The sequence below is a fragment of the Amblyraja radiata genome, chromosome 4, assembly GCF_010909765.2.
Source record: "Amblyraja radiata isolate CabotCenter1 chromosome 4, sAmbRad1.1.pri, whole genome shotgun sequence".
NCBI lineage: Eukaryota > Metazoa > Chordata > Chondrichthyes > Rajiformes > Rajidae > Amblyraja > Amblyraja radiata.
Window position 1 is genome coordinate 8628533 of NC_045959.1, and position 144179 is coordinate 8772711.

The 144179-nt window shown below is 43.2% G+C and overlaps 2 protein-coding genes and 1 long non-coding RNA gene across 3 annotated transcripts in view; 2 read left to right on the forward strand and 1 right to left on the reverse strand.

Moving 5' to 3' along the window:
- The first annotated feature begins 24167 nt into the window (after window positions 1–24167).
- On the forward strand, window positions 24168–25367 carry LOC116971690. Its single transcript, XR_004411557.1, has 3 exons — window positions 24168–24223; window positions 24425–24587; window positions 25326–25367. It is a non-coding gene; the product is annotated as an uncharacterized LOC116971690 (long non-coding RNA).
- A 4819-nt stretch (window positions 25368–30186) lies between these two features.
- LOC116971769 (CD226 antigen-like) lies at window positions 30187–97215 on the forward strand. The gene is made up of 6 exons (XM_033018874.1): window positions 30187–30333; window positions 60901–61233; window positions 67374–67712; window positions 92638–92719; window positions 92815–92875; window positions 97192–97215. Exons 1-6 carry the CDS (start codon window positions 30273–30275, stop codon window positions 97213–97215), a joined length of 900 nt encoding a protein of 299 aa, XP_032874765.1. The 5' UTR covers window positions 30187–30272.
- A 22624-nt stretch (window positions 97216–119839) lies between these two features.
- dok6 (docking protein 6) overlaps window positions 119840–144179 on the reverse strand; it is a 487069-nt gene continuing 462729 nt past the window's right edge. Inside the window, exon 8 of the mRNA XM_033018929.1 lies at window positions 119840–120744. Coding sequence (XP_032874820.1) covers window positions 120605–120744 — 140 coding nt within the window. The 3' untranslated portion in view covers window positions 119840–120604. The remainder of the gene's footprint in view (window positions 120745–144179) is intronic.

Sequence of the window (144179 nt, forward strand, 5' to 3'; positions counted from 1 at the left end):
GCCCCACCCCACTGGCCACCAATATTGGAATTGGTGGGGAGGCGGAATATTGCGTTGGGGGACCAGCCCTCCCGTGTGAACATGGGACCCAACGGGTCCCACTTAGTCTAAGGTACACAAAATTGCTGGAGAAACTCAGCGGGTGCAGCAGCATCTATGGAGCGAAGGAAATAGGCGACGTTTCGGGCCAAAACCCTTCTTCAGACTGATGGGGGGTGGGGGGAAGAAGGAAGGAAAAGGGGGAGGAGGAGGAGCCCGGGGGTGGGCGGATGGGAGGGTGGGAGGAGACAGCTAGAGGGTTAAGGAAGGGGAGGAGACAGCAAGGGCTAGCAAAATTGGGAGAATTCAATGTTAATGCCATCCGGACGCAAGGCCCCCAGGCGGAATATGAGGTGCTGTTCCTCCAATTTCCGCTGTTGCTCACTCTGGCAATGGAGGAGACCCAGGACAGAGAGGTCGGATTGGGAATGGGAGGGGGAGTTGAAGTGCTGAGCCACCGGGAGGTCAGGTTGGTTATTGCGGACTGAGGTTAGTCTCCCCGATGTAAATCAGCTGACATCTAGAGCAGCGGATGCAGTAGATGAGGTTGGAGGAGATACAGGTGAACCTTTGTCGCACCTGGAACGACTGCTTGGGTCCTTGAATGGAATCGAGGGGGGAGGTGAAGGGACAGGTGTTGCATTTCTTGCGGTTGCAACGGAAAGTGCCCGGGGAGGGGGTGGTACGGGAGGGAAGGGAAGAATTGACGAGGGAGTTGCGGAGGGAGCGGTCTTTGCGGAAGGCAGACATGGGGGGAGATGGGAAGATGTGGCGAGTGGTGGGGTCACGTTGGAGGTGGCGGAAATGGAGGAGGATTATGTGTTGTATTTGCCGGCTGGTGGGGTGAAAGGTGAGGACCAGAGGGACTCTGCCCTTGTTGCGAGTGCGGGGATGGGGAGAGAGAGCAGTGTTACGGCGTATGGATGAGACCCTGGTGTGAGCTTCATCTATGGTGGCGGAGGGGAATCCCCGTTCCCTGAAGAACGAGGACATTTCCGATGCCCTGGTATGGAATGTCTCATCCTGGGAACAGATGCAGCGCATGCGGAGGAATTGGGAGTAGGGGATGGAGTCTTTACAGGGGGCAGGGTGGGAAGACGTGTAGTCCAGATAGCCATGTGAGTCAGTGGGTTTGTAATGTATGTCGGTCAGGAGTCTGTCCCCTGCGATGGAGATGGTGAGGTCAAGGAATGGTAGGGAAGTGTCGGAAATGGTCCAGGTGTATTGGAGTGCCGGATGGAAGTTGGTGGTGAAGTGGATGAAGTCAGTCAGTTGTGTGTAGGTGCAGGAGGTGGCCCCAAAGCAGTCGTCAATGTAACGGAGATAGAGGTTGGGGATGGGGCCCTGGTACGTATTGAACAAGGATTGTTCAATGTACCCGACAAAGAGGCAGGCGTAGCTGGGGCCCATGCGTGTGCCCATAGCTACGCCTTGTGTTTGGAGGAAATGGGAGGAGTCAAATGTAAAGTTGTTGAGGGTGAGGACCAACTCCGCTAAGCGGAGGAGAGTGTCAGTGGCTGGGTATAGGTTGCTCTTCTGGTCGAGGAAGAACCGGAGGGCTTTGAGGCCATCCTGGTGGGGGATGGAGGTGTAGCGTGACTGGACATCCATGGTGAAGATGAGGGGGTGAGGGCCTAGAGAGTGGAATGCGTGGAGGCGGCGGAGAGTGTCTGAGGTGTCTAGAACATAGGTGGGAAGGGATTTGACCAAGGGGGATAGGATGGAGTCAAGGTATGTGGAGATGAGTTCGATGGGGCACGAACACGCAGAGACAATGTGTCTGCCGGGAGCGCCGGGTTTGTGGATTTTGGGGAGAAGGTAAAAACGGGCCTTGCGGGGCTGGGGAACGATGAGGTTGGAAGCTTGGTCAGGTAGGGCGTGGGAATTGATGAAGTCGGTGATGGTGCTAGAAATGGTGGCCTGGTGCTCGTCAGTGGGGTCATGGTCCAAGGGTAAGTAGGAGGAGGTGTCCGAGAGTTGGCGCGTGGCCTCAGCTTTGTAGAGATCGACGCGCCAGACTACCACGGCACCTCCCTTGTCGGCTGGTTTGATAACCCAATCTGGGTTTTTGCGGAGTGATTCAATGGCAGTGCGTTCAGAGGGGGAAAGATTAGAGTGAGACAGGGGAGTGGAGAAGTTGAGGCGGTTGACGTCGCGGCGGCAGTTCTGGATAAAGAGTTCCAGAGCTGGGACTTTACGAGAGGGGTTCCACTTGGAGAGGGTGCATTGGAGATGGGAAAAAGGGTCATCATTGGGGGGCGAGGACTCCTTCCCATGGAAGTGTGCTGTGAGGCGGAGACGACGGTAGAAGCGCTCCAAGTCATGGTGGGCGCGGAACTCATTGAGGTGGAGACGGAGGGGGACAAAGGTGAGACCTCTGCTGAGGACAGACCGTTGGGTGTGGGAGAGGGGGAGGTCGGGGGGGATGGTGAACACCCGGCAGGGGTGGGAGTTGGGGCCAGAGGAACGCAGGTGGGTGGACTGGGGGGGGGGGGCGAATGTGTGGGGGGGGGGTTGTGGGTGTTGGAGGAGTGGTGGGGGGTCAGGGGGTGGGGGGGAGAGAGGGCTGTAATGTGGGTGGGGACGAGCGGGTGTGACATGGATGGGGGGGGAGGGGGGAGGGTCAGTGGAGCAGCCACTGAGGTTAGCACGGCTGGGCAGACGGGCACTAGGACCCAGTGGAGTTAAGTCCAGGAGAGAGGGAGTTAGCAGCGTGGAGGCTCCAGGCCCAGTGCAGAGTCCAGGCTCCAGGTAAGGCGACGGCTGTGGGTTGCTGGAGGGGGGTGGAGTGGCGCGGGTCACCGGACCCGATGGTCGGAGTCCAGTGGCGCGGGTCACCGGACCCGATGGTTGGAGTCCAGCGGTGGTTGAGTCGGGGTCCACGGGCGATGTGTGGGTGGTCCCGGTGGGCGGAAGGTGGGCGGGTCGGCGGCGAGATGAGTCGGGTGCGTTGCGGCGGCCATGTTAGGGGAGCCCCGGTCCGGCGGCGATGCCGGGTAGGTCGGCTCCGGCGGCGATGTCGGAGGAATCGGCGAGGGGGAGAAAGTCCGAGTTACCGTCGAAGCTGCGAGGCTGGGCGTCATCGGTAGGCAGGTGAGGGTCGGCGGCAGCGGCGGCATCGATGTGGAGGTCAGTGAAGGCGGCGTCCCGGTGAGTATGGAATTCGCTCCTAGTGGCCAAGATGGCGGGTGTCGCGGGACTCGGGCAGGTGATGCAGGCCAGAGTCCCGCGATGAAGCGAACATCCATTCCCACTTAGTCTAGTTGTGTAACTTCTAAATCTTTGAGAATCAAATACACAGGACAAGATGTTAAGAAGTCCCTTGTGCCAATAGGTGGAGAGCATTTCACGACATTCGTTGATTGTTGAGAGTGGTAGACGCTCAACATCTGTGGGGGGGGGGCGGGGTGGGGGGTGGGGGAGTGGATACGTATATCTTGGCCTGGGTAACCTTTAGGACAGTTGGGCACAGGACACATCATCAGTAGTGTACCCTTGCATCACTGGGTGTTTCGGCCTTTTAACACTATACACCCTCCACAAGGGCGGCCCGCTGCAGGATGATCAGCCCTCAGCGCGTGTCCCGTGTCAAACCGTCCCAAAGATTCACCCTGAAATACTTGGGGCCCAGCATGGGTCTTTCCGCTTGAGCCAAATCCACCGGCTGCTTCTTTCAGCCGCCTCTGTATTACTAAAGTTTATAGCCATTATATTCACCTAGCTCAATAATGCTACAATCCTGAATGCCTTCTTCACCATCCTATCTTCTGCCCTCTTCATGGACTTTGGACTGTTTCCCAATTCTCCATTGTGTATGCCTTACCATTATTTGACCTCACAAAATGCATTACTTTGCATTGAACAGATTATATTCCACCTGCTATTGCCCTGTCTAAGTTATCAGCTGATCAATATCTGCAGAAAAAAGCAGCAATTGGATTTGGATCAAAAGGAGAGATAACAATTGGACTGCAAGATGAGGACAGGAGGGTATGGAATTGAGAGGGTTGTAACTGGGACGTCAGGTATCACCGTTGAACCCTCTGGAGATGTTGTGAACTTATCAATGAAATGTCAAAGAAGGAGGGTTCCCGCGTGATGACCCCAATGACGTACCCACCCTACCTTTCACCGCTCCAATCCCACTGCAAATAGCAAGAGTGTCAAATTATAACAGGGATTGAGACATCAAGTCCTATTAGCTCTACTGTCTATAGCCTGCGACTATTCTCCTCACCACCCACAACACCAACTATTTGTGTGTGCATCCATTTCAATAACTTACAAATGCGGCTGAAGTCAGTGAATAGCCACAATCTGTCTAAGGGTAGGGCAGTCTAATAATAGGGGGCATAGGTTAAAGGTTAAAGTTTAAAAAGGATCTGAGGAGCATCGCTTCATCATGGAGATGGCGCATCTATAGAACAAGCTGCCAGAGTAAGTGGAAGAGGCAGGTCCAATTATGACATTGAAAAGACAATTGGACAGGAGCATGGATCAAAAAGGTTTGGAGGCAAATGGGCCAGGTGGGGACAGGCTCAGTTAGGTAAAGTTAGGAGAAATCCTTTAGGACCGAGATGAGAAAAACATTTTTCACACAGAGAGTGGTGAATCTCTGGAACTCTCTGCCACAGAGGGTAGTTGAGGCCAGTTCATTGGCTATATTTAAGAGGGAGTTAGATGTGGCCCTTGTGGCTAGGGGGATCAGGGGGTATGGAGAGAAGGCAGGTACGGAATACTGAGTTGGATGATCAGCCATGATCATATTGAATGGCAGTGCAGGCTCGAAGGGCCGAATGGCCTACTCCTGCACCTATTTTCTATGTTTCTATGTAATGTGGTTGACAAGAACGAGCTGTGTAGGAGGGCACGTTTCCATGCTGTATAGCTCTATGACTCTAGTGACGTAACTAGCAGGATATGGCATTTTATAATCTATTAGATTATAAAATGCCATATCCTGCTACGGGTCAGTCGCCAGTTGATTTCTTCTTTCAGTTGTTATTTGTTCTACTATTAGATTATAAAATGCCATATCCTGCTAATAACGTCACTAGCCGGGGGACAGTTTAATTCATCATGGTCCTATTACTCACCTGCCAACAGTCTACTTCAATAAGAACTTTTTCCCAACCATCGTATGTTCCACCATTCTCACATACTTAGCACTTCTGCGAACATCACATCCACCTCCACATGTGGGGCGGCTTGGTGGAGTAGTGGTAGAGTTGCTGCCTCTCAGTGCTTGCAGCGCCGGAGCCCCGGGTGCCGTCTGTACGGAGTTTGTACGTTCTCCCCATGACCGTGTGGGTTTCCCCCGAGATATTCGGTTTCCTCCCACACTCCAAAGGAGTGCAGGTTTGTAGGTTAATTGGCTTGGTATAAGTGTAAATTGTCCCTTGTGTGTGGAAGGTAGCGATAAATGTGCGGGGATCGCTGGTCGGCACAGACTCGATGGGTTGAAGGGCCTGTTTCCGCGCTGTATAAACTAAACTAAACTAAATTAAACTAAACTAAACCTCATGGTAAATGGGGCCCTGCTCAAAATATTTCTTCCTGCACCATCATCCTTATGCTTCCACTTCTTATTTTTCAGAAGTCTGCCCTCTTCAATCTGCTCTCTGATTATTCCCCTGGTCTGGCTAAGTTGCAACCAATAGGTTCATGGAGAAGTGTGTTCAACTGAAAGTTTTTCAGTCATTTCAATTCCCCTAAGCTTCTGCATGTCAAGCCAGCTCTGGAATGACAAAATACTTGTAGAACAAATAACAACTGAAAGAAGAAATCAACTGGCGACTGACCCGTAAATCCTTTCACTTCTCCTGAGTGCTTATTTTTCCTGCACTCCCGGTGTCATCTACATGGTACATAATGTGATGCCTAGCAAAAGTGGTCTAGGATGCAGTTTATGGAGCGCATATAACAGCCTCAAAGCAGATCCATTTCTGTCCCAACTAATTTACTTTCAGGAAAGGGACAGAAACATGTTGAAAGTTTGAACCAAACCTTATTGTTCCGGTCAAAGCTGAGGACATTAATTGTACAATTGTGCAGATTTTTCATGAAGTCTGGTGGTGCGTCTTGTAAGCGCCCTAATTTATGCATTTAAATGTAATTACATAGAAACATAGAAAATAGGTGCAGGAGTAGGCCATTCGGCCCATCGAGCCTGCACCGCCATTCAATATGATCATGGCTGATCATCCAACTCAGTATCCTGTACCTGCCTTCTCTCCATAACCCCTGATCCCTTTAGCCACAAGGGCCACATATAACTCCCTCTTAAATATAACCAATGAACTGGCCTCAACTACCTTCTGTGGCAGAGAATTCCAGAGATTCACCACTCTCTGTGTGAAAAATGTTTTCCTCATCTCGGTCCTAAAAGATTTCCCCCTTATCCTTAAACTGTGACCCCTTCTTCTGGACTTCCCCAACATCGGGAACAATCTTCCTGCATCTAGCCTGTCCAACCTCTTAAGAATTTTGTAAGTTTCTATAAGATCCCCCCTCAATCTTCTAAATTCTAGCGAGTACAAACCGAGTCTATCCAGTCTTTCTTCATATGAAAGTCCTGACATCTCAGTAATCAGTCTGGTGAACCTTCTCTGTACTCCCTCTATGGCAAGAATGTCTTTCCTCAGATTAGGAGACCAAAACTGCACGCAATACTCCAGGTGTGGTCTCACCAAGACCCTGTACAACTGCAGTAGAACCTCCCTGCTCCTATACACAAATCCTTTTGCTATGAATGCTAACATACCATTCGCCTTCTTCACTGCCTGCTGCACCTGCATGCCTACTTTTAATGACTGGTGTACCATGACACCCAGGTCTCGTTGCATCTCCCCCTTTCCTAATCAGCCACCATTCAGATAATAGTCTACTTTCCTGTTTTTGCCACCAAAGTGGATAACCTCACATTTATCCACATTATACTGCATCTGCCATGCATTTGCCCACTCACACAGCCTATCCAAGTCTCTTTGCAGCCTCCTAGCATCCTCCACACAGCTAACACTGCCCCCCAGCTTTGTGTCATCCGCAAACTTGGAGATGTTGCATTCAATTCCCTTGTCCAAATCATTAATATATATCGTAAATAGCTGGGGTCCCAGCACTGAGCCTTGCGGTACCCCACTAGTCACTGCCTGCCATTCTGAAAAGGACCCGTTTACTCCTACTCTTTGCTTCCTGTCTGCCAGCCAGTTCTCTATCCACATCAATACTGAACCCCCAATACCGTGTGCTTTAAGTTTGGATAGATAGATAGATAGATAGATAGATAGATAGATAGATAGATAGATAGATAGATAGATAGATAGATAGATAGATAGATAGACAGACAGACAGACAGACAGATAGATAGATAGATAACCAAGCACATCCTCACTGTGATGGAGGCAAAGTCTTAGTCTCCGTCTCTTCCCTGCTTGTTCTGCCTCTGCGCTGAGGCGATCGATCCAGCCCGAAGATGCCGCTCTCCACTCCAGCGGACCTCCGTCGTGATGTCGCCGCCGCCGAAAACCGGAACACCGTCTCCGCTCCGAGACGGCCCGCCACAGCATCAGCTCCGGGCAGCCGCCCCAGCTCCAGGTCCCTAATATACTAATATAATATAGATATAGTATATAGAATATACTAATATAGTAATATAGTAATATAGTATATAGAATATACTAATCTCTTATGTGGGACCTTGTCGAAAGCCTTCTGAAAGTCCAGATATAACACATCCACTGGTTCTCCCTTATCCACTCTACTAGTTACATCCTCGAAAAATTCTATAAGATTCGTCAGACATGATTTACCCTTCATAAATCCATGCTGACTTTGTCCAATGATTTCACCACTTTTCAAATGTGCTGCTATCCCATCTTTAATAACTGATTCTAGCAGTTTCCCCACTGCCAACGTTAGACTAACTGGTCTGTAATTCCCAGTTTTCTCTCTCACTCCCTTTTTAAAAAGTGAGGTTACATTAGCTACCCTCCAATCCTCAGGAACTACTCCAGAATCTAAAGAATTTTGAAAAATCATCACTAATGCATCCACTATTTCTGGGGCTACATCCTTAAGTACTTTGGGATGCAGCCTATCTGGCCCTGGGGATTTATCGGCCTTTAATCCATTCAATTTACCTAACATCACTTCCCGGCTCACCTGGATTTCACTCAGTTCCTCCATCTCATTTGACCCCCAGTCCCCTGCTATTTCCAGCAGATTATTTATGTCTTCCTTAGTGAAGACAGAACCGAAGTAGTTATTCAATTGGTCTGCCATGTCCTTGTTCCCCATGATCAATTCACCTGTTTCTGACTGCAAGGGACCTACATTTGTTTTAATTAATCTTTTTCTCTTCACATATCTATAAAAACTTTTGCAGTCAGTTTTTATGTTCCCTGCCAGTTTTCTTTCATAATTTATTTTCCCTTCCTAATTAAGCCCTTTGTCCTCTTCTGCTGGACTCTGAATTTCTCCCAGTCCTCTGGTAGGCTGCTTTTTCTGGCTAATTTGTACGCTTCATCTTTTGTTTTGATACTATCCCTGATTTCCCTTGTTATCCACGGATGCACTACTTTCCCTGATTTATTTTTTTGCCAAACTGGCATGAACAATTGTTGTAGTTCATCCATGCAGTCTTTAAATGCCTTCCATTGCAAATCCACCGTCAACCCATTAAGAATCAACTGCCAGTCTATCTTGGCCAATTCACGTCTCATACCCTCAAAGTTACCTTTCTTTAAGTTCAGGACCCTTGTTTCTGAATTAACAATGTCACTCTCCATCCTAATGAAGAACTCAACCATATTATGGTCACTCTTGCCCAAGGGGCCACGCACAACAAGACTGCTAACTAACCCTTCCTCATTACTCAATACCCAATCTAGAATAGCCTGCTCTCTCGTTGGTTCCTCTACATGTTGGTTTAGAAAACTATTCCGCATACATTCCAAGAAATCCTCTTCCTCAGCACCCTTGCTAATTTGATTCACCCAATCTATATGTAGATTGAAGTCACCCATTATAACTGTTTTACCTTTGTTGCATGCATTTCTAATTTCCTGTTTGATGCCATCCCCAACTCCACTACTACGGTTAGGTGGCCTATACACAACTCCCACTAGCGTTTTCTACCCCTTAGTGTTTCGCAGCTCTACCTATATCGATTCCACATCCTCCAAGCTAATGTCCTTCCTTTCTATTGTGTTAATCTGCTCTCTAACCAGCAACGCTACCCCACCTCCTTTCCCTTTCTGTCTATCCCTCCTGAATATTGAATATCCCTGAATGTTCTGCTCCCAGCCTTGGTCACCCTGGAGCCATCTCTCCGTGATCCCAACTATATCATAGTCATTAATAGCTATCTGCACATTCAACTCATCCACCTTATTACGAATGCTCCTTGCATTGAGACACAAAGCCTTCAGGCTTGTTTTTACAACACTCTTACCCCTTATACAATTATGTTGAAAAGTGGCCCTTTTTGAGTTTTGCCCTGGATTTGCCGGCCTGCCACTTTTACTTTTCACCTTGCTACCTATTGCTTCTACCCTCATTTTACACCCCTCAGTCTCTACGCGCACACATTTAAGAAATCCTTTCCCTTTAACTCCATCCTCAACTATCCCATTCGACACCCCACCCCCCTTATTCAGTTTAAAACCACCCGTGTAGCAGTGGCAAACCTGCCTGCCAGAATGCTGGTCCCCCACCTGTTAAGAAGCAATCCGTCCCTTTTGTACAGTTCCCCCTTACTCCAAAACAGATCCCAGTGATCTAAGAATCTAAATCCCTGCCCCGTGCACCAGTTCCTCAGCCACACATTCAGGTCCCGTATCTCCCTGTTCCTGCTCTCGCCAGCACGAGGAACTGGAAGCAAACCGGAGATAACAACCCTGGAGGTCCTGCTTTGCAGCATTTTTCCGAGCTCTCTAAAGTCACGCTGCAGAATATTCATCCCCTTCTTTCCGACATCGTTTGTGCCGACATGCACTACCACTTCCGGCTGTTCACCTTCGCCCTTGACGATTTTCTGCACTCTGTCCGTGACATCCTGGATCCTGGCACCAGGAAGGCAGCACACCATCCTCGCATCCCGTCTGTTGCCACAGAAACCCCTGTCCGTAATTACATTTTACAAAAAAAAAATTCCCACTCCCTCCCTCCTTACAAATTTCATCCTAGAACTGAAAAAAACCCCCACCAATGTTAGAAATTGGAAATAAAAACATTAAATTAAATTAAACACTCAGCAGCTCAGGAGAGAGAAACATTTATGTGAAAAATCAAGTGTCAAATGTCAAGGCTGTTTAATTGTCATATGCATTGGAAATGAAATAATGTTCCTAGATGTTAGCTTTGAATCTTGGAATCTCTGTCCATGCATGTTATAGAGTCATTGAGTGATACTGTGTGGAAACTGGTCCTTCGGCCCAACTTGCCCACACATGCCCCAACCACACTAGTCCCATCTGCCCGCATTTGGTCCATATCCCTCCAAACCTGTCCTATCCACGTACCTGTCTAACTGCTTCTTAAATGTTGGGATAGTCCCACAAATGATTCAAGACAGATAATTGTGAAATTCCGTGACATCTCTTCAGTGGAATTTATATTGAAAAAGATCACTCATGGGAAGAAGCTGACATACCGTGGGGATGATGTGCGAATATTTCGCGATTACTCTCCTGAGGTAGTCCAGAAAATGAGATTGTTTACACCGGCAAGACACACTTTGAGGGAAGTCCCGGGAGTAAGATATGGAATTTTGTTTCCCGGAAAAATGAAGATAACTTATAACGGCGTTGAACGCTCATTTGCAGCTCCCGGAAAAGCTTTAAAGTATGCAGAGGATATCGTTAAGAAAACATCGGGTCAAGCTGCCGACAATGAAGAAATCTGAACTTTTTACAAAGTTCTGAACTGATTAAAATGGCCGAGCTACCCAGACAATTATAAAGCTTATCTCGTTGGAATGTGTTATTCAGAGAGCTTGGTTATATTCAACCTTGGATGCAAAGCTCAAAGTTTAACCCCTTGGCACCTGCTTGTACGGTAGTTAACCCTTTGGTACCAGCTTGTATGATGTATGGTAGTTATAGAATGGGATATTATGTAAGAATACAGGGTGGATATATATGGGAAAGTTTAGATTAGATTAAGATTGGATAAATTAGAGGGACATATATACTTATATAATCGTGTATATGTTTGTTCTATATTTGTTTTGTTTTTTTATTCCTTATGTCTCTTTTTTCTCTCGGCTGTCAGTAGCACTGATTTGATAAACTCATATAAGAAAAAACACAATATGAAACGATATGTAACTTTTTATGAGGATTCGCTAAGGGGGAGGAGCTCAATGTATAACAACATCACGGAGGTCTATACATTTTTAGCCATCGTTGATGGCTATTCGTCCTTAAGGTATCTTCCCTTAGATACCTTAATAGCACCTTTTTTTTTAAAGCACAAGCAAGATTTTTATCTGTTTAATTTTTTTGAAAGTAATTGTGTATCACATTCTTTTTTTCTTTTTCTAAGGCACTTTACAAGAAGGAGATGCAATATAAATCTAATAAACCGGGATGACCACCCAAGTCCTAAAGTTCTGAGGTATTTGTTTGCACCATATGATTCAGGAATATTACCCTGATTTACAATGCAAGACGATAGACAAATAAAGAATGGAGGAATTACATTTTGTAGTTGGAATATACGGGGTGCCAACGAACCAATTAAGAGGGGTAAAATTTTTGCCCAACTAAAATCGTTGAAAAGCGACATAATGTTTTTGCAGGAGACACACATGAAACAACAAACACAAATAAGATTAAAGGCGAATTGGATAGGCCAAACATACTACTCCTCATTTACTTCTAAATCTAGGGGTACAGCTATTCTTATTAGGAAAGGTATTCCTTTTAAATTAAAGAATACCATATCAGATAAAGAGGGAAGATATATTATAGTTTCGGGTGAAATTTATGCAACCCCACTAACTTTGATAAATATTTATGCTCCGAATTTTGATAACCCCCACTTTTTTGATAAAATTATTGACATAATATCAGAGTTTAATTACCAAAATGTGATAATAGGGGGGGACTTTAACTGTGTTTTAGATTCATATCTAGATAAATCAGCAAAACAAAAGAAGAGTAATTTAAAATCTAAAACTAGCGAACTTCTAAATACATATATAAAAAATACGAATATAATAGATGTATGGAGATCTGCTAATCCAGTTGGAAGGGAATACTCGTTTTACTCTTCGGTGCATAAAACTTATTCAAGAATTGATTATTTTTTAGTGGATATGAAATTAATGCCATATACAAACAACCCAACATACCACATTAGTAGTATCTCAGATCACTCCCCGTTGACATTTTCAGTAAAATTTGAGGGAATGCCGAGCAAAAATTTTTTTTGGAGGTTTAATACACATATTTTAAATGACGTGCAAGGCTATCAATATTTAAAACAACAAATGGAACTTTTTTTCGATACAAATGATATACCAGGTACTTTGCCTTCTTTATTATGGGAAACTTTTAAGGCATTTATGAGAGGAATTATAATTTCATATCAAAGTTTTCAAAATAAAAAGAATAAGACAGAACAATTGTTGTTAGAACAAGAAATCAGACAGTTAGAGATGGATAATGCCAAAGATTCCACGACAGATAAACACAATAAGATAATATTACTGAAATTTAAACTTAATCGAATTTTATCGGCAAGGGTAATAAGACTATTCCAAATGACAAAACAGGAACATTTTGAGTTTGGTGACAAACCACATAAGCTTTTAGCTCGCCAATTGAAAAAACAAGAAAAGGAAAATACTATAACCAAAATTAAATCAGAGAAAGGAGAATTACTAATACTACCTAAAGATATTAATAATAGATTTGCCCAATTTTATCAAAACTTATATACATCTAAAATTAAAAGAGAAGATAGTAAAATAAAAAAATTTCTAGATAATTGTAATCTTCCAATACTGGACCTTTTGGAACAAGAGGAATTAGGAGCTCAAATTACAATCAAAGAAATAGGTGAAACAATAAAATCGCTGAAAAATGGTAAGACACCGGGACCAGATGGTTTTAATAATGAATTTTATAAAAAATTTCAGGAGATAACAACCCCTTATTTATTTAATTTATACTCCCATGCTTTTAAAGAAAACAAACTACCTGAAACACTAACAGAATCAACTATTACACTTATTCCAAAAAAAGATAAAGATTTAGAAGATCCGGGCTCGTACAGAGCTATATCACTTTTAAATACAGATCAGAAAATTTTAGCAAAGATTTTATCAAGAAGATTAAGCAAATATATTAGTAAATTGATAAACCCTGATCAAACGGGGTTTATACCTAAAAGATACTCATTTAATAATCTGAGACGTCTGTTTAATATAATGTACTCGCATAAAGTAGAGGAAGAAGATATATCAATTATTTCTTTGGATGCAGAGAAAGCATTTGATCAGGTAGAGTGGCAATACTTATATAAAGTACTACAAAAATTTAATATGGGAGAGAATTTTATAAGATGGGTAAAGTTATTATATGATAAACCGATGGCAAGAATTTTAACTAATAACATGTTATCTCAAAAATTTCAACTATCAAGGGGTAATAGGCAGGGATGTGCACTATCACCCCTGCTATTTGCCCTTATGATAGAACCCCTGGCTGAAAGTATAAGAATTCATCCGAATATTCAGGGCTATAATACCAGAGACTCAAAGAATAAAATCTCATTATATGCAGACGATATACTTTTATATATTACAAAGTCACAAACGAGCATACCAAATTTATTAAACTTAATAGAGGAATTTGGGTCTTTTTCTGGATATAGAATAAACTGGAATAAAAGTGAAATCATGACATTAAAACCTCAAGAACCTACACACTTACTGAAGTTCCCCTTTAAAATCGCAACAGAAAAATTTAAATATTTGGGTATTCAGATTACTAGAAAATATAAAGCATTATTCAATGCTAATTTCATGCCTTTATTAAATAAACTTAATACGTTGATTAAATTTGGAAAACACTTCCCTTATCATTATTAGGTAGAATAAATGCAATAAAAATGATCTTCCTACCACAATTACTATACCTATTTCAATCTATACCGGTATATATACCAAAATACTTTAAAAAAAAATTAGACTCTAATATTACGAATTATATTTGGGATTATAGATCACATAGAATCACAAAAAAACACTTATGTAAACCAAAAGAGGTCGGGGGACTTTCACTTCCGAATTTTATGTATTATTACTGGGCAGTGCATATTAAGAATATGATTTATTGGTTGGATAGTGCTACCCAACAGACAGAATGGATAAAAATGGAGAAGGAGGATTGCCATCCTAGTAATATAGGAACGATCCTCTTCTCCCCAAAAAAACTGAATAACACAATATATAAGAAGAACCCAATTATATATGGTACAATAAGAATTTGGAAACAAATAAAATTATCTTTAAAATTAAGAAATCTATCACTGTTAATGCCAATAGCGAATAACCCTTTATTTAAACCATCTCTTATTGATAAGACATATAACCAATGGGAAAGTCTCGGAATTAGAAGGATCGGGGATATGTATGAAATGGGAAACTTACTATCATTCCAACAATTACAATTAAAATTTAAATTGAAAAACAACCAATATTTTAAATATCTTCAGATTTGCGATTTCGTGAAAAAATATATACAAGGATATCAAAAAGTAACTCCTGACTTATTGGAAGAGGCAATGAATATTGAAGCTGACTCACAAAAATTAATATCATATTTATATAATAGTATTCTAAATATAGACCTACCATCGACAGAGGTACTTAGAGAAGAGTGGGAACGGGAACTAATGATAAAAATTACGAAGGTTAAATGGGAAAAATACCTGATATATATTCACAAATGTTCAATTAATGTAAGACATAATTTAATTCAATTTAAAATTGTACATAGATTATATTACTCAAAAACAAGATTGAACAAATTTTATCCAAATATATCCGCCACTTGTGATAAATGTCTAGCCCAAAAGGCAACTATAAGAAGGAATCAAATACACAGGACAAGATGTTAAGAAGTCCCTTGTGCCAATAGGTGGGGAGCATTTCACGACATTCGTTGATTGTTGAGAGTGGTAGACGCTCAACATCTGTGGGGGGGGGGGGCGGGGGGGGGGGGGGGGGGGGGTGGGGGAGTGGATACGTATATCTTGGCCTGGGTAACCTTTAGGACAGTTGGGCACAGGACACATCATCAGTAGTGTACCCTTGCATCACTGGGTGTTTCGGCCTTTTATCACTATACACCCTCCACAAGGGCGGCCCGCTGCAGGATGATCAGCCCTCAGCGCGTGTCCGGTGTCAAACCGTCCCAAAGATTCACCCTGAAATACTTGGGGCCCAGCATGGATCTTTCCGCTTGAGCCAAATCCACCGGCTGCTTCTTTCAGCCGCCTCTGAGAGTGATCTTATGGTCTTCCGCAGAGCCTGACCGTGGATTCCAAGCTCCTTCAGCAGTCTGATGGTAGATGACGCAACAAATCCTCTGCATCCCACTTCAACTGGATAGACTTTGGTGTTCCAGCCACGCTGCGTTGCCTCTGCTGCAAGCTCTGCGTAATGCAGCTTCTTACGCTCATAGGCCTCCTCAACAGAGTTCTCCCATGGAACTGTGAGCTCTATGATGTAAGCAGTCTTCTGTGAAGGGGACCAGAACACCAAGTCTGGCCTGAGGTTGGTGGAAGCAATTTCAGGTGGAAAAACTAGTTGTCGGCCAATGTCCGCCAGCATCCTCCAGTCGCGGGCCCTGCATAGGTTTCCTTCTTCTGATCTGGTGGAAGGATGTTTAGATGTTTTCTGTCCTTCTCGGACAAAGGTTGTTGCCCTTAGGGGGGAGGGGGGTTGCTTGCTCTCGGAGGCAAGGAGTTGGTCGCACACCGCCTGTTCTCAAGGGCTGATGCCAGGCTTTTTAGTACCTGATTATGCCGCCACGTGTATCTCCCTTGCGTGAGGCTGGTCTTGCAGCCTACCATGATGTGTTTGAGGGTCGCTGGAGTTGGGCAGAGGGCACAGGTTGGATCCTCGCCGTACCACTGATGGAGGTTCTTTGGTGATGGAAGCACGTCATAAGTCGCTCTGATGATGAAGCTGATCTTGCTTGCTTCCATTTCCCATAGTTCTTTCCAGCTGATCTTCCTCCGCTCCACACCTTCCCACTGCATCCATTGCCCCTGTTTGGCAAGAGAGACCGCCTTTGCACTTCTTGCGGCCTCCTCTTGTCGCCGCACCTCCTCGACCACCAATGTCCTCCGCTCTGATGTTGTGGCCTTTCGCCAAGTTGGTTTACTTGTCGTAAGGCCAAAGCCTCCTCTTCCCTGCTGGACTTGCCCCACGATGTCTTTGTATCTCAGGGCTGATGAAGCTTGCTGTAATGCATCAGATGGCGTCCACTTCCGGCCAGTTACTAGGGGCGGCGCAACAGCACTGATGGTCTTGTCTCTAGAGTCCCTCAGTGTCATCTGAAGTCTTACTTTAGAACACTTGTATTCCTCTGTTAGACTAGTGAGAGGTAGTTCCAGGACCCCTTTGCCATATAGGCCGATGTTAGTTAGACATCGTGGGACCCCGAGCCATTTCTTCGCGTATGAAGTTATGGTTCGCTCCATCTTCTCCACAGTTGTTATTGGGGCTTCATAAATGGTCAGTGGCCACATTGTCCGAGGAAGGAGTCCAAACTGTAGGCACCAGAGCTTCAGTTTCCCAGGCAGTAGGGTCTGATTGATGTTCTCCAGGCCATTGACAATTTCTTGCCTTAGTTGTTCCACCTGCTCTTTATCCTTGAGACTTGCATTGTACCATCTGCCCAGGCTTTTAACTGGCTGTTCAGACACTGTTGGTATAGGGTCGTCACCGATACAGAACCTTGTGTCTCTAAGCACCCCCTTGACTATGGAGATGCTTCGAGATTTACATGGTTTGATCTTCATTCGGGCCCACTTGATGTTCTCCTGCAGCTTTCCAAGTAGCCGCTTGGTGCATGCTGCAGTAGTGGTTAGTGTGGTCATGTCGTCCATGTATGCCCTGATGGGTGGCAGACGGAGCCCAGCCCTGGTTCGTTCACCGCCCACCACCCATTTTGAGGCCCTGATGATGACTTCCATGGCCATTGTAAAGGCCAAGGGTGAGACTGTGCAGCCTGCCATGATGCCTACTTCCAAGCGCTGCCATGTTGTACTGAAGTCAGCTGTTGTGAAGCACAGCTGCAGGTCTTGGAAATAGCTCTTGACCAGTGTGGTGATGAGCTCTGGTACATGGAAAAAGGCAAAAGATTCCCAAAGGAGTTCATGGGGAACTGAACCAAATGCATTGGCCAGATCGAGGAAGATCACATGTAGGTCTCTCTTCTCCTTCTTAGCTGCTTGGATCTGGTGCCAGATCATGCTTGTATGCTCCAAGCAGCCCGAAAATCCTGGAATTCCTGCTTTCTGTACAGATGTATCAATGTACTTGTTTGTTACCAGATAGGTGGACAGCCTTTGTGATACAATGCTGAAAAAGATTTTTCCCTCGACGTTGAGGAGACATATTGGCCGGAATTGGCTGATGTCTGACGCATTCTTTTCTTTAGGTATTAGCACGCCGCCGGCCCTTCGCCACGCCTTAGGTATTGTTTGCTTCTTCCACACCACCCTCATGAGCTTCCATAGAAAGCGTAACACATCCGGTGCGTTCTTGTAGAGCTTGTATGGTACTCCATTTGGCCCCGGAGCTGATGCTGCTCTTGCTCGCCGGACAGTGTTCTCTACCTCTTTCCATCTTGGAGGGCTGGTGTCCAGGTTGAATTCAGGTGGTTGAATAGGCGGGATGTCATGTGGGATGACTAACTGCTCATGCCTTTTCGTGTCTTGGTGGGCCTTTTCCAGGTGTTCCTCCAATTCCCGTTTTGATGTTTTCAAAGTTCCACTTTTTTCCTTTGCGAAGAGGTCTTTGATGAACTTGAAAGGGTCTTTGTAGAACCGTGTTCTTGTGTGTTCTTTCTTCCTGCGAAGTTTCCTCAAGTTCTCTGCTTTTCGCAAGGTTGCCAATCGGCTCTTGATGTCCTCTTGGAGTAGCATGAGACCTTCTCTCTCTGCCTCAGTTGCTTTTTTCCATTGCTTTTTCAACTGTCTCCTCTCTCTGATTAGCCTCTCGATCTCCTGCTGCCTCCTAGACTTGATTGGTGTTGGTAATTTCTTTCCACCTCTCCCTTTACTCACCCCAAACCGTTCTTCTCCATAGCTGTAGATTGTGTTGCCCATCCTTTCAAGCTTTTCCACTGCTGTGCCCGCTTGTTGCTCCAAGATATGTATAAGGTCACTGTTGACCGTCTCCCACTCTTTCTTTTCAACAGCTTTGGGCCATTTCACTCCAGGTTTGTGCCCTTTGATCTTTCCCTCCAATGGAGGTCTTTGTCGTTGTTGCGTGGGCTCCTCCACCGGCATTTCTGTGCTTGTATCACCCTCTTCAGTGACATGGGTGCTGATGCTCTGCGAACTTTGGTTTGAGTCCTGTCGCTGTGCTTCACTCGACTGATTTGACTGGTTGCTTCGTAAGAAGTACTGGTCAATGCGAGGCCCATGTCTCTGCTCTCTCAAGCACTTTTTCCTCCCTTGGTGGATCTTCAAGCCCTTCACTGATGTAATTTTCTCCCAACCACAAATGCACACCTGAAGTTTGTGTCCCGCAGCTGTTGTGGATGTCTCATGTGCCATGCTCTCCTTGTCAGTAGTCGTTTCCGTTCCTTGGTCTGTAACCGTGTTATCAATCGGTGAGCCATCTTCCGCCCCCGCTCTCGCAGGCTCTAGGGGTATTCTCTTTAATTTACTTTTAGTAGCATTTAGCGGGTGTCTCCAACTAACTGAAACAGCGTTGGGGACTGCTATCATGGGTAGCTAGCCCATGACGGCCCCAGTGGGGTCTGTTCCCTCCTGTCAGCTGTCTCTCCAAGCTGTCACGTGGACTTTCCCATGTTGTCAGCTGTCCTTTCACAGCAGTCACTGGACGAGTCCAGATTATCAGAATCAAATACACAGGACAAGATGTTAAGAAGTCCCTTGTGCCAATAGGTGGGGAGCATTTCACGACATTCGTTGATTGTTGAGAGTGGTAGACGCTCAACATCTGTGGGGGGGGGGGGCGGGGGGGGGGGGGGGGGGGTGGGGGAGTGGATACGTATATCTTGGCCTGGGTAACCTTTAGGACAGTTGGGCACAGGACACATCATCAGTAGTGTACCCTTGCATCACTGGGTGTTTCGGCCTTTTATCACTATACACCCTCCACAAGGGCGGCCCGCTGCAGGATGATCAGCCCTCAGCGCGTGTCCGGTGTCAAACCGTCCCAAAGATTCACCCTGAAATACTTGGGGCCCAGCATGGATCTTTCCGCTTGAGCCAAATCCACCGGCTGCTTCTTTCAGCCGCCTCTGAGAGTGATCTTATGGTCTTCCGCAGAGCCTGACCGTGGATTCCAAGCTCCTTCAGCAGTCTGATGGTAGATGACGCAACAAATCCTCTGCATCCCACTTCAACTGGATAGACTTTGGTGTTCCAGCCACGCTGCGTTGCCTCTGCTGCAAGCTCTGCGTAATGCAGCTTCTTACGCTCATAGGCCTCCTCAACAGAGTTCTCCCATGGAACTGTGAGCTCTATGATGTAAGCAGTCTTCTGTGAAGGGGACCAGAACACCAAGTCTGGCCTGAGGTTGGTGGAAGCAATTTCAGGTGGAAAAACTAGTTGTCGGCCAATGTCCGCCAGCATCCTCCAGTCGCGGGCCCTGCATAGGTTTCCTTCTTCTGATCTGGTGGAAGGATGTTTAGATGTTTTCTGTCCTTCTCGGACAAAGGTTGTTGCCCTTAGGGGGAGGGGGTTGCTTGCTCTCGGAGGCAAGGAGTTGGTCGCACACCGCCTGTTCTCAAGGGCTGATGCCAGGCTTTTTAGTACCTGATTATGCCGCCACGTGTATCTCCCTTGCGTGAGGCTGGTCTTGCAGCCTACCATGATGTGTTTGAGGGTCGCTGGAGTTGGGCAGAGGGCACAGGTTGGATCCTCGCCGTACCACTGATGGAGGTTCTTTGGTGATGGAAGCACGTCATAAGTCGCTCTGATGATGAAGCTGATCTTGCTTGCTTCCATTTCCCATAGTTCTTTCCAGCTGATCTTCCTCCGCTCCACACCTTCCCACTGCATCCATTGCCCCTGTTTGGCAAGAGAGACCGCCTTTGCACTTCTTGCGGCCTCCTCTTGTCGCCGCACCTCCTCGACCACCAATGTCCTCCGCTCTGATGTTGTGGCCTTTCGCCAAGTTGGTTTACTTGTCGTAAGGCCAAAGCCTCCTCTTCCCTGCTGGACTTGCCCCACGATGTCTTTGTATCTCAGGGCTGATGAAGCTTGCTGTAATGCATCAGATGGCGTCCACTTCCGGCCAGTTACTAGGGGCGGCGCAACAGCACTGATGGTCTTGTCTCTAGAGTCCCTCAGTGTCATCTGAAGTCTTACTTTAGAACACTTGTATTCCTCTGTTAGACTAGTGAGAGGTAGTTCCAGGACCCCTTTGCCATATAGGCCGATGTTAGTTAGACATCGTGGGACCCCGAGCCATTTCTTCGCGTATGAAGTTATGGTTCGCTCCATCTTCTCCACAGTTGTTATTGGGGCTTCATAAATGGTCAGTGGCCACATTGTCCGAGGAAGGAGTCCAAACTGTAGGCACCAGAGCTTCAGTTTCCCAGGCAGTAGGGTCTGATTGATGTTCTCCAGGCCATTGACAATTTCTTGCCTTAGTTGTTCCACCTGCTCTTTATCCTTGAGACTTGCATTGTACCATCTGCCCAGGCTTTTAACTGGCTGTTCAGACACTGTTGGTATAGGGTCGTCACCGATACAGAACCTTGTGTCTCTAAGCACCCCCTTGACTATGGAGATGCTTCGAGATTTACATGGTTTGATCTTCATTCGGGCCCACTTGATGTTCTCCTGCAGCTTTCCAAGTAGCCGCTTGGTGCATGCTGCAGTAGTGGTTAGTGTGGTCATGTCGTCCATGTATGCCCTGATGGGTGGCAGACGGAGCCCAGCCCTGGTTCGTTCACCGCCCACCACCCATTTTGAGGCCCTGATGATGACTTCCATGGCCATTGTAAAGGCCAAGGGTGAGACTGTGCAGCCTGCCATGATGCCTACTTCCAAGCGCTGCCATGTTGTACTGAAGTCAGCTGTTGTGAAGCACAGCTGCAGGTCTTGGAAATAGCTCTTGACCAGTGTGGTGATGAGCTCTGGTACATGGAAAAAGGCAAAAGATTCCCAAAGGAGTTCATGGGGAACTGAACCAAATGCATTGGCCAGATCGAGGAAGATCACATGTAGGAAGATAACACACTCCTTAGTCTCCTGCATAAAACTTTATAGATTTTGGAATGATATTTTTGAAATATTTACAAAATTATTCAAGACAAGAATGGAACCTAATACTGAAATGATTATATTTGGCGTAATGGAAGATGGGAATAAATTGAACACATCTCAAAATCTATTCCTTAACTATGGTTTAATAATAGCAAAAAAATTAATTCTTAAATTTTGGAAGGGTACATCAATACCAACGCTTAAAATGTGGATTGCAAGTATGTTGGACACCGCTCATCTTGAAGAAATGCGATTCCTCCTAATGGATAAATCAGACCAATTCATAACGAGTTGGTCTCCATTCGTCGTTTTTTTGGAATCATATGGTGCAACACAATTGTAAAAAATAACTGTTTCAGGACTGGACGAGGGTTGGTCAAGACTATAAATAATGATCTCCTCTTTTTTTTCTTTTCTTCTCTCTATTCTCTCTCTCAACTTTTTTCATTTACTCGTTTTCTTTTTTCACACACTATATATTTCACATCTTTCTATCCTTTACTATCTAACTTCTTTTTCTTATTCTAATCTTTTTTCAGTGTAACAAAAAAAAAAAAGAAGTTGTACATAAAATGTATTATGAAAATATATATTAGGCACTTTGGTGCCATATGACTGTACTTACTTCTAATAAAATAAAATATTAAAAAAAAAAAAAAAAAAATGTTGGGATAGTCCCTGCCTCAGCTACCTCCTCTGGCAGCTGGTTCCATACATTTCCCTTTATGTTCCTCGACTTTTCAACATTTTCACTTTTAGTTTTAAACTGGAATTCGTCCCTCGCTCTTCCCTACCCCTGTTCAAGATTGTATGGTTTTCCTATCTTAATTCTAACGGAACCTCTTCTAGCATCCCTATCCTGTTGCCAAGTGCCATGTCTCACCAGCTTTTCAACAAGGCAGACTGCCTCCTATTTTAATCCAGTTGAAATAAAACAGAAATGCTGTAAGTGCTCATTTTGTCAGGCAGCATCTGTGAAGAGAGGAGCAGTTAATGATTCCTCAATGGGTGTTTTTTTTATCAGGAGTTCTATATCTATAGAACAGTGCAGCACAGAAACAAGCTATTCAGCCTACAATTTGTGTACTGAACCTGATGCCATGTTAATCTCCTCTGCCTGCAAATTAAACTCCTCTGCTGCAGTTCTGCTGAAAAAGCTGGGATGCAAGCAGAAGCCTCCACGTGGCGCATCCCGTGGCAACGCTGACGACATAAACTGTACCACAGTGACTGACTGAAGTAGCCAATTCTGCAACCACCGACCGTCAACCGTCACTGACCGACCGGAACGACGTGATATGGAAGATGGCCGGACACGAGGAAGAAGAAGCTGAAAAACTATCTGCAGACACTGCCTGGATTGCTGAGTATTTCAGCATTTTCAGTTTTAGATTTCCAGCATCTACTTGGTTTTTGCCCACTTTAAATTACTTCTCTTCATTCCCCCTTTATTGTATTGTATTGTATTGTATTGTATTCAAATTTATTGTCATTTTCTCAATTAGAGACAACAAAATGAATTTTCCTTACAGGCAGTATCATAAAAATAAATAATTAATAAATAATAAAACATATTGAAAATAAAATTGAATTAAAAAAAGAAAAGCACAAACACAGAAAGTCCACGACACAACATAACACAATGGCACCAAGGTGAGGAAGGCACCATAGTCCAGCCAGCCTCTCCTCCGATCTTCCCAGATGTTCATCCGTGGTCTGGGCCTTCCGAGCACCTGCAGTCGCCGCACCGGGCGGCCCGATGTTCAGGCCCTCACGCCGGGCTGGTGGAACGCCGACGCCGATCCCCGACGGTGAACATCCTCCTCCTCAGCGGCCCGGACCTCCTGATCAGCCGCCTCCCGCAGCCGGAGTCCGCAGCTCCCGAGTCCGCAGCTCCCGAGTCCGCAGGCCGAGCCGGGCGGAGTCGCAGGACCCCGCGTTGTTGATCAGCGCCGCCCGCGTTGGGAGCTCCGCAAACCGCAGCTCCATGATGTCGGTGCAGCAGGCCCAGCACTCCGGGCTCCAGACGGCGATCCCCGGTAAGGCATCGCCAGCCCCGCGATGTTACAGCGCTGTCCCGCCGCTGCTGGAGCTCTGGTCGATCCCGGCAGGAAAGGCCGTGCCAATCCAGTAGGTAGGCCGCTGGGGGGGTGAGGACGCGACTCGAATAATAGTCGCGTCCTCTCCAGGAAGCGACCGAAGGACGGTATCCCCCTTACCGTGCCCTCTTCCCCCACATAAAGACATTTTAAAAAACCCCATAAAAAATACACTTTAACATAACTAAAAAAACAAAAAAACAAAAAGATACCGGGCTGAAGGTGGAGGCTGCTGGCACCAGCGCCACCGGAAGTCCGTTCTTGCTCTCTTTCCCCCACCGTTGATAAAGCTGTAGTTCCTTCTCTTGACTCCCTTTCCAATGCACTGCTAGTGATTTATTTCTTACGTAGCTGTTGCTTCCAAAGATTATAGAGGATAGAGGAGCAAGATAAACCACTCCTCGAAAAACGCGTAGTATGACGTGTGTGATTGTCGACGCCATTTTTTGAGGCATTTTATTGGGCTTCCCCTACACTGTCATGGCGTCCTTATCTAAATCTTCACATCACTGCTCTGCTATCAATTGTTCTAATCGTAAATCTAAACGACCCGACCTGTCAATCTTTAGGTTCCCCAATAAAAAAGAAAGGTGAGAAAATATTATTATTATTTTCAGTCGATATTCTGTCGTGAAAATGTTATTTTCTGTTCTCCCATCAACGGCCATTGGGAAACTAGGTATGTCGGTACATTAGAAAGATATAAGACTTATTTTTAATAGATCTTTACTTACATCAATAATAAAGACAATTTTAACACTTCTGTACGTTTTTGGTTTTGTTCTTGTAAGGGATTGGTCTCCAAAAAATGGCCCGCGGGACACATTAGGCCCAGTGACCAGGAGATTTTTCGACCTCAGATTCGAGTCCGAGAATGCGGCGGCTGTTATCCGTTATATCCCTCGAATTGTCGATAAATCGCAAGTAATGATCACAAGCCCGCCGTGAAGAAGGGTGCAATCAAAGATTATACAACTCTGCTCTATCATCTTTGGGTGCAATGGTGGGCCGGGGGGTTCGGCGGCGGCGGCCGCAATCAAAGATACGAGAGGAGCTCTGCTCTATAATCTTTGGTCGGAATGGGACGGCTGCACGTTATAATGTGATATCGTTCCACTCTCTCCCCCTTCTCCCTGTCCCCCTTCTCCCTCTCCCCCCTTCTCCCTCTCCCCCCTTCTCCCCATCTCCCTCTCCCCCCTTCTCCCTCTCTTCTCTCGATCTCTCTCTCTCCTCTCTTTTGATCTCTCTCTCCCCTCTCTTCTCTCGATCTCTCGCTCCCCTCTCTTCTCTCAATCTCTCGCTCCCCTCTCTTCTCTCGATCTCTCGCTCCCCTCTCGATCTCTCTCTCTCTCTCCCTCTCTTCTCTCGATCTCCCTCCCTTCCCTCTCTCCCTCCCTTCCCTCTCTCCCTCCCTTACCTCTTCGTGAGAGTTGGCAGCTCTGCTATGCCTTGGGTCCAAAAGAGGATAGAAAGAAAATACTTAATGGTCTTTGTAAGAAGATTTTAGTAAGCTCTTCTACATTTAAGGTAAATTGACATATTAGAGGCAAAAAGCATCTTCAACATACAGGTCTCTCCACACAACTGAAAACAATTGCATTTAAGTGACATATCATCCATTGTTCAGGCATGTAGTTATGATCATCTTTTTTCTTATTAGTTAATCCTAAATGATATCTCCTGTAATTTCAGATGTCAACAGTGGGTCCAGAATACTCGTCGACAAGATCTCCTGCACCGAACTGCAGAGTATTTGTCAAATAACTGCTGTCTTATGTACATTGTGTGAAATTGTGATTTGTTAACTGCACAAAACCAATCAAATAAGATCAAATAGAACAAGTTGTCCTACAACTTTAGGCTCTGCACGCCATATGCAAGATGAAGAATGAGAAGTGTCAGAACGGAGTCTGAAGAAGGCTTCCGACCTGCAACGTCACCTATTCCTTTTCTCCAGAGATGCTGCCTGACCCACTGAGTTACTCCAGCATTTTGTGTCTATCTCTGTTTAGATTGGACTCGTGGGTGGAGATTGCGGCTGGTCTGGTGATCTAGAACGAGGGCCAAAGTCTCAGAATATGGGTCATGATATTTAGTAATGAGACAAGGAGCAGTTTCTTCACTCAAGGGCTGGGAATCTTGGAATTCTTTATCGCGTGAGATGGTGGAAGTCGAGTCCTTAAAAGGAGAGATTTTTTTTTTCAAATACGAAAAGGATGAAGGATAATGGAGAGAATGTGGGAATAAGGTGTTGCAGGATCAACAATAATCTTACTGATGGTGGTGTGAACTTAGATGGCTTATCCTTGCTTCTATTTCTTAGAGATACAGCGCGGGAACAGGCCCTTTGTCCCACCGCGTCCGCTTTGACCAGCGATCCCCGCACACTAACACCATCCTACACACACTAGGGACAATTTACACTTATACCAAGCCTACAAACCTGTATGTCTTTGGAGTGTGGGAGGAAACCGAAGATCTCGGAGAACACCCATTCAGTCACGGGGAGAATGTACGAACTCTGTACAGACAGCACCCACTGTAAGGCAGCAACTTTACCGCTGCACCACCATGCCGCCCTTAATCCACTAGGGCACTAGGTTACAATAAACTTCCTACATATTCCAGGAATGCATCTCATTAAAATGGGAGAGGTTTAAATGCATTGTAAAATCTGCTGTCAGTTTCCTAGATCGGTATTGCTCTAATGGCCTCTTTGTATCATTTTCTTTGATTTAAACCATCCATTGTTCTGCATTTAGATTTTATTTTTTCCCCTGTGGATCACAAGGCACTGTTTGTTTCAGGGGTGACTCTAATCTCCAGCGTAATTTGACAAGACAGCCAAGAGGGCAAACACAGGCAGTTCAGAGCTGCTGCCTGTATCGCATGAGAGAACAAGAATGAGACCAACTTGTTTTAGCAGATCATCAACCCCTGACTGATGTTATCAATGCCGATGGTGACTCAAGGAGACTCAACCAGGTGGTGGTTTACAAAGGTCCATGCCCATTGTTCCTCATGGCATACCACCAGCCTCAACAGATCACCTAGTCATAGAGTCTCACAGCGTAGAAGCAGGCCCTTCAGCTCAACTTGCCCACGCTGGCCAACATGTCCCATCTACACTAGTCCCACATGCCTGCATTTGGCCCATACCCCTCTAAACCTGTCCTAACCATCAAATAACCTAACAGAACTGTCATATGAGGAAAGATTTAAAAGACTAGGCTTGTATTCACTGGAGTTTAGAAGGATGAGGGGATATCTTATCATATTGTTTACAGTGTACTATGTTTACAGATTATGTTGTGCTGCTGAAAGTAAGAATTTAATTGTTCTATCTGGGACAAGCTAGATGCAGGAAATTGTTCTACATGACAATAAAACACTCTTGTTAGATGCAAGGGGATCTTATAGAAACATATAAATGAATAAAAGGACTGAACAAGCTAGATACAGGAAAAATGTTCCCAATGTTGGGCGAGTCCAGAACCAGGGGCCACAGTCTTAGAACAAAGGGGAGGCCATTTAAGACTGAGGTGAGAAAAAACGTTTTCACCCAGAGAGTTGTGAATTTGTGGAATTCCCTGCCACAGAGGGCAGTGGAGGCCAAATCACTGGGTGGATTTAAGAGAGAGTTAGATAGATCTCTAGGGGCTAGTGGAATCAAGGGATATGGGGAGAAGGCAGGCACGGGTTATTGATTGGGGCTGATCAGCCATGATCACAATGTATGGCGGTGCTGGCTCGAAGGGCCAAATGGCCTCCTCCTGCACCTATTTTCTATGTTTCTAGAACACTCATCCAGCAATCCTCGAGCCCACCAGCTCATCCCGTAGTCAATTCATCAGCTTTTCCATAAGAACTTCCATCAGTTCTTCCAAAAGAATGACAAACAGACAATCTCGATTACCCTCAGCCCATCAAGCAGCCCCTTAATTCACCCAGAAGTCTGAACTATTGAATGCTCACTGCATCTCTTTCCATGTCGGCAAGTTAATATCCAGCTGCATGAACCATGTGAAAAGGGAATAAATAGATGCATGTGGTGCAGTGATTTGTGCAGCACTATAGGCCTGGAGACCAAGAGGAGTTCACCATTGAACGGAGTTTGAACGGGGGGCTTGAGGCCCCCGACCGAGGAAGAACAAAAGGAAGGGACTTGAACTTTATTTCGCCTTCCATCACAGTGAGGAATGTGTAGGAGTCACTGTGGTGAATGTCCGTATTAAAATGTGTTTTTGAGTGCTGTTGCTTTTAATTGTATGACTGACCTGGCCAATGAAATTCCTCGTATGTTGCAAAACATACTTGGCAAATAAAATCTGAAAATGATTCTGAAAAGCCTTTCCCTTCCATACTCTTTCCTCTCTTTGATCTTTTTGCAGTTGACTGCCTTTCTGTACTTGTTGCAAGAGATTGTCGCGGCATCCAGCATCCTTGGAGAATGTAGAATTAAAGGCAGAGGCAATGCCAGTTTTAAAGATGGTTATTTGCCTCAAGATTGGATTATTGTATCTCCAGAACCTCCCCAGAGGCTCTGGGAGACACAAGGTTCAAGAGGGAACACAAAAAGCCTAATTAGGAAGAATATTAAGAGTAAGATTTTCAATTAAAATACTGTAATTGATGGAACCTTGCCTTTAATTTGGTTCTTGGATGAAACCCTGATGGTTCTCACATTGTCTCTTTAAATTTACTCTCCTTTTCACACTTGCATTAAAACACACAGCCACCGCCATTCACAGTGATACTGCCCGGCAGTCTCATAATTACAGTCAACACAGCCACACAAAATGATGTAAATAAAAATTGTTTTCCTTTAAGAAGTTCAATTTAGAATTATTTGAAATTGTGGGGGTTGGTACAAAATACTGCTGACCCACAAATGTGTTGCTATGAGACATTCACATTAAAAAATCCATGACTCAAAAAAAGCAAGAAGGTGCCCATGTTATTTGACCAACTTATCAGATGAATTTAAATATGTAGGTATGTATGCATTAGTTTTGCTCCTAATTCCCTTTTCCAAATCATTAATATATATGGTAAACAATTGCGGCCCCAACACCAAGCCTTGCGGCAAAAAAAATCCAGAAGATTAGTCAAACATGATTTCCCTTTCATAAATCCATGTTGACTTGGACTAATTCTTTTACTGCTATCCAAATGCCCCATTATTACATCTTTAATAATTGACTCCAGCATCTTTCACACCACCAAAGTCGGGCTAACTGGTCTGTAATTTCCCGTTTTCTCTCACGCTCCTTTCTTGAAAAGTGGGATAGCATTAGCTATCCTCCAATCCACAGGAACTGATCGTAAATCTATTGATCGTTGGAAAATGATCATATGTATAAATATATATGTATGTGTATATATGCATGTATGTGTATATATGCATGTATATGTATATGTGTGTATATATGTATGTATATATATGTTTATATATGTGTGTATGTATGCATATAAATGTATCCATATGTATCTGTGCATTTGTATGTGTGCATATGTATGTGTATACGTGTGTATGTATGTATGTGTATATATGTATGTGTGTATATATGTATGTGTATATATATGTATGTGTGTATATATGTATGTGTATATATATGTATGTGTATAAATATATATATATGCATATATTTATTATTACTATATAATTATATATATAATTGCCTTTATGGTTTATGCACATCATCTTACAAGACAAATGTATTAATAGTGATTATTTAAATCAAAGTTGCTTCTGATCCATGAGAATAAACTTTATTATCTCTAACTTGCCTCTCACACACAGACACACATTCATATAAATATATAAAATATATATACGTTAAATTTAATTTTGTGCAGTGTGTGTTAAAGCAATACAAGGGAAACTGCACAATATAATGCAAGGGAAACTGCACAATACAATGCAAGGGAAACTGCACAATACAATGCAAGGGAAACTGCACAATACAATGCAAGGGACACTGCACAATACAATGCAAGGGACACTGCACAATACAATGCAAGGGCCCGCTACAAGATACTCCAGGATCACAGCGGGTGGTTACATACCGGGTCGCATTTTGCATTAAGAAATGGCGGCCGTGACGTTCCGTCACGCACTACACGTCAGTCCATTGGGATTTCGGAGGAGTGGTCCATCTTGCTCTGGTTGCACCTGTCATCCTCCCACACCCCACACACCCCACACTCACCACACACACCCCACCCACCCCACACCCCACACACCCCACACACCCCCACCCACCCCACACCCCACCCCCACACCCGGACCATCCACTTCCCCTGTTCTTGCCACAGAACTTTGCACCACATTTACTCAGAAAAGGGCTTAATTAATGCAGACAACTACATCTGCAAAAGTACTCAGGATGGGTGAAGTTGCTCAATTAAACAACCACCAGTCATGTCTCGGGGCTGCCAACCAGTAAGACTGTGGTGTTGGACAAAGAGTGGGGTCTCAGTGTATTCTTTAACCAATCCGATTGAAGAAGGCTGCAAACAAGTACGTCATGGTGACATGAGGAGATCGGAAGCTCTGTGAGCATTGAAGTAAACTCTCCATTATACGTGTTGCTGTCCATTGGGAACGAGCATTTGTTTCTTTTCACATGTCCATCCATGGCACAGTTAGGATGTTACCTCCTTCTCCTCTCCGTCGGGCTGTTTCAGCTGCAGAAATGTAAGTGCAAACTAACTTCACTACCATGGTGAGGTTTTTGTCAGTCTCATTCAGTGTCCGTTGTATGAGCTTCAGGCTAAGCTCTGCATGTGAATAAGTTGTACTGAATGTTTGTCTTGTGAACAGCTAGTGGATTGTGTTGGTGATTTTATTTTTCACAGAATAAAAGCAGTCATCGCAAAATAAACGCTAAACACTTCTCCCACTTACATTTTGAGTAAAAAAATTAATCTGGCAACTTTGCATTGTTCCAAAATTGATTATATGTATATTCTTAACATAGTTGGCCCATATCGCTCCAAACATTCCTATCCATCTACCCATCCAAATGTTTTTTTTAATGTTGTTATTGTACCTGCCTCAACTACCTCCTCTAGCAGCTCATTCCATATTCCCACCACCCACTGTGTGAGAAAGTTGACCCTCGGGTTCCTATTGAATCTTTTCCCTCTTACCTTAAACCTACTGTAAGTCATTTAATTCTCGTTTCCCTACCCTAAACAAAAGACTCTGTGCATTTGCCCTGTCTATTCTCATCATGATTTTATACACCTCTCTGAGATCATCCTTCAGCCTCCTGCTCTCTAAGGAATAAAATCCTAGCCTGCCCAAGCTTTTCCGATAATTCAAGTCTTGGCAACATTCTTTGTAAATCTTCTTTGCACTCTTTCCAACTTAACAACGTCCTTCCAACAGCAGGGTGACAACATTGAATGCAATACTCCAAGTGCGGCTTCACCAACGTCTTGTGCATCTCTAACATAACATCCCAACTTTTGTACTCAATTCCTTGAGTGATGAAGGCCAATGTGCCAAAAACCTTTGTTCACGGCCCTATATACCTGTAACAACACTTTCAAAAAACTATGTACTTGTATTCCTATATCCCTCTGCTCTACAACACTCTCTAGGGCACAACGTTCATTAGTATACTCCTCCTTGGGTTTGACTTCCTAAAGTACGCACCACACACTTATCTGAATTAAACTCCATTAGCCACTCCTTGGCTCACTTGCTCAGATGATCAAGATATCATAGCAATATTTATGTAATTCTCCCATGAGTTAACAAGGCTGACTATCCTTAATCAACGCTGGGCTCTCCATGTATATTTTATCCCTCTGAATCCTCACCAGTAACTACAGATTACTGGTCTACAGTTCCCAGGTTTTTCTTTGCAGCTCTTGTTGAGTAGATGTACAACATTAGCTACCCTCCTGTCTTCCAGCAGGATTCCTACAATTTATTCTCCAGCTTCCCACAGTGTCCTTGGATATATTTGATCAGGCCCATGAGATTTAATAACCTTCAAAGATAGACACAAAATGCCAGAGTAACTCAGCGGGACAGGCTGCATCTTTGGATAGAAGGAATGGGTGAGATTTTGTGACGAGACCCTCCTGAGACTGAGTCTACCTTCATATGTCTTAGGACATCCAATATCTCATGGACTGTAACACGCACTGTCCTCTAGACATCTCCATTAATAGTCCCAAGTTCCCTAATCTTCATCTGTTTCTCCACCGTAAAATTGGTAAAAACAGAGGAGAAATATTAATTGAGTACCAAGCTCATCTTCTGCAGCTCCACACATAAATTACCACTTTGGTTTCTGAGGGGCCCTATTCTCTCCATTGTACCATTTTCTCCCTAAAATACATACAATCTCTTTGGATTGTGATTAGATCTCATGCCTCCTTTTTTCCCTTCCTTACTTTCTTTGTAAGCATGCTTCTCAATCTCCGATACTCCACCAGGGATACACTGGATCACAGTTGTCTTTGCCTGACCCATTGTTCCTTTTTCTTGACCAGAGCCTCAAATTCTTTCATCATCCAGTGTTCCTTACACCCACATGCCTTATCCTTCACTCAAGATAAATAAATAGATAGAAACATAGAAAATAGGTGCAGGAGTAGGCCATTCGGCCCTTCGAGCCTGCACCGCCATTCAATATGATCATGGCTGATCATCCAACTCAGTATCCTGTACCTGCCTTCTCTCCATACCCCCTGATCCCTTTAGCCACAAGGGCCACATTTAACTCCCTCTTAAATATAGCCAATGAACTGGCCTCAACTGCCTTCTGTGGCAGAGAATTCCAGAGATTTTACTCTCTGTGTAAAAAATGTTTTTCTCATCTCAGTCCTAAAATATTTCCCCTTTATCCTTAAACTGTGACCCCTTGTTCTGGACTTCCCCAACATCGGGAACAATCTTCCTGCATCTAGCCTGTCCAACCCCTTAAGAATTTTGTAAGTTTCTATAAGATCCCCCCTCAACCTTCTAAATTCTAGCGAATACAAGCCGAGTCTATCCAGTCTTTCTTCATATGAAAGTCCTGACATCCCAGGAATCAGTCTGGCAAACCTTCTCTGTACTCCCTCTATGGCAAGAATGTCCTTCCTCAGATTAGGAGACCAAAACTGTACGCAATACTCCAGGTGTGGTCTCACCAAGACCCTGTACAACTGTAGTAGAACGTCCCTGCTCCTATACTCAAATCATTTTGCTATGAATGCTAACATACCATTCGCTTTCTTTATTGCCTGCTGCACCTGCATGCCTATTTTCAATGACTGGTGTACCATGACACCCAGGTCTTGTTGCATCTTCCCTTTTCCTAATCAGCCACCATTCAGGTAAAAGTCTACTTTCCTGTTTTTGCCACCAAAGTGGATAACCTCACATTTATCCACATTATATTGCATTTGCCATGCATTTGCCCACTCACCCAGCCTATCCAAGTCATCTTGCAGCCTCCAAGCATCCTCCGCACAGCTAGCACTGCCCCCCAGCTTCATGTCGTCCGCAAACTTGGAGATGTTGCATTCAATTCCCTCATCCAAATCATTAATATATATTGTAAATAACTGGGGTCCCAGTACTGAGCCTTGCGGTACCCCACTATCCCTGCCTGCCATTTATATATTTAAATAAATAATGATGTGAACATATAACAATCATATTAAAAAATATATAATCTGAAATAAACATTACCAACTTAAAGAAAATTGTTTTGTGTAATTACGTTTAATTTTGCTTCTCCAGGGACACATTAATTAACCTGGTTTGTAAATGATCCAATAATATTTGATTCGCTTATCAAATATGGATTTATTAAATTAAAAATGTGATCTTATATGTATTTTACAAAATATCCAAATATCTAGCAGAAAATTTAAAATGAATAATTACACAATAATTTCATGGTCTTATTACGATATAGTCGGTTCTGTGAAGGGGGCGTAGTTGTTATTGATCTTAGCTCTCCTCATCAGGTTTGTAGATTAATTGGTTTGGTAGAATTGTAAATTGTCCCTAGTGTGTGTTGGATAGTGTAACACTTTACGGAATCAAGGGATATGAGGAATGAGCAGGAACAGGGTACTGATTTTGGATGAACAGCCATGATCATATAGAATGGCTCGATATGGGCTCGAAGTTGGCTCGAAGGGCCGAATCGCCTACTCTTGCACCTATCCTCTATGTTTCTATGTTTCAACATTTTTGTATTGATGGCAAGAAATCTCTAATCAATATTTTAATTGCCCTCGTTAAGCTCAGAGGAAGTCACATATAGTGAAATTCTAGAGATCAGCTCAAATTATTGACATTATCCAATTCTTAATCTGACATTATCCTTCCTGTTGTATTTAAATCAGGTATTTGTGTCTTAATACAAATCATGTAGGATGATAATCAGCAGTTTGAAGTCATTGGAAAAAGTTCTACTGAAGTCATCCATGTTCGACAAATTCCGTTTGACAACCCCACTCCTATTACTCACACTGATTTGTCTCTTCCCCACAGGGGAAACAATGTGCGCATTACATCTAAGTTACTGGCTTTCCACATGAATTATTTTTGGTTAAAACACATCGCCAGTACTGTTAAGGCACTGAATTAGATTTCTATGTAGTGCTTAAACCTCTGATTATTCAATATTATAAATGGTGTCAGGTTTTGCACAAGGCAGTTGATTTGTAGCATTGTGCAAGCAACAACCAATGTCCATAAAGTTCCAACAGAAGGCTCCAGCAGTTTTTAATCACAATGGGATCCCTGTGGTATGAGATTATTTCTTGCTGATGGATTATACCCCTTGCTAATGTGCTCAGGAATGGAATGATTGAGTTGTGTGGCAATTAACTTTCTGCTCAACAAAGTACATTTGAAATCACTTCACATTGAACATAAAACATAGACCAGCATGACCCAGGAACAGGGCCTTCAGCCCACATCTGTGTTGAATATGCTGCCAAGATAAACTAACCACATTGGTCCAAACAGCTTTAATATAATGGCAGGTAGACAAAAGTGCTGGAGAAACTCAGCAGGTGCAGCAGCATCTCTGGAGCGAAGGAAATAGGCAACGTTTCAGGCCGAAACCCTTCTTCAGACTGATGGAGGGGGGTGGGGGAGAAGAAAGGAAACAGGAGGAGGGGGGGGGGGGGGGAGAAGAAAGGAAAAAAGAGGAGGAGGAGCCCGAGGGCTGAGGGAGAGCTGGGAAGGGGAGGAGACAGCAAGGGCTAACGGAATTGGGAGAATTAAATATTTATACCACAAGGGTGCTGTAGATGGTTTACGCCTACCCATATCAGTATAACTGTGAGATCCTCCCTTTGTCCCTCCCTGTTGGTTCCAGCACGCCTGAAGACTAGATGCAGTCAGTGCTGGGACGTGTGTACCATGTGCTATAATAAAGGACTCAGTAAAGGTTACAGTGTGTTAGACTTCAACTTTTTATAGGTGCCATTAATATAAAGGCAGCCTGAAGTAGATGTAATGCCTTGCTATTGTTTAAAATTCTTCTTAAGACAATTCTGCATTGGTTAGAATTAGAATTACCTTTATTGTCATTCAGACCTTACGGTCTGAACGAAATTTCGTGCCTGCAGTCATACATACAATAATACAATAATAAACAACAATAAACACAAATTAACATCCACCACAGTGAGTCCTCCAAGCACCTCCTCACTGTGGTGGAGGCAAAAATCTTAGGGCTGCAGTCTCTTCCCTCCTCTTCTCCCTCTGCGCTGAGGCGATACCCCACCGGGCGATGGTACAAACAGTCCCGCGGCTCACCAAGCTCCGCAAACGGGCCGGCTCAAACACCGCAGCCCGGGGTGGTCGAAGCTGCCGCCCTCCAGTCCAGCGGACGCAGCCGCTGGCCCGCGGCTAAACCCCGGACTCAGGTCACCGCCGCCAGAACGCCGTCCCAGCCACCGGAGCACCGTTCCAGCCCCTAGCCGGATCGCCCTCACGTGAGTGCCGTTCCTCCCTCGAGCTGGGCCGCTCCGAAGGGCGCGCCATTCCACCCTCGGGCTGGGCCGCCCCGACGGGAGCGTCACAGGCCCTCACGGGAGCGCCGTTCCAGCCCCGAGCCGGACCGCCCTCACGGGAGCGAGCCCAGGGCAAGTCCTGACTAGCTCTGCCTCCGGAGTCTCGAGGTCGCCAGCTCCGCCATTAGGCCTCAGTGCAGACGGAGGCAGAGAAGGGGGATACGACTAAAAAGTCGCATTCCCCCGAAGAGAGAGACAGCAAGCCCCGTTTCAACCCCCCCCACATAAACACAACCTAAAAACCAAAAACGTAACTAGACAAAACGAAAAAAAAACAACACAAAAAAGTAAAAACAAACGGACTGCAGGCGAGCCGCTGCTGCTAGGGCAGCGCCGCCAATTTCATCTTAGCGGTTGAAGATAATTTGTTTCCATTCCAGTTCTGAAGTGGCTGATGAGGTCATTGTGAGACTTGCAGTCTCTGTCTGCAGTGGAACAGTAGATAGGCAGACTGGATAGTGTGTGATGTAGTGTATTCCTTCCACCTCTTACACTGGGCAGGTCAGTGATCCTGATGAAGAGAGATTCAAATTTTTATTGTCACCATGTATGTGTTGCTTCTCCATTTCGAGTTCTCAACTATACCCGTGAATCAGTGGAGGTCACATTTTTTCCAAGGAAGCTTTGATAACAATCTTGAATCATTTCCCCTGTTAATCTAGTTATCTCTTGACAGAGTGCATGGCAGTGACTGTTCACCAGTTTAAAGTCAGGCATGAGAGTAATGTGACCTGCCTTTGGAACCAACTGAATGTAATTAAACCCCCAAGGCTGAGTTGTTGGCCTTGGAGAAGATGCCAATGATTATTTACTTATCTTATAACCATATATAACCATATAACAATTACAGCATGGAACAGGCCACCTCGGCCCTACAAGTCCGTGCCGAACACTTATTCTCCCCTAGTCCCATCTACCTGCACTTAGACCATAACCCTCCATTCTTTTCCCGTCCATATACCTATCCAATTTATTTTTAAATGATAAAACCGAACCTGCCTCCACCACTTCCACTGGAAGCTGATTCCACACAGCTACCACTCTGAGTAAAGAAGTTCCCCCTCATATTACCCTCAAATCATGTCCTCTTGTTTGAATCTTCCCTACTCTCAATGAAAAAAGCTTATCCATGTCAACTCTGTCTATCCCTCTCATAATTTTAAAGACCTCTATCAAGTCCCCCCTTAACCTTCTGCGCTCCAAAGAATAAAGCCCTATCTTATTCAACCTTTCTCTGTAACTTAGGTGCTGAAACCCAGGCAACATTCCAGTAAATCTCCTCTGTACTCTCTCTATTTTGTTGACATCTTTCCTATAATATGGCGACCAAAATTGTACACCATTTTCCAGAATTGGCCTCACCAATGCCTTGTACAATTTTAACATTACATCCCAACTTCTATACTCAATACTCTGATTTATAAAGGCCGGCACACCAAATGCTTTCTTTACCACCCTATCTACATGAGATTCCACCTTTCGCATCTCCTCAACGCTAGCCTTTCTCCAATCAAAAATCTCAACCCTTCGTCCAGTTCTGACCTTCTCCATAATTATATTGAAGCTAATGGTATTGTGATCACTGGACCCGAATCTTGCCAGTGGTCCTTGAGTATTTTTCAGCAACAGCGTTGGCAGTACAACCCAATTGCTTTAAGTTGCATGTAGAATGTAGTCCAACGTTGATCAGTGATCATTACTGATTCGTAGACCATGAGTTTTGTTCTGAAATTGAAACACACTTTTCTTCCAATGGACCATGACTACAGTGGCACCCTGAATGTAATGGTGAATTTCATCCTTGATGTGTGCCTTTGGTGAGAGTTGGCTCCTATGATATGTACGTAGTCATATTTGAATGGCTCATCATGGACCTTAATTGTCATAGGGTGGTGTTCTACAGCGATGCAAGTTTTGATAGAGGAAGGGTTTCGACCCGAAACATTGCCTATTTCCTTCGCTCCATAGATGCTGCCTCACCCGCTGATTTTCTCCAGCATTTTTGTCCACTTTTAGTAGAGGACCTCCATTTTGCAGCAAAGGTAACTAGTTGAATTTAATCTGGAACTTAAAACTTCAAAAATACAACGACTCATTGTCACATGAGTTAAACTTATCACAAAACTTGGTCTGAGGAAAGATCCTTCAAACACAAAGACAACCCTTTCGCAGACCATGCACCTACATGCTAAGTAAAATTCCAGAGATAATCAAGCAAATCCCACAATCTCTAATATAACTGTGTACAGTTTTGGTCTCCTAATTTGAGGAAGGACGTTCTTGTGATTGAGGCAGAGCAGCGTTGGTTCACGAGATTGATCCCTGGGATGGCGAGACTGTCATATGAGGAAAGATTGAAAAGACTAGACTTGTATTCACTGGAGTTTAGAAGGATGAGGGGAGATCTTATAGAAACATATAAAATTATAAAAGGACTGGACAAGCTAGATGCAGGAAAAATGTTCCCAATGTTGGGTGAGTCCAGAACCAGGGGCCACAGTCTTAGAATAAAGGGGAGGTCATTTAAGACTGAGGTGAGAAAAAAAGTTTTCACCCAGAGAGTTGTGAATTAATGGAATTCCCTGCCACAGAGGGCAGTGGAGGCCAAGTCACTGGTTGGATTTAAGATAGAGTTCTAGGGGCTAGTGGAGTCGAGGGATATGGGGAGAAGGCAGGCACGGGTTATTGATAGGGGACGATCAGCCATGATCACAATGAATGGCGGTGCTGGCTCGAAGGGCCGAATGGCCTCCTCCTGTGCCTATTTTGTATGTTTCTATAAAGATGGAAAATGCGCATTCTGTAGTTCAGGTTGTATTTGTGGAAAGAATGAAAGTAGAATTAACAATTTAGTTTAAAGACCCTCCTTCAGGATCCATGCTGTCTACACACCGCTTTTGCGGATTGCATGTCTGCTCTACCTGCTTTAAACTCTTTTAATTTAACTTAATGTGTTTACGGGATATGAGTATCAATGCCAACACCACTATTAATTTCCCAGTCTTTATGGCCCCTTAGAAGATGGCAATGAACTATCTTCTAGAGCTGCTGCACTCCTTCAACTGAAGATGACTGGGGCAGTCCTGCATATAGATCCAGTCAGAATAGAATGCACTTTAGAGGGTACCTGAAGATGGTTATCTTCATATGCCTGCAGTCTTTGTCCTTCTAAATGGTAAAAGTTGAGATTTTTTACAAGTACAGGTGCACAACCTTTTATCCGAAAGCCTTGGGACCAGACACATTTCGGATATCGGACATTTTCGGGTTTCGGAATGGAAGATTTTTAGCGTAGATTTAGGTAGGTAGCGCTGGCGGCTTGGAAAGTCTGGAGCGGCTGCCTCCTCCCCGGAGACCGGGGAATCATTGTAAATCATTGCTTAAATGTTAGTCAGTTAGTTTGGAGGGATTTTATGTGGTGGGGGTGAAGGGGGGAACTTTAATTCTTAGTCCCCTACCTGGTCAGAGAGGCGGGGAGCGGGCAATGCCTTACCGGGTCGCCGTGCAGTACTGTGCCGCGGCTCCCACATCACAGAGCTGGGGCTGTGGCCGGCTGCGCTGGATTTGGATTTGTAGCGCCGCGCAGCCAGGGGTAGAGTTCGCCGTGGTCGGAGCTACAACCGGCGCCGCCCGTGGCTGGACCACCGCAGCCCGGACCGCTGTGGGCCGCGGCTCCCAACATCGTGGAGCTGGGGCTGCGGTGGTCCGGCCACGGGCGGCGCCGGTTGTAGCTCCGACCACGGCGAACTCTACCCCTGGCTGCGCGGCGCTACAAATCCAAATCCAGCGCAGCCGGCCACAGCCCCAGGTCCACGATGTTGGGAGCCGCGGCACAGCGGTCCGGAGCTTACTGCACGGCGACCCGGTAAGGCATTGCCCGCTCCCCGCTTCTCCGACCAGGTAGGGGACTAAGAATTAAAGTTCCCCCCACAAGCCCACCAAACTAACTGACTAACATTTAAGCAATGATTTACAATGATTCCTACCCTCCCGCGCAATATACACTCACCCAATATACTCTCACCTTCTCTTTTATGAATGGGGATTTAGTTCCCCTTTGTTGGAGGACCGACCGGAGGTTCCGCTGTCACCTCTGCGGGCCGCCCTCGGTGAACGTTTTCAAGGACCTTTCTTCAAGGACCGAAAAAATGTCCGCTATTCGGAGGTTTTCGTTATTTGGATCTTCGGATAAAAGGTTGTGCACCTGTACTTTTAGAATAGTCCAAGTGAACAAATGCCCGTAAAATCGAAATTATTGAAATTAGTGCCAAGATGGTGGGGAAATTGTAGGTATCTGCTCTTGCAGATAATTTGCAGGTGATGAACAAAATGAATGTTCAGGGTGATGGGTGTGGTGTTTATCGAGCCGGCTGCTTTTTTTCGATGCCATAAAGCAAACCAAGGCAGACACTGAAAATTTGAAATATCAATGAAATGGGCTGGAAATACTCATCAGCTCGGGCAGCAATTCTGATGGGAGAATCAGAGTTAATTCCATTTGGGTTGATGATTTTTTTTTACCAGATCTAGGAAAAGATAGGAAAACCAAGAAAAACTTTCCCAGTTCTTATGAAACATCATTGACCTAAATCATTCATTCTGAATCTATCTCCACAAATCCTGCATCAGGAGTCAAGGATTTGCGGAGTCACAAGAAGAGTTGCTCTCGACAGGATACCCACCCTCTGTAGCCAGAGCATTTATTTGACCCTCGTGGTTGAATTTCTAACCGATTGCCACCCTAATTCCCCTGTCCCACTTAGGAAACCTGAATGGAAACCTCTGGAGACTTTGTGCCCCACCCAAGGTTTCCGTGCAGTTCCCGGAGATTTTTGTCAGTCTCCCTACCTGCTTCCACTACCTGCAACCTCCGGCAACCACCTGCAACCTCCGGGAACCGCATGGAAACCTTGGGTGGGGCGCAAAGTCTCCAGAGGTTTCCGTTCAGGTGGGACAGGGGCATTAGCAGATTGGTGCTGAGGGAAATTGTAATGGTCGAGCTGTTGCAAATTTGCAACCTGTAAATACAGTTAAAACTACAGTCAAAACATGTGTATATCAATATTGTTTTCATGACCATTCTAGTTGAAAGATCAACACCTTGGTTAATCTGGGTCACCTCAGTTTTTATTTCACTTGAAGAGGAAAGAGAGTGGGAAAGTGCCATTCTTTCCACATCAATAATATCCAACATGATTGAGGTGACCAGATCCAATTTAATTCATTTATCATGCATATTTTGTCTAGCAAATATAATTTAGTGATGCGGCTATATTAATCCATGATAGGCTGGAGGGTTTCTTTTTGTCATTTAACAAAAATTGTCATTAGGAACCCAGACATTATTAATTCTCCAAGGATACAGCATTAAAATCAATGAACACTTTTAACTTCAGCGATGAACCTCAGCATTATAATTGAATAGAGTTTAGTGATAGTGCAGGAATTTCAGTAAATTAAATACCAAATCAGTGACAAAACAGTTAAGAGTCAAGAGTGTTTGCTATAAGCTATACTCCAGCAGTTTGCTTGTTGAATGAGAACAATGAAATTAAACTTGCTGTAGCTTAACATGCATATTAGATGCACCAACGTAATTCAATATACGGTACAATAAATGATCGGTTTGGAGCAGAGGTTGTGCTTAGGTTTGTGCAAAGGTAATTCAAAAACCTGATGGTTGATGGAAAGAAGCTGTTCTTGAACCTGGATTTAATGATTCTCAGGTTCCTGTATCTGCTTCAAGCGAGAAGAGAGCGTGGCCAGGTTGGTGTGAATCTTTGATGATATCAGCTGCTTTCCTGAGGTAGTGTTTCCTGAAAATTCCTTCTATGGTGGGGAGGTCAGTACCCATGATGGACTGGGCAATGTTCACCACTCTCTGTGGCTTTCTTCGTACTTGAGAATGATGACAAGTTGCATCACAGAAACAGGCCCTTTGTCCGATCGAGTCCACACCAATCATCAACTACCCACTTACACAATGACCTGAATAATCCTATTTTATTTTCCCCAAATTACTTACGGTGGCCCATGAACCGACCAACCCAAACATTTTTGAGAAGGGGAAAAAACCAGCACATCTGTAAGTAAAACCATACGGTCTTGGGATAGAAGGGAAAGCCCCGAATAGGCAATGCTCTTAAGACAGTGGAATTGATTATAGACTTTAGGAGAGCGCCCCCTGACCTCACGCTACTCACCATCAACAACACCACAGACACATCTGTGGAGTCTTTTAAGTTCCTGGGAACCATTATCTCCAAGGACCTTAAGTGGGGGCTACCATCGACTCCACAGTCAAAAAGGCACAACAGAGGATGTACTTCCTACGGCAGATGAGGAAGCACAATCTGCCACAGGCAATGATGGTCCAATTCTATACTGCCATCGTAGAATCTGTTCTCACCTTCTCCATCATGGTCTGGTTTGGCTCAGCCACCAAGCACGACACCTGAAGGCTGCAACGAATCGTCCGATCAGCTGAGAAGGTTATTGGCTGCAACCTTCCCTCCATTGTTGCAAGGTCCAGGAAGGGAGCGGGCAAGATCATCTCTGACTCCTCTCACCCTGGCAACAAACTCTTTGAATCACTTCCCTCTGGAAGGCGACTCCAGGCTGTCAAAGCTGCCACAGCCAGATATAAAAACAGTTTTTATCCACGAGTACTTGCTCTACTTCAGCCAAAAATCTGTAGCCTCCCTTTGATCTGGTATTTTGTTGGCTCACAAGCTTGCTCAATGGTGTTTTTTCATTAATGTTTTATTATTATTAATGTTTAGTGTTTTCTGAGTCATTCGTAACTGTCATTGTATGTCATGTTGTTACTTGTGGGCGGAGCACCAAGGCAAATTCCTTGTATGTGAATACTTGGCCAATAAACTTACTTACTTACTTATTTAGCCAAGGCAATGGATTGTAGGATTTCAAGTCCATATGGATCCAGAGGAAAACAGGGTTTTACAATCTTTTGCACTGGATTATCCTGCAAGCTATCTTGGACTGAGAACCTGAATATGCCTGCAAAGTGAATTAATCAGCCTGAAGAAGGGTCTCAACCCGAAACGTCGCCCATTATTTCTCTCCACAGATGCTGCCTGTCCCACTGAGTTACTCCAGCATTTTGTGTCTATAAGTAAATGAATCATCCTGGTCAGTTTTACTTGACTATTTTACAAGTTTACGTCTTCAAAGAAACTCTTAAAACAAAAATTAATTTTACTAGGTGCAATGGCATTCAAATACATGTTGTAAAAGCTTCTTATTGTTTTAATTTACCAGGTAATTTAAACGCTATGCACTCACACTCATAAACGGTTCTGATACAATTTTAATGCCACTTTTGGTTATTTGTAGTTGGATTATTCGCAGATGGTTGACTGGACATTCCTGTTTAAATGTTGTAATAAAATGAGCTTCAGCTGCATTAGGATGAATACATCATGCTAACAATGTTAAAACCAGCATGGAATATTTTAATGGGATGTTTGCAAAAGAGAAACTGCTCAAAAAGCAAGCTGATTGCAATGGTTTGTTGATTGTTTGGTCTACAAGAATCACTGGGAATAACAAGCTCAGTTTTATGCATAGTTTGCATTCACTTTAAAATAAAACCAGTAGGTTTTCTGATTTTATACAACTCTCATCTTGAATATTCTCTACACCCTATAAAGTTCAATGTATTATGTCAACTTTAAAATAATGACAGAATCCAGACAGACAATTAATTTGAAATTCTAAAAATCACAGTGGAGTAAAGAAGATAATTAATCACACAAGTGGTTATTGAATAAAAGCTGATGCTTTCACAAAGCTTGGGATTTCAGTGCTTATGCTTGATGTGACATTGGCAGAGTCCAGTGTGGATGCAGCTGTGTGTGTGGGGAGGGATTAGTTGCTGGAAAGAAAACAAAATAATACACTGGATAGAAAATGAGGAGATATTATTAGTAAACTCTGCCTTGAAAAATATGATTGATAACCAATTTTCTCTTTGCTTATGGGGTAGGATATGCACAAAAAAAACAGCACATCATCAGTTGGCTTCAAGACAGTGAAAGAAAATACATAATTTTTGTCGCTCTCCTTTTCCATTTCTGCAAATATTTGCCAAGCTTGAAGTGCCCTTTTCAGGAGTGAGCTGAAACCTCAAAACATAAATAAATAAAACAAAGGCATTTTACAAGCGGCTGTGCTCAGACTACGTTATGAGATGACAGGTCATTTTGAAGGTTGTCATTATCATACTTCAGCTCATCCTAGCAATAGACCCCATACACCTTTATAGAGCTTGTTCGTTAGATATTAACTAATTATTTAATTGTTGCAATTGTGGCGGGGACTCGCAGGAGTCCTGCCAAAAACTAGTCGGACACGAGTTGTGTGCGCTAGACGTGTTTATTCTTCTGTAATACAGCTCCCCGCTCCTCACGTGACGCTGGCGTTGCCTGGACTTAAATACCAACTCAGGTACCGACCCCGTGACTCGTGCCTCCACCACCAAGACGCCGCCCTCTAGAGTCAATGGTTCGTTGTGCCCTTGGGTTGCCACCAGGTGCATCCACATGACCCCCCCAGAACCAGAGGCATCGAACCGGACAGGACGCCGCACGATGCGGCCCAAATACGTAGATACAACCCCACGCCCCGGGAGCTTGCTCAGTTCGGAAGAATCTCCGGGAGCCCGAGACGGCAGAAGCCCACGACGGGGAGGTTGAGCCACATGGACTGGCTCGCTCAGGTCCAAGTGGGCCGGTTTCAAACGAGCCACAGACACAGTTTCACGCCGGCCTCCCATGTCCAAAACAAATGTAGTAGTCCCGTGCCGCAGCACGCGAAAGGGACCTTCCCGAGAAAACGGGGAATTACAGACCAGTTAGTCTAACATCGGTAGTGGGGAAACTGCTAGAGTCAGTTATTAAAGATGGGATAGCAGCACATTTGGAAAGTGGTGAAATCATTGGACAAAGTCAGCATGGATTTACAAAAGGTAAATCATGTCTGACGAATCTTATAGAATTTTTCGAGGATGTAACTAGTAGCGTGGATAGGGGAGAACCAGTGGATGTGGTGTATCTGGACTTCCAGAAGGCTTTCGACAAGGTCCCACATAAGAGATTAGTATACAAACTTAAAGCACACGGCATTGGGGGTTCAGTATTGATGTGGATAGAGAACTGGCTGGCAAACAGGAAGCAAAGAGTAGGAGTAAACGGGTCATATAACCATATAACCATATAACAATTACAGCACGGAAACAGGCCATCTCGACCCCTCTAGTCCGTGCCGAACACATAATCTCCCCTAGTCCCATATACCTGCGCTCAGACCATAACCCTCCATGCCATTCCTTTTCACAATGGCAGGCAGTGACTAGTGGGGTACTGCAAGGCTCAGTGCTGGGACCCCAGCTATTTACAATATATATTAATGATCTGGATGAGGGAATTAAAGGCAATATCTCCAAGTTTGCGGATGACACTAAGCTGGGGGGCAGTGTTAGCTGTGAGGAGGATGCTAGGAGACTGCAAGGTGACTTGGATAGGCTGGGTGAGTGGGCAAATGTTTGGCAGATGCAGTATAATGTGGATAAATGTGAGGTTATCCATTTTGGTGGCAAAAACAGGAAAGCAGACTATTATCTAAATGGTGGCCGACTAGGAAAAGGGGAGATGCAGCGAGACCTGGGTGTCATGGTACACCAGTCATTGAAAGTGGGTATGCAGGTGCAGCAGGCAGTGAAGAAAGCGAATGGTATGTTAGCTTTCATAGCAAAAGGATTTGAGTATAGGAGCAGGGAGGTTCTACTGCAGTTGTACAGGGTCTTGGTGAGACCACACCTGGAGTATTGCGTACAGTTTTGGTCTCCAAATCTGAGGAAGGACATTATTGCCATAGAGGGAGTGCAGAGAAGGTTCACCAGACTGATTCCTGGGATGTCAGGACTGTCTAATGAAGAAAGACTGGATAGACTTGGTTTATACTCTCTAGAATTTAGGAGATTGAGAGGGGATCTTATAGAAACTTACAAAATTCTTAAGGGGTTGGACAGGCTAGATGCCGGAAGCTTGCTCCCGATGTTGGGGAAGTCCAGGACAAGGGGTCACAGCTTAAGGATAAGGGGGAAATCCTTTAAAACCGAGATGAGAAGAACTTTTTTCACACAGAGAGTGGTGAATCTCTGGAACTCTCTGCCACAGAGGGTAGTCGAGGCCAGTTCATTGGCTATATTTAAGAGGGAGTTAGATGTGGCCCTTGTGGCTAAGGGGATCAGAGGGTATGGAGAGAAGGCAGGTACGGGATACTGAGTTGGATGATCAGCCATGATCATATTGAATGGCGGTGCAGGCTCGAAGGGCCGAATGGCCTACTCCTGCACCTAATTTCTATGTTTCTATGTTTCTATACGGGCGCTGCAAGGGCGACCTGTGGGAGTCACGGCAAAGAAAAACGTATGGGCAGCCCATCAGCGGCAGTGGCACATGGGAAGGGGCCACTCCATGACGTGACGTTGGGATAGGAGACAGGGCGCCGACCCTCTCCCGCAAGTGGATCATCACCGATGTCGGGGGTTCCTGGGACCCATCAGCAGGAGGGACGAACTCCCCGGGGACGGTGAGCGGAGCACCATATACCAACTCCGCGGAGGACATTGACAGATCATTCTTGGGGGCCGTCCAAATCCCCAACAGGACCCACGGCAACTCGTCCATCCACCCAGGGCTTGTGAGACGAGCCTTCAGGGCGGCCTTCAGACAGCAGTGGAACCACTCCACCAACCCATTTGATTGGGGATGGTATGCTGTCGTGTGGTGGAGCTGCGTCCCCAACAGGCGGGCCATGGCGGACCACAGTTCAGATGTAAACTGGGCGCCCTGGTCAGACGGAATGTGAAGTGGAACCCCAAAGCGGGCAATCCAGGCTGCTACGAGGGCACGAACACATGACTGCGTTGAAGTGTCCATGAGCGGGATCGCCTCCGGCCACCGCGTAAAAGGGTCAACCACCGTAAGCAGGTGTGAAACACCCTCGTCGCGGGCATCCACCGTTCCAGGACTCCTGGAGATTCTTCCAAACCGAGCAAGCCCCCGGGGCGTGGGATGGTATCTACGCATTCGGGCCGCCTCGTGCGATGTCCTGTCCGGTTCGGTGCCTCTTGTTCTGGGGGGGTCATGTAGCGGCACCTGGTAGCAACCCAAGGTCACAACGAACCATCGGCTCTAGAGTGCCGCGTCTTGGTGGGGGAGGCGCGAGTCCCGGGGTCGGTACCTGGGTTGGTACCAGGTGCTACCACACAATATCATAAAATGTAGAATTAACGGCAATTTCTTCTAAAGTCACGGACTTTGGAGGGGCTGCAGAAGAAGCTTACCAGAAGGCTGCCTTGATTAAAGGGTATTAGCTATAAGAAAATATTAGATAAACTTGGATTGGAGCACCAGAGGTTGGGGGGAGACTTGATAGACGTATATAAAATGATGACAGGCATAAGTAGGGTGTACTGTCAGAACCTTTTTCCTAGGGTGGAAATGTCGAAGGCTAGAGGGCATAATTTTAAGGTGAAATGGGCAAAGTTTAAAGGAGACATGCATGGTATGTTTCTCACACAGAAGGTGGTGGATGTCAGGAATGCACTGCCAGAGGTGATGGTGGAGGCCGTGATAGTGGCATTTAAGAGACTTTTGGATAGGTACATGGATATGCAGGGAATGGATGTGGATATGGATCACATGTTGGCAGAGGAGATTCGTTTATTTGGCAGTGTTCAGCACATTGTGGACTATCGGGCCTATAGCTGTGCTGTACTTTTCTATGTTCTATAAACCACCCAGGCATAGTGCATGGCCATCGTTTTACTAAATAAAAATAGAAGTTAAGTGGAGGGCAGTGGAGGCCAAATCACTGGATGGATTTAAGAGAGAGTTAGATAGAGCTCTAGGGGCTAGTGGAATCAAGGGATATGGGGAGAAGGCAGGCACGGGTTATTGATAGGGGATGATCAGCCATGATCACAATGAATGGTGGTGCTGGCTCGAAGGGCCGAATGGCCTCCTCCTGCACCTATTTTCTATGTTTCTATGTTAAATCTTCTCTAAAAATGTTGGTGATGGATAAATTAGTTGCAATGTTTCATGGAAATGTGAGAGGTTGCGATACTTTGTTTGGATCCATCTTCAAGACCTTGTGAAGTTTGTATTGACCCAATAATGCAATTGTAAATAACAATTCCAAATAGGACAAAATCATCAAAGGAAAATTCCTGCTTCTGGGAGGAAAATAAAACAGTCAATTCAAGAGCTCTCAGCAAAGACACAGCAAAGAAATGTCTGAAAAACCAAAGTGTTTCTAATATCACTAAAGGTCAAAAGGAAAAGTTGGCAGATATTAAAAACTGGAGCCTTTGAAACATCTTGAGGTTTCTAAATATAATTACTTCTTCTTTCTTCTGCCCATGTTGCTGACTGTCCCCTTTCAATATGTTTAAACAGGCACGTAGTATTAAGACATACTTGGGCCTTTCCTGATTCTTCCATTGTAGACAGGATGGCAACTCACCAGCTGCAGAATGCGAGGTTCCACATCACCCTGGAGAGAAAAGGGAACAATACATGAGGTGCCCCGGTTGTCTACAGGCATGGGTATATGTACGCCTGCATTTGCAAAGTCTGGATACATTTTCTGTTCCATTCCTGATTTCCATCATCTGTACTATTATGCTTTTGAAAGAAGACAAGAAGTATGCGTTAGCTCTTTACATAAATATTTAAATGTCCATGGTTGTTAGGATCATTTCAAACACACTTTAAGTAGCTATATGGAACTTAAATAAATAATATAACATAGCTAAATATTCACTTAAGTAGTTATCAAAGTAAAAAATAATGAATCTGTACTAAGACTGCATTGAACGATGAAAACTACTTTTATTTTGCAGTTTTTTACAATTTCTATCAAATAAAGTATCGTTAAAACTAAATGGCTGAAATCCATTATCTATGCACATCATCATCATCATCGTTGAAGACATCAACGGGCATGGTGCCTTATGCCCCTGTCCCACTTAGGAAACCTGAACGGAAACCTCTGGAGACTTTGCACCCCACCCAAGGTTTCCGTGCAGTTCCCAGAGGTTGCAGGTGGTTGCTGGAGGTTGCAAGTAGCGGAGGCAGGTAGGGAGACTGACAAAAACCTCCAGGACGCACGGAAACCTTGGGTGGGACGCAAAGTCTCCAGAGGTTTCCTAAGTGGGACAGGGCCATTACACTGCTATGTACGGCAGTGATTGCAACTTCTACTGAAGTGTGGATGGCCCTTGGCTTGCAAGGAACTCATCCGCCCTTTGACAGGTCTTGTTTATGTTCCTGCTGGGGGTCCACAGCCCCCTCCTCACCTGTCAAACCAGGTGGGGGAGACGGTTTAGTCGCCGACTGTCCGACCATGGAGCAGGTAGCAGGTAACCTGCCTTAATTTCCCTTGAATTGACATGCTGGGCCCTTCCACAAGGCATTTAAGGGTCATCTTGGTGAGTCCGGAATCATATCAAGGCTAGGCTAGACTATGCACAAGAGTATAATTTGTTACTGCAATATTTTATTTCAAATTGTTATTAAAATGAGTTGACGATCTCAACAAACATTATTGTAAAACAGTTGTAAGTACCTGTACTGCATTGTGAATGGCATCAATTGCAATATTAGATTTTATTAACACAGAGTTCATGGACTAAACTCTTGAAATTCATTGTTAATTCTAGACTAACAGTTCAAATCCTATCATTAATTTTAAATTCAATTAACAATGAGGACTTTAATAAACCTGGCAAATGTTAGGAATATATACTACAAAATTAGCAGATTGGATTTGGGCTTTCATAAGGCACAAAAGCAGGCCCTTTGACCAATTATGTTCATGCCACCCCTTGTACCTGACTACTTTAATCCCATTTATTCATGTTGGATCAATACAGATCAGTAACCTTCCACACTTGACAATTCAAGTACTTAGCCAGATGTTTCTTGTAAGTTGTTAGAGTATCTGCCTCCGCAACCTCTTCAGATAGCAAATTCCAGACCCTCCTCCCTCTGTGTGAAAGAAATCCTCCAGAAATCTCCTCTAACCCTCCTAGCTCTCATCTGAAACCAATGGGGAAAAAACATTTTTAATACTTATCATAGAAACATAGAAAATAGGTGCAGGAGTAGGCCATTCGGCCCTTCGAGCCTGCACCACCCATTCAATATGATCATGGCTGATCATCCAACTCAGTATCCTGTACCTGCCTTCTCTCCATACCCCCTGATCCCTTTAGCCACAAGGGCCACATCTAACTCCCTCTTAAATATAGCCAATGAACTGGCCTCAACTACCTTCTGTGGCAGAGAATTCCAGAGACTCACCACTCTCTGTGTGAAAAATGTTTTTCTCATCTCAGTTCTAAAAGATTTCCCCCTTATCCTTACACTGTGACCCCCCTTGTTCTGGACTTCCCCAACTTCGGGAACAATCTTCCTGCATCTAGCCTGTCCAACCCCTTAAGAATTTTGTACGTTTCTATAAGATCCCCCCTCAATCTTCTAAATTCTAGCGAGTACAAGCCAAGTCTATCCAGTCTTTCTTCATATGAAAGTCCTGACATCCCAGGAATCAGTCTGGTGATCCTTTCTATCCCTCTCATAATTTTATATTCCTTTATCAGGTCACCACTCAGCCTCTACCACAGCAAGGAAGCACACTGGCCTAACAAGTTTCTCCTTATAACTGAAATGCTAGAATCCCGGCAGCATCCTGATGAATCCCCTCTGCATGGGCAATCACATCCTTCCTAAAGTGTGTGACAAGACCTGCACCTAATTAATGTTTTATACTGTAGAGCTGCAGCATTACATCCCTGTTCTTATATTTTCTTTGGGGAGAAAAACTGTCATGCTTAACTGACCTAGCCTTGACATGATTCCAGACTCACCAAGATGATGCTTAAATGCCTTGTGGAAAGGCCCAGCATGTCAATTCAAGGGAAATTAAGGAGGGACGATAAATGCTGGCTATTTATCAGATTGCAAAGGAATAAGTAAAAATAAAATATTGAACTCACAGAAGCCACAAGGTAATCTTCCATGACAATTGAATGGAAATCCTTGAAGCTCCTCAGTGTCCCAACCCTTCCCACACCATTAAGGGCCTGTCCCACTATACGAGTTTACCCAAGAGCTCTCGCAAGTTTAAAAAAAACAAAACTCGTGATAAGTATGTAGAATGTACGTAGCGGGTACGTTGGAGCTCGGGACGTCTCTTAGCGGCTCGTAACGCTAACGGCTGGTACTCGGGAAACACGGTAAGCTCGTGAAGTTTTTTCAACATGTTGAAAAATGTCCACGAGAGCCCCGAGTACCTACGAGCGGCTATTACCGTAATTCTCCAAGTTCGAATCAGGGGAAGGTCGGGAGAACTCTTGAATTACCTCGTACATTGGGACAGGCCCTTTAGTCCAACAGGGATCTGTGGAAGCCTTGCAGTATTTTGAGACTAGTGAGCTTTTAACTTACAATTATTTGCTCATGCAGCTACATACATTATACCATAGGTGACATTTAAACAAGTCTACCAGAACTATTATGCATTTTAAGTTGGCATGTGTCATTGGAGGTGTGGATTTAAGCCACCGACCCCTATTGTATGTTAGAGAGAAGCTGGGGTTGGGTTACACTGTCATCCTGCAAATCATTTAAGGACCAATCCTATGGGGTTCGAGTTGAATAGGGAGCCTGTGTAAGATCTCCAGCAAAGGTGTTTAGATTTAGACTTGTTCATCAGAGCTACTCACAAGGTTTTTGAACAGATTGTCTGTGTGGAGGTTGCACTTTCACCTTGTGACTGCATGGCATTCTCTCCCATTTCAGAACTATGTTGTTTATTTGGACGTTGTACATCGGCCCTGGTGTGTCAATGAGTGATGGGATCTGGGGGGCTAAGAATAGTATCCTTTCATAGCAAAAGGATTTGAGTATAGGAGCAGGGAGGTTCTACTGCAGTTGTACAGGATCTTGGTGAGACCACACCTGGAGTATTGCGTACAGTTTTGGTCTCCTAATCTGAGGAAGGACATTCTTGCCATGGAGGGAGTACAGAGAAGGTTCACCAGACTGATTCCTGGGATGTCAGGACGTTCATATGAAGAAAGACTGGATAGACTCGGCTTGTACTCGCTAGAATTTAGAAGATTTAGGGGGGATCTTATAGAAACTTACAAAATTCTTAAGGGGTCAGACAGGCTGAATGCAGGAAGATTGTTCCCGATGTTGGAGAAGTCCAGAACAATTGGGTCACAGTTTAAGGATAAGGGGGAAATCTTTTAGGACCGAGATGAGAAAAACATTTTTCACACAGAGAGTGATGAATCTCTGGAATTCTCTGCCACAGAAGTTAGTTGAGGTCAGTTCATTGGCTATATTTAAGAGGGAGTTAGATGTGGCCCTTGTGGCTAAAGGGATCAGGGGGTATGGAGAGAAGACAGGTACAGGATACTGAGTTGGATGATCAGCCATGATCATATTGAATGGCGGTGCAGGCTCGAAGGGCCGAATGGCCTACTCCTGCACCTATTTTCTATGTTTCCATGTTTCTATGTCTCTAGATGGGAATGTGGGAATAATAATAATAATAATATCTTTTATTGTCATTGCACGTCAGTGCAACGAGATTTAGTATGCAGCTCCAACCGATGAAAAAGAAAAGTAAAATAAATAAATAAGCTGTGTGTCGTGGCCATCCGAGGGAGACAGTCCAGGGGGGTGGGTGGGGGGGGCACTCAGCAGGTCCGGTTCAGTGCCGCTATAGCTCTGGGAATAAAGCTGTTTCTGAGTCTGGAGGTTCGGGCGTAGAAGGCCTTGTAACGTCTGCCGGAGGGAAGTAGTTCGAACAGTCCGTTACAGGGGTGCGATGAGTCTTTATGGATGCTGACGGCCTTCCTGAGGCACCGTGTGTGGTAGATGTCCTCCAAGGCTGGTAGCTGTGTCCCAATGATCCTCTGCGCTCTGTGGACGACGCGCTGAAGAGCTCTCCTCTCCGCCTCCGTGCAGCTGAGATACCACACAGAGATGCCATACGTTAGTATGCTCTCTGTGGTGCAGCGGTAAAATGTTGTCAGTAGCTGTTGGGGCAGACCAGTCTTTTTTAATGTCCTCAGGAAGAACAGTCGTTGCTGTGCCTTCTTGACCAGCGCAGCGGTGTTGGTGGACCATGTGAGGTCCTCTGAAATGTGAGTGCCCAGAAACTTAAAGCTGGACACTCTCTCCACACTTTCCCCGTAAATGGAGATTGGGGCGTATTCTCCATTATGGGACCTCCTGAAGTCAATAATCAGCTCCTTGGTCTTGGAGGTGCAGCTCCAATAGATTACAATGGATTAGAGTAATATTAGTGCAAAAAATGGGCTGCTAATGGTCTGTACAGACAAGGTTGGTTGAAGGGCCTATTTCAGTGCTGTTTCTATGAATCAATTCATATATTCTTAGGAGTTAACAACTCATAAAACCTCAAATGGCACCATGCCTTAACAGGAAGACCACAGCTTAAAAGGTGCAAGACGTGTCATTGCTAACCAGCAGTGTATTCAAATTTATCTTGGTTGTTATTGGTATCTGTTGTGTTATCGGTAACACAAAAATAACTTTTCCAGTGTTCACCCAACCGGCAAACAGTATTTATTTGCGTAACACCAAATAATGTGAAAAATACATTAATTTTTTTCAGAGCAGCTAAAGGTCTCCTAAGAGTGGCGGTAAACTGCTTCATAAATTGTGTTTTTTTATTTATTTATGGTACATCTGGCTCCGGTCTTCCTAAGTTCTCCAGACATCATGTTCTTGCCCCTGCTGTTGTTAATACTGCACATCTGCAGCTACTGTTGTCTGTTCTATTTACATGAGTCCAGCTGACACAGAGATACCCAAGCCTTATTTTCTAATCACTCTGACCCACATTTCTTACTCCCACCATTCCTGCTCTTACTCATGCTCATCCATCTTCCATCTGGCTCCCTCCCAAGTATTTAGAGCACGCTGCAGCCATGTGATGTCCTCTGTTCCCATCGGACCAAGACTCAAACCAACAGCATTTTATCTATGCCATACAACCAACAAGCTAGACAGGATATGTTCAATGAGAAAGAGATGCAAAACAAACAGGACTAAAAGCAAAACTTGTTGGAAATACTGAGCAGGCCCAGCAGTGCAGAGAGAGGCAGAGTTAACGATTCAAGTCACTGGCCCTTCATCAGAACTGGACAAGCAGGCGACTGTTATGGAGAACCGCTCAGACTCTCAGATCTATTTTAATCAGTAGCTTTACGGTAAAAGCTGACTCTATAAGTCACAGATTCCTAGAGTCATACAGCACAGAAACGAGCTCTTTGGCCCAACTTGCCCATGACAACCAAGGTGCCCATCTTCACTAGTCCCACCTGCCCACGTTTGGGACATATCCCTCTAAACCTTTCCTGTCCATGTACCTGTCCAATGTCTTTTAAATGTTGTTATAGTATCTACCTCAACTAACTTCTCTGGCAGCTCATTCCATGTACCCACCACCCTTTCTGTGAAAAGGTTTTCCCTTTAGATTTCTAAGAACACTTTTCCCTCTCACCTTCATCCTATGTCCTCTGGTTCTTGATTCCCCTACTCTGGTTAAAAAACACTACCCTGCCTGTTCCCCTCATGAACATATACATCTCTCACCTTCCTAACACCTATGCCCTTTTAGTTATTGATTCCCCTACGCTGGGAAAAAGACTGTACATTTGCCTTATCTATTCCCATCATGATTTTATGCACCTCTGTGAGATCATCCCTCAATCTCCTGCACCCTAAGGAATAAAGTCCAACCTCTCCCTGCAGCTCAGGCCTTCAAATCTTGGCAACATCCTTGTAAATCTTCTCCGCATTCTTTCCAGCTTAACAACATCTTTGCTACAGCAAGTTGACCATAACTGAACAGAATAGTCCAAATATGTTTGTATTGGGAAGGGTGATTATAGAGTGATAGGTTGTATATATGACTAAGATACTGTATAGAATATGAGGGTTTTTTCTTTTCTTTTTATGGCTTTGTAAATATTTCATTAGTGTATAAATGTAAATGTAAATAATTTGGTGTACATATAGCTGGTGGTGTACATATGGTGTTCATATAGCTGCTAAATTTGTATAAGATAATTACAAGCAGTTGAATAAGGGGTGGGAATTAATAAGCTTTGGCTTCTTCCTGCTCCTTTTTGGACACATACAATTTCATTTATTTATAGATATTGTTTATGACACTTTATAAATATTTTTCTTTTGTTTTTTGTATGCTGTTTCACACTTGCTTTTTATTCTTTTATTCTGTTCGAAATAAAGAATAAAATAAAAAAATAAAAAAATAAAAAAAATGACCTCACTAACACCTTGAAGAACGGTAACAAAATATCCCAACTTCCATGCTCAATACCTTGACTGATGCAGGGCAATGTGCCAAAAGCCTTCTTGGCCACCCTATCTACCTGTGACATCACTTTCAAGAAGCCATACACTTGCAGTCCTCGATGCTCCCCAGAACTCCACTGAAGGTCCTGCCCTGGCTTGGCTTTCCATAATGCAACACCTCATACTTATCCTCATTAAACTCCATTAACCATACCGCATCCCACATGCCCAACTGATTAAGGTCCTGCTGCAATCTTTGATAACCTTCTTTGCTATCATCATAATTTACTTATTAAAAGATCTTGTACGTGTGTGTATATGTGTGTGTATATGTGGTTGTCTTTACACCTTCGCAAAAACACTACGTGGTAACAATTACATTTTTACATATTCTGATTGACATTTTCCCCCTCCAGGCAGAGATAACCTTAACTCAACATTATATGCTTTATTTACTTTTACTGATCAAAAGTAAGTATGAAGTTTAAAAACATCAAAAGACTTTGAATTTAAAATGACCAGCTCTCACTGATGACGTCACAATGGCTCGGCTCGGAGCCGTTTCACACACAGAATCTTCCACGTGCTTCGAGTGACATCACCCAACCCCCCTGACTCCTTCCCCCCCCCACCGGGTTATTCACAATCCCCCTCAGGTTATTCATACCACCAACCTCTTCCCCCCTGGGTTATTCACAACCCCCCCCCCCAGGTTATTCACACCCCCTCGAGTTATTCACACTCACCCTCGATTATTGACAACCCCTGCTGCCTCAAAAATGCAGCCAACAACCCCCCTCCCTTTCTACCCCTTCCCTCTCTACCCCCTACCCCTCCCCCTCCCACTCCCCCTATCCCTCCCCCTCCCACTCCCCCTCCCTCTCCTCTATCCCCTCCCCCTCCTTCTCTATCTCCTCCCCTTCCCCTCTAACCCCCTCCCTCTCTACCCCCTTCTCCCCTCTACACCCCTCTCTCTCTACCTCCTCCCTCTCTGCCCCCCCCTCTTTGCCCCACTATGCTCTCTGCCCCCCTCCCTTACTGCCCCCTCCCTCCCTGCCCCCCCCGCCTCCCCTTCCTCTCTGCCTCCCCTCCATCTCTGCCTCCCCTCCATCTCTGCCCCCCTCCCTCTCTGCCCCCCTCCCTCTCTGCCCCCCTCCCTCTCTGCCCCCCTCCCTCTCTGCCCCCCTCCCTCTCTGCCCCCCTCCCTCTCTGCCCCCTACCCCTCTTTGCCCCCCTTCGTTCTCTGCCCCCTCTATCTCTGCCCACCCTCCCTCTCTACCCCCTCCCTCTCGACCACCATTCGCTCTCTACCCCCATTACCCTCTCCCTTTCTACCCCCCTCCCTCTCTACCCCATCCCTGTCCTTTAGCTGCGCCTGCGCAGTTGGGGTGAATGGATACTATTAATATAATATCAAAGGGGTGTTAGTGTGTGTGTGTGTGGGGTGGTTAGTGTGTGTGTGCGACACCGCAGGCCTCCCTCCCATAACGGCGCGTTGCGGGGACGAGTCCCAACGGGTCTCACTTGGTCTAGTATCATATAATTATTAAAAGTCTGATCTTGTACGTGTGTATATGTGTGTGTGCATGTGGTTGTCTTTAAATCTTTGCAAAAAGACTACGCGGTAACTATTACATTTTTACGTATTCCGATTGACATTTTTCCCCTCGAAATGTCACTTAAGATTTCATCCAATATATTTCACGTTATTTGCAATTAAAGCTTTAAAAATGTCAACTTTCACAAGATTTTTACATATTCTGATTCACATTTCCCCCTAGAGGCAGAGAGCACCTTCACTGACCATTTAATGCTTTATTTATCGACTTATTACTGATTAAAGATTTAAAAAATCAAAAGTGAATTTAAAAAGACCAGCTTCAACTGATGACGTCACAATGGCTCGGCTAGCAGCTTCACTGAAGATTTCATCCTATATTTCCCTTTATTTGCAATTAAAGCTTTAAAAATGCCAACTTTCATGAGATTTTTTACTGTTAAAATCATTCCTGCCAGCTTCCAAAACATTTTGATGCAATTTTGCAACACAAGAACACTCTGAACTTTTCACCTCACAGAAGGGGGAGAGCGAATTGGACAATTGGGCAAGTGCAATTGGAATATTTTTAAAGCCCACTTCCGAGGGAGGCTAAGGAGGCTGGAATCTTACGTTTGGGAACGGCTTGAGTTGGAGGACCATGCCTCCCGTGGGAGCTACGGGTAGGGAATGTGTGCGTTGGAGGAGCAGACCCAATGGGTCTGCACTTGGTCTAATCTACAATAACACCCATTTTTGTGTCATCTGCAAACTTACTAATTCTTTCTTGTACATTCTCATCCAAATCATTGATATAAACCACAAACAGCATTGGGCCCAGCTCTGATCCCTGAGGCACACCACTCATAACAAACCTCCAGTCCAAAAAGCAACCTTCCACATTCATCCTCTGCTTCCTTCCATGAAGGCAATTCTCTACCCATTCGGCTAGATCACTATTCATCCTGCATTGCTTGCATTGTCTCTACTGCTGTTGGCCAGATGGGGATGTCCAGGCTGCTGTTGCTCCCATAATCCTGGAGCAATGTTCTGCAGGCGCAGAGAGAAAATGCTGGAGATGGTCTTCAGTGTAAGCATGTAGAAGCACATGTGAAGGTTGCAATCTCCCGCCCCCATGTAGAGAGTGAGGGTGAGCAAGCAGGTGCATAGAATAAGAGTGCTCTTCCAGATTTACATTATACTTCTGTCTTTATCTGACGGCCTTTTGTCTTCTTTTCGAAAAGAGGAAGAAAAATTCTTGAAATTGGACATACCTTTAAGTGACTGTGGTGGATTGGTAAAATAGAGACTGCAGATGCTGGAATCTGAAACAACAAATAATCTGCTGGAGGGACTCAACCGGTCAAGCAGCATCTGTTGTGGAAAATGGACAGTCAGCATCTGAACAGTTTGAGAGTTAATGTTTCAGACTAATGTCCTTTCATTGCAACCTGCTCTTTAGCTAGTCCTACAGACATGGCCGATTGGGAGGCAACATGGATGGTAGTACAACCATGGATGGAGGCCATGGGCTTCTGGCTCTCAGCTACCCCTGGTTACTGCGAACTGACCAGTTCCAGCACAGTTTGTGGCATCAGTCTAACCGCTGGATATCTGCAAACTATTGTGTTGCTTCTGGGCAGGTTTTGCCTCAGTTTCAGCCTGTGCTCTGTCTCCCCATCAGGAAATAAGATTATATGCAGTATATATCACATTTTATTACACAGGAAAAAAGCTATTGTGCAAATTTTTCACTAATGTTTCTCGCAAGACCAAGTCCCAATTATAATTTGGGCATGTCCTTTTATTAAAACATAAATGTTAGTCCTTTCTGAGAAAATAATGATGCAGTCATCAGTGGGAATGGGAAAGCCACTTATTTGTCCCTCATGCTCCAATAGAAAAATAAAGCAAAACGTCACTAGGCAAAATATTCAACAGTTGAAGAGCTGGAAGAAAATCACCTTATGAAAAGCAGACTTCTTCCAGATCAATACAAGAGGAATATTTCATCTGTGATTTATCTACATATATCCACAGCTTGGTCCAGAGTGTCAGAGGACCAGTATGCATCTTAAAGTAGTCCAGATATCTGCATTTCCATGGAGACCTGCAGTGACAGTGGCCAGCACCGGGGAAAAAGCAATAGCTCAGTTAAAGTTAACCATTTCATTCCCATTACCATCATACAAATGAAGAGAATTTGACCTATTGTCATCTTCAGTTGCTTCTTATGCATTCCCTTTCTCTCTTCTCCTGACCACATTTTAATGGGTCACCAATTGTGTAGTACATGTAGGGCTCAACAGCAGCAAGAGTAACTGACTCTTAAGAAGGGAACTGACTTCAAGCCTCATGCTTTATTCTATTGAAATAATATTCCTCTAATGTTAGCAGCTGAAGAGGTCCAAGTTATCAAGGAAGCTGCTAAGAAGTGATGCCAGGGGGGAAAAAAGAGAAATTCCCCATATCTAGATTAAAATTAACATTGAAATTACAGGTGTAAATTCAGCATGCTTCCTTATGACTCTTTTCACACTGAGTCCAGAATTGTAACTTGTACACAGCTGATTGGTTTGTTCTGTTCTAACTGAGCAGCACGAGTACTTTGGAGCTTGAGTGGAGAAACTAAATTGAACAAAAAAACCTGTGTATAAAATATTTAAGAAATGAATGAGAGTAATCTATTCCACCTTGCCCCGAACAATTGATTCTTTCAAATGCAAATTGCATCAGTTTCTTCCAGAAAACACGATTTTATACAGCGTGAAGTTTAAGGCATTACAAGAATCATTGAGGTATTTGGATAACAAAGTGTTGCACCACCTTTTGCAATCTTTAGATTTGATGCCGATTAATTGATAAAGATGTTCAGTTGTATAAGGTGAATTAGACTATGTTTGTCCTTATAGCTGTTTGTCATTTCCTGCACCTCTTCCTTCTGAACTGGGTAGAAAATCATAACTCTGAATCTGGCCCCTGGTGTATCAGAGGCCCTGTGATGGTATTGTGAAGCATGTATAACACTGAACCATGTAGTTTCCCCACATAAGAGATTAGTATACAAACTTAAAGCACACGGTATTGGGGGTTCAGTATTGATGTGGATAGAGAACTGGCTGGCAGACAGGAAGCAAAGAGTAGGAGTAAACGGGTCCTGTTCAGAATGGCAGGCAGTGACTAGTGGGGTACCGCAAGGCTCAGTGCTGGGACCCCACCTATTTACAATATATATTATGAGTTGGACGAGGGAATTGAATGCAACATCTCCAAGTTTGCGGATGACACGAAGCTGGGGGGCAGCGTTAGCTGTGAGGAGGATGCTAGGAGGCTGCAAGGTGGCTTGGATAGGCTGGGTGAGTGTGCACATACATGGCAGATGCAGTATAATGTGAATAAATGTGAGGTTATCCACTTTGGTGGCAAAAACAGGAAAGTAGACTATTATCTGAATGGTGGCTGATTAGGAAAAGGGGAGAATGAAAGAGACCTGGGTGTCATAGTACAGCAGTCATTGAAAGTAGGCATGCAGGTGCAGCAGGCAGTGAAGAAAGCGAATGGTATGTTAGCATTCATAGCATTAGGATTTGAGTATAGGAGCAGGGAGGTTCTACTGCAGTTGTACAGGGTCTTGGTGAGACCACACCTGGAGTATTGTGTACAGCGTTGGTCTCCTAATCTGAGGAAAGACATTCTTGCCATAGAGGGAGTACAGAGAAGGTTCACCAGACTGATTCCTGGGATGTCAGGACTTTCATATGAAGAAAGACTGGATAAACTCGGCTTGTACTCACTAGAATTTACAAGATTGAGGGGGGATCTTATAGAAACTTGCAAAATTCTTAAGGGGTTGGACAGGCTAGATGCAGGAAGATTGTTCCCAATGTTGGGGAAGTCCAGAACAAAGGGTCACAGTTTAAGGATAAGGGGGAAACTTTTAGGACCGAGATGAGAAAAACATTTTTCACACAGAGATTGGTGAATCTCTGGAATTCACTGCCACAGAAGGTAGTTGAGGCCAGTTCATTGGCTATATTTAAAAGGGAGTTAGATGTGGCCCTTGTGGCTAAAGGTATCAGGGGGTATGGAGAGAAGGCAGGTACATGATACTGAGTTGGATGATCATATTGAATGCCAGTGCAGGATCGAAGGGCCAAATGGCCTACTCTTGCACCTATTTTCTATGTTTCTATGTTTCTAAACTTCTAATTTCTTGATATTTCAGGTGTGGATTGTGAACAGCACCAGAATATTGACTCTACAATTAAACGTCAGGATGTAGTCAGACTGAGATGTGCATATCCTCAGACGAGCAAGATGATTCAGCTGTCCTGGGAGAAGATTATAAATGGTGTGAAGCACAACATTGCTGTATATAACCCTCAATTTGGAGAGAACATACTTCCTCCATATAACCAAAGTGTTAAATTTTTGTCATCGTTCATCAATGGAGATATTATGTTGAAAGCTTCAGCTGCAGATGAGGGCATTTATCAATGTTCCATTAACACTTTTCCTGGTGGCAAATTGCTGAAAAAAATTGAAATAATTAACCCAGGTAAGATATTATGCTTCAATCTACAGTCAGATTTTCTGTACTCTGGGTAGTGGTGTTGAGTGGTTAAAGCAATCAGTTGAGTTGTTAAAGCAATCAAAAACCAAGTCTGCCTCCCATTTCCCTAACTGTATCATTGTACTTAACAAGGAACTACTTGAACAAGGAATCAGGAGGTATTAAAGAGACCATGAAATGTCCTGGCCAAGTAGGATTAAAATGAATCCCATGGAATTTCATGCATAAATTAAAAAAATAGGAAGTAACTGGGGAGAGGTCAGGAACGTTGAAGGACAAATGAGGGAATTTTTGTTTAGAGCAAGACGAAGTGGGTGACGTACTAAATGAATACCACATTGGTATTCACCAAGGAGAAGGACATGAATGGTACCAAGATCAGAGAGGCAGATGCTAATATCAAAAATAAAGAGATGTTGGATCTCTTGAACAATATTAAGGTGGATCAACCCCAGAGCCTAAGGGGATCCAGCACATGCTATTGAAAGAGGCAAAAGTAGCGATTGATGGGACTTTGACAGAGATCTTTGTATCTTATTCAGCCACAGACTAGGACCTAAAGTAGTAAAGATTAGTCAATGCTGTTTTCTGTTTAAGAAGGATAGTAGTCAAACAAGGAAATTATAGGCCTGGTGAGACTTACATCAGGGTAGAATTATCTTCTCTGAGTATTTTTCATTTAAAGCAAAATACTTTCCATTCCTTTTAGAAACATTTTCTCATCTTTTGTCATATTCAATTTAAGTCTTTTACCATTTCATTATACTTAAGTTTGAGTTTGAATAAGTTTATTGGCCAAGTATTCACATACAAGGAATTTGTCTTGGTGCTCCACCCACAAGTGACAATATAATGGAAAAGGTGAAGACAGATTCTACGATGGCTGTATAGAATTGGACCATCATTATCTGTGGCAGATTGTGCTTCCTCAGCTGTCACAGGAATATATCTTCTGTTGTGCATTTTTGATTGTGGAGTCGATGGTAGCCCCCCATTTAAGGTCCTTGGAGATGATGGTTCCCAGGAACTTAAAAGACTCCACAGATGTGACTGTGGTGTGTTGAGAGTAAGTGGGGTGAGCAGAGGGGGAGCATCTACAAACAATTCCACTGTCTTAAGAGCATTGAGCTCCAGGTTGTTGCGATGGCACCAGGACACCAGCTGTGACACTTCCTGTCAGTAGGCAGATTCCTCCCCATCCTGGATCAGTCCAATCAGGGTTGTGTCGTCTGCGAACTTGAGAAGCTTGACAGAGGAGTCAGTGGATGTGCAATCATTGTTGTAGAGTGAGTAGAGGAGAGGGGAGAGTACGCAGCCTTGTAAATAAGTCAAATATTGAAGTTGTAGGAGTTAGAAGAATGGGAATTATTTCCATTTGAGACTGATACCCACAACTGGCATTAATACATTCTCATTTACGTCTGTCTCAATTATTGTGTTTCAGACATCAATTTCTTCCTTTTAAGCATGCTGAAGCATAGCAGTGATCAGATACATTAAGATAGAGCACACGGCAAAGTAAAGGGACATAAGAAGTAATCTTAGAGAAATAATAATTAACCCAGTTTATAAAATCTTTTTTTTAATTTTTTTATTTTTTATTTTATTAGAAGTAAGTAAAATCATATGGCACCAAAGTGCCTAATATATATTTTCATAATACATATTGTATTTTCATAATACATTTTATGTACAACTTCTTTTTTTTTTTGTTACATTGAAAAAAGATTAGAATAAGAAAAGAAGTTAGATAGTAAACCCAATTATATATGGTACAATAAGAATTTGGAAACAAATAAAATTATCTTTAAAATTAAGAAATCTATCATTGTTAATGCCAATAGCGACTAACCCTTTATTTAAACCATCTCTTATTGATAAGACATATAACCAATGGGAAAGTCTCGGAATTAGAAGGATCGGGGATATGTACGAAATGGGAAACCTACTATCATTCCAACAATTACAATTAAAATTTAAATTGAAAAACAACCAATATTTTAAATATCTTCAGATTTGCGATTTCATGAAAAAAAATATACAAGGATATCAAAAAATAATCTCTGAAGTATTGGAAGAAGCAATGAATATTGAAGCTGACTCACAAAAATTAATATCATATTTATATAATAGTATTCTAAATATAGACCTACCATCGACAGGGGTACTTAGAGAAGAGTGGGAACGGGAACTAATGATAAAAATCACGAAGGTTACATGGGAAAAATACTTGATATATATTCACAAATGTTCAATTAATGTAAGACATAATCTAATTCAATTTAAAATTGTACATAGATTATATTATTCAAAAACAAGATTGAACAAATTTTATCCGCTACTTGTGATAAATGTCTAGCCCAAAATGCAACTATAACACACTCCTTAGTTTCCTGCATAAAACTTTATAGATTTTGGAATGATATTTTTGAAATATTTACAAAATTATTCAAGACACGAATGGAACCTAATACTGAAATGATTATATTTGGCGTAATAGAAGATGGGAATAAATTGAACACATCTCAAAATCTATTCTTTAACTATGGTTTAATAATAGCAAAAACATTAATACTTAAATTTTGGAAGGGTACATCAATACCAACGCTTAAAATGTGGATTGCAAGTATGTTGGACACCGTTCATCTTGAGGAAATGCGATTCCTCCAGATGGATAAATCAGACCAATTCATAACGAGTTGGTCTCCATTCGTCGTTTTTTTGGAATCATATGATGCAACACAATTGTAAAAAATAACTGTTTCAGGACTGGACGAGGGTTGGTCAAGATTATAAATAATGATCTCCTTTTTTTATTTTATTTTATTTTTTCTATTTTCTCTTTCTCAACTTTCTTCATTTACTCGTTTTCTTTCTTCACACACTATATAATAAAATCTTTGGACAATGAATATTTTTTCAGCACTTGTCATGGTGTTGTGAACTTGGCAGAGGGAATGGCTGCTTGATTATTGGCTTACCATTGTGGTGATCCTCATCTTTGGACACCCTGTGCGGAAGGGAGAGGGTAGGGCCGAAGATGTCCCGGTTGGATTGCTCCCGAGCCTGGCCATGCTGGCCATCCGTGAGTCACGGCGCCAGACGAAAGAGGGCTCTGCACGAGCCGGCTGGCTGCCCCTTTTCCGGGGTTACATCCGCGCCTGGGTGACAATAGACGATAGACAATAGACAATAGGTGCAGCAGTAGGCCATTCGGCCCTTCTAGTCAGTACCGCCATTCAATGTGATCATGTCTGATCATCCACAATCAGCACCCCCATTCCTGCCTTCCCCCATATCCCCTGACTCCGCTATCTTTAAGAGCTTTATCTAACTATCTCTTGAAAGCATCCAGAGAACCTGCCTCTACCACCTTCTGAGGTAGAGAATTCCACAGACTCACAACTCAGCCATGATCACATTGAATGGCGGTGCTGGCTCGAAGGGCCAAATGGCCCACTCCTACATCTATTGTCTATTGTCTTTGTGTGAAAAAGTTTTTCCTCATCTCCGTTCTAAATGACTTACTCCTTACTCTTAAACTGTGTCCCCTGGTTCTGAACTCCCCCAACATCAGGAACATGTTTCCTGCCTCTGGCATGTCCAAACCCTTAATAATCTTATGTGTTTCAATAAGATCCTCTCACATCCTAATCTCCAGAGTGTACAAGCCCAGCCGCTCCATTCTCTCAGCATATGACAGTCCCACCATCCCGGGAATTAACCTTGTGAACCTACGCTGCACTCCCTCAATACCAAGAATGTCCTTCCACAAATTTGGTGAACAAAACTGCACACAATACTCCAGGTGTGCTCTCACTAGGGCCCTGTACAACTGTAGAAGGACCTCTTTGCTCCTATACTCAACTCCTCGTGTAATGCCATTCTCATTCTTCACTGTCTGCTGTACCTGCATGCTTACTTTAATTGACTGATGAACAAGGACCCCCAGATCCCGTTGTACCTCCCATTTTCCCAACTTGACACCATTTAGATAATAATCTGCCTTCCTGTTTTTGCCACCAAAGTGGATAACCTCATATTGATCCACATTAAACTGCATCTGCCATGCATCTGCCCGCACGCCCAACCTGTCCAAGTCACCCTGCATCCTCATAGCATCCTCTTCCCAGTTCACACTGCCACCCAGCTTTGTGTCATCTGCAAATTTGCTAATGTTACTTTTAAACCCTTCATCTCGATCATTAATATATATTGTAAATAGCTGCGGTCCCAGCACCGAGCCTTGCGGTACCCCACTAGTCACTGTCTGCCACTCTGAAAGGGACCTTTTAATCCCTACTTTTTGTTTTCTGTCTGCCAACCAATTTTGTAACCATGTCAGCACTCTACCCCCAATAGCATGTGCTCTCATGTTGTCCACTAATCTCCTATGTGGGACCTTAACAAATGCTTTCTGAAAGTCCAGGTTCACTACATCCACTGGCTCTCCCTTGTCCATTTTGCCCATTATGCACTGTAGCTGGTCCCGTCTGGCAACACAGCTTTAGCATTTCCAAACCAAAGGCAACACAGCTTTAGCATTTCTAAACTATATTTTCAAACCACATTAAGGGCACTGACAGGTCAGTAAAACAACTCACCGTTTAGTAGACATGTGTTCAGTGTTATTCACAGCTCAGTCTGAGAGACGCGACCCTCTCACTCCCCCATCTTGCAGAAACTGACTGAGGCAATCAACACTTCCGGGTTTTATTGTCCCTCCGAAAGTGGCCTTCAGGAGAAAGAATCTCAACATTTTTTAAACACTAATAACTCTTTTATTTTTCTACAATGGGAAAAATCCTCTTGTCATGTGCAGCGGAGGGGGACTGAGTAAGATGGCCAAATCACAGCCGTAAGTTGCAGCGTTTTTTCTAAAATCAATATACAGAACAACAGGAGGTGGTCAAGATCAGACTTTTAGTATTATAGATATATATGTGTGTGTGTGTGTGTGTGTGTGTGTACTTGTGAGTATGTGTACATATACACACTGAACTTTTTTTTTCTCTATCGTTTATCATATTGTTTACAGTGTACTATGTTTACATATTCTGTTGTGCTGCAGCAAGTAAGAATTGCATTGTTCTATCTGGGGCTCTTGTCTCTTGACTCTAAGAATCTAAAGTCATTTAGATGAAGATGCTGGGCAGCAGGCCAGGCAGCATCTGTAGAGGGACACGGTCAAATGCTTCAGCTTGATGACTTTTCATCAGAACTAAATAAAGTCATCAGAGTGGCGAACTTAATTCCTAAAAATTATACAAGTTTTATATAGGAGGGAAGGATAAGGATATAGAGGTCAAGGGGAATGTCATTGATGGTGCAGAGATTCAGAGAGAAAGAGAGCAAAGGATGTATTTGGTGACTGTAAGAGTGTGCTGTGGACTGGTTTATTGCAGTTGTTCTTTAGTTAGAAGAAGATGAATGATGGAGAGGAGAGAGAAAAATAACTGCAGAACAGTGAGATACTAAACATTACAGTTGCTGGAAATCTGAAATAACAGATAATGTTAGAAATGCTCAGGTCAGCAGCATTGGTGGGCAGGAAATATTGAGTTAAATTTACAGGATGACAGCTTATCAGTAGAGCTGTCTGCGTCTGAGACCAGCATACATAGATGGCAGATTAGCTGAAACTGGGAATTCAGAGTTGTGCTGTCTCAACCAAGCTTGAGGGACAACGTCTCATCTTTCGACTGGCCATCCTGCGGCCATGGGACTCAGCATTAAATTAAACAATTACCTGTTCAAGCAAGTGTCCTTCATATAATCTTCTGTACAAAGTTATATTGTAACCTTGATGCTTTAACAACAAGTAGTTGTGAAGGTTCAACACTCTAATTCACTAATTAATGCCAATCGATGAGTTAGTGACTTCAGAATGTCTCGTGGTCTTAAAGTGATTGAAACTGACAGCTTATTTGTAACTCATAGATGTGTAATTTAAAAAAATAAAAAAATCTATATATTTTGCAAATTCAAAGATAAAGCTAAACTTCTAAATGATGCAGCGATCTGAAGTAATTTAGCTCACTTCAAAACTTATTCAAAATTTGAATACGATGATACCAGACATCAAATTGTGTTGTACTAATTGCCTCCTTTAAATATTTTTAAAGCACATTTTTCAAGAGGTCGGGCAGCAGATACTCAGGTGGAATTGGTTCCGGGGAACAATGTGACGTTACTCTGCGGAAATCCAAATGGGAGTGATGTTCAAGAAGTGACATGGAAGCAAGTGACTGAAGAAGAAATAAACATGATCGTTAACATCACACCTTCATCATTATTCATCGGCTATGACTACAAAGAAAGAATCAAATATAGCTTCCTACCATTTACAGACATTAGCCTGACGATACAGAATGTGACAATAAATAATATGGGAAGATATCACTGTCAAGTTAACACAAGTGATAGAAATTGGACCAAAGTCTTTGATGTTGGTGTCCAAAGAGGTAGGTGTTAATATAATGAGTATTTTTAACGCTGTTTGACCATTGATTCCCCTTCCTCTGCTCCTCTGTGCCATGGATAATTCCAGAACATAATTGTAAATTCTGATTCTATTTTGTAAAAATCCCAGTGGATCTGAACTCACTTTTATTAGAGAAAGGAATAATGAAAGAATGATACAGATTTATTTTAAATGCTGAGAGGCATGGGGATAATAATAATAAAACAATAATAATCTGGACTAAAGCCTGAACAGGCCACAAGAATAAAATTAATATGGACCATGATACATGCCAGGAGGATTATTTTTGCACACATGGATTGGAGGTTAAATAATGCTGTGTTTAAACTGGTGTTCTATGGAATGGGAATAGTGCCTGGGATGTACAGTGGAGACATATAAACATATATGTACTTTGATGATTTTTATTGCCTTCGGTGATCAGAAAGGAATTTGTGGAACTTCCTCTCAGAAGACAATTAAGTCCATGAACCTCGGATTGGTGCTGGATGGCTTATGTCATTCCGAGCTTCTGGATATTTTATTCCCTCTTCTAATGTGTGCACACAGTAAAAGAATGAAGCGATATTCACTGCCCAGACCTTCATCATGGAAGTGTATGTGAAGGCCCCAGGCCATTAATTGCCATTTTTCCATTTTCCTCACAGAATTCCTGGACCAAGTGTACCCTGAAAAGTTTATGTTTACATTTTATTTTTGGCTGCATAACTTTTGAAAGGATACTCCAACATTGCTTGTGAAATTTAAGAAGAATCAAGCATTCCATTGAACTAGAATACATTTGCTACTAGAATACTGGTTAGCGCGATCGGATCACCATTTAATTATTTCTTTATCTGCACTTTTTTTCCAAATACTTGAAAGAGATTACGGGCTTCCCTGAACCTAAAGTGATCACATTTCTTAACAAATAGTTTAATTTCATATCCTTCCAGCCATTTTTCAATAGATCTGCATGTCTATTCTCTTTCATCACTGCCTGCTGTACCTGCATGCTTATGCCCCTGTCCCACTTAGGAAACCTGAATGGAAACATCTGGAGACTTTGCGCCACACCTAAGGTTTCCGTGCGGTTCCCAGAGGTTGCAGGTGGTTGCCGGAGGTTTCAGGTAGTGGAAGCAGGTAGGGAAGACTGACAAAAACCTCCGGGAACTTCCAGGAACCGCACGGAAACCTTGGGTGGGGTGCAAAGTCTCCAGAGGTTTCCGTTCAGGTTTCCTAAGTGGGACAGGGGCATGCCTTTCATTGACTGATGAACATGGACCCCCAGATCCCATTGTACTTTCCATTTTCCCAACTTGACACCATTTAGATAATAATCTGCCTTCCTGTTTTTGCCACCAAAGTGGATAACCTCACATTGATCCACATTAAACTGCATCTGCCATGCATCTGCCCACTCACCCAACCTGTCCAAGTCACCCTGCATCGTCAAAGCATCCTCTTCATGTCCATCAGTATTTTTTAAAGAAAAATAAATCTTATTAGTTCTTGGAAAAATAAATAGCAGCTTAGTGATTTCAAACACGGCACCATCTTATTCTGAGTGACGGATTCTGTAAAGAGATTAAATTTGAGTGAATTTGTCATAAAACTGAGTCCCAAATCTACCTTGTTGGTCTCAAACGTAAATTAGCTGTCCACTCACTTACTCATCAACAAGCCCTCAGTTATTGCCTTCAGCCATTTTGACCTATTTATGAAATCGCTCTGCGATCTTGTCCACAGAAAGAAACTGCACTCATATTACAGTACAGAAGAATTCTAGAATGGAAAAAAATGAACTTCATCAGCAGAAACATTACATGCAATTTTCCATTTTTATTGCCCTTATTAAACTATTTATAAACAAAATGCTAATGAGGTAAAATATCTTTGAAAATAATTGAATTGAATTGAATTTATTTGTCATTCAAAAAAATAAAATTTGAACAAAATATCGTTACAATAGTCATAAAAAAGGATTCCGATTTCTACAGCATTTAACAGATCTACAGAATGTTTTTAACTTGTCTCATTATTTGCCTTCTTGTCACTGATCGTAGTAAATGCATTGGCCCAGAGCACTTCCACAGATGGTGCATTAGATCTATGACTGCTCACATGGAAGAGAACCTTGGCAATTGTGATACTTTTTCCCCTCCAGAGGAGAATGGATTAGATTGCAGGGGGGCCACCACATGTGTGTGTAGAGAGGAATGTTGGCCAGCATCTTGAATGAGTCTGAAGAAGAGTCTCGACCCAAAACATCACCTGTCCATTCCTACCCCAGATACTGCCTGACCTGCTGAGATCTACAGCACTCTGTGTATCAGATGTCAGCATCTGCAGTTTCTTTTGTCCATCAGATGAGGCTCTTCCTATCCCAACTTAATTTCCATTCTTGGGCATCCTCCATGGGGTGGTGTCTGCCTGCTTAGCTGCATCTTCAGTGGTTGGAAAGTGAATCATCACCAGCTGTGCCCTGATGTTTGGTATTGGTATTGGTTTTGTATTTGTGCTTAGATACAGTGAAAATCAATGTTTTGGGTATCATCCAGGCAAGTAATTCCATACATATGTACACTGTGCAGAATATGGTATTAGAACTACAGTGAATGTGCAGATTTTGTCAATTTTAGGAAATTATAAAAGGACAGAATTTATTATTTTTTGTAAATCAGCATCTGCCATTTCTTGGGTCCAGAATTTCTTATTCTGTGGTGAAATACCTTTACTTGAGTATGAAAAAAGATTATAGTAATCGTAATGTAATAATATGATGGCGATATTGTATGAATGTACTGTAAATATTGTAGCCTCCTTAACAGTCAGGAACCATATTTCCCTCAGTCATTCTGTCCTCACAACTTGTGTATTCCAAGAGTTTTAGTTCTCCCAGGGCCTGCCGGGGCACTACACATTTGATCAATTTCTGGAATTGCATCCCTACAACTATCTCTTAAGGGCCTGTTCCACCAGCAAGCGATAGCATGTGTCTAGAGCGACCAAACGTGGTCGCTTGAGGCGTATGGCCTCGCGGGGCCGGTCCCACTTCGATTGGCGGAGGCGTATGTAGTTGTGCGGGGCTGGTTCCGACATCGTGCTGGGCTCCAAAAATCTTGCACTGTCCAAAAATCCCGCGCGACAACGGCCTGTCGGCCCGCAGCCGCATTGAGGCCGTACGCAACGTCTCGACGGGCGTACGCAGCGTCTTGACATCATACGCAGCATCTTGACGGCGTATGCCTAGCGCGTGGCATTGCGCGATGACATCACCGCCCGGCGTGCCGTTGCGTGATGACGTCACCGCCCGACGCCATGCGACGTCCAAATTCAGTCGGCCCGCCTCCTGCCCAGCTGATTGGTGATTATGATGTCGGGACCAGCCCCACAAAACTCCATAAGCCTCCACGGTTCGAATTGGGACCGGCTCCGCGAGGCCGTATGCCTCAAGCGACCACGTTTGGTCGCGTTAGATGCATGCAATCGCATACTGGTGGGACAGGCCTTTTACTGTGCAGCTTCCCATAGAGCTACCTAGCTGCACTAATGTCATGAGATCATAAGACATAGGAGCAGAATTAGCTGATTCAGCCCATCGAGTCTGCTCTGCCATTCTGTCATGGCTGATCTATATTTCCCTCTCTACCCCATGCTCCTGCCTTCTCGCCATAACCTTTGACAACCTTACCAATTAAAAACCTATCATTCTCCATAAAATAATACCGAAAGACCTGACCTCCACAGCCATCTATAGCAATGAATTCCATGCTTTCCCCGCACTCTGCAGAAATAAATTCCTCCTCACCTCCATTCTAAAGATACATCATTTTATTCTGTGGCTGTGCCCTATGATCCTAGACTCACCCACTACTGGAAAATCCTCTTCACATCTACTCTATCTAGGCCTTTCATGATTATTTTTTTTGCAATGATAAACCCCTTCATCCTTCTAAATTCCAGTGAGTACAGGCCTTGAGTTATCAAACATTCCTTGGACGTTAACCGTATCATTCTCGGGATCATTCTCATAAACCTCCTCAGGACCCTCTCCAACACCAGCACATCCTTCCTAAGAAATGGGCCAAAAACAGCTCACAGTATTCCAAATGTAGTCTGACCAGTGGCTTATAAAGCCTCAGCATTACATTCTTACTTATATGTTCTAGTCCTGTCAAAATGAATGCTAACATTGCATTTCCTTTCCTTACTACTGACTCAATCTGCAAATTAACCTTTTAGGAACTCTGCACCAGAACTCCCAAGTCCCTCCGATTTCTGAATTTTCTCCCCATTTAGAAAGTATTCTACGCCTTTGCTCCTTCTACCAAAGTGATGGCCGTACACATTGCTACACTCTATTCCATTTGCTACTTCTTAGAAACATAGATAGAACCATAGAAAATAGGTGCAGGAGTAGGCCATTCGGCCTTTCGAGCCTGCACCGCCATTCAATATGATCATGGCTGATCATCCAACTCAGTATCCTGTACCTGCCTTCTCTCCATACCCCCTGATACCTTTAGCCACAAGGGCCACATCTAACTCCCTCTTAAATATAGCCAATGAACTGGCCTCAACTACCTTCTGTGGCAGAGAATTCCAGAGATTCGCCACTCTCTGTGTGAAAAATGTTTTTCTCATCTCGGTCCTAAAAGATTTCCCCCTTATCCTTAAACTGTGACCCCTTGTTGTGAACTTCCCCAACATCGGGAACAATCTTCCTGCATCTAGCCTGTCCAACCCCTTAAGAATTTTGTAAGTTTCTATAAGATCCCCCCTCAATCTTCTAAATTCTAGCCCACTCTTCCAACCTATCCATGTCCTTCTGCAGACTCCCTGCTTTCTCACTACTACCTGTCTCTTCACCCATATTTATGTCAACCACAAACCTGGCCACAAAGTCCAGCACTTTTTGGCTTTGCTTAGGAATGCAATTCTTAGATTGACTCGTGTTTTTAGCAATATTGTACCTCCATTGCCCATCCTATGATTCTGGGATGTTTTTATGAAATGGCCTTTAGACAAAGATAGCATTTATTTGTGAAGTGTAAGCCAGGCAACAAGCAGAGGTCTGATTTGTTAAAATGTTTATACTGACACACAAAGTGGATATCCGCGGCTACAGCATATTTCCTTTAATTGGCATATATCAATTGCATTTTTAGATTTGCAAATCGTCTAGTTGTGCAGAATATCACATCATTTGCAGATGCTTTGTTGCCAGTCCTACTGAGTAAATGGGATCTTCATACATTTATGCTGAGAGGTTAGGGTGGCCATGTTGCAAAGCTGCTGATATGCTTATAATAATAAACTATCATTAAATAAATTACTTGGATTTCAAAGAGGAAAGTGTTTTTGAAATTTAAAAATAACGGTGCTTAGCAATTATAATGTGAAACTGAATGTGTTGGGGCTGACATGAGGTTTAAGCAGCAACTAAATTTTATGAAATATGTCATTTTCAGACATTAGCGAAAGAAGCTGGTTAAACACAAGTTATTTTAAACCTCCCTTTATACACTGGACTATAAATTACGGTGTGTGCTACATTGTAATTTGTATCTGGTTTACAAAAACCAGTGAATCAATTTATATATGACATATCCACCCAGTTGGTTTAGACTTTTAAAATAATTACCTAATGGGGTGTTTACCTGATCTCAAAGGACCTACCAAATGTTCCCTTTGATCACAGTTAATTAGGGTCTGAATAGTAAAGTGATACAGTGTGTAAACAGGCCCTTTGGCCGAACTTGCCCACACCTGCCAACATGTCCAGGCTACATTTGTCCCACCTGCCAGCATTTGGTCCATATCTCTCCAAACCTGTCCTATCCATGTACCTGTCCACCTGTTTCTTAAATGTTGGGATAGTCCCTGCCTCAACTGCCTCCTCTGGCAGCTTGTTCCATACATCCACCACCCCTTGTATGAGAAGGTTTCCCCTCAGATTCCTATTCCCCTTCACCTTAAACTACTCTGGGCAAAGACTGCGCATCTAACCGACCTATCCCTCTCATGATCTTATACACCTCTATAAGATCACCCCTCATTCTTCTGCACTCCAAGGAATAGAGTCCCAGCCTACTCTACCTCTGCCTATAGCTCAGACCCTCTAATCGTGGCAACATCCTCGTAAATCTTCTCTGTACCCTTTCCAGCTTGACGACATCTTTCCTAAAACACAATGCCCAGAACTGAACACAATACTCTAAATGTGCCCTCACCAACGTCTTGTGTAACTGCAACATCTCCTCTCACTGCTATACTCAATATTCTGGCTGATGAAGGCCAATATGTCAAAAGCAATGTTAATGTTCGGAATGTGTTGAGCACACCTGTAAGTAAAAAAGCGTTGCATGTCAGCTTGCAGGAAAGGTAGCTTGGTTAAAAAAAACTGCCATCAAGCTATCTGTGTGAGATAAAGAGTGCTGGAAAAAGCATTAAATGTCAGAATGATACATGGTTATTCAGAACATAGTTTTGTAACCTCAGATTGCACTGATAGTAGATCTGGCCACAAACAGGCTAGTGCGACTCTCATCACTATCAACAGGAAAGGCATACACTCGAATATGCTTCGCTGCCACTTACATTTTGCTCTAAGTTTCACCATGAAAATAATTGACCTTTTGTGTTTTTTTTAATGTAGTAAAGTACTTAATTGAAAACAGAGAGCGGTGGGTGTTTGCTCATTTATTGTTTCTCATTTACTATTTTTAAACATCAGTTTGTTATTGACTGTAACATCCTGTTCTATTTTTTAAAGTTTAGTTTGTTTCATTGTGTGTAATCATTCCATCTCACTGGTTATTTCCACTGACATAGTTTGGACCGTGTGGTGCTTGACTCTGGAGGAAGTCTCTTGTTCAATGTGTGGTTGGTGGCGAGACATTGACCTACGCTAACGTATTTGCAGTTAATGTTTATCACGTCAGCCTAAACAAATGAAAGAGAAAGACGATTAAATTAACAAACCTCTGCATCTTCTTCTTAATATATGTACGTATGTTCTGGACTGTAGCTGCACTTATCATCTCTGATAGAATAGTTAATAGTTTCATTGTTTTCCTTTCATACAAGACCAGTCAGATACCCCATCACTACGACCTAATGACACTTTCCAAGCACCTTCTGAGGGACCAAACGACCCAACAAAGGCAGGTGAGTTCCAGAAAGAGGAACATTCTCACCACAAATTAAGTAGGGTAACATCTTTGGTACAAACATATGTTAGCGATCAGTGGCAAATAATATTAACTTTCAGAACAAGAAACGGCAGATGCTGATTTACAAAAAAACCCCACAAAATGTTGGAGTAACCCAGCCGGTCAGTGTATACAAATAAGCAATATTTTGGGTCAGGACCATTCTTCAGACTGATTGCAGTAGAAGGGGAAAAAACAGGAAGAGAGGCGGGGGCAGGACAAAGCCTGACAAGAGCTCGGTAGATGCAGGTGAGCGGGGGGGAGGGGGGAGGTGGAGTTAGTGGGAGCAGGGTTGATTGGTAGATGGGTGGATAAAGGCCAGAGATGGGGAGAAAAATGGGGGAACATCATCTCATAGTCCACTTGGGTAGCTTACAACCCAGTGGTATGAAGAATGAATTCTCAAATTTTAGCTAACCACCAACCAACAATCATTTTCTTTTCTACCGGCCTCTTCCACCAATATCCCTTCCTCTGGCTTCACATTTTGTGCATCTTCTCCACTCATCTCCTTATCTCACAGCCTTTTGTCTTCTTCCCATCTCTGGCCATTGGCCACCCATCTGATAATAAATATCCCCTTACCTGCATCGACCTATGACAGGCCAGGCCATGTCCCACTTCCATCTCGCTTTCAGCTTTCTCCCCCCCTACAACATCATCTGAAAAAGGGTCCTGACCCAAAACATTGCCTATCCATGTTCTCCAGAGATGCTACCTGATCTGGTGAGTTACTCCAGCACTTTGTGACTTTTAATGTTAAATTTCACTTTGTTCGATTGTAAGAGCAGAATTGGAATATTGAGATCAAAGTTCAGTGTGGTTTTCAGATAAGGTATGTCCGGTGATCACTGGCTGAGCAAGTATATCTTAATGAAAATCTGCCTTTATAGTCGCTTTCCCGTAACCATTGAGAATGGTGTGATACTTAAACCTCATCAAAGGCAAAGACTCCCAGAGAATCGACACCATTGAAGTGTGCCATTTGATGCACTGAATATTTATACTCCACACAGACTCACCGTAAATGTATCGATATTATCTGATTCAGCTCTATGGAAACAACATCCATTTTTTTCCCCATTCTTTGTGGAAACAAATTCTTGTTCAGTCCTTTTCTTGAGCTGTTGGCTCAAATAAAGGACTGTGTATGTGCCCTCATTTCATAGAGTTACTAAGTATTAAAGCACAGATAGGCCAGTTGACCCATCTGATCTATTTCAGTATTTATGGGCCACACTAGCACGTCCCAGTCTATTTCATTTGACCCTGTCAGCATTCCCTTCCATTCTTTCTCCTTCATATGCTGATCATTCTGCCCCATTCATGCAATTTGCCTTGGTCACTCAAGGTATCAGTATGTTTCACTGTCTAATCATCTGCTGGGTTAAAACATTTACAACAAATGTGTTCTTTCTCCTTATCTCCCTTTCTCCCTCTCCCCCTTTCTCCCTCTCCCCCTTTCTCTCCCTTTCTCCCTCTCACTCTTTCTCTCCCTCTCCTCATTAACTCGTGCATATACTGATCAGTTTACATGCACTGCTTTAACACGCACTATTACATATACTTTTATTGTAAGCTGTGCTATTACTTGTATACTTGTGAACTGGGCAGATTCACATAGAAACATAGAAAATAGGTGCAGGAGGAGCCCATTCGGCCCTTCGAGCCAGCACCGCCATTCATTGTGATCATGGCTGATCGTCCCCTATCAATAACCCGTTATTCACAATGAAGGGGTTCTCCTGACTGTCAGATGTGGAGGTTTACCTCTCCTCTGCGAATGTGTTGTTACTCCCAGTGTCTTCAACAATGATTTTTATATTATTTTTTTCAATCTACTTAAAGTTTTCTGTGTTCTTCCTGTCCAGTCCTGACATCCTTCACAGTTCTACTTAACGGCTTGCTTTGCCTTTTACTTCCTTCACAATTGATCTCTTCTGATAGCATTTGAATGTAATTCCTCCCGTACAAACCTGAAGGTTTGTTAGTCATTTATGCACTCCCTTATCCATGCCTTGACTCTGAGCCAGAACATCTCTGCAGCAAACTCACTGGCAGAAAGATCTCTCCTTGTTGAGTATGATGGGCAAGTTTAGTGATGGCACACAAAGACAAGAAAATAAAATTAAAGATAAAAGTTCAGCCAGACTGTCCATGGTGGCAGATGAAATCTCAATGCAACAAAGGATTAAACCCTCTGCTCTCTCATGCGGCATAGAGGGGCTGGATTCCTATGAAAGTATTTGCTTTGTCCTCACCTTCCATCTTGCAGGCTCCAAATTCTGCCATTTCTGACTTTATGTAACCAACTAACACATTTTATTATATTACGATCAGCCATGATCACAATGAATGGCGGTGCTGGCTCGAAGGGCCAATGGCCTCTTCCTGCACCTATTTTCTATGTTTCTATGTAACATCTTATCCGCCTTCGTTTAAAGCCTTCAATAACTCAATTCCCTTCATGACTCCTAAATTCCCTCCTTAAGCATATCATCATCTTCCCAATTCACCGAAGCTTCACATGTAACCCCAGGGGATGCAACTATTCTTTTTTATTCTCCTTCCTTCCCAATGTCCAAAATTCAAACCATTCCTTTCAGAAATGGTACTTTGTGTGGACCACATTGTATGTTGTGTACTGCACCCATGTACATTGTTGAACATTAGCAGACTGTGCCATGGCTTAACATAAGCACGAGTAGCTGTATATTTCACCCTTTAAACCTCAACTCTAAGTTCAACTCTTTCACATCATAACCACTGTCACCATTTTTTTTGGGATGAAAAATATCAATAATGAATCTGTTATATTTATTTATGCTTCCTCCAAACTACATTTAGTTTATTTACTTGTCCAACCATTGTAAACGTTGTCTTCCCTTTCCCAGATCTTCTGTTCATTCTTTCCTCCCTCTCGCCTTTCATTGATTCTCAATCTGTTCATGCTGAACTTCAATTAAAATTTCTTTCATCTCCAACTTCCCCTGGTTAGATAAAAGACCATCAATCTGAAACATTAACTCTATCTCCACAAATGCTATCTCACTTGCTTATTTCTAGCATTTAAAAAATATCATTATAGCCATTTCTCACTAGAATAATGAATGCTATACTTTATACAGTAACTATACAGTGCTAGATAGGAGATTGTCATTATAAACAGAGTTGACCATTGACAGAGTGTTTGGGGGACGCACAACTAAAATTGCTTGAAATCTGATTTTTTTAATGGAATATTGTAAATTTTAGTCTTTTTTAAGTGTGCCAACAAATAATGTTAACTTCTTATAAAACCATTATTCGATTTAATGCTCGAAGCCTTAGAATGTTACATTACCCTGTGTAAATCAAAGATATTAGTGCATTTTACAACAAACTAGTTATTAAGGGTTAACTTTGGTGATATTAGCTTAAAACGCAGCTAATATTTCAGTCATTTATTTTGATTGTATAAACCAGCAATCTCAAATAGCACGAACGGTGATCCATGTATCTGATTACCATTGCAGAGACTCTGATTAAGGTTTCAATGTTGTTCAATTTAAATTCTATGCAAATATAAATTTATGAAGAATGTTTTCACTAATACAACTCTGTCATGGGTAAAATACTGGGATCTCAAAATTATGTTGTAGCTTTTTAAGTCTACTGCATCAATTTGTATGATGCATCGTACTGAAACAGAATAGATGTAGTGATTATAAGAATTTGCTCTGATTGGCTGCTGCCACTTCCGTCTACCTTGTAGAAGCTTTAGTTTAGTTTACAAATACAGCACGGAAACAGGCCCAGACCGACCAGCAATCTCCACACAATAAGGGCCTGTCCCACCAGCATGCGATAGCATGTGTCTAGCTCGACCAAACGTGGTCGCTTGAGGCGTACGGCCACAGGGGGCCGGTCCCACTTCGATCGGCGGAGGCGTATGGAGTTGTGCGGGGCTGGTTCCGACATTGCACGGGACTCCAAAAATCTTGCACTGTCTGAAAATCCCGCGCGACAACGGCCTGTCAGCCCGCAGCCACATCGAGGCCGAACGCAGCGTCTTGACGTCATGCGCAATGTCTTGACGTTGTACGCAGTGTCTTGACGTCATACGCAGCGTCTTGACAGCGTACGCCTAGCGTGTGGCGTTGCGTGATGATGTCACCAACCGACGCCGTGCAACGTCCAAATTCAGTCGGCCCGCCTCCTGCCCAGCTGACTGGTGAGTTTGATGTCGGGACCAGCCCCGCACAACTCCATACGCCTCCGCGGTTCAAATTGGGACCGGCCCCACGAGGCCGTACGCCTCAAGCGACCACGTTTGAACGCGCTAGATGCATGCAATCGCATGCTGGTGGGACGGGTCCTTAACAATACACTAGGAATATTTTTTTACATTTACACCAAGCCAATTAACCAACCAACCTGTATGTCTTTGTAGTGTGAGCGGAAACCGAAGATCTCGGAGAAAACCCATGCAGGTCACAGGGAGAACAAGCACCCGTTGTCAGGATTGAACACGGGTCTTTGGCGCTGTAAGGCAGTAGCTGTACAGCTACGTCACTGTGCCGCCCTAGGAAGAAACTAGGAAGAAATTCTCAAACATCCACTAAAGTGTTAGGTTAAGTGTCTTGAAGTAGTGGGAAATTAGAGTGTAAGTCAAAGCATTTGCCACTATATTTGAAATCCAAAATTACAGTTTAGGCATATTTTCTGAGCTGATGCTAATTATGGATTTCTTCTAAATTTCCACTTAAGATCAAGTCACACCACTAGTGTTTAAGCCAGCTTTTCATTTGTGATATTTAAACCAAATTTTGTTGAAGCTTACAGTTTATCCATGTATCTTATTGGCATCAGAATACTGTTGTTTATGTAAATTTTGATACACTACGTTTTTTTGTGGAAAATTAGCATGAATTTCTGAGTTTTGAGGACCGTTGAGTGATCAGCAGTCATGACCTGGATTCTGGAAGGGGATGGTTAGAAATTTGGAGGTGGAGGGTGAGAGGGCTCTAAGGCAGCTGAGTACTTAGTTTTTATCATCAATAATAAAGAATGTTAAGGGCTTTTGTGACGTGCTCAAATCGAGAGCTAAGATCTGATAAGCAGAGCTTTGTGGTGTTTAACACGTATGTCGCATCAGTAAATTCCGCTGCAAAAAGTTTCTATTTAAAGCAATGAATTAGCTCATCTGCCCAGGATGGGAGAGGCTACTGCATCAGTATTAATAAAACAATTTCTGCAAACAAAACAATCTCAAAAGCCTCAAGACCCTATAAAGTCCCTTCCCAGTCAGAGCCTCACAAAGAATATGATGATCTCCCATTAGCAGGAGCTCTGAACAGGATTCTCCCATTAGAGAATCTGTAGCTTCTGAACTGGCCTGAATTTCACCATAAAAAGCAACCTGAGGAGAGACTTTTAGATTCCCGTGTGAATAATTCCCCTGAGAATCCCAGGAGTTATTAACTACAAATGCTCCAGGGAGATCGGCATTCTCGTGTTGAAAGCTCCACTGCATTTCAAGGAGAAAAAAACTAACTCTGCAGGGACCAGAAGGTTAAGGTCCATCAGGAAACATGAGTGTTAAAGAAAAGACAGTTGCTCGAAAGTGTGCAAGACGTCCAGCAACACACCAATAACCATAACATACATGGATTCTTCAGGTTGTCAACGCTTATTATGAACTAGCACCCAAGGGCCTACCCTATTTACAGCCAGGAAAGGAGGTGAACTTAATAAGGCCACCAGGACATGTTAGAAGGAATTCTTCTTAAAAAGACCTCAGTTCCACTGCAAATCAAACCATCGGGTCCAGATTTGCTGCCACAATGTCCTCTCAGTCCCCATAGATTTGCAATGGAAACAAATCATCCCCTTGGAGGATGAACTAACAGGAGTTGTGGCCAACTTCAACCCCCTCCAGATCTCCCTTTAATCATTTCCTGACCCTTGATCACATTAGAGTCTATTTTCCTCAATTTACGTAGCACAATTCTCTCCTACGTCAGGATTATCTTTACTAGCTTCTTTTTTTTAAATATCATTGAGCCTTTCTCAGCCTAAATTGCCTATTCAAAGTCTCTCTGTTCACACTTATCCTTCATTTACCTCAAAGAAATGATCTTACTTGACTCCAACCCTCTGGACAACTTTATATATAAAGGGCCTGTCCCACTTGGGAGACCTCCACCGCGACCTCTGGCGAGTTTGCCCGCGACCCATAGTTGCGGCAAGATCGCCACGAGGTCGTAGGAGGTCTTCGTCACTCTCCTTCATGCTCGAGAGTGGTCTCCGCATAGTCGAGGCTTCAGCTAGGTCGTGGCGTATTTTTCAAGAGGTTAAAAATTGAACACAACTAAAAATAGGTCGCTGTGGGAAAAATCGATATTTTGTTAGTCGTAGGTCTAGTCGAAGTCGGTCATAGTAGGTCGTGATGCTAGTCGTAGGTACTCGAAAGTGGTCGAAGATAGTCGAATGTAATAGTTCCGGGGTGAAAAAAAGGTCAGTAGAAAAACAGGTAGTGTAAACAGCAGAACGTCACCTCTGTCACTCCAGGGCATGTTCATTCATAGCTGGAGAGTGTTTTGGAGAGGAGACTTGTGTTTTAGAGATGGCACCAAAAAGGCAGCAGCGCAGGGGGCAGGCACAACCCTTAAAAAAACCTGCCATGTAGGTGTTGCCCACCCAGGAGGAGGAGTGGGATGAGGTGATGCCTCAGGAGGTGATAGTGCAGGAGGAGGGAGCCCTGCATGAGAGGCTCCTGGAGGAGGAGACCAGGGTGGTAGTATATGTCCCCACCACCACCCCATCCTTCATTACTTTCCTGAATCCCGACTCCCCAAAACCTCTACACAAAATACAAAGCATGTGGCAGGTGTATGATGAAATACTCTACACTTGCCTGAATGAGCATTACTCCAACTCAGTAAGTTTATTACATTTCAGGATAGAGTACTTCTCTTGATTTGTCAGGAGTGCAAACAACGTTTTTCACTGTATCTTGGTAGATGTGACAGTAATACACCAATACCAATCCATCACATTTAACTTTCATGCTCTCTGTCTCCCATGCACTGCACCTGTCTAATGCTCCAAATAGGTTTTGAGCATTCTGATCAATGATGGAGAAAGCACACTTCAACAATATGAAATGGTAAAAAAATTAGTTAAAGTGCACTAAAGTAACAATAAAGCAATGAGCCTCCCGCATGTCGGGAACTCCCACTAGTGACAGCTAGACCTTGACCACTCGAGGGTCCTGGCACCATTCTGGATCCTCGTCCGAGGAGATGTTCAGCGAGCACCCTCACAACATCCACCGACATCATCAATCAAACTGTACTTCTTCCCTAACCTACAGCCAGTTATATTCTAAATCAAGGTATCTTCTCCTGATGGAAATATGTCATTTATTCTATCAGGAACCGAGCTTATTTCAAATGTCTCAAGGAATTTAGACATGGTGACTTTTAGCAAAGAACTTCATTATAGCTGAAAAGCCTGCATTAATTCTTACATTATATTCCACCCCTTGGAGTTGTCAATGTGCAGCACTCATGGTGCACATTGCAGCACATTCCAGAACTAGGGGTCACAGTTTAAGGATAAAGGGGAAATCGTTTAGGACCGAGATGAGAAAAACATTTTTCACACAGAGAGTGGTGAATCTATAGGAGAGTATAGGAGCAGGGAGGTTCTACTGCAGTTGTACAGGGTCTTGGTGAGACCACACCTGGAGTATTGCGTACAGTTTTGATATCCTAATCTGAGGAAGGACATTATTGCCATAGAGGGAGTGCAGAGAAGGTTCACCAGACTGATTCCTGGGATGTCAGGACTGTCTTATGAAGAAAGACTGGATAGACTTGCTTTATACTCTCTAGAATTTAGGAGATTGAGAGGGGATCTTATAGAAACTTACAAAATTCTTAAGGGGTTGGACAGGCTAGATGCAGGAAGATTGCTCCCGATGTTGGGGAAGTCCAGGACAAGGGGTCACAGCTTAAGGATAAGGGGGAAATCCTTTAAAACCGAGATGAGAAGAACTTTTTTCACACAGAGAGTGGTGAATCTCTGGAACTCTCTGCCACAGAGGGTAGTCGAGGCCAGTTCATTGGCTATATTTAAGAGGGAGTTAGATGTGGCCCTTGTGGCTAAAGGGTTCAGGGGGTATGGAGAGAAGACATGTACAGGATACTGAGTTGGATGATCAGCCATGATCATATTGAATGGCGGTGCAGGCTAGAAGGGCCGAATGGCCTACTCCTGCACCTATTTTCTATGTTTCTATGTAACTATGCACTATTTAACGATGTGTCACTGACTGGTCTGGCAGCGTACTATAGATGGCTCTGGTATTCCTAATCTACAAATCTTACCAATTGTACAACATGCATCCTTTCTTAAGTTGTCGTCTGAAAATACAAAGAACAATATTTTGCAAAGTTAGTGTAACATAAAAAAGTATCGCAATCAAGGACATGATCCGAATCCATGGGTGAACTTCAATATTTATTCCCCAGTTCCAGATTTGATCTAGTCAACTTGGGTTCTGCAATTCTATTGTCTTTGTGTGATATAACCTCAAATATACAGACTCTGTCATCAGGATCGAACCTGGGGCTCCAGAGTAGGCTGTGCCACTGCTACCCATGCACCCAAATGCTACCCATGCATCCCCCTTTGAGAAGCCATGTACTCATAACATGACAATGGCTTGTCACAGGATGCGCCAGGGCCATGGTTCTGAATCCCAGACTATAGCTACGGGATTGTAGTCTCTTCGACCAGGTAATTCAATAGCAGATATAATGTGCCCCATTGTCAGCATGCATTGCTGCCACAGTGAGCAGACTTGTACTTAATGCTCCCATGAGTCTTATTTCATTCTCCTTTAAATTCATATGGCTGGCACACTGACCCCACAGTCAGGTGAGCCAAGTAGCCAATGGCACTATAATCTAGGACAATGGTTTCTGTGTTCTCAGTCAGTGAATCCAGCTGAACCAGTTGGTTATCTCTCTGTTCTATCTTAACTTTGGTTTGGACCAAAGAGTCTAACTCCTACTATCTTTTTCCACTCTGTCTGACTCATCTACGTGCCAAATATCCCCATCCCAGTGGTCAGGGTCCCAGTCATCCATAGTGTGAACTTTTACTTGGTCCACCTGCCATTCCTTCTTATCTAATTTATTTTTGTTATTGAACAGTAGCTAATCTATAGGCAGTATTGATTTGTTTCAATTCCGCCTTATTCCTGCACAGCCTTTGCTGTCTCAGTTAATTGTCAAATACACATGCAGTGTATTTCCAGGATGGATAGCTCCTTTTTTAATCCTTCAGTTTCAGTATCAAGTTTTTCATTTGTGATAATCTGCTGTCTTAGTGCAGTGGCAAATATCCATCATGCTTGTGGGATTTTCTCTTCTGAAGGAAGTTGGTTCCTACCAACAGCTTTTCTGGCTTATCATAGAAACATTGAAAGTAGGTGCAGGAGTAGGCTATTCAGCACTTCGAGCCAGCTATTCAATATGATCATGGCTGATCATCCTAAATCAGTACCCCGTTCCTGCTATCTCCCCATATCTGTTGATTCCATTAGCCCTAAGAGCTAAATCTAACTCTCTCTTGAAAACATCCATTGAAATGGTCTCCACTGCCTTCTATGGCAGAGAATTCCACAGATTCACAACTCTCTGGGCGAAAATGGTTTTCCTCATCTCAGTCCTAAATGGCCTGCCCCTTATTGTTAAAATGTGAGCCCTGGTTCTGGACTCCCCCAACATCGGGAACATTTACCCATCAACTCTTTCTCCCAATACATAGGAGATCCCCATTTACTTAATACATTAGATACGCTACCAAGCCCCTCAGAGTTGTCTGTCCATCCTGGGATCTCAAAAGTCCCAGGTTTCAGATCTTTGGTCTCCTTTCTCAACATATTCATTGAGTCCTGCTGACTAGACCAAAATGTAAGAACGTTTCAAAGAACACTTCAACAATATAAAGTCAAAACATAACATTTTTGTGTCTATTGTCGGTGTAAACCAGCATCTACAGTTCCTTCCTGCACATAACATGTATTATAATAGCAATAAAGCAGCAATTTAACAATGAGTCTCACACCATTCTTCTGCACATCAGGAACTTGAGCTTACGGCAGTTTGGTCTGAAGAACCCGTGGCTTCTGGCATCGTTCTAGATCCCGGCCCAAGGAGGGGTCCAGTGAGCTCGCTGGCAGCAAGTACTTATATCATTAATAAACCAATTCTTCTTCCCTAATCTAAAAACAGTCAATGATATTTTAAATCTAGGAGTCCTCCTTCAAGATAGAAACAGGTGTTATTTCTTACATAAGGAACCAAGCTAGTTGTGGATGTCTCCGGGAAGAAAAGTTTGTTGTATCTTACTTTGTCCTTGCCGCTGCATGATCTGAGGCCTCATGATTTACTGGTCTTTCTAATTGAGCCCAATTATTTTTCTATGCATGTAATTGTTTTTTTTCTAAGCGAGCCTGCTTGCTTGACATAGCGAGTGTCCATTTTAGTCCATTTTGGCTGAAAAGCCTGTTTTACCCCATATTTCAACCTGTAATATTTGTCAGTTACAAGATACATTGCTACAACTCACAAAAGCTCCTTTAGAACCATTCCCAAATATTTAATCCGGTCCAAAAACATCAAGGGCACACGGATACATCAATAGCTGCATTCTCCCTTCCAAGTCCAGTAATTTTCTTTTTCCTTGTTGTTTCTAGGTGTAAATCTTGCAAATCTCTATCCAATAACATTATTAAATTTTCATATGCACCATTGCTCAAGAAGATGGCTTACCACCATATTCTCAAAGGCAATTCTGCTCAGGATAAGCAACGATTTATCTCATCCCAGTGATCTCTTGAATATATCAAACACTGACAAACTCACCCTTTTATCTTTCAAATTACACAGCAGATAATCTTAGATGTTTTGCATAAATCTAGATGTTCAGATATCATTCTTGGAAATCTCCCTTGCACTTCCTCCAAGACGAACTTATCTATCATAAGATGTGGTGTTGGGATGTAACATTATCCTGTAGATAAGATCCCACCAATGCTACAGTAGGATTTCTGATCCCTTCTTTTCTAGAAACTACAGTTTTCTATTGCCTGTTTTGAATATTTCTGCCCTTGTTTGTAATATTTTAATGTACCCACTGCTTCTAACATTTCTCCATTCAGAAAGTATTCTCCTATATATTTTTTGGGTTTGGTGAAAATGAGATTGGATTAAAATATGATGAATGTGGGGTGAATGGACCAGAACCACAAGTATGGAGAGGTCGGTTCCTCAAGCCTGCTTCCCACTCAATATGATTAGGGTTCCTCTAATCTTGGTTTCAGTTCAACTTTCCATGCTCTCCCCATTACCCTTGTAGATTATCCATTTAATTATTTGTAGCTGTGCTACTTATTTATACCACAGGCAAGTTAAGGCCACCTATGCTATACTATCACACATGAAGAATAATTGGCATTAGTTGAGGCCCCAAATAAATCCTTGAGGGTTGCAATTTATCACATTTTGTCAATTTGAGTCTGCCTTTTGTTTCTTAATCTCCGTCTCTTGATTTTTAACTATTTTCTTTCGCTAGTCAATAATTTCATCTAATCTCCACATGCTTCAACTTTTAACAATTGCCTTTTATAAGTCCTTAGAAAGAACCATTGGTGTTCCTTTTCATAACAACTTTGGTATTTCTACATTGTTTTAAATCAGCATGATAATAAATCTACCCTGGCTCTGTTTGATCTGTTCCAAATTTTCAATGGGTCCAGCCTGTCTATCCTTTATTATAGGCTTTAATAATTTCCAACTGCAGAGGAAAAGCTAGCTGATCAATAATTACCTGTCTCCTTTCATTTTCTATTCTTAAATAGTGTTTGAAAAAATCCTTTCCAAAGAAATGGTTTCTGGATTGAAAAATCATTTGGAAATTATTGCCATGCTCTCACCTGTCTGCTTTCCTACTATGAAAAGCATCTGCTAGTAGTTACAATCCAATACAATAGGTGCACAACCTTTTATCCGAAAGCCTTGGGACCAGACACTTTTCGTAATTCAGAATTTGTCGGTCTTCGGAATGGAAATTTTTTAGCGTAGATTTTAATGGCTGGCTCAGTGGTAGAGTGCTCGGCTCATATCCGCAAGGTCGCGAGTTTGCGCCTTGATCCTGGCAATTACTCGATCGCGAGTTTGAGTCTTCAATGTCGGTTTTTCTTGCAGAATAAATGTTTGTATGAAATGCAGTGTAGGAGAGGTGTACTGACTGTGTGGGCAGAACTTTGGAAGTGATTGCCCACCAGCCTAAAAAGCCGCTGTGTCTCCCTGTCCCTGGGATAGCAGGGGGCGATCAAACAGCACAATACCCGCCTCCCCCTCCCCCTCCAGAGGAATCCGCTCCCCGATGGGCCGCTACGGCGACAAGTGGCAGTTTGCCCACAGCTCGAGCTGCGCCCCTTCCATCCGCCACCCCAAGAACAAGACGTACCTTGCACACCATCAGCTTCTGCCCCTACGTGTTCCTCTGGAGTTGGAGCGGGGCTGGGCTGGAGTTGCTGCTGGCTGTGGGTCTCTGGGATCTCCGTGCTTGCAGTGGGCCTGGGGGTCGGTGGGCGGCGGTGGGAGCTGTGGAGCCTGTGGACCTACGGACCTACCTCCGTGGAGCTGGCCAGCTTCGGAGCGTGGAGAGCTGCGGGGGCGAGCTGCTGCGACCCGACTCCGGTGGATGATGACACCGGGAGCTCGCGGGTCCCCGGTGGGAGACCGCTTTGCGGGGCACCAGCAGCAGCGACTTCTCCCGCCCGAATTACGGGGTTGAGAGTGACCTGGAGGGGGGCCTTACAACGCCCGGCGCGGCTGTAAATTGCAGCGGACTTGCTAGCGCCCGCCGGGGGCTCCAACATCAAGACCGGGGCAGGGCCCTACATCGCCCGGCGTGGCTTTGAGTGGCCACTCCCCGATGGGCCCCTACGACGCCCCGAGCTGCGCCCCGTCATCCGCAACCCAGGTTCCTCTGTAGTTGGAGTGGGGCTGGGCTGGGCTGCTGTTGGCTGTGGGTCTCTGGGATCTCCGTGCTTGCGGTGGGCCTGGTGGTCGGTGACCAATTGGTCCTGACGTCTCCGGTGACTGGCACGGTCCTGCTGCAATCGCCGACGTGAAGACAGTGCAAAGCCCCCGCGCCGGTGCAATGGGCGGGGAGCTGGAGAGGGGAGGGAAGGGGTCACACACATGGCCGGGAAGCAGAGGGGCGTAGGTGGGGTGAAACTGAAGGGAGCGACAATCTGCACTGTGTATCGTGAGTCTACCGTGGGAACTTTTTAACTCAGCGGGCAGGCAGCAGCATATTGTCAATTATTAACCCTCCCGCGCAATATACCCTCATCTTCTCTTTTATGAATGGGGATTTAGTTCCCCTTTCTTCGAGGACCGACCGGAGGTTCCGCTGTCACCTCTGCGGGCCGCCCTCGGTGAACGTTTTCAAGGACCTTTCTTCAAGGACCGAAATAATGGCCGCTATTCGGAGGGTTTCGTTATTTGGATCTTCGGATAAAAGGTTGTGCACCTGTACCAGTCCTTGATTCAATATTTATTTGCTTGGCCTATCTATCATACTTTCCTCTTTGTTTAATGTAAATATTTTAATCAGACATTTACCTCCTCACCTCTGCTGACACTGGTTCCCTCAACATCCTCATCCTCCTCGACCTGAGCGCAGCCTTCGATACAGTGAACCATAACATCCTGCTCACCAGACTCAAAGACCTCGGCATTGAAGGCTCTGCACTCAGCTGGCTCCGTTCCTACCTTTCCAACAGATCCCACTTCATCTCTCTCCACAACCACACCTCTGCTACAGCCACAGTCACTCAAGGCGTTCCCCAAGGCTCCGTGCTTGGCCCCCTCCTCTTCATCATCTACATCCTCCCCCTTGGTCAGATATTCCGCCACTTCAACCTGGACTTCCACTGTTACGCCGATGACACCCAGATCTACCTCGGCACCAAATCCCCCCACAACCCCCCCCTCTCCCATATCAACTCCTGTTTGTCAGCTATAAAAACCTGGATGCAACATAACTTCCTCAAACTCAACAGCGATAAGACAGAATTCCTCCTCATAGGCTCCAAAGCCACACTCAGCAAAATCAATAACCCCACTCTCACCATCGACGGCACCACTGTCTCCCCATCTCCCCAGGCCCGCAACCTTGGCGTGATCTTTGATTCCACCCTCTCCCTTGAGCCTCACATCCGCCATGCCATTAAAACCTCCTTCTTTCATCTCCGCAACATCGCCAAACTCAGACCCTCTCTCACACCTCCCGCTGCTGAAAGACTCATCCATGTCTTCATCTCCTCCCGACTGGACTATTGCAACTCACTTCTCCTTGGCATCAGCTCCACCTACATCAACCGACTCCAACTGGTCCAGAACGCAGCCGCCCGACTCATCACCCACACCAAATCCTGGCATCACATCACTCCAGTCCTCAAACAACTTCACTGGCTTCCCATCTCCCACCGGATCACCTACAAAATCCTTATCCTCACCTACAAAGCCCTCCACCATCTGGCCCCCCCCATATCTCACTGACCTCCTCTCCCCCTACCAACCCTCACGGTCCCTCAGATCCACATCAGCCGGTCTCCTCTCCATCTACAAGTCCAACCTCCGCAGTTTTGGGGACAGAGCCTTCTCCAGGGCAGCTCCCAGGCTCTGGAACTCCCTCCCCCAACTGATCCGCAATTCCATGTCCCTCACCATCTTCCAGTCCCGCCTCAAGACCCATCTCTTCACCTCTGCCTATCCTTAGCCCCACGTCCCCCTCCCTTTTCATCTGTGCATTAATTGCCTCCTATTGTGTTTTGAATTGAATTCTGTCTTTACTTTGTGTACTAGTCATGTCTCTACTATTTATTTCATTCCCCTTACATGTTTTCCTCTACCTGCTAAATTTTTGTAAGGTGTCCTTGAGACTCTTGAAAGGCGCCCATAAATAAAATTTATTATTATTATTATTATTATTAATGTCTACAATTTCTAAACTAAATAATTTGTGATGTTGCTGCATTGTCCTGTCCAGGATCCATAATCCCTGAGTGCATACATCAACTTTTTGCAAGGCAATAGATTCATCATAAACCACTTGGAGTCATATAGAGTCATATAGTCATACAGTGTGGAAACAGGCTCTTCGGCCCAACTTGCCTACACCGGCCAACATGTCCCAGCTACACTAGTCCCACCTGCCTGCATTTGGTCCATATCCCTCCAAACGTGTCCTAGCCATGCACCTGTCTAACTATTTCTTAAACGTTGGGACAGTCCCAGCCTCAACTACCTCTACTGGCAGCTTGTTCCATACACCCACAATCCTTTGTGTGAATATAGCATCTATATCCAAAATTGACCAACATTTAGCTATTCATTGGAAAATATTCACATTGTCTTTGTCAATATCTGGTTGCGTGTGTGGTCATGTTCGTGTGGTTGCCACTCATCTACTTTCATCTACTTTCTCCTCAGCATTCCAGAGACTGTTAACATTATTACCTCAATAGGGTAGCAACTCGAACAAGGAGACTCCCAAAGTAAACTTTATTTACAACATACTTTATTTGCACTGGTGTGTAATCTCCAACAACTCCACATTTGGTTCATTATTCTAATTTATCACTCATGATGCAAAATCACAAGACTCAGCTTGGATTTAAATATTGCAAATGTGAGGTGAACTGACTACCTCACTACAATGGGATTTGTACCCTGCTCTGAGTTCCAAACTCAGGGTCTTCCTTCTGCTATGATTGTTCCCTGGTTATCACCACCTCTTTTATACATTCTTATGATCTTCTCAAAAGTTTGACTGTGTATCCATGTCCAGGACCTCACAGCGTGAGGTTACTCATTCAAAGGTTGGGTAAACAGGACACGTCTTGTCCACTGTTTCCTTTTCAATCCCTAATTTAGCGACCCAGGCCTCCGTTGAGTTTTCGCAATCTTCTAGAATCAGAACCCTCTGTCTGGTTTCACTTCCTCTTCCTACCAGACCAGAGCTGATGTAATGTTGACCTTACTTACAATGCATGTTTTCTCAGATGAGTAGAAACTACATGAACATGATCACATGCATGGCCAGACAGTGACTTATTTCTCCATCATGGACACTATGATTTCCTAGATAACTATATGTCTACAAGAATTAGACCTCATTTTAAACTCCATCCCTTTCATTCCCATTATTGATAATGATCATTTTGTGCAAAGTTTGGTACTACTCTGCCTCACCTTCAGCAGATATTTGACTAGAAAACTAATGTAAGTATTTGATCTACCTTTGATGGAGCTACAGTGATGAGTGACACAAAGTTGAAAGCCCTTTCTGTTTAACACACTCAGTTAGGTCATGGTTTTTTTTATGGTAGAAGCCAGATATCTTACCATACGTACAGAAAACTATGAGGTGACTAATTGCATGGTTGAAATTGATTACCTCTGAAGAATGGCACTAATGTAGCACTGGATCAAATCAGTTGCTCATCATCTGGGATGCAGGAGGTTGGTAATAACCCATAAACGTATGCGTACAAATCAAAATAGGAGGGCCAAGTCTGTTAGCCCAGTGTGATAGAGGCAGAATGTATTTTACTTCGGAGTCACGTGAGTGACTACGTGAAGAGCCCGTCAGCCCGCATGCGTGCCATTACGTCCACAGCGAGGGTCATGGACGTCCCGCTAGACCAGATTTTATCGGCTGCAGCATGGTCCTCAGCACGCACGTTTCAGACATTCTATAACAAACCCTTCGCCAGACCGAGCGTGTTTGCAAACTCAGTTTTAGGTTCGGGTTCATAGTCCCTCTCGGGTAGAGAGGTGACTATTGTTGTAGTTTTTCTTTTGTACATTAAATTGTCAATTTGTTCATTTATGTCATGACTGAACAGTTTTTGACCACTTTTCATTGGTCAACTATACAGTGTGTGACGCATGGATTCGTTTCACGGCATGGAGTCACAGTGCTTTAAAATCTTCACGTAGTCACTCACGTGACTCCAAAGTAAAATAGTAAGATTAAACGAGAACTTACCAGTTTGAAGTTTGATCTTTATTTTATGAGGAGTTACGATGAGGGATTACGTGCCCTCCGCTCCCAACCCCTCCTCATAAAAATCAGCTGGTAGTTCTAGTTTCTCGAATCTTACTATTCTCAGGTCAATGTTCGTTGTCTGTGACTCCACACCGCTGCTTTGAAGGTTGACGCGCATGCGGGCTGACGGGCTCTTCACGTAACCCCTCATCGTAACTCCTCATAAAATAAAGATCAAACTTCAAACTGGTAAGCTCGTTTAATCTTACTATTATATCCTGCAGCCCTCCTTAACCACCCTCTCAGTTGTCCAATCCATTATCTTTGTTTGGACTGAAAAAAGTCCCCGACCCGATACACAGTCTATCCATTTCCGTGGCAATAGATGCTGCCTGTCTCACTGAGTTCCTCCAGCAGTTAATATTTTCGCAACCATGATAACTGATTATCCGGTAAGAGGTGGAACAACAGTTACTTTAAGACAAAAATAACAACTTAAAAAAAAACCAAGAAAAATAAAATATTACTTCTATTTAGTTAATGTGTAACATGCTAATTTACTTTTATCTTCTTCATTTACAGATTTTAAAATGTTTCTGATTATTGGTGTGATTGCGTTTGTGGCCCTTTTATGCATGATCAGTATTGTTGCCTATGTGTGGAGGTATGTATTCTGTTATTTTCATAAAATTGTCCGGTAAATAGATTTGTGCAATGATTAATCTGCATCATACTGAGGCATACTATTCTTTTCATTAGGAGAAATAAATTGAAAAGGGCCAAAAGACAAATAAAAAGCATGAGCACCGAAAGAAATCAGGCAAGCAAACCTTTGTACAATTATTTACTAAGCAAAATACTATATTATTTGCAAACAATGACCTATCATCTTGGAATTCGTATTTATAATGCAAAAATACAAGTTTTTTAACATAAATGTATATACTAATTATTGGTACAAGATTCTGCTCCCAATCCTTCTAATAATAATAATAATATATTTTATTGTCATTGCACATAAGTGCAAAGAGATTTGGTATGAAGCTTCCATCCGATGTCATAACTTAAATAACTAATAACATTATTAGATAAGATTTAGATACCCTGAGAACATGGTTTGTAAAAAGAACATTACAACAGTAAAATAGTCAAAACAGTTCAAACAGCCTAAAGTGCAGATGTGTCTGTGCGACGTGACCATCCGAGGGAGACAGTCCATGGGGGGTGGGGGGCACTCAGCAGAGCCGGTTCAGAGCCGCTATAGCTCTGGGAATGAAGCTGTTCCTGAGTCTGGAGGTGCAGGCATAGAAGGCCTTGTAACGTCTGCCGGAGGGAACTACTTATAAAGCATCTGTTATTACAAATTGGAAGTAGCAATGGGTTGAAGAATGTCAGTTCAAATTTTAAATGGACTGAAATACAAAATGAGATATAATTGTTCTTACCTGTAATATTTGTAAGAATCTTAGAAATTATACATCTAGATCTTAACACCAAATCACACATTTGTGAGAATCGTCAAAGTGATGATTAAGAAGAGACTTGATTATAGATTTTCAATGTTCTGAAACATTAAAAAGTAAAGATTAGTTGACCATGTTCCACTGATGTGTTAGTGTAGTTTTTTTCATGAAAATAGTAGCGACTTGGACATGGTGAGCTATATTTTCCTCAAGATATTCCTTTTCGTGCTGTAAAGAGACTTCAGGTTTGCCCATGCTTTACAAAGTATTGGATGGTTACAGATTGGTACTTCAACAAGGGGCAACCCTTGTTCACTTTGCTAAATCCTTGCTAAATTTGACCTTTCTTAAATCACTTTGCAACCAATGTGGCCTGATTTAGCAGAAGTGACAAGTATGCTGAGTGTGTGGAAGTGTATTCATCTTCAAAAGCATGTGTGTAAATATCACTGATCAGGGCCTAATAGGACCATGCAACAGATTGTTTCTCATGCAAGATGCACAAGCACTTTGTAACCTTGTTAAATTATTTAAATCTCTCACAAATGACATATCTACAGCAAATCACAAAGTGCTGGAGCAACTTCAGCAGGTCAGCTAGTATCTGGGGAGGGCATATGTAGGCAACATTTTGGGTTGGGTTCCTTTCTCAGGCTGTTTGTTGTGGAGAGGGGAAGGAGGGGAAAGCTGGAAAGGAGAGGTGAGATGGGGACAATGCCTGACAAGTGATAGGTGGAACAGGTGAAGGGGTGTGAAGAGGCAGATAGGTGGAGAAAGTGACTAAGGTTGGATATGAAAAGGAGAAAATAGGGTGTCGGATAAGGAGAGAAGTGTAGTGAAATGGAAAGCCTGAGAAAGGGATATAGGTGAAAGGGAATGTGGATGGGGAGGATGTCCTTTGACTATCCAGGCTGATTAATGCTTTGGAGAGAGCAGACTTCACTTTGCCATTAGCAGCCCATACTGGAATTCACTGCATTGTCTTGAGTTTCCATAAAACATTCATCATTCTCTTCCATGGAATCTTTATTTTCTGGCTGATATGTGGTGATTGTGAGCTGTTGAGGTTAATAAAAATGTAATTTAATTAAAGGGTCAGATGACACGTGATGGATGGTAATGAATGATTGATGCATTGACTGGCAAAAGGTGACTTACTGGCTATTAACATGTACTCAGTGTAACAGGTGCAGGAGTGAGCCACCAGACCCCTCAAGCCTGCCCCGCCATTCAATATAATGGCTGATCTACCACAGACCTTAATGCCCCTGTCCCACTTAGGAAACCTGAACGGAAACCTCTGGAGACTTTGTGCCCCACCCAAGCTTTCCGTGCGGTTCCCGGAGGTTTTTGTCAGTCTCCCTACCTGCTTCCACTACCTGCAACCGCCGGCACCCACCTGCAACCTCCGGGAACAGCACGGAAACCTTGGGTGGGGGGCAAAGTCTCCAGAGGTTTCCGTTCAGGTTTCCTAAGTGGGACAGGGGCATTCCTCCTCTCTTCCAGATCCCCAAGATCCTCAATTCCCCGATCTTTCAGAAATCCACTTTAAATACTTCTAATGAGCTGACCTCCATAACTCTGAGATAGAGAATTCAAGAGATTCACCACTCACCTTGGGAAGAAATTTCCATTGTCAAAATGGGTTGTGATGGAAACATTTGTAATGAATGTAGCAATAAGTGCCTCATCATCCAGGAACTTTTTCGTGAAATAAATGGACAACAATAGTCCTAACAAAATATTCCACAGGTTGTTAATATTATTGAGTTAATAGATACTTCTCTCAGAAAATAATAAACGAATTGGAAGGATATAATTAGACAATAGACAATAGGTGCAGGAGTAGGCCATTCGGCCCTTCGAGCCAGCACCGCCATTCAATGTGATCATGGCTGATTATCCCCAATCAGTACCCCATTCCTGCCTTCTCCCCATATCCCCTGACTCTGCTATTTTTAAGAGCCCTATCTTGCTCTCTCTTGAAAGCATCCAGAGAACCTGCCTCCACCGCCCTCTGAGGCAGAGAATTCCACAGACTCACTACTCTCTGTGAGAAAAAGTGTTTCCTCGTCTCCGTACTAAATGGCTTACCCCTTATTCTTAAACTGTGGCCCCTGGTTCTGGACTCCCCCAATATCGGGAACAACATCGGAAATCGGAATACAACATCGGAAATTGTACTTAAACTCAAACTTTGAAAAGCTTCTCTCACTCTGTGTAAATAGGTATCGCTCTATTCTCACATTATTATTTGTATTTATTTGTATAGATATTAATTGTTAATTTTATTAAAAACCAAATTCAGATAGTGTTTAGTATTTGTTGGTGTCTGAAATACAATTTTAATAGTACTCTTTACTAACAGCAGAGAAGAGCCAACCAAAACAGCTATGCATTTTCTTCTGCCTCGGACCGAGCAAGTTCTAGGACTGCCGAAAATCAGAGACAAGACATTTATGTTAACCTGCCGAAACCAACGCAGAAAGGCAGACAAAAACCCTTTGAGTAATGTCATTAACAGAGCTTGGACCAGTCTTTTACAGCACAGACAGCTCTTTGTATACATTTTCATTTCCTTCATTGACAAAGTGATTGATGCCATCTCTAAAAAGTGAGCATTGCTATGATCCAAAATCTTGTAACATACAATTTTCTACTATACATATTTTGAAAGTGTTTCATTTGTTTAGATATTAAATGCTCTATGTATTTTTTAAACTTCTACAAGCTTTTGGTTTACGGCAATTGTATATTTATTTTGGGAAATTTACTTACATTATCATTTACCATTGAGCATAATAAGGAATAAAGTGTTGGTTTCTAAGAAACTAAACAAAACCAGTTCTTAAAGGATGTTTGGTATTGGGATCGCATGGATAAGCTTTTTCCATTGAGAGTAGGGAAGATTAGGGAAGATTAGAGTAGGGAAGTAGGGAAGATTCAAACAAGAGGACATGATTTGAGAATTAAGGGACAAAATTTTAGGGGCAACATGAGGGGAAACTTCTTTACTCAGAGAGTGGTAGCTGTGTGGAATGAGCTTCCAGTGGAAGTGGTGAAGGCAGGTTCGTTTTTATCTTTTAAAAATAAATTGGATAGGCATATGGACGGGAAAGGAATGGAGGGTTATGGTCTGAGTGCAGGTAGATGGGACTAGGTGAGAGTAAGTGTCCGGCATGGACTAGAAGGGCCGAGAGGGCCTGTTTTCTGTGCTGTAATTGTTATATGGTTATATGGTCATTGCTATTGGCATTATATCTCATTACATATTATTCGGTGCCGAGAGAAATTAAAGTATATTATATTGAACAGGCAAAAATATAAATTGTAACCAAATTGTAAGCATCATACAATTATGCTTTTTTCACTGAAAAAAAATGTTTGTTTAGGTTATGAGTCTTAATTTGATTCCCCAGCTTAGGATCAGGGAATCAAATCAAAGCACTTTACAGAACAAATGGGCAAAAGACAGAAAGGCACATGAAAAAGGAAAATGTAAGAAATATCATGATAATGCTACAGAGAATGACAGTGGTGAAAGATTGTCAAAATGGTTAAAGTAATGAAAAGGCAGTGGTTAGTTCAGAGAAGAATCCTTCATAACCTGACCCGCAGAGTATTTCTAAAATGTTCTGCTTCTTTTGAATCATTTATTAATAACTTTGTGCAGATTGGGGAAGCTAAAGGCACTTGAACTGATGGAATGCAAACTTTGGATAGAGTCAGAATGATTATGGATCAAGGATGATGCACACATGTCAAGGAGATACTGGAGATGCCAGCCATAGTAGAGTAACATCACTGATTAGGAGAAAGGTAGCTGTGGAGTAGACAGGTTTTAGGAGGCGAAATAAATGCATTTTAATGGTAGAATGGATTGGGGAAGGAGATTAAACCAAATGTGAGTTTTGAGCTTTTTCAGCTGAGTACATTGATGGAATAAAGACCAACATATTTGGAGGTCAGAAGTGGCTAGTAATAGTATGTTGATATTTAGTCTGATGTCAGCTGGATTATCAACATCTTAATATAAGGCAATTAAATAGAGATCATTTTGGAGGTGATAAAAAAGGCAGAGTGTGGAATTCACGGTCAGTGGAATCTTGTGTTTGCATGCTGACCATTACCAAATGTAGTCAGCCTACAATATGACTTCTTAGAGCAGCTTAAGATCAGCATACTAGGGAAAAGACAATTCTGGATTTAGTGTTGTGTAATAAACCGGATTGGTTTAGGGAGCTTAAGGTAAATAAACTCCTAAGAGGTAATGACCATGATATAATAAAATTCAACCTGCAGTTTGAGATGGAGTTAATGAAATGAGATGTGTCGGCAGTATTGTTGAATAAAGGTAACTACAGAGTCATGAGGGAGGAGCTGGCTAAAGTTATTTGGAAAGGGACCCTAGAATGAGGTGACCGTGGCTGACAAAGGATTGCAAAAATAGCATAAAACTAAAATAGAAAGCATAAAATATTGCAAAGATTAGTGGAAAGCTAGAGGATTGGGGGGCTTTTAAAAACAGGTAACTAAAAAGGCAATAGGAGGGAAAAGATAATAAAAGCTAGCCAATAATATAATAGAGGATAGCATAAGTTTCTTCAGAAATATAAAGAGTAAAGGAGAGGCAAGGTGGACATTCGAGAAGTAGTAATGGGGAATAAAGAAATGGCAGATTAATTGAATTAGATTTTGCGTCAGTCTTCACAGTGGAAGACACCAGCAATTCAAACCATCAAGGGACGTCGCTGTTATTCAGAATAAGTAACTGTGCTGTTAGTGGAGTTGCTGGTATTAAGAAGAAGGTGCTTGGGAAGTTGAACGGTCTAAGTCACCTGGGCCAAATGGACTACACCTAGAGCATCCGAAAGAGGTAGCTTTAGAAATTATGGAGGCATTGGTAGTAATCTTTCAAGAATCACTAGTCAGGAGTGGTTACAGAGGATTGGAAAATTGCAAATATTACTCCGCTGTTTCAGAAGGCAGTGAGACAAAGGAGAGAAACTATACATGGTTAACCTGACTTCAGTGGATGGGAAGATCTTAGAGTTTATTATTAAGGATGAGGTTTCCATGTACGTACAAGCACAAGATAAAATAGGCTGAAGTCAACATGGGGAGATCTTGCCTGGCAAATCTGTTGGAATTCTTTGAGGAAGTAAATAGCAGGATAGACAAAGGAGATGCAGTGGATGTTGTTTCCCTGGATTTTCTGAAGTGCTTTGATAAGGTGTCACTTGTGAGGCTGCTAAACGAGATGGGAACTCATGGTATTAGGGAGAAGATTCTAGCACAGGATAGCAGGCTGGCTGGATGGTCGAAGGCAAAGAGTTGGAATAAAGGGGTCTTTTTCTGGTTGGCTGCCAGTGAATCATGATGTTCTGCAGGTGTTGTTGTAGGGGTTGGTGTTGGGGCCACTACTTTTTATGTTGTATACCAATGATTTGGAGGATGGAATTGATGGCTTTGTGGCAAAGTGTGCGGATGATACAAAGATAGGTGGAGGGGTGGGTAGTGTAGAGGAGGCAGGGACTCAGTAGAAGGACTTGGACAGGTTGTGGGAGTAGACAGTGTTGGATGGAATACAGCATAGCGAAGTGCGACATAATTCAGTTTGGTAGTAGGATTAAAGGCATAGACTATTTTCTAAATGGATGGAGGATTCAGAAATTGGAGATGCAAAGGTACTTGGGAGTTCTAGTGCAGCAATCACAAAAGGTTAATTTGCAAGTGGATTATCACCTTGTCGTGGTGGAGAAGCTTGTGTGGTCCTGAGATCCTGAGAGCGATGCCGTCTGGAGCTATGCTCCTGGTAGGGCCACCCATGGCGGTAAGGTCGAAGGGGAGGTCCCTGACAAAAAGCAATCCAACCGAGACCTCAACGGTGGAACAGGCGGAGGATGATGGCTGACCTTAGTGGAGCATCACAACGGCTGGGAAGGCGGATGAAGGCTGCAGCAGAAAAGGGTCTCCGGTCGTCCTGGACTCCATGCCACTGGATCCTGACCCAGATCTGTCAAGGACCATGTGGTGGCTGTCTGTGCACCAGTTGCCCCATGCTAAACAAAGTCATGCACAAGCATCCTCAGGAGAGGACAATCATACTCGTTCCGAGTGACAGCCAATGATGAATTTGCAAGTTGAATTGGTAGGAAGAAAGGCAAATGCAATGTTACCATTTATTTCAAGAGAACTAGAATATAAAAATAGGGATGTAATTCTGACACTTTATAAGTCTCTGGTCAGACTGTATTTGGAATATTGTGAGTGGTTTTCTGCCCCATATCTGAGTAGGTATGTGCTAGTGTTGGAGCGGGTCCAGAAGATGTTTACGAGAATTATCTTGTGGATGATTGGGTTAACGTTTGATGTGCGTTCGACAGCTCTGGGCTTGTACTCCATGTAGTTTAGAAGGATGAGGGGAGACCTAATTGAAACTTATCGAATAGTGAAAGGCCTGGAGAGAGTGGATGTGGAGAGGATGTTTCCAGTACTGGGAAAGTCTAGGACCAGAGGGCACAGACTCAGAATAGAAGTAGACAAGAATGCTGGAGAAACTCAGCGGGTGAGGCAGCATCTATGGAGCAAAGGAATAAGCGACGTTTTGGATTGAGACCCTTTTTCAGACTGATCTGGGGGGGGACAGGGGGGGAGGGGGAAGAAAGGAAGAGGCGGAGACAGTAGGTTGTGGGAGAGCTGGGAAGGAGGGAGAAAGTAAGGACTACCTGAAATTGGAGGAGTCAATGTTCATACCGCTGGGGTGTAAATTACCCAAGCGAAATATGAGGTGCTGCTCCTCCAATTTGCAGTGGGACTCACTCTGGCCATGGAGGAGGCCCAGGACAGAAAGGTCGGATTTGGAATGGGAGGGGGAGTTGAAGTGCTGAGCCACCGGGAGATCAGGTTGGTTATTGCTAAAATGAATGTATGTCTGTACCTTTAGAAAGTCGATGAGGAATTTCTTTAGTCCGTGGCTGTTGAACCTGTGGAATTCATTGCCATAGAAGGCTGCTGGAGGCAAGTCATTGGGTATTTTTAAGGCGGAGATTGACAGGATCTTGATTACTAAGGGTCAAAGGTTATGGGGAGAAGGCAAGAGAATGAGGTTGAGAGGGAAAGGTAGGTCAACCATGATCGAATGTTGCAGTAGACTAGATGGGCCGAATGGCCCAATTCTGCTCCTTTGTCTTATGAACTTCTGAATAGAAGTACGTGATTCCTCAAAGAATCGCGATACCAGCAAGCACATCTGAGAAATGTCAGTGAAAGATAATTTCCCTTCTCTCTGTTAAACAATGCCCCTGTGGATCATCCAATCTGTTAAGGATGCTGAGAGTAAAACACAAATTAAGAATGGAAATTGAAATCTTGTTCCAAAAGCCTACGTCCGATTCTAGGAGAACTTGGAGGAGATTTTCTTTGCAACTTGCTTGGATAATTCAACATAAAAAAACTGTCCTTTTATTCAACAGATTTATAACAGTGCTTACAATGCCAATATTCCATCCCCCTTTAACATCATTGCACTCATCTCATTCCAACCCACATATAACGACTTTGTGTGTGCAGTGTAGAAGAGCATGCCCAAGAATATGGTTTTGTTGCTTAGTCTTTAAATGGTCCCAAGTACTATGTGGTGCCTTTGTGTTCTGTTCTACTGACATTTAAAATTCACAGTGGCTGAACAGAATAAGCTCTCAGTGGAACTGGCAGCAATGTGAAGATGATTGTTCCACTTTCAAGCAGCTTTACTTGGCTTGCCTCCTAAATCATGCTTATTAAACCATGTTTAATTGAAATTAATTAATTTAATTGGGCAATGCTACATAATGTTGAATACCTTCACAATGATAAGTCAAATGTCATTATTGAGAAATTGAGGTCCAAAGGTGATGCTTTTATCTAGTGTGTTAAAGACAATTGCTTGTACATAATCAACCAGCTCTTATGTTGTTTGTCATATAAGAATACAAAAATGTCACTGTGCATACAATAAAAATACACAAATTTAAACACATTGTTTGATAAAGCCAATCATTTATTTCCATGAGCAGTCACATAGAACCATATATTACAACATAAAATAACATCTACTGAAAACCATACTCAGAAATACAAGTGAAGTATGAGATGAATCGAGGGCTGTGGATAATAATGGGTAAGATAGAAATTTCCTTTGGATACAGATATAGATCAGTTTGATGAATATGGTTAGACTTCAAAATCTCATTTTCAACAGATTGCTCCTGTCATTAAGTGCATGAGATAAACAACAAGAACAAAACTAAAAATGGGACCGGAGATCGGTAGTTTTCACTCAACCTTTTTGTACAAAACAAAACAAACGGCTTGTTATCGTATCTAAGCCGCTTCAGAGTGCAGACTGAAGTCACATCCATCATTAATGGGAAACATTGTCACATAAGGACATTTCTAGGCAGGCATTCTGTTCTTGGAATAATCTATTAGAACCTTGCTACAACAAACCCCATTGATTGATGTTCTACTTAAAACAATAATGGATCATATTTTCAAGGTAGTTTTCCAATATTACCTTCGTTTTTATAGCACTAGATGCAATCAGGGAGGTGGCTGTTACTTCTCTGATTGCACTAAACCTCTTAAACTGTCTTGCATGTTACCATGGTGACAGCAGGCTTTTAAGTGTAAACAGAATGGACAAGCTCACGATAGAATTCATATACAAAAGACTTTTCTTTTAATTGCAAAGCTATTTTTCAAAATGCCACAACATAAATAAATATAAACAGAATGTAAGTCAAATTATCCACAAGACTGAATATGTCTTTGTCTAAAGAAAAATAGACAGTGCAAGAGATTAAATAAGCTTTGTGCTAGATTGGCTTTTTGTTTAAATAATGGACGTTTTCCAACTAACCTAGGAGGCTATCGACCTCAGAACTCTGTTTAACTCAGTGGATTCCCAATGCCATTCATTCCCATCTCTGAGGAGAACCAGCATTCACAGGTTGAAGATCTTAGATGGATATGAGTGAACTCTGCTTGAAATTAATTTCTAGCTCAGTGTTCTAAGTTCATGATTAACAACATTTGAAATTCCTACTGTGTACATTCCTGCTGTATAAATTAAAGATTGAAAGTACATCCGATTCCAATGACACTAGATTATCTCAAGATCTCTTCAGGCTTATAACAAACAACATTTTGAGGGGGGAGAAAGGATGTACAGTAGGTGCATTGAAGACAGCTGCAGTGCAGAACATGTAGAGGGAAAAGTGCTTGGCAACAACTGGGAGGGGGCCAGAAATCATGATAAAGGAATGGAGCTGCAAAGGTAAGTTCTAATTACAATTAGAAAAAGATCCATGATACAAATGTGTGTCAAAAACAGCACACAATCAAAAAACAAAAGAGGCAGTAGCAATCCCCATTTCAATTCTTCAGTTATGTACATCACAGTGAAACAAGCATATGTAATAATTTTATGTCAAATATGGAAGATTTTGTTACGTGTTTGTTATATCTAAAACAGATTGGGAATGATTATTGTTTATATCTATGGAAGGACGATCTCACAAAATAGTGACTGCTGGTTTTTGTTTCGACTATCACCAGTTTACTGGTACTGTGCTCTCGGTTTGCACTAGAGAATAATGAAAGAAACAAAGCCACAATGTGCTGCTAGTCAACATTGAACACCTCAGAATATGCCATCGTCACCTCACTTCTGGAGAGAGATGAAACCTTATGTCATCAGTTAGGGAACTCTTCGGATCTTGCAATGAGCTTCCAAGGTGTGATCGCTTCTGGAAGGGCACTCATTTGTTTCTTCTCTGCTGTGATTCAGAGCATTTCACCTTACTTTTTTTAAATAAAAGCTAAAAGGCCAACCCTGTGAGCATGCAGGAATTCAGAGCTGACCAATGTCTGATCAACTGCATTTAAACTCAACTACAATTTTTGTTGTTGTTCAGTTGAAATCAACCTGTGCAATTCACTTTGGGACACAAGGGACTGCAGATGCTGAAATGACGGGTAGAACACAAAGTGCTGGGAGTAACTCGACAGGTCAGGCAATATCTCTGGAGGACATGGATAGGCAACATTTCTTCTTCAAACTGTGTTCTACCCGTCATTTCACTTACTTTGGTCTAGCAGTTTGCTCAATGGTAGGCGTTACTTCTACAACACATCATCATGCATAAGATAGTCATGTACCCAAGGACATACTTAAATTACAATGGATACCTTGACAAATTTTCCACTGTAACTTCAAAAAACCACTGTTACTTATGAAAATCACAAACTCAATTGATCATAAATAGGGGTGTTAGGCTGGTATCCTGTGGGGCTCCCATCCAGCAAGGTACGAGGCCAGGACTACTGACACTGCAGGTGCAGTTGAGTATTATGGTCGAATGATCAAACATTCTGGAGGGGGAAAGGATGGTGGCTTAGTCTTGTGCATGACCATATGAGCAGGGAAGCCATTTCATCATTTTAAAACTATTTATGTTTGCATTTTTTCCCTTCTTAGAGACAGTGTTACTTATTACCGAAATAATGATGCTTTAGTTCATAGAATACGATTAATGGCAGTCTAAGCTGATGATTATTCATCCTAGCTGACATCTCAATCACCGTACATGACATTAATCCTGATTGCTTATGATATGTTCCTTCTTCAAAGCTTCATTTCCAAGTCACAAGAGAGCCAGTACTCCCCTTTCTATGACTGCATTTTAGAGAACAAACTTTTTCATTTCAAAGGATTGCTTTGATCTGCTTACCAGGAATTTTTCTTTTTGACCTTGGTTTTCAGTACACAATTGGCAATATTGATTTAATCATCCTTGAAAATGAAAATCTAGAGAGGAGATTAATGTGATGGAGTTGATATTGCCCATTTTATACCGCAGCTCAAAATTAAAATGACCTCCACTGGGTAGAGGGTACACTCTGCCCAATCTTATACAGAACTTCAGGCCATTCAGCTTGAGCTATATATTGGCACATATAGCCTTTTTGTAGTAGGATCCACGATGGGATTTATGCAAAATTAGCGGAAATGGATGCCAGATGGTTGGCTAAAAGGTCTTTATGACAGTGTCTATGACTCTAGAATACCATTCGAAAAAAACATTCTACTTTTCCACTCATGATTTTAAAAATAATTTATGATTAAAATGACTTTAGCTTCTCCAGTGTCCTGGTGTCTGATGGAGCCAGCACTTTGATACAGAGCTTTGTAAAAGGGAGGAAATATATAATGTTGACAAAAATGCTGGAGGAACTCAGCGGGTGCAGCAGCATCTATGGAGCGAAGGAAATAGGCAACGTTTCGGGCCGAAACGTTGCCTATTTTCTTCACTCCATAGATGCAGCTGCACCCGCTGACTTTCTCCAGCATTTTTGTCTACCTTCGATTTTCCAGCATCTGCAGTTCCTTCTTAAACAAATATGTTATGTTACTTATTTCATTATTCAAATGGGTAATTGGTTTACAGATCAACTGAAGCAGCGGTTCAGCAGTAAAATATGAACTATCACCCTATATATACCAGACATGTATTCTGGTGAGCCATATAATGCACCAGAAATATGTTATGATACACTGTATGGAATGTGGTTAGATATTGCTCTTCATTCCAACCACCGAAACAGAAGGCAATAGAAAATTAATGGGAACAAATCTCTCCCATTCGTAGGGTCCTCAGCAGTACCTTGCACCAAGCCCCCCCTGCACCAACATGCTTCACCTTCAAGAATGCAATTCCAATCCTAATGAAGTTTAACAACCATGTGAAATTCACAAATACCTGATGTACAGATGGAAATGTAAACACACTCCATTGTATGACGTGGCTAATGCAAAACAGATCACAGAACCAGTCAGATTGGAAATAGTAATCCACAATTATAAAAAGGTGCGATGGCAGTGTGCTCTGGGGCCCCTGCCAAATATCTGGCTCGACCATCAGTGCTTCATATACCTTCAATACCTTCAGTGCCCGACCACTGAACTGTAAAATTACAGTTAATATCCAACGAGGTTTATCAGATAAATGACCACCAGCTTCCCCTGCAGGCAAAGACAATTCAACATTAACAACTCACATTTATATTATTATAACACTAGTTGGGTCCCGTGCTCACAATGCGTGGGGGAGGGGGGGAGAGAGGGGTGTGGATAGAGGGGGAAGGGAGGGGGGAGGAAGAGGGATGCTGGGGGATGAAGAGAAAGGCTGGGGTGGGGAGAGAGGAGGGGGGATAAGAGAGGATGGGGAGAGAGGAGGAGGAGAGAGGAAGGGGGAGAGGGAGGGGTAGGGATGGGGGAGGGGGCGGGGAGGGAGGAGGGGGGGGGTAGAGGAAGGGGGATGAGAGAGGATGGGGAGAGAGGAGGAGGAGAGAGGAAGGGGGAGAGAGAGGGAGGGAGGGGTAGGGATGGGGGAGAGGGAGGGGGCGGGGGGGGAGGTGGGGGAAGAGGGGGGGGTGAACAAGAGGCCGGAGGGAGAGAGGCCGAGGGGGGTAGAGTGAGGCTGTGGGGGGGAGAGAGAGGCCAGAGGGGGGAAGAGTGGTCGGGGGGGAAGGGGGGGAAGAGGGCCCTAGGGGTGGGAGAGAGAGCCCTTGGGAGGTGGGGGGGAAGAGCCCGGCGGGGGGGGAGAGAGAGCCCGGGGGGAGAGACCGAGGGTAGAGAGACCAGGGGGGAGAGACCGGGGGGAGAGAGAAGAGGCGACCGAGGAGCCAAGAGAAAGCTCAGGAGTTCTCTGGAAACCGGAGCCAAGGCGCGAGCGTTCGGAAGACCTCGGAAGCCCTCAGAAGCGCTCGGGAGCTACAGTACAGAGCCCACTTGCTCGTTCTTTCTGCGTCTTTTGAAGAACGGGGGGAGGGGTTGAGGGGGAGAGGGAGGGAGGGCGAGGGGTTGACGTCACTCGCTGTGCGTGGAACATAGGGCAGCAAGCCGTGAGGAGAGGCGCCATTGTAACGTCATCAGCGAAACTATCTCAATATTTTCCATGTTTTTGAAATTTTGAAGATTTTAATAAATAACTCAAGAAATAAAGCATGACATTTTCAAACAAGGCCATTTCTGACATCACGGCGTAACTCTATCAGAATATGTAAAGGTTTTGCCGTTAGTGCATCGTGTTTTCGAGGAAATGTGAAACGAACATGAACATCACACACACACAAATAATACACACACATCCAAGATCAGTTTTATAAGTATAAAGATTTCTAAAGTTTTGAACATCCCAAGGTGCAAAACGAGAGCCTTCACCAAACATTTGACACGGAAGCTACAGAAAATACTTAGTAAAGCTGAGTCCAAGAGGTAGAATTTAAAGAATTTAAAGAAGTGAGAGCAAGAGGTCGAGAGATGGAGGTGTTTAGAAAAGAGTTGGACAGGCTGCCACTGACACTCCCCAGCTTAATCTATCTGGTATTACATTGATAAGAAACACCATGTCCTCAATGTTTCTATTTGATCGTATGTCTTGGCCCGATTACTTTCTCAGCACAATTACAAAGGCAGATGAATCCTTCAATAAACTCCTGTGACTCACTGCTTCCACTCTGCCACTCTAATAGATCAGTACAGGGAGGATAAAGCACTTCCTAAAGCAGATTACACAGATCTAATGCTCACAGCATCTGATCTCGAAGTGGAACTGATCTGGGCTTGGATGCAGGTGGTCAAAGTGAACTGTGCTGGAGATAGAACAACAAATTATTCACCAGTTGTGATATTGAAAGTATCATTGCAGTTAGAGATTTGATACCCTCTATTTTCTATGTCGATGTAAATAGTACCAAACTGCAAATGCTTTATCCACTTTGTCCAGGCTCAGCTATTTGTTATTAAACAGATACCCTCATTAAACAGATGATCTGATCTTCACCACACAGTTGGTTGAGATACATATATGTATGTATGTGAATATATGTATGTGTGTGTGTGTCTGATTAATGCACGACATATATTCTCCATTGCATTTCAATGTATCATTGTATTCAATGTAATCAAAATCTATGGTAACTGGTTGCATTAATCAGTTTGTCAAATTGTTCCTTGGCTGATAAATACCACTTGATATTGTGCTGAACGCATTTGCTCTATTGCTGGAAGAAGAAGCAGGCCAAATGATTGAGGCACAATGCATTATTTTCTACTGAACCCTTTCTACTGTAAACATGAATCATTTCACATTAATTTCCGCTCTAACCAGATCAAAACCACACCGCATTCTATGGCATGCTTAAGTATCAGTAATTCAGAACATTGTAACAATATTGCAGGAATGAGGTGACTCTCTCACATATATAAATTAGGAATATATTAATAAACATTTAGAAAAACACTGTAAATTTGTCAACAAATGTTAACATATCTAATAAAAGGAAAGGAGATACAAATCATCACCGAGACCCAACAATACTTCAAACAACATGCAAATTAATACTGAAGCTGAAGATCCCCACGCCCTACACCCCCAAGAATTACATGCAGTCTCACGGCCAAATTGACACATCAGTTCTAATATTCTCTGAGAAATGCAAGCTTAATAATCAATATTCACAATATTGTTTTCCTTTTTAGGCAATTATCTTAACAAATGCATTTATTGGGGATAACTATGCTCTAGCTTTTGAAAGAGATGGCCCTAAATTTGATTTATTTTTTACTTATTTGAATTTTCCAATTGCTAATGCTTTTGGAGGAAACACTGATTCTTTTTTTAATTTTCCATACAGGTAGTGATCATTTCAGAAAATTAAACTAGCAACCTATGAGGCAAATGGACTTACACTGTAGCGGAAGGGGAAATAGATGAGTCTGCACAGGCATTTATCTCAAAAGAGCTTTCTCACAGATGCTGCTGTACCTGTGTGATACTTCTAGTATGCTCTGTTCTTTTACACTGACATACAGCATTTCCAGCCTTATTGCCCTGGTTGGAAGCTCTCATTATTAACTGCAATTTTTAATAAGGTGATATATGCCCCTGGCATCGTAAGATGAATTCCTGACAATTGAAGGTATGATTTCAAAGTTCCTGACAATGGTTTCAAGAAGCTCTACTGCAACCTCTTTCAGCAAGGCTCTGCAGATTAGTTAGGTTGCAAAAGAGCTATAAGGGAAACATTCAATTCAGTGTTAATCCTTGGAGCAATGACTTCTCTGCAATAGTATCAATGATAAAAGATGCACAGCTTTATAAGGAATGCTAATCATATGATTAGTTCCATAAAGTATTCAGTGTGTTCCTCACATATCTACTATGGAGCTGTAAGTGTCCAAGGCAGATTTATCCCAGCATTTGTTTTAACCTTTGTTGGCACAATGAGTCGACTGAGATGGGCTTTAAATCAAGCAATGTGAGAGTCTATTCTTGGTCTAGTTAGGAGGAAATCACATTTTTAGCATATTTTTACTTTTACAGAAAACAGAATAGCAACTGGTATAATGCAAGAGAGAGAGAGAGCAACAGATTATGTGGCGATCAGTAAGACGCCCAACCCTGAATTTGATCTTTCAGCAGGTCGTGTGAAATCTCTTCAGTTCTTCAGAAAACAAGTAAACAGCCCATTTTTCTAGCCATGAGCACATTGAACAGAGCCAGAGTTACACCAATTCCCACAATCTTTTGTTTAATGACAACACCCATCAAGAACAGTTACCGTTGTCTCTGTAGGTTTCCGCCTCTCAGGACTTCTTTGTCGATTGATTAATTTTGTCATAAATTTTGACGCATTGATCACTGAATATTCAAGGCACATTTGCATCTATGCTCTTTGCTGAAGTAGAGATCGCCTTGACTCCAGGAAGTTGCAGGAGTTAAACCTCATGACCAATTTACCTTGCATTCCGTAGTCAAGATGATTGTCGACTTTAACTGAGTGGCTGCCAGGCCAAGTGTTACTGGCGATACAACTTCAGCTGTGTACTTGGCAAATGGTAATCACTCTATTGTTTCCATTTATGGTGATAGAATCACAGGACGATATTGGCTCCTGTTATTATTGCCAATGAGATTTCCTTTTATCTCCACTTTTCGACTTTAATGCTCCTTTGTTTAGAGATAGAGATACAGCACGGAAACAGGCCGTTCGGCCCACCGAGTCCGTGCTGACAAGTGATCCCTGCACACCAACACTATCCTACACACACTAGGGCCAATTTTACATTCATACCAATTAACACAATACATACATACAAATAGAGGAGATTAAGATATGAAGGTGCTGGTTAGTGTACATCAATGCGGCAGTCGTCTCACAGTTACGTCTCACTCTTGGTCATCATTAAATGTTATGAATATGGTGAATTTGCATTTTAATTGTCCATTAAAAATGCCACAGACAGGTGCTGGAATTAAAAGTGCAAGGATGCAGTAATTGTTATTGCAGCCATTCCCCACTGACCCTGAAAGAGAATAATTTAAATAGTTCAGCCTCATTATTACAGGTGCTATTAAAAAACTCAAATTTAAAATGTTTTCGGTCTTCATATTTTTAATGCCCTTCTCTTTTTTCCATCTTTACATGATCTTTCTATTCATCCTTCTATAATAATAATAATAATACATTTTATTTATGGGCGCCTTTCAAGAGTCTCAAGGACACCTTACAAAAATTTAGCAGGTAGAGGAAAAACATGTAAGGGGAATGAAATAAATAGTAGAGACATGACTAGTACACAAACTAAAGACAGAATTCAATTCAAAACACAATATGAGACAATTAATGCACAGATGAAAAGGGAGGGGGACGTGGGGCTAAGGATAGGCAGAGGTGAAGAGATGGGTCTTGAGGCGGGACTGGAAGATGGTGAGGGACACGGAATTGCGGATCAGTTGGGGGAGGGAGTTCCAGAGCCTGGGAGCTGCCCTGGAGAAGGCTCTGTCCCCAAAATTGCGGAGGTTGGACTTGTGGATGGAGAGGAGACCGGCTGATGTGGATCTGAGGGACCGTGAGGGTTGGTAGGGGGAGAGGAGGTCAGTGAGATATGGGGGGGCCAGATGGTGAAGGGCTTTGTAGGTGAGGACCAGGATTTTGTAGGTGATCCGGTGGGAGATGGGAAGCCAGTGAAGTTGTTTGAGGACTGGAGTGATGTGATGCCAGGATTTGGTGTGGGTGATGAGTCGGGCGGCTGCGTTCTGGACCAGTTGGAGTCGGTTGATGTAGGTGGAGCTGTTGCCAAGGAGAAGTGAGTTGCAATAGTCCAGTCGGGAGGAGATGAAGGCATGGATGAGTCTTTCAGCAGCGGGAGGTGTGAGAGAGGGTCTGAGTTTGGCGATGTTGCGGAGATGAAAGAAGGAGGTTTTAATGACATGGCGGATGTGAGGCTCAAGGGAGAGGGTGGAATCAAAGATCACGCCAAGGTTGCGGGCCTGGGGAGATGGGGAGACAGTGGTGCCGTCGATGGTGAGAGTGGGGTTATTGATTTTGCTGAGTGTGGCTTCTATGACTTTGATTCTCATTCCCTTCAGTCCTTCTTCCATTTCTTTCTTGTTCAAAAATCTTACTCATTACTGAAATACACTATATATTGAAATACACATAGCTGCATGCTGCTGTCCAAGGCAAAATTATGAAGTTGAATTTCCAAAGTGTTATGTTGTAAAGTTTTTAGAGAGGTGGAGTGAAAAATCTAACATGGCCCTTATGCTTCAGTCCGGGGATTTGTGATAGGCAACCTTCCTCATCATAGCTGCCATACCCTTATTTTCAGCTTGATTATAGTATCTCCTAGACACATCAGTCTGTGAATATTGTGTTCCAGGACTTATGTTTTACTTGTCAGCTTTTATATGGTAGACTCAAACATTCAGGAACATATTTTCAAATTGGTCGATTTCTGTCAGTCCTGATTTTTGCTTGAAATTGTTTGGTTTAGTTTAATTTAGAGATACAGCGTGGAACCAGGCCCTCCAGCCCACCGAGCCAGCACAGATCCCTGCATATTTACACTATCCTATTTTACAGGGATCATTTTACATTTATACCAAGCTAATTAACCTACAAACCTGTACGTCTTTGTAATACGGGAGGAAACCAATGATCTTAGGGAAAACCCATAAGGTCACGGGGAGAACGTACAAACTCCACACAGACAGCAGCCGTAGTCGGGATCGAACTCTGGTCTCTGACGCTGTTAGTGCCTTAAGGCAGCAACTCTACCCCTGCGCCACACTGAGTGCTCTAAATGTTGCATTCTATTCGCCTTCGAATCACTTGAGGAGGCTTAGAGGTCCTCCAGAAGGTTTATCAGCATTTATAAAAGACTATTTGATTTGCTTCCTCAGCATTTTAATTGACTTTTCTTGGCATCTTGTTAACACGGAGAACAAATGTTACAATTCTGGACTCTTCATCTGTTCCTTCAATCACCCTGTTTGACAATTGATTTAGACATCTTCTTCTCCACTCATCTGGATCTCCCAATTACCCTTTCTTCCTGCAAATGATTAAGAGCTTTCTATTTACCTTTATACCTCAAGTAAATTCCAGTATGTTTGGCTAACAGACATCTGGAGCATTAGTACCTGTGGCATTGGTGTACATACCATGGCTCCTTCACAGCATGAAGAATTTTCTCAAGATAAATGGATGGAAAAAATAGTGCTCTGTATGGTTCTGCACAAGTCAAAAACATTTATTGTATCACATCTTCACTCACATGCAAATCGTAGTGTCCTGATTCTGCCATAGCCTACCATATTTTTTTAATGCATGTTTTATATTTTATGGTCCTTTTGTTTTGTTTCAGCTTCCATGTCCCTGCATCATCTCTTTAGTTATTTTTCCTCTTTTTTTGTTACTGACAAAATTCATTCTCTCTGCATCTTCACCTGTTCTCACTTCCCTCTTTTGCTCATTCGATAAACCAAGGCATCAGCAGTTGGATGTGCAAAGATTGCTATCAATGCTTGGGTGAAATCAATGTTCTGGTCAAGATACCCTCAAACTAATTGCTTGTTTGTTGGTTGGAGGGTCTTGCTGAGTTCAAAATGGAAGTCACATTAACTTGCTTAACAGCACTGCTTGCACTTTAAAAGTAATCAATTGGTTGAAAGATTCTCTGAGATCCTGAGGATAAGATAGAGTGCTAAAGAAGCACGCAATTTTGTCCTTTGATAATATTTAATATATTCCCTGTGAACCAAATCTCCTCTTGTACTTGAAGATTGTCTTAATAGATTTGAAAAAGCTTTATTCATCCGCAATTTATTATTTCCTCCTGCTCTTCAGATGTTCTTATAATTCTGCTTTTGATCCCAATAGATTTTCCACTGCTCTTGTCCTGACTCAATTTCCCTTTCGACTTTATTGGCAATATAGTTAGCAGCAGTTGGCAATCACAATTTGCTCAGTCTCCGATGGTGCTCTCTCTCTGATCAGAAATTAATCCAATTGTTTCCAGTGAATCCATCCAGGATTATTTTGGAATGTGTTTTTTTCTCTTGTGGTTCTTAAACAGGATGTCCGTGACTGTCCATGTACTGCTCTGAAACAGATTGTTCTCAAGTTCTGAAATGAAGGATCCTTTCCTCTCTTGGATACATTGTTTTCGGCAGCCTCAGTTGTTTGATTGAGTGACTTTCAACAGTTTAATAATCTGGGATCATCATTGGGAGATCAACATCATAGACCAGCATGCTGTCAACCAAAAGCAGCATACCTGGACAGAGTTAAGTGATTTCATATCCAGCGGACTAGATTAGAACTCTGTAGTTGACTAGGGTTCAATTTGTTTAAGAAGGAACTGCAGATGGTGGAAAATCGAAGGTACACAAAAATGCTGGAAAAACTCAGCGGGTACAGCAGCATCTATGGAGTGAAGGAAATAGGCAATGTTTCGGGCCGAAACCCTTCTTCAGACTGATGGGAGGTGGCGGGGAGAAGAAAGGAAAAAGGAGGAGGAGACAGCCCGAGGGCTGAGGGATGGGAAGAGACAGCCCGAGGGCTGAGGAAGGGGAGGAGACAGCAAGGGCTAACAAAATTGGGAGAATTCAATGTTCATGAACTCGGGTTCAACCCTGACTTCCGGTGCTGTCCATGTGGAGGTTTCACTTTCTCCTGTGACTGCCTGAATTTCTTCTGGGTATTTCAAATTTCTCCCATATCCCAAAGACATACAGGTTGGTAGGTTAATTGGCCACTATAAACCACTCCTATTGTAGGTGAGATGGAGATTTTAGTCTGCTGTTAAATGTATGGTTTAGTGTATCTTTTGTATTGTATTATGTGGTGGGTGGGGAGGGAAACTTTTTTTAAATCTCTTTCCTTGACAGAGATGAGATTTTTTTTGTATCGTATCTAAGTCCGCGCCTTGGCCTAAAATCGTGGAGCTGGCGCCCTCTTGTGGGGATCGACTTCGGGAGCTCCAACCGTGGGAGCCTGCGGACTTAACATCGTGGAGCTTGTGATCCCTTTGTCATAGATCGACGGGAACACTAACCGCGGGAGCCTGCAGACTTAACATCGTGGAACTTGTGATCCCTTTGTCATAGATCGACGGGAACTCCAACCGCAGGAGCCTGCGGACTTAACATCGTGGTGCTCCCGGTCCCTTGGTTGGGGACCGACTTCGGGAGCTCCAAGCCACAGGAGCTTCGATCGCCCTGATTGCAGGAGCTTCGATCGCCCCGACTGCGGATGGTTCGACTGCCCCGACCGTGGGAGAAAAAGGAGGAAAGAAGAAAATACTTTATTGCCTTCCATCACAGTGGGGAATGTGGGGGAGCCGCTGTGGTGGATGTTTATGTTAACTTTTATATAGTTGTGTGTCTTGTTGCTTTTTTGGTATGACTGTATGGCAAATCAAATTCCTTGTATGTTTTTACACGCTTGGCTAATAAATAAATTACAATACATTACAATCACAGCAATCAGTCTTCAGCCAATTTGATTCACTTCACATATTAAAACAAAGATGAGAGCATTGGATACGGCAAAGTCTCTGAAGTTAAACAGCACCCCAGCAGTAGTACAGAAGACCCACACCCCAGAATGAACATTGCCACTAACTAAACAGTCCAGTACTCCTGTCCCACTGCCACCTACACAGTAATGTGGCCGATTGCCCAGGTTAGTCAAAGTGCAGGACAAATCCAGCCTAGTGGACTAGATTCCAACTCTGTAGCAGGCTGGCACAGTGTTATATCCAGTTCACCAGGGTTCAATCCTGACTTCTGGGTAATAAATTAGCGTCTCAACTGGTCACTCTCAATCATCAGCAAAGCATTGGAAGTTGTCATTGAGAATGCCGTAAAGTGACACTTACTCACCAATAAATAGTCTGCTCATTGATATCCAGTTTGGATTTTTGCTGGGGTACTCAGTTCCAGACCTCATCATAGACTCGGTCCAAGCATGGAGCAAGGAGCTGAAATTGTGAAGAGAGGCGAGGCGAGAGTGACAACACTGGACATCAAGGTACCACTTCACTCTCAATGGCATTAGGAAGCCCCTGGTAAAACTGAAGTGAATGACGTTATGGTGAAAACGCATCCCTATAGTGGGAGTCACACCTCACACAAAGGAGACAGTTGTGGATGTTGGAGGCTATTTGTCCCAGTGGAGTTCCTCAGGACACAGTCCTGGGCCCAATCATCTTCAGTTGCTTCATCAATGACCTTCTGTCATAGGACAGAAGTTGGAATGTTTGCTGATGATTGCACAATGTTAAAGTCAATTCCCAATTTACAATTTACAATTTTACTGAAGTCAATTAACCTACAAACCTGTACATCTTTGGAATATGGGAGGAAACCGGAACACCTGGAGAAAACTCATGCAGGTCACGGGGAGAACATGCAAACTCCGTACCAACAGCACCCTTGGTCAAGCTTGAACCTAGGTCCCTGGTGCTGTAAGGCAGCAAATCTACCGCTGCACCTCTATGCTCCCTATACTTCCAATCAAGCCTAGAATATATTCTCTAAGGTTATAACTTTTTGATAATAACTGTCCACCTCATTTTTGTCAGCGTGAGTATCTGATAGTATCTGTTTCCATTTTCCTTTATACTTGGGTTGTTGCCTGGATAACACTGAGCATTTTGTTGATACTCAATGTCAGATCCTGTCTACAGATATTCACAAAACATCAGTGGCACAGATGAGCCTATATGGACATTGTATCTACACAAGTCAAAAAATACAGCTCCAATCTCATCTCACCATCCAACATTGATAGAACATAGAAAATAGGTGCAGGAGTAGGCCATTCGGCCCTTCGAGCCTGTACCGCCATTCAATATGATCATGGCTGATCATCCAACTCAATATCCTGTACCTGCCTTCTCTCCATACCCCCTGATCCCTTTAGCCACAAGGGCCACATCTAACTTCCTCTTAAATATAGCCAATGAACTGGCCTCAACTACCTTCTGTGGCAGAGAGTTCCAGAGTTCCAGAGATTCACCACTCTCTGTGTGAAAAATGTTTTTCTCATCTCGGTCCTAAAGGATTTCCCCTTTATCCTTAAACTGTGACCCCTTGTCCTGGACATCCCCAACATCGGGAATAATCTTCCTGCATCTAGCCTGTCCAACCACTTAAGAATTTTGCAAGTTTCTATAAGATCCCCCCTCAATCTTCTAAATTCTAGCGAGTTCAAGCCGAGTCTATCCAGTCTTTCTTCATATGAAAGTCCTGACATCCCAGGTATAGTCCTGACATCCCAGGAATCTGCAGTTCTGTAGGTCATGACCTGTCAAATGTACATCCAAATAACAGTTTTTTATAAAACACACTTGACTCATAAATACACAAAGGTTTTCTGCCTTAACCACTCTTTCAGTTCAGAGAGTTTCAGACCATCATCATTCTCTGGGTAAAAAAAAAAAATGCTCATCGGACTTTTAATTCTTCTGCCAAATCCCTTGCTCTATCGAAACTTCCTCTACCATTATACATCTCGGTTGAGTCTTTTCTCAGCCTCTATTGTTCCAAAGTAACAACCACAGACCATCTCATCTTTCCTCACGGCCACAATTTTCCAGGCCTGGCGAATATCTTTATGAATCTCTTCTGTACTTTTTCCAGCAAACCACATCCTTACTGCAATGTATTGACCAGAACTTACATGACACTAAATCCATAGTCTAACTAGCACTGTATTCAAGTAAAGCCTTGGAGAATATGGACAGTCGACGTTTCAGGTCGGAACCCTTCTTCAGCCTATCCAAGTTGTCCAAGCTGCTCTCTGACCACTTTGAGTTACTCCAGCATACTCTATCTTTGGTATAAACTAGCACCTGCAGTTCCTTGTTATTACTCAAAAAATAACTTTCATGATCTTATGTCTCAGATTTGACTGATAAAGGAACCTGTTTGCCATTTTAACCATCTCGTTGAGCTGTTTTGCACTTTAATTGATTTGTGTGTGTCCACTCCAAGATCCTTCCCTTTCTCACCATCACTTATAGCTATCCTTTGCTGATTGCACTTTGAAGATGCATTACCTCACAATTCTCTAAATTAAATTCCATTTGATGTTTTATGTACCTAATTGACCAGATCATCTGCATCTTGCTAAGTCTAAAACTTTCCTCCAGATGGCTAATGCTTGTATCAACTGGAAACTTTGTTATCATGTTGCTTATACTTATGTCTAAATGATTTTTATATATAGCAAGCAAAAGGTAAAGAATTAAGCTCAGTGAAACTCCACCAGTAACAGTGAAATAAACTCTCTTGAAATAAACACATACCAACCATTTAAACACTGTTGGTTGTTGCTGAGCTAGCATTGGAGCCATTATGTCACTTTCGGTTGAATCCTTCTCTGCTTTCCACTTTATTGACCTGCCTGTCTTTTGGGACTTTGTCAAAAGCCTTGTTAAGATTCACCTGGACTACATCAAATAGACTGCTCATCGATCGTGCCCGTTACCTCCCCAAAGAATTTGATTACGTTTGTCAGATAAAATCCTTTCTTATCCAAGCGTATTTATTTCTGTTGTCCAATCTTAAGTAAACCAGGACTCTTGATAGTCCCCTGCTAATAATCCAGGATATCTTGTAGAAACGCAGAACTGCAGATGTTGGTTTACAAAAAAAATGACACACGTGCTGGAGACAAGCCTGAATGAGTAACAGCGGGGGGGGCATAAGTGCAGCAGGTCAGGCAGCATCTCTGGAGAACATGAATTGGTGACGTTTTAGGTCGAGAGCTTTCTTAAGACTCAGACAACCAGGATATCTTTTTACTTCCTCATGGCATATCAAATCATCTAGAACATGCATAATGTGTAGTAGGAACTGCAGATGCTGGTTTACACTAAAGATAAATACAAAATGCTGGAGTAACTCACCAGGACAGGCAGCATCTCTGGAGAGAAGGAATGGGTGACATTTCGGGTAGAGACCCTTCTTTAGACTGAACATGCTTAATGGTCCATAGTGCATTCTGACATGTAATGTCCATAATGTATTTCAAACATTGAAGTGAAATGCAGATACTTAGGTCTATTCTGTAAATTAAAGTGATCTTGACCCTGTCAAAAACCATTAAATTCTCCAATTGCCCTGTGCCTTACCAACAGTGACTAATTAAGCATGTTGACAGAAATAGATATGAATAATTAACACCCAAGATGTTTCTGCAGTTTACTTGGCACAGCAAGAACACCTCAAAATCTAGTTCAATCAATTAGTACAAATTGTGAAGATTGACTACAAAACCAATTCTGACAAACAATGTTACTTTTTTTTAACTAGACACTGCAGAACAGAGTTTATACCAAAGCATTGACCCATGTCCAGAGCAGGCTACAGATCAATAAGAGCCAGGCACATACTGAGGACAAGATTTTGAGTCGGGAAGTTATTTTGTAGAATTCTCTTGTACGGTTGCTGTATTTAAAGCAAAGAGTATTCCTTCAGGCGACATCTTGCTTCATAATTTGATTGTGTTATCTCAAGTTTAATGCTGTAACGAGTATTACAATTTAAATCATAATCTAATATGTGGTGACAAGGTGTAGACTACATGCACATTAGTATAAAATATGACCTGAACTGAATGTCTTCCAGGCCCTTTGCAAATCCTTAAATTTGTCTTTTTTTTTGCCTTACATAGATGCGAGTATGCACAGTCCTGTAAACAAGCTAATGCACACATGGAGATTGGCGATATCTAATCACTGCTGGCATTAGTGATGCAGGGACGTGATTGAAATGATGACCCCATCCTCCAATGTTTTATGTGTATTCAACTTCCACATCTGCACACGTCAAAATGAAAGTTGGAGGCATGCAGTGCGTCGAATGCTACCCATCCTGATACTGGACTCACTGTTGGTCCAGCAGTCCCTCTGGCTCCGACTGGAACCAGATACACTTCGCTTCTGACCCCTCAGCTTTACATGAGCTAAAATTGGAATACAGGCTGCGACCACCTTCTTTTCAATACTACACTTATCTATAATAAAAAAAGTGAGTTCAAATTTTTTGTTGACTTATCTTTATTTCATATCTTATGATTTTTAAATTAATTAACTATAGTTTAAAGTATTTGAACTAAAATCGTTATTTTTAATGGTTGAGTTAAAAAAAAAAGTTAAATAATTCAATTTTAATTTTAAATATCTCTGGATATTCGGCATATTAAAAAAACAGTGGAAACGCCTTTGACAGCAGTGGGCTCCGGGGGAGGGTGATGGAGTGGATTGTGCAGTTGGCCCAACAGGTAGTTGTCATTGTTGATTAATGTAGAGCAGGAGGTCGGATTGAGAATGATAAACAAAGTGCAAACGACTGCAGATCCTGGAAATTTGAGACAGAAACAGTGAAAGTTGGAAACATACAGCAGTTCAGGCCATGCCAATGGAGAGAAGCATTGCAGTTGACGTTTTGGGTGCAGACACTTAATCGAAACTGATTTTCTTGGTCCTCCCTGCAGCTGTTGTTTTAACTGCTGGTTATGCCAACATCTTATGCCTCTTTATTGCCAACATGCTGTAATTCAGCTGCTCCTTGGCAGTTTTTTTTCCCAGCTCTGGCTTCATAGGGTTTGATATTTCAGGTCTTAAGGTAACTTCAAACTGGCACAAGTGGATATACTTGGATAGTTAATTATGAACTATCATCTAAAGTGCCAATTCCAAAAGAAAATGCATGTTGGTAAATATTGCACATTTTTCATGTTGCCAACAAATTCTCCAGCGAATGAAAGGTGCCTTTACTTAAAAGATGATGTTCATGAAATAATTCTCCCCTTGCTGAGAACAAATGATGACCTGCTTTTACAGAGACTACATTTCTAATCAGAGCCTTTCCAACACGTTGCCAGAACACAGTACTGATATCAATGTATTTTCGTTTGTCCTAAAGTGAATTATCAATTTCCTTATTTTGTTCTTCATGTGTACAGTTGTTGCAGTTGAAGCTTAAAACCACCTGCATAGTCTTATGTTCAACCTGTGAAAAACCCCTCATACGACCCCATCATTCCCCACCACCCATCACATCCCCCTTCCCCGGACACACAAAACCTTCATCAAAATTGAACCACAGAGCCCTTATTCTTCACAGAAAATTCTCCTCAATAAACAAAATAGCATCAAAAAACACTGCAACCTGATGTAGAATGAAAACAGTCTTGGGCATTTGTTTCTGAGAAAAACTATTTGATATCTGGGAATAACTGCAGGGCAGATCTGAAAGCAATACCTGAATTAGTATTAGAAACAGAAGCACTGTTAGACAGTTGTTGCAGACACAGACAATTTGACTCGTCACTTTCAGACCTATGCAAACAATTGTGTTTAACACACAGAAGCTATGTTTTACAGCAGCTGGATTTTAAAAATACTCTACATTGCATTTTTTATACATCAAATTCTATGTCCCAAGGAGGTATGTAGTTATCAGCAGGTGGGAGCCAATTAATATTAAAAAAAGATGTATTTTTAAGCCTATGAATATTCAGTCTATCACCTGAATGCTTCAAGTACAGCAAAAGCCATCCAAGTCTTGTTGTGTTTCACCTGTATGTAGTCCTTGCCCCTCACTGTTACTCATTCAGGCTTGTCTCAGTAACACGTGGCCTGGCTCACAGTGACTCCTCCCATTGTTCGGTGCACATCACTGGGCCAGCCCAGAGCTGTAGCTCGATCCGTAGCCACTAGATGGAGATAATAAGTGTTGGTGCTCGTGACTCTGTTCTGAGATGTAGCTGGGGAAGGTCTGTGCTCGAGGAACCTTTGTCAAATTTAATTCATTCCCTATTGGAGAGAAAAAAAAAGAAATATTTTCACAGTTATTGCTTTTATGGTAATTTCATTCCCGTATAATTTGCATATCACCTTCAGCACAAACAGAACAATTTCTATTCTTGCTATATTTACAGGTTCATTTGATTTGACTGCCCTTCTCTTATGATTTGGATAGCTTTGAGCCAGCATTACCCAATGGGCTGATTGGCCATTGGGGGGAGAAATGCTGTTGTTTTGGGCCGAGAACCTGTCAGGACCCTGCATCGGTTATAAATCTCTCAATGCTCTGACCCAGATTCAAGAGCCTACTTTCAATGGATTTCATATTTATTTTGTTCTGTCCCATGTTGAATCTGTCTCAGCATTTTCCTTTTCACCAGATGCTACCTCACCATAAAAGTAGATTCTGACCAAGAATTGAACATCTTCAATCCCTTGGAAGTCTCTTCAGATGCAACTATGCAAGGAAAGTACAAGGAAAAGGAAAAGCTTGTAATCGGATAACCTTTTCTTTCTCAGCTGCAACTTTTCTTTGTCACCCCCTTTCTAGGTTTCATGTGCTTTATTAATATCCATGTTTATTATTTTTCTGACATTTCCTCTCCCAACCTTTCTACGTGCAGTGGAAATACATTACACTGTTCTTCCCATTTCCTTTATTTTGGACCATAATGGGTTTAGAAATGACTCGTGTTAATTCCTACATTTTAGCGTATTGGGGTCAAGTTTATTCCACAGCCCAACTCGAGAATCGTGGCACGGGTTGAAAAGAAACATCGAGGGTGGCTCTGGCTTGCCAAAGGATGCTTGCTGTTCATGAAGGGAAAGGGGTCAAGGAAAGAGCGTTCACGTCGCGGCCCTGTTTCAACCAATCTTTCCACCACCACGCACAAGACGCACAAGAAGCGCAAGACAGACACCATTGTGCAGATGCCGAGAAGTGTGTTCAGCCCTTGCTGAACAACTTCTAATCTTGTGTGTGGACTCGATAAGAAGAAGATGAAGGGAAAGAAAATCAAGTGTTACCTGTGCTTGTTACAATTTGCCAGAAACTCAAATGAAAAATGTCTTTCTTTTTGCTGCCAAACCATGGAAGTGTGGAGCAGTAGGATGATGTGTCAAGTTGCCAGAAGAATTCCAGAAGGATGCTGAGGTTGCACATGCAACATTGCACGGCACAGACCCTTCAGCACATGAGCCCACAGCATTTTACAGAGCAGCAGGACTTGTCGACCCAGGCCAGTGCTTATGCTTTGAGCTTCATCAATCATAAATATAGATTATCTTCATCCATTAAAAACAGAGATCAATAATGCTGCCATTTACAGTTCATTCCTAATCACCCTTCCAGTTAAGAGTCAACCTCATTGATAGCGGCAAATGGAGTAAAAATGGCAGATTTCGCTTCTCGAAGAACATTATTGATCAACATTTTTTTTTTAAACCACAATTTGATAGCTCTCTGTTCACTGCTATTTTAAATAGAATTTTGCTTGCTGATTTATTTAATTATTTGATTTTCCTCCAGCTGCTAACAACATTTTCAAACTATTGTTGGACCATTAGCACCAGAAACAAAAGTGATTTTCATTTAACGGTACACTGGTTCACACCTGTGAAATGAGGCAGCGGAACATGGATTGGCTGGCATCTCGCCAGATCACTGATGCATAAGGATCCTTTCCACCCATGCTGGTAACCTGCTCAGTAAATTGTCCAGTTGTGAACTAAGGACTGGTATTTGAAAATCACTGCCATTTGTGCTGCCAACAGCTTGGATCTGCAATAGTCCTGTCATTTTTCTGGAGGGTATTCTTATTTGGAAGGATACTACATATGGTGCGACACAGTGGCACAGCGATAGAGATGCTGCCTTAAAAGCCAGAGATCCAGCTACAATCCTAGGGTGTTGTCTGTATGGAGTTTGTAGGCTCTCCCTCGGAATGCACAGGTTTCCTCCGTGTGCTCTGCTTCCTCCCAAATTCCAAAGACGTACAAGTTTCATAAGATCATAAGTGATAGGAGTAGAATTGGGCCATTCGGCCCATCAAGTCTACTCCGCCATTCAATCATGCCTGATCTAGCTCCTAACCCCATTCTCCTGCCTTCTTCCCTTAACCTCTGACACCCGTACTAATCAGGAATCTATCTATCTCTGCTTTAAATATATCCATAAACTTTGCCTCCGCAGCCTTCTGTGGCAAAGAATTTCACAGATTCACCACCCTCCGGCTAAAGAAATTCCTCCTCATCTCCTGCCTAAAAGAACATCCTTTAATTGTGACGCCATGACTCTCCCACGAGTGGAAACATCCTCACCACATCCACTCTATCCAAGCCTTTCACTATTCTATATACGTTTCAATGAGGTCCCCCCCTCATTCTTCTAAACTCCAGCGAATATAGGCCCAGTGCCATCAAATGCTCATCATATTTTAACGTACTCATTCCTGGGATCATTCTTGAAAACCTCATCTGGACCCTCTCCAGAACTAGCACATCCTTCCTCAGATATGGTGCCCAAAATTTCTCAAAATATTAGGTAAAGTCAATTAGGTAATAAAGGTATTAGGTAACGTTTGTATGTTAATTGGCTTCTGTAAATTATCCCTAGTGCATATGATTGAATTAGTGTACAGGTTGGGCAGTGAGCTAACGAGCCTGTTTCAACCCTGTATCTTTAAACAAAACTAAACTATGAGAGAAAGATTGTATTTGGAATAATACTGTATTTTATTAAGAACCTTGTGTCATTTCAAAGCTGTCAGATTAAGATATTCACCGGTAATTCACCGTAAACGGACTTACTCGCATTCCTACATATTGAATACGTAGATATTTCATGAACACAACAAATGGCATGGCGACTGCTTAAAGGATTAAAATGTAATTCAGAGATCTAAATGGAAGATGCTCCGGTAGTAATGGATTACACTAATGGAGCAGTGAAGGGAATTGATGCTTAAAATCATTCACCTAAAGAATCACCGCACACTTGATTGATCCTGTAACCATTTGAAAAGTTATTTCAAAGGAGCACTCTGGGTGGGGTGGGAGATTGCAACCTTCACATGGTCCACCCTGTTTTGACTAATACAATCAACTCAACGTGCACAAATGGAAGATCAAATAGAACAAGTTGTCCAACAACTTTAGGCTGTGCACGCCACACGAAAGCAGAAGAAGAAAAAGCACTCTGGGCTGCAGAGGCTGCAAAATGTCTCTGGTTATTAATTTGAGGCTTATGTGAAATTGGTGTTTCATATTCCGAGGACTATTATTTCTGCAGCACTGGGCAGGAAATGTTCGACTTCCATTGTGGACCATTTGCATCACATGATACATTGCTCAGATATTCAGATAAATATGGGTGGCACAGTGACATTGCTAATAGAGCTACTGCCTTAAAATTCCAGCAACGTGGGTTCAATCCTATTGCAACCTCTATGGACAACAATATCAGACACGATGATTGCTCCTGGCTGCTCATTTCATCCTCTCTGCATCCTTAACAGATTGTTTTCTGTCGCGGAAGGTTTTCAAATGATGTGATTGCCCCGCATTGAATGAGGAGCATGAATGGGGATTGAAGATGTCTGGGAAAGAATGCTTTATTCAATCAGCAATTTAGTGGAACAAAATTGAAAACTTGAAATATATAAGAATTCAGTTCAATGTCTTAAACCTACTTAGAATCATAACTTGAGATGCAAGTCTGCAGCTTCCAAATGGGAAATGCTGGCAATTTTCTCAATGTGCAATCTGAAGAGTTTCCAGGAATGGCCTAACTAAAGGGACTGTCCCACGAGCATGCAACTGCATACGGCAAGCGCGACCGGCCCGCAGCCACCTCAACGCCGTATGCACCGCCTCGACTGGCATATGCAGCGTCTCGACGATGTACGTCACGCACGAACTTCCCGTGAACTTCGCTCAAACTTCACGTCACTCACTCAACCTCCGCACGGCCCCCGCTTCCGGTTTGGTCACGCTTGCTGCTGCATGCTCGTGGGACAGGCCCTTTACATATTTTCTGTAAATGCAGGGTGACACTGGTTAGCACAGTGGCGCAATGGTAGAGCTGCTGCATCACAGTGCCAGAGACCTGTGTGTGTGGAGTTTGTAGATTCTTCCCATGACCATGTGGGTTTTCTCTGGGTGCTCTAGTTTCTTCCCATATTCCAAAGATATGCAGATTTTAGGTTAATTGGCTTCTGTAAATTGCTCCTACTTCGTAGGATGCGAAAGTGGGATAACATTGAACCAGTTCATTGGTGATTGATGGTTGGTGTAGACGCGGTGGGCTGAAGGGCCTGTTTCCATGCTGTATCTCTAAACTAAACTAAGACTGAATCTCATGAGAAACATTTGCTGGTCAGGGTGTCAGCATGGATGGGGATGACCCTTGTGCATCAGTGATCTGGTAAAATGCCAGCAAATCTGTGTTCCACTGCCACAATCTACAGGTGTGAGTCAGTGAATCGGTCTGTGAAAATAACTTCTGTTTCTGGTGGCTATGCATGACATTCCACACTGCATTACAAGTCTGGAAACTGGAAACCGGATCACATACAATTTCTATATTTGAGCATCAGAATGGGTAATGCGGCAATACAGCAGTTAGATGGAATCAAAATGCTGGAGTAACTCAGCAGGTCAGGCAGCATCTCTAGAGAAAAGGAATAGATGATTTTTCAGGTTGAGACCCTTCTTCAGGCTGAGAGTCAGGGGAGAGGGAAACTAGGGGTATGAAAAGAACAAATCAGAGGTGGCACCGATGGAAAGGTCGAGCCTTTGTTAAGGGCCTGTCCCACTTGGACGACCTAATCCACGAGTTTAGAAGGCCCCAGATGAGTTGAAGAAAATGTCAAGGTCGTGTTGACTCGCCAAAGTAAATTACCTCCTAAGACATCCTACGACTGTGTCTACATCCTCCTACGACCCCCCTCGACCTCAGTCTTCCGCACCTAGGACCAACTACGACTAGCTACGTGGAAAATGATCACATGATCAAATTGTCATGTTTGCATTTTATTCTCGGGCCAGTTACCGACCTACGACTACCTACGACTGCCACCACGACCTACCTACGACCTACTACGAGTAAAACATATAGATTTTTTCCATGCCGACCTTCTTTTTTACTCGTGGACATTTTTTATCAGGCTGGAAAAAACGCCGCGACCTACTTGAGGCCACGAGTACGCGGAGACCACTCACGAGCATGAGGAAGAGTTACGAAGACTTCCTACGACCTCATACGACCTCGTGGCGACCATGCTGCGAGTATGATTCAAGGGCAAACTCTGCAGAGGTCGCCAATTAGGTTGTGAAAGTGGGACAGGGGCTTTAGCTGTGGTAGAGGTGATAACAAAGGGATACGGACAGTAAATCTAGCAAGATGACTAAGGTGGAGGAGGGATGGAGAGAGAATGCATGGGTTATTTGAATTAGAGAAAGCAACATCATTGCAGCAGTTAACACTGCTGTCTGACAGCTCCAGACTTTATTTCAGCTGATTGGTGGCATTTGTCCATTCTCCCTGTGATCTGTGCTTTTCCCAGAGTTGCTCTGAATTACTCCCACATGCTAAAAATGTTTAAATTAGCTAATGTAAATCACCTCTGATCTTAGTGGATAGCGGAATAATTAAGGGAAGAAGGGCCAGCGGTGGAGGGCATTTGATATAACAGGAAAATGTGACCAGTGCAGACAAGTGTTTGGTGGTTGACATGGATCTCGGTAGCAACAAACCTTGTTTCTGTGTTGTATGACTCTATGATTTAACCTAAATATTCCAGGTTTATGCACAGATACCAGCTGTTAGTGTTTCAATGACACACACTTGTATGGTGTTGCTACAATTCTGCCATTGCTCGCTTTGTGCATATACTAACTGAAAATTGAAAATAAACCAGGGTTGGCCAGCATCATGATTATCATGGCTTTCATAGTGAGATGAAGTTAACATAATTTGCAAAGAAAAATTTGGAATTAGTATGCTGGAGGTGGCAACACTTTGCTTCCTCACTAACGTGTCAGGAGAACGGGATGGAAAAAAGCTCATTTTCATCTGTGTTACTGACCAGAGAAGATCACGGCCACTGATACATCTTCAAAACACCATGTTTAATCCCGTTCCCTTCCTCCCTGTAGTCATGATATTGGACAGCTACAATTTGCTAAAGGAACCATCTATAAGACTGCAACTTGAAGTGAAAACTCATTACACACATGGTTTCACAGCTAAAGCTGCAGTAACAAGAACAGCTGAAACTCCGAGTTGCCAGGAGGGACGTGTGAACTGACGGCCATATCTTACTGAAGAGCACGTCTGCAAATATGGGATGAAGGGGGAATTCTTTTTATTTGATGTTATGTGTCCATTTCCACAAATGTCACTGCTTTAGGTTTATCTCTAATTCTCTATACTTGGCCCTGCCATGTCTACCTTCTTTTAGGATTAGGGATTGAACCCATTACTTCTTTGCCAAAAAGACTAGAAATATTATAATTTGAAACAAATGGTAGTAATTATGTGCAACCAGGCAACTTTGGTCATTTAATGGAGTATACCTTCATATCATTATTTTTAACCATATTTTGGTGGTGGAAATAAATGCCTTTTTAATACTTTTTTTTGTCAATAAATGCCTTTTTTGTGCCTTTTTTGTAATTTTATTATGTCTTTTTGCCTGCCTTTCAGTTTTTTAGTGCCTAAACACACGTGGTCATGGGGAGTACTTACAAACTCCATACAGACACCACCCATTGTCAGGATAAAACCCGGGTCTCTGCCGCTGTTAGGCAGTAACTTGATCACTGCATCACCATACATCTAAGCAGTAAATCTATCAGCTTTAGTTCCACTTCAATATCAAAGACAGTGGCAAAAGATTAGTGGAAAGGAATTATCCTCCTTGTTTTCCATTCCTCCCTTATGCAACAGAGGCTGACTAACATATAGTGTCCACACTCCCTCACAGTTTATTGGTCCTTAGTATGGACTCTCTAAGACACTGCAGCAATGCTCAGTGTGAGAACTGAATAGGGAATGCTGTAGGTACAGATCTGAATAAGCTAACCCATATTGCAGGGGAACATGAAGGGGTTGGAAAATAACTGCACCATTGAGCTGAATGGGGATTGTCTTTAATGCGACAGATCGACACAAAATGCTGGAGTAACTCAGCGGGGCAGGCAGCATCTCTGGAGAGAAGGAATGGGTGACAATTTGGGTCGAGATACTTCTTGCCACCATGGACTTCAAGTAGGTCATTCACCGTGATAATTTGATAGTTACATCTTTTGTTTATAACTCTACAACACTTAATTTGTCCTTGAGCATTAATGCAGAGAGACAAATACTTCTGGGATAAAATAAATTGCAACAGAGGGTGTGGAAAATAAGAACATTTAGAATAAAACTAAAATCATCTTCATGATTAAAGGGAATGGTTTTGTTAAAAGTAGAATAGAAATCCTTTCCCTTAAATTTATTTCAATCCATTACCATTCAACAGTTTTAAAACCTCCACATTGTTCTGAAGGAGCATGCGTATGCTGGCAGCATTCTACCTCAACGTTGAAACTGTGCTGAAATTGTTATCAGAATTGCACAGAGCAGGGCATGATTAAAGATACCAAAATAATCATGAAAACTGCATTGTTCACCTTACTGGAAAACATTTTTACCTGCCCCACCCCACCCCTCCTTACTTGCCTGTGTTGACTGAAATTTGCACCATGCAGAGAAAAGTAGGTGAGACTATCATTCAATGGCGATGTACATTGCCCGATTAACACAACTCCTGACTCACTCCTTTCCAATTTTCTAACCCAATCAACATTATTGATATAGATGAACAGTTTGCAATATAATTGTACGCCTCCTTGTTATCCAGAAATGTTTTTTCCTCATGTTGCAGACTGTTGTTAATTCTGATGCCATTTTCACTGAATCCTCATTTATATTTTAAAGATTAAAAGAAGAGCATTTCTCTGGAATCAGCAAAATCCACCCGGTTAAAAAAAAAGAAAAACGTTTCCCAAAACGTTTTGCTGCAAGTAGTTGGCTCTAATTTGCAATTTTTAATCAAACTGTGGATGATATGCAAATCCAATTTTTGCATTGATATATTGTCAATTGTCAGTCTGTAAATAATAAGCAGTTTTCACTGCCTTCAGCAAAAATGCTGATAGAGAGATGTCACAACCCTTGAGAGAAAGTGCAAGGCAATGCATAAATATCCCTAGAAAACTATTAGCACCAATTTCTATGATTGTAAGACCTTTATACCTTCTGGCACTGGTCCCTGAAGTACAGGTTTATTGCCATACTGCAGTTTCAACTGTCTGAAAGAAATCAAGGACATTTTACACGTTCCTCTCAGGGACAGAAGAATAGCAAATAGGAATGGCAGAAGACTATTCAGCTTAGTTTTTGTTTAGTTTAGTTTTTAGTTTACTTTATCCTTGTCACAAGTACCAAGGGACAGTGAGTGAAACACTTTTTTGCTGTCTACTCTCCAGTCAGTGAAAAGACTATACATGATTACAATCAAGCCATCCACAGTGTACAGATATACAGTAGGGTAAAGGGTACAACGTTTAGTGCAAGATAAAGTGCAGTAACGTTTGATTAAAGATAGTTTGGAGGTCTCCAATGAGGTAGATGGGAGGTCAGGTCTGCTCTCTAGTTGGTGTGAGGATGGTTCAGTTGCCTGCTAACAGCTGACAAGAAATGTACCTGAATCTGGAAGTGTGTGTTTTCAATCTTCTGTACCTCTTGCCTAATGAGAGAGGGAGAAGAGGGAATGACTGGGGTGAGAATTGTCCTTGATTATGCTGGTGGCCTTGCCGAGGCAGCGTGAGGTATAGATGTATCAATGGAAGGGATATTGGTTTGAGTGGTGGATTGGGCTGTGTTCATGATTCTCTGCTATCTCTTGCAGTGTTTGTATGGAGCTGTTCCCAAACCATGCTGTTCCACATTCTGGTAAAATGCTTTGTACCGGTTGTTGGTGACACGCCAAGCTTCCTAAGCCTACTCAGGAAGTAGAGGCAATGGTGTGCTTTCTTAGCTATTACTTCGATGTGGCTGGTCCAGAACAAATTGCTGGTGATATTTATTTCTTAGAACTTGTAGCTATCAACCATCTCTACTTCAGCACAGACTCACTAACCAAAGCCTATTTTGGCCTATTCTCTGTCATTTCTTGACATCGCCCTGAAAACTGTTGAAGTGGGAACTTCAATCCTTGAAGTTCGATCCTGACTACGGATGCTTGTCTGTACGGTTTGTATGTTCTGCCCGTGACCTGCGTGGGTTTTCTCCGAGACCTTCGGTTTCCTCCCACAAAGATGTACAGGTTTGTAGATTAATTGGCTTGGTAAAAATGTCAAATTGTCCCTAGTGTGTGTAGGGTAGTGTTAATGTGCGGGAATCGCGGGTCGGCGTGGACTCGGTGGGCCGAAGGACCTGTTTCTGCGCTGTATCTCTAAACTAAACTAAACTATGGAGAAGGCAGTAGTCTCGTACTCTCCCCATCACATCCCACCACCCCAAAAGCAGACATCGCTGTGAAACAAGATCAGATTTCCAAAGCAACCATTCAGGAGGACGTAGGAATTTGAAAAATGTTTTCACTATAATAAAAATATTTCTGGGCCAGCCTTTTCAATTCATTATTTGTCCTAAATACCTCTGCCAAAGATTGGTTGTTATTTTAACCAAAACATTGTATGGATGCAGGATATTCAGGAACCCCTCTGTTAGTCCATTAGCCATCCCACTAAATATAAAAACTGTTCATCACATATTGAACAATAGCTTTCTATGCCAGAAATGAACTGCTAATATTCGAGGGAGGCATAATAATAATAATAATAATAAATTTTATTTATGGGCGCCTTTCAAGAGTCTCAAGGACACCTTACAAAAATTGAGCATGTAGAGGAAAAACATGTAAGGGGAATGAAATAAATAGTAGAGACATGACTAGCACACAAAGTAAAGACAGAATTCAATACAAAACACAGTATGAGGCAATTAATGCACAGATGAAAAGGGACGGGGACGTGGGGCTAAGGATAGGCAGAGGTGAAGAGATGGGTCTTGAGGCGGGACTGGAAGATGGTGAGGGACACGGAATTGCGGATCAGTTGGGGGAGGGAGTTCCAGAGTCTGGGAGCTGCCCTGGAGAAGGCTCTGTCCCCAAAACTGCGGAGGTTGGACTTGTGGATGGAGAGGAGACCGGCAGATGTGGATCTGAGGGACCGTGAGGGTTGGTAGGGGGAGAGGAGGTCAATGAGATATGGGGGGGCCAGATGGTGAAGGGCTTTGTAGGTGAGGACCAGGATTTTGTAGGTGATCCGGTGGGAGATGGGAAGCCAGTGAAGTTTTTTGAGGACTGGAGTGATGTGATGCCAGGATTTGGTGTGGGTGATGAGTCGGGCGGCTGCGTTCTGGACCAGTTGGAGTCGGTTGATGTAGGTGGAGTTGATGCCAAGGAGAAGTGAGTTGCAATAGTCCAGTCGGGAGGAGTGCAATAGTCCAGTCGGGAGGAGTGGCACAGCGGTAGAGTTGCTGTCTTCTAGCGACAGTGATCTGGGTACGATTACCGGTGCTGTCTGTACGGAGTTTGTACGTTCTCTGTGAACATGTAGGTTTTCTATGTGTGCTCCGGTTTCCTCCCACACCCCAAAGACATACAGATTTGTTGGGTAATTGGCATCAGAGAAAATTGAAAATTGTCCCTAGTGTGTAGGATAGTGTTAGTGTACAGGGCGATCTGGTTAGTGTGGACTGGGTGGGCCAAAGGCCTGTTTCCACGCTGTATCTCTAGAGTCTAAAAGGCTAAAGTAAATTGTGTAACCCATGTGGCTATAATGGAAAGCTATTCAAGGAGCTATTGTTATCCTTTTTGGTTTCCTTCTTTAGCTGACTGGCATCAGTTAGGAAATATATAAGGAGAAGTATAAACCCTTCGTCCATCTTTCAAAACACGTCAAGTTACGTGACCAGTTCATATCTCGTGAACTAAGAATGTACTAATTTGTGCATTTATCAAACATTTATGCTTGTTAAGTATTTACATTAAACATTACTCAAGGAATTGGTAAAATAGATTACTGGATTCATAGACTATAGACAATAGGTGCAGGAGTAGGCCATTCGACCCTTCGAGCCAGCACCGCCATTCAATGTGATCATGGATGATCATCCCCAATCAGTACCCCGTTCCTGCCTTCTCCCTATATCCCTTGACTCCGCTATCTTTAAGAGCCCTATCTAGCTCTCTCTTGCAAGTATCCAGAGAACCCGCCTCCACCACCCTCTGAGGTAGAGAATTCCACAGACTCGCCACTCTCTGTGAGAAAAAGTGTTTCCTTGTCTCCGTTCTAAATGGCTTAGCCCTTATTCTTAAACTGTGGCCCCTGGTTCTAGACTCCCCCAACATCAGGAACATTTCCTGCCTCTAGCATGTCCAAACCCTTAATAATCTGTTATGTTTCAATAAGATCCCCTCTTATCCTTCTAATCTCCAGAGTGTACAAGCCCAGCCGCTCAATTCTCCCAGCATATGACCGTCCTGCCATCCCGGGAATTAATCTTGTAAACCTACTCTGCACTCCCTCAATAGCAAGAATGTCCTTCCTCAAATTAGGGGACCAAAACTGCATAAAACATACAAGGATGCATTCAGGCAAAATGCTACCATGGTTGAGGCATCCTTTCATGGACCCAAAATGAACCCACCAACATGGGTGATTTATCCACAGTGATACTGGGGGTACCTTGCTAGTTTGGGTAATGATACTGTGTAGGAATGAACTGCAGATGCTGGTTTAAACCGAAGATAGACACAAAAAGCTGGAGTAACACAGAGGGACAGGCGGCAACCCTGGAGAGAAGGAATGGGTGACGTTTCGGGTCGATACGTCTGAAGGGTCTGAAGAAGGTTCTCGACCCGAAACATCACCCATTCCTGCTCTCCAGAGATGCTGCCTGTCCCGCTGAGTTACTCCAGCTTTTTGTGTCTATCTTGGGTAATGACACTGACTGATTGAAACAGTTACAGCAGGAAACAGGCCCGTATGGCCACTGAGTCCACAATGACCATCCATCATCCATTCACATTAGTTCTATGTTATCCTACTTTTGCATCCAATCACTATATGGTTGTGGCAATTTAAAGAGGTCAATCTGACTTACGTGTCTTTGGGATGTGGGAAGAAACGGAACACCCAGCAGAAACGCACGTGGTCGCAAACTCCACAAACACTGCACCCGAGATCAGGATCATACCTGCATCTCTGGTGCTGTGAGGCAGCAGATCTACCAGCTGCACCATTGTGCCACCCTCTAACCTTGTATCGAATTAGAAGATTGATGTTGTGATGGCTTGGGTTTGAGGATTTATTTTACCGGCTAGGACTGATGGAGCTGGAGAAAAGCGCTTCCCAATGACTTGGGTGGAGAATCAGCAGAAACCGGGTGAAGGTAGCAGAATGGCTATTCCCGCTGCAGGAGATGAAGCGGACTGTGACAAGATTTCCTGACAGCTACTTTGAGTGTGATGCTTTGAACCACAATGCTCACTGCGGAAACCTGCAACTCATTGTAGAATGCTTTTGCTGAAAAAAGAACAGGAAGATGTTCTGGCCTCATGCCCAAGCCTCTGCACTCATGTACAAAGCTGAGGGAGGCAAGTAAGAAATAAAAAACAAAGCTCTCAATTGCATTGTGCCTCACTAGGGACAAACTGACACCAACTGAACAGAATACTCAGGCCCAGATATGGCTTTAAATTGAATCACAAATTGAGCTCAACAAAAATGCATTATTTACCAATACTGTGCAGCTATATATTCTATGCAGTTTACCAAACAGTTGCTCATTTGTCTTTATTTGTCACACACCCCTGTTGGTTTTACATTCATTGCAGCACAAGTCATCCCTCCATCTAATCAGGGCACCATAAAATGCAGGCACAGCATAAATATTTAATCGAGATATAAAATCAGTCTTCTTTGACACGGCCTGCTGCGACACACTAGATAAAGGTGACCAATTGTTTCCTCAGCTCTTGCTCTTTATGACGTGACCTGTCTTGAGATGCGCCCTCTGCATTACTCTTTGTCATCCTATTTCACATGTATTGAAAGATAGAACAAGGGCTTATATTTCTCCTTACATAGCTCCTAATTTATGCCAGTCAGCTAAAGAAGAAAAACAAAAATAGATAACAGTTCCTTGAATAGTTTTCTATTCCAGCCATACGAGTTAAACAAATATTAGCAATTAATTTCCAGCATGGAAAACAATTAATTTTCTTCCAACTATACCATATCAGAATTTAATAAGGCAGACAAGCATACAAGTCCTTATGTTCAGACGCACACTCTGACTAACAAATAATTATAAATACATGCACCATATCCAAGTAAACACATAAAGCATAATCACCAATTAAACAAAAGTTTTGTGATTATAGTGAGTTCCAGGGACATCAACGAGAAGGTGACTATTTTGTTCTATAGGTGTTTAAATGATTAATGACTTGGGGTGGTGTTTGAAGTGAAATCCTGATAAGCTACAACCCTCTTTTTTCTTATTGCCACTATAATATATAGAGGGAATTCACAGTCTTTCACTCAGGGCAAGAACCAGAGGACATAGGTTTACAGAGAGAGGATCACGATTGAATAGGGGTAACTGTCACACTCAGAGAGTATTGAGTATATGGAGCAGGCTGCCGGAGGAGGTTGTAGTAGCAGGTAGTATAAAAGCATTGAAAAATACTTGGATAGGGACATGGATAGGAAAGGTTTAGAGCGAAATGGTCCAAATGCAGGCAAATGGGACAAGCTTAGGCGAGGCAACGTGTTTTGGCTGGAGTGGAAGAGCTGGGCCAAAGGGCCTGTTTCAGTACTGTATGACTCTATGACTCTGACCAAGTCTTGCTTTCACTGCCTTTATTTGACCACAGTCTTTGTATTGAGGGGGACTACTGGGAACATTATCACTGCCTCGGTTTAACCCGCAAAGATCATTGATTTTGGCCACTGTGAGTACTGTCCTTAACTTGATTGGAAGACCTGGAGCATTATCTTCGGCTTGGTTTGAGCATAAGAATCATTGACATTACCCGAATGGAGCCACTGGGAATAACTTCCTTGCCTTCTGGGCTCTGCATGTAGCTGCACACTGTTCATAAGTTTGTCCCAGCTAACCCCTTATGCCCGAGTCTTTTAAACAGAATTTCTGCAGAGTATTTGTGCTTCCACAGGTGCCCACTTTATACCTGTAGAGTCAATACACCTGGCCCTGTTTCTGGCCAATGTTTTCCAGTATTAACTTTAATGGAACCTTCCCAGTATTTCACTAACCTATATTGCTTCAATTACATGTTTCATAGAAACATAGAAAATAGGTGCAGGAGTAGGCCATCCGGCCCTTCGAGCCTGCACCGCCATTCAATAAGATCATGGCTGATCATCCAACTCAGTATCCTGGACATGCCTTCTCTCCATACCCCCTGATCACTTTAGTTACAAGGGCCACATTTAACTCCCTCTTAAATATAGCCAATAAACTGGCCTCAACTACATTCTGTGGCAGAGAATTCCAGAGATTCACCACTCTCTGAGTGAAAAATGTTTTTCTCATCTCGGTCCTAAAAGATTTCCCCCTTACCCTTAAACTGTGACCCATTGTTCTGGACAAGGGGTTCCTTGTTTCAGAAGGTAAACTGATTTACTATGGCAGTGGTTTATCCAATTGATAGTTATGTTCCTGTTATAATTAAAATCATGGTTTAAATATGCTCGCATGCATTTATCACGATATGCTATAACGTGTTGAATTAAAATGAATGATGTTAACTAGATTCACATTAAAATCCTCTGGCTTTGATACTGCTGTATTTTACCTGGAGTTGGAAGTGTGTTTCAAGACACCCATGCAAGGAATACAGGACAGTACCACAAAATAACAGGTCCCTCAGCCACAAGGTTTGTGTTGAACGTGATGCCAAGTAAATCTAATCCCTTCTGCCAGCACCAAATCCATACATTCCATCCCTTTGTAAAAGCCTCTTAAACACCTCTATCGTATCTGCTTCCAACCCCATCCTTGACAGTGTGTTCCAGCCACCTACCACTCTCTATGGAAACTCTTGCCCCGAACATCTCCCTTAAACCTCTCACCTATAACCTACCTGTAGAATCTGACATTTCCACCCTGGGAACAATGTTCTGACTGTTTACGTTTCTCATCATTCTATGAACATTTGTCAGGTGTTTCCTCAACCTCTGACACTGCAGAGAAAATAATCTTAACTAATCCAGGCATTACTCTTCTGCACCTTCTCCAAAGTGTCCACATCTTTCTGTAATGTACCGACCAGTAGTACATACAGCACTCTAAATGCAACCTCACAAATGTTTTATAAAGCTGCAATATGACTTCCTGAATCTTACATTCAATGCCCCGACCGATAAAGGCAAGCACACCATACAACTTCTTTATCCTTCCATATCTTTCCCTTTGCTCCATCTATTGTACTTGACTGAGCTCTATCTATGTATGGGGTGTCTGATCTGTTTGTACAGCGTGCAAAATGAAGCATTTTATTGTACTGTGGCAATAATAAACCTAAATAGTAAGATTAAACGAGAACTTACCAGTTCGAAGTTTGATCGTTATTTTATGAGGAGTAACGTTGAGGGATTACGTGAAAAACCCGCCAGGACGCATGCGTGTCATTCTTCAAAGCAGCGGTGTGAAATCACAGATAACAGTAATGACCTGAACATAGTAAGATTAGAGAAAAAAGGATACCAGTTGAACTTTATGATCGAGGGTGGGAGCGGAGGGCACGTAATCCCTCAACGTTACTCCTCATAAAATAACGATCAAACTTCGAACTGGTAAGTTCTCGTTTAATCTTACTATTTTACTTCGGAGACACGTGAGTGACTACGTGAAGATTTCAAAGCTCTGTGATTTCATGCCGTGGAAACGAGTCCATGCCTCACAACTGCCTTAATTGACTAAGGGAGGAAATAGTGTTAACGTATTCAAACATGAATCCGACATTGAAATTCCATGATGAACTATTAACAACAATTATAGCCCCTGTCTTATGGGGTAATCATGATACAGATCTAATTTTGCTTCTGCAATGTCACATCTCATTGCCTCTGTGCTGTTTAGAGTTCTCTATGTATAAGAACAAATGTCTCATAATGCATAGGCAATCATCTATTGGGTATGCACTGACTATATGAGGCCTGACGATCCCGGTCTGTTCTGTTAAACTCATTCGTGGATGTAAAAAGTTATTTTACTCGTAGAAGAGGTGTTACTATCCAGCCTTGATTTATGGAAAGACTGAATTCTGTGTGCTGAGACCAATGCCATAAGTATGACCATGTCATGTGCAAGTCTATGCAGGGACAGAGCTGTAGCTGGTGACCAATTCCTCAGTAATGTTGGACTATACTCATATACCATATAAGGGAAACTAGTCCTTGGGGATAATATTAAAAATTCCCCTCATGAGTTTAGTCACCAGGGGGTGAGACCCGACAGAATGACGCTCTGATCCTTGCCCCAGAATACTGAAAAGGCACTACTGGCGCAGTTTGTGGCACTAAACTGAGCCCCTCATCATAGTGGAGGCTAGCCAGGAATTTCAGAACAGAGTTATGTTCGTCGTACAGTAGTGATGTTGTTCCTAGAACAATATTTCCCACTTCCTGATGTGGACCCGATATAGTTTCTTCGTGGACTGCCTGTGAGCCGCTGTATATGTTCATTGTTCGGTTCGTTAGTCCCAGGTCCGGAAATGGTTACTTAAGATTCTGCTGACGAACACATTTGTCCTATTATGGTAGGGATGATTTTCCCGCACTTTACGGGATGAACCAACAATCTGGTTATTTCGGAACGGAGAGCCATGTTTAGTTGTATTTTGCGTAATACCCGACTGATGAGGCAGAAAGGAGGGAATGCATAGAAAGAACAATTCCCCCCCCCCCCCCCCCCCCCCAATGCAGCGAGAAGGCATCCATCGCTGATGCCCCAGTCTGATTCCCAAGAAACACAGATAGGCAACTGGTGATTAAGCCGAGATGCAATAGATCAATCTCTGGTGTTTCATATCATGCTACAATATCAGCAAACACTTTGCGGTCCAACATCCATTCGATGTTTGTCATGAATTTGCGTGACCTTGTCGGCTCCGGAAGCCGCGGTCTCCAACCAGGAAGCGGCCGTTCCAGGTGGCCCAGCCGCCGAGAGGACTCTCCCGACGCCGGGGCAAGACCACCCGGTGAGAACGGCCAGGAACATCGGGCCTCCGTAGAGGCAATTGCGGTGGCCTCAATAGGCCTGACTTTGGGGTGAACTTGGGGTGGGGACTGGACTTTGTGCCTTCCTCCACAGTGGGATCCATTGTGGGGGGACGATTTTTTTGTCTAATGTAATCCTGTAAGTCTGTGTCCAAGATGGCTGCCGTGAAGAGAGAGTGGACGCTGGCGCGCTTTGGCTGCCGCTGCTCTCTCTTCACATTGTGTTTTTGATTTTCTGTTTTTGGACTGAATTCTGTTTTTAATTTGTGTCTCTGTGATGTCTTTATTACTTATTTTATTCTGATTATATGTTTTTATTTCTATTAATCTATGTAAGGTGTCCTTGAGATGTTTGAAAGGCGCCCATTAAATAAAATTTATTATTATTATTATTACCACTAAATTTGAGGTTACCTGGTAGGTAACTAGCTGATATTCAAATGTTTTTCTGAATACACCATTGCCAAATTGTGTTAGCCGGATTATCACATGATACCGATTTGATTCCACCCATGTAGTTAGTATATGTCACCATGGTGGTGTTATCAATCTGTAGTCTAACATGCAGGTGATGCATTTCTGAACAGTATGATTTTAGTCCATAGAACGCACCCAACATTTCCAAGTAGTTTATGACATGTATCTGAAGCAATGATGCTTCTTGTGCATCCCATCTATATCCACAACTAGAGATGGGGTTAGTAACACGCCAACCATGAACACTGGCATCAGTTTGTAGCACCACTGAATGGTTGCTGACAATGATAGGGTTTGAACAATGCCCAATATTTCCCCTATCATTGTAATTCCGTGATTGCTTAGATTGGTAGCCTCATTGGTCTCTACACATGACCAGTATTGATTTTAAGTGCTTATACCTATGTCCTTGTAATTATTGGTAATACAAAGGTCAAACAGTGTGGCTGGAAAGGCCACAGTATTGCCAATTACCCTTGCTACCAGTCGAATAGGTGGTTTACTGATGTCAATGAGGTTGTTGGCCTCAGTTAAGTCTGTACCTTCCTTTGATAAGTTACCCACATGTAGACTAAGTCAAAGGTGAACCCCAAGTAGTCCTTAGTGGTGGAAGGTGTTAGCTTAGAATTAATAACGTCTATAATCCTTCCGCATAGGCACCGTATAGTAAGCATCTTTTAATGGATGCAATCCATAAAGTAGCCTATGGAATCAATTGTTTGGCAGTAACAAAGGTTTCCAATTTCGAATGAATTTACTGCACAATGTATTCAGGTTTGTCAGACCTGAATGATTGGCAACCACATCTTTTTGTTTTTCGTAAAGATATTGACACGAATTCCAAAGAGTCGTGTTGGGATTTCCCCATGATTCCCTAGCATCTAGCCTCTCCAGTTCAGCATGCGCTTCCAGTTTTTCTTATCGTGAAGGCACGAACGTTCAGTTCGGTACATGCTAAACCGGGAAATTTTGTGCACAAATTCAATTGTATATCCCTGGACACTAGGTAGAAAATAAGTGTTAGTAGTTATTGCACTCCAGTTATTGTCTCCCAAGAAAATGTAATCTACACACCAATTTGTGTTATTTACACCTCCTGTTTTTTGGAAGAGACCAGACCCCCCTTACCTCCAGGGTGACCAGTGGAAAGTTTGTTTTCTTCCTTGCAGTCGCCGTAGAGGTTGTGGCGTCGGGTTTTGGATTTGGGATTTGGGGTTGCACGTCTTCCACGAAGGCCGGTCTGGGCCAGGCCTAAAATACCTCTGTCCTGTAGCCCGGCCTTTGAGCTTTCACCAGCTTCTGTGTGTCTTCCTGCTGGTGGGTGCGTGGAGGTGCTGTTGTCGTGTGTAGGAGATCCTGCCTGTTGCCGCCTTTATGAGCCCCAGGGTATTGGCCTCCTTATTGAGCTCTTTTACCTGTTTTGACAGGTTGCCCCCAAGTAGTAATATTGGTGGTTTAATCCCTCCAGGTCTGCACAGCTCTGCAAATTTAGGGTTTAAAGCTGGGCGGATGGCGTTCTCCTGAGACTATTAATCTCATACTCCGTATTGCAGAATAATGCCACAGCGTCTTAGCTAAACATCCTGCCTTCTGACTCCTGTTCCAATGTGTTTTCAGATGTAACTGTTCACCGTGGGAAATTTTTGAGGGATACCCATTTTCTGATGCCAAATATTTGGCAGTAGTGTCTATTACAGCCATGTTCCTGTAGTTGTTTTTAGATGTACAAACTTGGACTCCTTTTCCAGGAGGTTTCCTTGTTCTTGCACCCCCTGCACACTGATTTCTTCCTTCAGCAAACCCCCTCTTCAGAGCCAGCCCAGAATTGGCTCCCAGTACTCCCCTCTGTCGAGGGAGATGGACTGTGCAGCCCTGAAAAGGTGCTGCCATGGGTGTATTATATACCCATTGTGACTAGACTCCATCTCCCAGAGTCTGTCACAGTGGAGCATGTGCTCCATAAGCCGCTCCATTTGGCCCCAGTAACGCTGGTCCCCGCGGCATTTTTTTGCAGTTCGACTTGTCAGCCAAGTCGGGCACAGCTGATCCCACTAATGGTGATCTGGTGCCGTCAGCCGCTGCTGGCTGTCTGCAACTCCGTAGTTCTTCCCAGCCAGTGCAGCCCTTGTGGACTCCTGTCCATAGTTTCCCCCTGTGAAAACCAGCACGGGAAACAAAGCACGACCGCAGTAATTCCCTTACCTGTCGGTCTTGGTTTTAAAAACTTGCCGCTGCAGGGGAATGCCCCCCCCGCTTGCCGTTTCAACTTGTCAGAGTCAACGGCTCTGATCTGTGTAGCCTTCCCGCCCGGCCGTGGTGTTGATCTGGCCGGTACGGGTGCTATGTCCGGCACAGCTGATCCCACTCATGGTGATGCTGGTGCTTTCAGCTGCTGCTGGCTGCCCGCAACTCCGCGGTCCTCCCCAGCCAGCTTTAGACGCAGCCCTTGTGGACTCTATTTTTGTCCAGTTTCCCCCTGTAAAAACAGCGCGGGAAACAAAAAATGACCGCAGAGTAATTCACTTACCTGTCGGTCGCGGTTTCAAATTATACCGCTGCGGGGGAATGCTCCACCCCGCCTGTCGTTTCGCAATGCGTGAGCGATATGACACGCATGCGTCCTGGCGGGTTCTTCACGTAGTCACTCACGTGACTCCGAAGTAAAATCTAAACTTGTGTTGCTGCTCGCAGGCAGCTATGGATTTGGGGCCCATGGTCGCTCCACACATTTGGGTGGAAATGTCAGATACTATAGGGCAAAGCATAAAGTTGAGAGATGGAAAGTAGATGTGAGGGGCAATATTTTACATTGAGTGTGGTTAGTGGCTGGAACATAGTGTGTGGTTAGTGGCTGCCAGTGAAGATGCTGGAAACAGACACCATAGAGATGTTTAAGAGGCTTTTACAAAAGGATGGAAAGATATTGATTGTGGCAGAAGGGATTGGTGGCTGACGGACCAGTTATTATGCGGTACTGTCTTGTGTTCCAAGCATGGGAGTCTTGAAATACACTTCTAACTCCAAGTAAAATACAGCAGTATATAAAAGCCAGAGGTTTTCAACGTGAATCTAGTTAATGTCATTCATTTTAATTCAACATGCTATAGCATGTATAGTTCTGCCACTGCTCCAGGATTGTATAGGCCAGCAAGGTTGCATTCCAGATCTGTAAATTAGCTCAGCGCAGCAGAGTATGCAAGTGGTAAATGCAAGAGGAAAATGTGGGCTGCCTTTAGGTTTTTTGATCTGATATCACTGAATGAGATCATTTTCTAAACACTATCGTTGCAATTAATTTAAGGTGTTCAGTGAACCACTCGCACGACATGGCCTTCCTGTTTAAATGGAAATCCCCACCAACAGAAATGCTTTGTTAACAAGCAAAGCCACTAATGATTTTGTTTCTCTCTTTCACAGTTCTGATAATGGGCATCTTTCCACTGATGCAATCTAATCTACTGACTTTTTCCAGATTTTAAGTTTTTATGTAAGAAAATGTATTGAGTTTACAAAAAACATGCTTACACTTTTAATGATTAACCCCAATAATAATAAAAATGCATAAAATGTTATATATACTGTATATTTTATGTTTTTGTTTGTTTTCTGAGTCCATATGCCACTGTTGCCACAAGTGCTGCTATTATTAATAGTGCACTGCTATTGTCTATTAATTTGTTTGCTAGTTTCTTTAATTATATACTGAACATTTTTTTGATGTTTTTAATGGGATTTACATATTTATGTTTACATATCTGTTGTGCTGATGAACATAAGAATTCCATTGTTTTGTTTTGGGACATCTATGTATATATATTATATATAACTAAAACGCTCATCTTGGTTGTTTGCAGGTTTGTGTTGTACTTCTATTTGCGCAAAAACGGTACATGATAGCACTACATTTTTGGCCCACCTTACTCGCCATTGTCATGTTGTGTAAATGAAACAGGTTTTGTTCAGATTTATGGTATATTTTAAAAGTTATTAACGTTTAATACTTAAATTACCAAAACAGCGCCCCCACCCGCACATGCGCATTTGGGAGAGGGTTCCCATGCGCATCTTTACTGGCATCACAAAGGGCACCCAATGTGTCCTCAGCTGCGCCTGCGCAGTTTGGGCCTTTCCAGAATTCAGATCGCCATCTTTTTTACACAACGGCAACACGGGTAAGATTACTTCCATTTTACTGTTGCTCCGGGCCCGTGGGGCCGCCTTGGCGCTGAGGCTGGGGCTGGGGCTGCGTCTGCGGGCGACGGCGGCCAGCTCTGGGGGTGGGGAGAGGCCACTCCGACGATCCGAGCCCTGGGCGCTGAGGCTGGCTCTAAGGCCGACAGCTGCTGTTGCTGCTCCGGGCCCTCACCGGAGCAGAGGAGAGGATAGGGTGGGAGAGGGGCGGAAAGTGGGTGAAGTGAGGTGGGAGTGTGAGGGAGGAGGAATAGAGGGGGAGGAGGGGGAAGTGGGGGATGTAGGGAGTGGGGAATAGAGAGAGAGGAGCGCAGTGGGGGAGGTGCAGAGGGATAGTGGAGGGTTTAGGGGGAGGTGAGGAGTGGGGGAGGTGGGGGTTAGAGGGATAGGAGAGGGGTGGGGAGGGGAGATAAGTTATGGAGCGAGGGAGGGAGGGAGTGACCGAGGGTAGGGGAAGGAGAGGGATGGAGAGGTGGGGAAGGGATTGGGGAGCGGAGGAGAGGGGAAAGAAGAGGGAGAGTGAAGAGGAGGGTGAGGGAGTGCTGTGGGTTGAGGGAACTGAGCTGCACCTGTGCAGTTGGGGGCTGTGGGTGAGTGGTGGAATATTGCATTGGGGGAACGGGTTGTGTTGGGGGACCAGGCCTCCTGTGTGACAGTGGGTCCCGTTTAGTCTAGTAAGACAATAAAACACTCTTGACTCTTACAGCTACAAGTTTTTCATTCTATCTGTACCTCACAATGCTTGTGCGTAGAATAATAAATTCAACTTGACTAAGTTTAGTTTAGTTTAGTTTAGCTTTGAGATACAGTGTGGTAACAGGCCCTTGGGCCCTCCCAGACTGCGCTGACCAGCGATAACCCCGAACACTAACACTATCCAACACAATAGGGACGATTTACAATTTTTACCAAAGCCAATTAACCTACACACCTGTACGTCTTTGTAGTGTGGGAAGAAACTGGAGCACCCGGGGGAAACTGATGCTGTCACGCGGAAGACGTAAACACTCTGTAAACATAGAAACATAGAAAATAGGTGCAGGAGTAGGCCATTTGGCCCTTCGAGCCTGCACTGCCATTCAATATGATCATGGCTGATCATCCAACTCAGTATCCTGTACCTGCCTTCTCTCCATACCCCCTGATCCCTTTAGCCACAAGGGCCACATCTAACTCCCTCTTAAATATAGCCAATGAACTGGCCTCAACTACCTTCTGCGGCAGAGAGTTCCAGAGATTCACCACTCTCTGTGTGAAAAATGTTTTTCTCATCTCGGTCCTAAAGGATTTCCCCTTTATCCTTAAACTGTGACCCCTTGTCCTGGACTTCCCCAACATCGGGAACAATCTTCCTGCATCTAGCCTGTCCAACCCCTTAAGAATTTTGTAAGTTTCTATAAGATCCCCCCTCAATC

Excerpts from the sequence above, each read along its gene's own strand:
- LOC116971769 (XM_033018874.1), top strand. The coding sequence starts at position 30,273 with ATGGCACAGTTAGGATGTTACCTCCTTCTCCTCTCCGTCGGGCTGTTT. Across the intron at positions 61,234-67,373 it reads AATTGAAATAATTAACCCAG|CACATTTTTCAAGAGGTCGG; the intron begins GTAAGATATTAT and ends ATATTTTTAAAG. Across the intron at positions 92,876-97,191 it reads TGAGCACCGAAAGAAATCAG|ATTGGGGAAGCTAAAGGCAC; the intron begins GCAAGCAAACCT and ends AACTTTGTGCAG.